Genomic DNA, 107,290 nt, shown 5'->3' on the forward strand with positions numbered 1-107,290 from the left:
CCACTCAGTAAGAGAAGGAGCTTGGTCCCAAGCTGCTTCTTTCATGCAACGTGAGCACAGCCAAGCTGAACCTCACACTCAGCCCCACTGCACGAGGGTTAAACCAGACGACCTTCCAAGGTCCCTTCCAACTAACATTACTCCCTGATCTACCGCACAAGTGACCCAACTCAGAAGATGCATATCACCTTTGTAAGGTATTTTTTAGAAGCATTTATAGGCAGAGGCCGTGGTTTTTAAATAAAAGTTTAATTCCTTCATCAGGTCTTAAGTTTGAACACGAATGCTGCTGGAAATCCTCCCACCGCTGCTCAGGTGTCCTGGCTCTTGGCTCTCAGGGCATTGGCAGGGCGGCAGCGGGGGCTCCGGTACAGGAGGCAGGAATCAGACTCTCGGTAGAGCTCAGTGCAGGATGCAAAGCAAAGAAGCAAGAGACACACACACACGCTTTTCAGACAAACACCAGTTCTTATACAAAAAGGAAAAAAAAAAAACCAACAAAAAACAAACAACAAACCCTACACTGTAATAGAAGTGTTAACGTTGCCACAGGACAGGAGTTTCGGGAAGGGAGAGAAGTCTTCAGTAAAAGGCACAACTAAAAAAGGACTTCCCTAGGTCTTAACCAGGTTTTTCGGTTAGTTCCAGGTATACCCTGGCCCCCAGCCTCTCAAAGCCATGCTGGTTACTCTAGCAAGTAATGTCAAGTTCCTTCTTTTCCCTTTTTCCCCCCTTCCTCCAGCTCAAAAACAAATAAAAGAGGATTGCTTATAAAAACCATAGCATAAAACAGCTTGGTCTATAACCCCATAAGAGTCCAGGAGAGAATGAACAGTTTACCTTACGATTGTCTGGTACAGTTACTAATTATTCAAGTTTCAGATGATACTTATTACATCCGGGAGCCTCAGCCAGCTCTAGTTTTGGTATTTTTCTTTCAGGCACTTTGCTGCCTGACAGGTTGGCATTAGATCTACAGGTTTGTTTTTTTTTTTCCAGTACTATGTATCACCAGCCTCTTCAACCCACTGCCGTAAGCGTTCGTTAGCAACGTCACACTCACTCCGAGGGCTTCCTCAGGTTTTGTAGTTCTGCCACTTCCCATGCTTCTTAGGTTTAAGATCTTTTGCAAGGAGCAACGCTTTCAAGGCAAGGCAGACAGTGACCAGGACATGCAACCAGACTGTGTCAGTAACTTACAGGACGACAAGACTGCGGGCGATGTGAGGCTAAGACACAAAGCTGTTGCGTACTGGGCCACCCCAGCATCTGAGCAGGCACTTGCTAGACGCAACAACCACGCTACTATGGGATAAAGAGGCTCAGTTTACTGGTGTACTGGTAAAAAAAAAAAAAAAGACCAAGGATTTGCACAGCAAGTCAAGGTGCAGCTACAGTACATGACAGCAGCCCTCTAACCACTAGCAAGGCTAACAGCGAGTTGTGAAACTGAGGAACTGGTTTTAGCCTACACTAGAAACTAAAGCACACAACTACCATGAGTCCTCTGCGTAAGAGGGAGGAGAAAGCTTGTCCAGGATGCACCTTCACCACTAAGGTAACACAGCAAGGCAGTACAGCACACACTATGCCCTCACCTTCACTTTGCTGTGTAGCACGCTAAAGGGCATTTAATTTCATCAACAACTAAGACTAATTCAAGTTGTTAAGCTACACTGATCTCCTTTCATGGGAGGAAGCTGTAGCAGAACCACCTCCCTGGTGTCCCCCAGGGCCTCACCTAGGGTCAAGCTTGGCCAAGATACAAGCCTTCCCCATCGCTCTTCAAGGGCTTCCGTCAGGTACAGAGTGGTAAAACAGCCAGCAGTCTCTCAGACTCTTGCTGTAGATCCAGATCAACGTGTCCTAGGGAGCTCTACTTCCCAAACAATTTAGGGTGCGCATACCAGATCATCTAACCCTGCCCACAGACAAACCTTCTCCCTCCCCTCCCTCCCCCCTCCCCCCCTCAAAATAATGGTGGCAATTAGCCATATGTCAGTCCCGCTCTCCACAGATCTGCAGGATTGAGTCAATACTACTGACGAGCCCCAACGCACAGGGGTGCTGGCGGAGTTGGAGTGTTACAGAGATGAGCTTTCCCCCCCCAGCCTCCCAGCGTTGGCATCAGAGCCAGTAAGCCTGACTTAAGCAGGAGAAGCTGTGGAGAACTGCACTGGAACAAGCAGAGTCTTCTACTGAACTTTACAACAAGCTGAACAACTTTTGGTTTAAAAAAAAAAAAAAAAAAGCCATACAAGCAGCAGCTGGCATCTGTTGTTATAAAGGGACATGGCTGAATAGGTAGGAGACAGATTCCCCATTATGAGTCCTCCTGATGGCCTCCGCAAGGATCATTGAGATGTCAATCACCTGGAGGGGAAGAAAGAGGCATCAGCATCACTGAGAAAAGACATCAATCCTGGAAGAACAGCTAGTAAGTTAGGGAGAACTTAAAAAGTAAACACATCACCCAAATTCTTAGCAAAGTCTAAGACAGTAAAGTCTGCTGTCACCTTTCTTTGCCGAGACTCCCTAAGCTCAGCCTTTTTTACCTTAGGACCATCTTATTCACTTTGTGTAGGTTGCAGAGAAGTTAAAGGAGTCTAAATCAAGACCAGATCACTTCCCTTGAGTCATGAGGCTTTACCGTCACCGCCAGCAACCTAAGAAAGATGAAGCTGCTGTGCTGCAGCTCAGCGCCCAGCCGTTGTGCTGGCTCCACCTGGTGGGGTAATGCAGTGAACAGGAGGGAAAAATGACATCCCAAAAAAACCCTAGCTCTGAACCCCACAGCTAAAGCATTTTGATATATGTAGTCTCACTAAGAAGTGCCACATTCATGGCGCATTAAAGAAACTGAAATCCATATTTAACATTTTCTTTCTTCAGGATATTTTGCTTTCAAAGGAAGGAAAGAAAAATAACTTAAGAGCTGCAGAGCAGACAGAGTACGAGACCCATGACGAAACCTTTAGTTCTGTATTTCTCAGCACTGAACATCAGATGTTAGTGTAAAAGAGTGAGGTGTTAACTCAGAGCCTGAGAAACTACTCCGCTGTCATCTTTGGCTGCAGCTATTTACATACTGATTATCAGTTTAACATTTTGCCTACATTAACTGTAGTGCGGAGCTTGGAAAGAAGTGGAAGCATCAGACATCTTTTAGATGTGCTCGGTTGCAGGAATATCATCAATAAGTTAATGTTGAACAAAAATGCAAACCAATAGCAGTTTGCAATCGGCTTATACCTTCCTTCCAAAAGCAACTTAAAATTCACTGCAGCTTCAACCAGTTGACCTTCCTTTTCTCCAGAACCCCAGTACTGGAGAACCTGCTACACTGACACCACAGTACTAGCCAAGTCTTAGCAGAGCCAGTCACTTTCCACAACTTCTCCAAATCCTTGTGTCCTATGTATCTCTGCTGTGAAGCTAAAATTTAGGATGTCCCTGGCTGTGTGTATGCTATAGCAGTACCTGAAGCTTCTGATGGAGCTATTATCCCTGAATACTCAGGTAAAGCTGCAACTTCCAGCTACCCATTAACACAGGAAATCCTCAAAGTTGTATAGACCATTTATTTTCCTTCCAAAAGTCAGCCTCAGCTTGGGAAACAAAATGCCACAGTGCTTTTCCTAAATGGAAAACCCAAGACACAGAGTGAGCATCAAGAAACCAGCTTTTAGCTTTCATATGGATGGCAAAGTGCTTTTGTTTATCTTTGGCAAGTATCTGAACGTTGTACCGTGGAGCTGCGTCAACTGTTCTTAGTCAAACCAGCAAGACATGTCCGTGGGACAAGACTGCATTCCCTCCTGACCTCAGCTGCACTGCCGTTATGACCAGACACGAAGCATTCACCTTCCCCAGACCTACTTTGCTTCACAAAAGGAAGGGACATGCTGCTTAAAGGGCTAAAAAAAAAAACAAAAAACAAACCTATGTATGTGAACTGTTTAAGATGAGCTGGATTAGAAGTTGCATTTTTATCAGTGTAACAGGTGTGTTTTCCCACAGCAACAGGAACAAGAGAACCAGTCAACACTGCCACCGATTCCAGTGGCAGTGAAACTGCTGTAAGCACCAGAAAGTGTTATGGGGTCTTCCCACCAACAGGAGGACAGACAAGTGCTTCTGTCCCCCAAGAGTGACAGAAGAGAAAGTAGATGCTCACCTGGATTTTAGGGCATTGCTTCATCTTGTCCTCCTGGGGTATTGTGTTTGTGACTACAACTGCCTCAAAACAGGCATTGTTGATCCGAGAAATTGCCGGCCCAGAAAAGATCCCGTGAGTTAAGATGGCATAAACTTTGGTGGCTCCAGCTGACACAAGCCTACAAGGAAGGAAAAAGCAGAAGGATGAGAAATTTTTGGCAAGTATTAAACTGAAATTTATGCTTACCATGTGTCCTGCACTTAAGGAGATAATACCATACGCTTAGGGGACAGGTTACCTTTGATTCCCCCCTCCAGCCCACTACTGATTTGGGGGAAGAAAACAATGTAACAGGTACCATGAAATCCACCCCAGGCAAAGTACACATTGAGAAAAAAAAATATTATCCATTGCCCTGGGACATTTGGACTAGATCATACAAACCAATTTCCGTGATTTTTGCCAACACCAGGTATTTAATACTGAGCGTTGCATATGTTGGTGTTTCCAGTACAGAAGGTTTGAAAGATACCAAAGCTTGAAAAGCTTATTTCTAATAGAAATTCAGATGTATGGCATTAAGTTGATGCACCAGACAGCACTTGGTTCTACCCAGCATAGTCAGTAATGGTCTAGTGGAAGACATATTTTCAACATAAGCATTTTACAAATAAAAAAACCACACTATGGTTTCCTAGTTACTCATACTGGGAGAATTTTAGGCTTTTTACTTCTTTTGTATGACATGGGATAGATAATCAAGAAACTGTATGTTACTTTGTGAAACTTGACATGCAAATAATCTGACAAACTCATTACAGAGCACTTGCTAACAATAGGTTTCTGATTTAGGAAAGAATCCGTCAGCCCTACTCACTTGTCCGCAGCATGACAGATGGTACCGCACGTGTCTGCCATGTCATCTACCAGAATGGCCACTCTGTCTTTCACATCACCCACCAGCACCATGCGATCCACTTCGTTGGCCTTCTTGCGCTCCTTGTGAATGAGGGCGAAGTCTACATTCAATCGATCTGCAATGGAGGTCACTCTGAAGAGAGAACAGTTTCCAAACAACACTTAACTCCGCACAACAGCCTCAATCGAATCTCTTTTAAAGCTATTAAGCACAAACTACCACTGCAGCAGGAAAAGCTGTCACCACATCCGTTACTTCATCCAAGCAATTAATAGAAGACACTCTGCCACTTTAGTTTCCCTTCAAGCAATTAAACTGCAGTCTCTGATCCAACCTCTCCCGATGACAACGACTAGATTAAGATAAAACAGTCTTTCATCCTGACCACTGTAAAATAATTTGCATTTAAAGCTCAAAACAAGCCTTGACCAGTGAGTTTGGTATACCTGAAGTGATCAGAATACTTGGGAAGCTGTCATTTTCATAACACTACTCTAGAAAGCCGTAAGTTGTGCTATGACAGGGACCTGCTTGCACTCAGGTAAGCATTCAATTGTCATGTATACAAGTGCCAGCACAAGGAACAGTGGCAGGAATACACATCCAAGAAATACAAGTCCAGCCTTACTAGAGGGACCCAAACTTTGTACATTGATACTGATGAATAGTAAAGAGTTTAAAAGCATTAAGAGCTAGAAGGGACAAAATATCCATGCACCTAAGAAACTCTACAATTGAGAAGGAGACTTTTAGCCTCAGTAGATCAGACTTAGCACCCTGGGAGTCCTACATGAGATTGTTAAACTAAACTATTTACTGAAGTATTCAGTTCTGCAGTATCTCCATAAGATATCGCACCAGCTAATAGCGACATGTTTCAGTTTAAGTGGCTTTTGAAGATGTTTTTTTTTCAGGAGTCAGATTATTGCTGGCTGACTTGGCACTTCATACAGTTCATTATGCAACAAGCTAGAGAAGTAGATAAATATAGAAAAGGTCTTGTCCAATACACAGGCCACAAAGCAGCTACAGGAAGACGTAGAGCAACCTACAGTGGTAGTATCTCTGGGCTGTTTGTAATAGATAGCTTAAAACAGCCTAAAGAATGTGAATGAGGTCAACATTTTGGTATTTCAGTCCTGGATTAAAGGTGACATCTGCGTCCCTTTGCTGTTCACATGTAGCCCTTATACAGAAGCATCAAGGAACAGCCTAGTTCCTCCTAATAGGCACCTGAGAACATTCTGAACTGCCCGCAAAGTGGCATATTTAGCTGCAGAAAGATGGGAGATTGTCAGACTATCTAAGTGGAAATGTGCTATAACATATGCTGCTGCTTTTTGGAAAGGAACCATCTATCTTCCATGCTCTCAGGGAAGAAGAAAAGCAGCAGCAGGCTTAAGTCTCAGCTAGATATTCAAATCAGGAGCAAAATGCCTCAACAGACTAAGCTTAACACTGCAAAGAACACAGCCTGGATAATAATGCAACATTAACCAGCAGCAGTAACCTTGTCTTGGCATAGGGGTACGAACTACACGACTCCCTCCTTCAGCCTGCATAATTACCCTTTTACAAAAAATTTATATAGTCCAAGGGATTGATTTAGTCCAATTGTAGGAATTGAACAATTCCTACCTATGCAGCTGTGATTCTAGAAGCTGTTTAATTCTCCATTGTAGCCCAAGAAGCCTTCTAAACATTCCCTAGGAAGACTAGCTGCCACAGACTGTCTTACAGAAGGCAGGCTGGCAAAGGGAATGCGTGTCTTAAGAATAAGATGGCAAGGACTCAGAAGAAACAGATACAGAAGCAGCACCTCAAGCGAGCTGCCTGACAGCTTACCTCTTGGCTCCACCAGCATCTGGTGAAACAATGGTGCAGTTTTTCCACTCTGCAATATTCTCTTTGATCCATTTCAGTACAGCAGGCTCAGCATATAAGTTATCAACAGGGATATCAAAAAAACCCTGCAAGGAAGACAACAAGGACAGATGTGGCTGAAGGTCACATTCCAAAAACAGCTGGAAGAAGCCTTCTATACAATCAGGCATGCAGCCACCACCCTTCCACAGCTTTCCCTTCTACTTCCCTTAATGCAAGGGCAGTAGTCTTTGGGATACATGGAATAGTAATGTAAGAAGTCTTTAGAGCCAGAAATAGTTTAGCAGCATAAATAACACTTTACATCTGACACCTTCACAACATGGAACTAGATCTATCCTACAGGGGTGCAGAAAACCAGCACCAAACGCGTTCATTTCCAGAGCAGTGAGCTGCCTGTTTACAAAGTCAATCTTTAAAGCTCATTACCCACAGTTTGCACCTACAGAACACATTTGTTTTTAAACTAATTACAGATGGTTCCACAACTTTATACTGACCTGGCAGACTCCTCCAGATAAACCTCAAAGGTCACTAAAAGCCAGAAGTTAATCCTCGACAGGGTCTAATAGGCAGGAGTGGGGGCAGCTACTCAAGAGGAACACTTCAGGGTATAAGGATAACAGATCCTTCCTACCATCATTCCTTCCGCTCTCAGCAACCCAGCAACTGCAAGAACCAGGCTGAAACCAGCCAGATGCTGGAAGCTTATATACACAAACCCCATTATTCAACCAAATCTCACCATTGCTGCTGGTGAAAGGTCAACCCTATGGCAAACACAGCAACTTCAAGCCTCTTAGGGAAGGGATACTCTCTTGTGCTCTGTTCTTTTATTTCACTATCTTTCTGGAAGTCTTCTCAGCTGTGTCCCAATAGACCCATTTTCCACTTGAGACAAAGTATTTCTGGGCAAATTATACTGGAAAAAAGTTATACTGAAGTATGAATGGCTCCAATTTCAACTGTTAAAAGTGACAGCCAGGCTAGCTACTTCACCAGGCACTAGATATCAAGTAGATTCAAAGTGTTCGCAGCAATACAATAGATATCTTTCCCTCTACCACACCCCTCTCAGTTACACTGAGTTGGTTCTTGGTCTCAAAGCACTTGGCTCAAGGTGGAAAGAGATGAGACTGATAATTTAACAGCTTGCTGTCCCTCGTCTCCCTGGTATACACTCTTGACACTTCTCTCACACAGCTCTGGTCAAGGTTTCAACTGCTCTGTGAGAGTGTTCTGTTCACTAAACCAGCAAAACCCATGAATAATTTTTCAATTCACCAGCAGCTTGGGAGAGAACTAAAGCCAGCTTAGAAGGAAGCGTGGCACTGAATGGATACAAGATGGGATTGCCCATCTTGTCAGCAGCAAGCTATTGGATCACTGTTCTGGTTGACTGAACCCTCACAAGCAGCTGTGCCAACACATCTGGAGGCAGAGCCAACATCAGGGCAGCACTATTACCACCCACTGTGTCTAACAGAGCACCTCTCCCTGACAACTCGGTAAATACCAGGAAGCTCTACTCAGTATTTAAGAAAGCTCTAGATAAAGCCATTCTCCATCTCAAACTCCTCAAAGGACCAGTTAAGAATACACAGTGTCACTGCGTGACAATAAAGTTGCACGGATCATTTACTAGCCCAACATTCATTTACACAGGACTCACTGTAGCTGCTCTTGATCAGACAAAGCATAATTTCATTTACAGATGAACCTGTTACCCATCTCCCCACCCTCTTCTGACTGATTCTACAAGTCCCTTCCAGTCCCACATTCCCAAGTCCTGATCACTGCTGTGTCTATAAAAAGAGCAGATGGCTGGAAAGCAAAGCCCGCAAGGCAGTAAAGGGGCTCAGACTGGAGCAGGCAAGTACTTCCCTGATTTTAGCTCCTACCTGAATCTGAGATGCATGCAGGTCCATGGTGATTATATGATCCGCACCTGCCACAGACAGCATGTTTGCAACCAGCTTGGCAGAGATCGGGGCTCGACTCTAGTACAAGAAAAAACAGTATTTAAGACAAGTTCAACTCCTTCATCAAGATGTCAGTCTTTCACTGCTAGGCAATGATTCACAAGCAGTTACTAAAAGTAGTCCTCAATAACTTGGCATCTTTTCATCAACTGGTGATTACAGCTTGGTGTGTTTTCAAGAACTAGATCTTTATGAAAAGGTGGATTTGCAGTCTGATGCCCTGAGGTTTAAAGAAATTAAACTAAGTTTTATCTCCTCCTCTACATATTCAACTTCACCGAATCCCCGTTGAGCAGCCAGGACTTTCAAGGTGTGCATTCATCTTCCCAGCAGAAACCTTTAAACCACATCCCTTACCTTGTCCTTTTTGTCCTGCCGAGCGTAAGGGAAGCAGGGTATGACAGCTGTGACTCTGCTGGCTGAGGCAATCTTACAGGCATTTATCATGATAAGGAGCTCCATCAGATTGTCATTGATTTCACCACAGCCACTCTGCACAATGTAGACGTCCTCCCCGCGTACACTCTCACCTATTTCCACGCTGGGAACAGATTGGGAAAGGAGAGTTGTATCCAAATACAAATTAAAACACAGCCATTACATATGTCTGCAGAGAATCAAGGGATTGCATTCCCAAGGGTCTGCGGGTGACAGTGTCATATAATCAAGAGCGTTGAGCAGGAACACTGCTGCTTATTTGCTCAGTAGCTATTTTACATCGCTCACTGATCAAATTTAATGGTTCAGCCAGTAAGGCTAAAAGCACTCAGCCTGCACTCTCCATCTCAACATAAGATGAGCATGTAAACACCCAGAACAGGCCTTATTCCCCCAGAATCGGAAGCACAACCACCTCAGCTAAAAGCAGCAGCATTCAAAGGAAGCAAGGACGATGGCCAGTCAGCAGAGAAAGCCGAGCCAAACTCCTACCAGAAGCTATCCTGCAGCCGACTATTAGATTTAGAGTCACAACAGCTATTCGCTGGCTTGAACACAGAAGCCCTCCAGCATTTCACTTCAGAAAGGCTTTTGGGGTTAATTTCCTCCTGGATGTAATGCACACTAATCCCTGCTGATGAAGGGACTGAATAGAAGCCAAAGGTCCTGTTTGCCAGCAGCAAACTGCCAGCTTCAGCACATGCATCAAGACACCTGCACCAGGGACAGAGTTGGAAGGAAATCTTCGGTTTGAGGTTTTGTGTGGGGTGATGCTGCATCAGGCCTTTTGTAGGAATGGATTAACTGCTAAGTACTTCCAAGATTTCAGTTTAGAGAAGCCTGCCACGGATTTGGAAGTAACCAAAAGTCAAATCCACTCAGGACAAAGCTCTTCCATGGTTTCTTTCCTCTCGCACTGGAGATGCTCACCCCCTCTGCCGACTCCTGCCACAACAAACTTGTGAAACAAGCAGACAGACAATCACCCATCCCATTCCTGATGGATTCACTTAGAGAACACTTTAGGGTAGATTTCTAATTTTAATACTTCATTCTCTGATCTTCCTCCCCTCTTCTTCAACGTGTTTTTGATGACCACTAGGTATTTATAGTCTTACTGCTCAATATCCACCAGCAAACTGCTGTCATCTTTACTGCACGCTGATTATACAGCATACACCAATCTCTCATGAAGAATTTCAGCCAACATGAGAACTTTCTGCTAGGTAAATGTCTGACTTAACAGTAGTTGACATACAAGTGTCATCTCTAACTGTACTTGCTAACAGCCTAATATTAAGCTGATTCGAGACATTTATTGCGCAAAAGTATCGATGAACTACTCTGTTAAAACAATCTTACTTTTTTCTGGGCAGCATCTCCTCTCAGTTTATTCGGAGACATAATAAATAAGAGGTCTATTAGGTCTTTAAGTCAGATTACCTGCTGGCCAGCCAACTGGATGGATAAGAGCAGTTAGAGAGCAACGAGAACAGTGCAATGGCTGTAAATCAAACAGACTCTTTTTACAACTCTCCTCTACAAATCTTTGTACTACCTCCCAAGTTTTCAGTTACAATCAATACCCATGCAATGGAAACATAATACTCTACATCACGGGTACATCCTGGATTCTCCTGGAAAAAAAAATAATTACCATCTCCAGAAGAAAGGAGTGGGTTGGAGCAATCATTCAAGGTTCTTTGTATTATACTGTGTGGTGCACACACGCTTAGTGTACTTCTCTAAATGAAGTTTTAAGATCCCTGAATAGTTTTTAGCCTCTATTTTAGCTTCTTCAGGTAGGATGGCGGCAAGACTTATAAAGCACAGAGATACAAAACAAGATGAATCTTAGGTTTCAGAGCTTGAGGGGTGGGGGAACACAGACTCCACCAGCATCTCAGGCTGCGAGGGGGTGTCAGCCTCTGACCTTGAATCAATACCTTTAAGGCTCTGATGCTCTTCAGAGTCGTTTCAAGGCACTTAAGCACAAAACCTGCCGGGGGGGGGTCGAGTCACCACAGCCTGGACCGAGCATGGAAGAGGCAAACCATCGCATTCCCACCCGCTCCCAGCTTTTGGGGTGGTGGGGACGAGCCCCCGGCGGCTGACCCTCGCCGCTCCAGCTCCTGTCACAGCGGCCGGGTGACACGGATCCTGTCCCCTCCACCCCCCGGGAAGCAGCCAGGCCGTTACACCCGCCAGCGGCATGGCCGGGGCCGCGCAGCCGCTCCGCACATGGCTCGCCCGCCCGCTCCACACAGCGGAGCCCACCCCCGGGGCTCCGATGGGCCGGTTGTCTCCGCTCCCCCTCACTCGGTAAAGCCTGGCCCGGCGCCCGGCGAGGGGCTGCGGGCGGGGAGCCATCAGCGGCCCCTCGGCTGAAGGACGCTCACGGGAGACCCGGCCCTGCGCGCCGAGGAAGGGCGGGATGCGCCGGAGGTCTCCGGCCCAGCAGCGCTCAGTGAAGATCTCCGAGCGCGGCCCACGTCGAGCCGCCGCCCGCCCCCCGGGACCGAGCACGGCCGCCCCGGCCCCCACGCCAGGCCGCGGCCCCATCGCCCACCCCGCGCCGCGGACTACAAATCCCAGCAGCCCCCGCGCCGCGGCCGTGCGGAGCCGGGGCTCGGCGGCGCCCCGCTGCCCAACGGGAACTGTAGTGCGGCCCCGCCCCCGGCCTCACCACGTCTCCTGGTTGCTGAACTTCTTGGTGACCACCTTGCCCAGCTCCAGGCCCAGGCGGTCGGCGATCTTCTGAGACAGGTCCTGGTGCGAGCTCCCGCTGAAGATCTTGATGTTGGGCATGGCGGCAGCGGCGGCGCCTTCCTCCTCCTTCCCGTTCCACCTCGCACCGCGGCCAGCCGCCCCACGGGGATCCACCCGCCTCCTGCGCGGGGACGCGGCACGGTAAGCGCAGGCCACGCCAACGCGCACCTACTCCGCCATCTTACCCCTTCCCGCCCGCCGCGCGGGCCCTTTATAGGCTCCCCGCCCCCCGGACACGCCCCGGCACGCTTCCTATTGGCTTTCTGGAGTCCGGGGGCGGGACCAAGCCCGCCCCCGCAATGGCACCAAAGGCTGGTGGGCGTGGCCCAGGCTCTCCCTCCTGCCCCGCCCACCGCCTCAACAACGGCCCCTAGTGGGGAGGGAGGGAGGGGGGCGCGCGCGGGTGCTCGCTAGTCCCGCCAGGGGGTGGGGCGCAGGGCAAGAGACGGCCTGCGATTGGTCGCTGCCTTCGCCGGTCGCGTGATTGGCAGTCGATCTCCCCCCCCCCAGGGGAGATCCCCCTCCCCTCCGGCGGCCATGATGGCTCCCCTCCCTCAGAGGCGGCCCGGAGGAGAGGCGGGGGGGGAGGGGGAGAGAAAAACGGCCCCTCTCCCGCCGCCGGGCGCCCGCCCCCGCGTCCCCCCGCCGCCATCCGACCCCGGCGGATGATCAGCCCCGCGGCGGCGGGGCGAGGGTTACCTCAGCATGCCGCTGTGCCTGCACCCGCCGCCTCCGGTGCCGCCGCGTTCTTCCTCCGCCGGGGCCTGCCCTGCGCCGAGCAGGCGTCACCCGCCGGGGCCGCAGCACCGCGGCGTAATGCGGTACCCCGGTGGCATGCTGTACCGGCGTCACCGCCGCCTCACACCGAACAGGCGTCGCCTCGCCGGGCCGCAGCGCTCAGTACTTGGATGCTACTCGTTGAACTGCCGCGAGTGACCCGGGGTGCCGTGGCACGGCCCCCAGTTGTGGGGTGACGGCCTGAGGAGCCCCGGGCCCGGCAACACCCCACAGCAGCACCACAGGCCGAGCACCCACCATTTCCCCTTTGTCTGCGATTTTCACAGCGAATCGGTTCTCATTAAGAGAAGTTATAGCTTTTCCAGCACAAAGGGAAGCCCGGGTGCCTCAGCTGAGGGCAGGGCAGAGTCAAGGACAGCAGGGGAAATAGGAGCTCTGCCGCCTGGCCAGCTGTGACCAGACCGGCCACACGGAGCCCAGTGGTTGGGACCGGTCCCCAGCTATTAGATTCAGAGGTTGGGTGAGAGGATGTGTCGACATCACCGAGTTGGAGCAAGTTTCTTAATTTTTCAAGGACAGTACTTCAATATCTTCTTCGCTTAAACCTTTTGCTTTTTTGTCGCACAAACTTCTAGTCCACAAAAATACTAATAATTGGTTTCCTTTGCCCTTTCTTTCAAGCATGCTGTGCTCAGTCTCTTTTCCTTTGGCTGAATCGTGAATCGATTCCATTTCAAAAGTGAAATGATGGTAGCGGTCTTTATGTGGGAAGAGGCTTTGACTTCTCGCAGGTGTAGCCAGTACGACTGGTCTCGCCGCAAACTCAGACAAATTATCATGATAGCTGTAATCAGCATTTTCTGCACTTGTCCTCAGAATTTGCAGCAGTGCTTTCTTCAGTTTATTTTTTCTGTTGGAAATGGGCTTTGGCCACGTTCTGAGATTAAAAAAATCATAATCGTGGTGAATACTGTGAACTGCAAACACAGAGGTGGCTTTTTCTGTCTTCTAGATCACTGTTAAAACCCAAGTGGGTACTATTTTAACAGGCCGTTTAATTTAATTTCTGAGAGTTTTTACATTTATAATGGGGGTTTTGTACCTAATTCTGTAATTAGTCTCCTGTGAACTTTCAGCATCTATGTGATTACATTATGCATATTAATTTAGCTTTTGCAAAAATAATCATTGTGTTTAGAGGTTTTTAAATACACAAAATGAGCCACAAACAGCTTCTTCAAAATTTTCACGGAGTCGTGTAATTCCTACCGGTTTTACTTGACTGTATCATAGATAACTAACTTCTGCAATGAGTTAGGCATCGATAAGTTATTGCTTTAAGTCCTTGAGAATTCAACCAGAAGAAATAGTCCACAATTCACAGAGCCTGGCCATGTTTTCTTTATTTCATCTTGCAGCTATCCTGGCCCAAAACGCTGCTGTCACTGTCCCCAAAGGCCAGCCAACTAATGATTACAAAATTGTACTTTGAGGAGGTTTTCTATCGCCCTTTGTAGGGTGTCATTAAACTAGGAATTCACCTGGAGTAAAATAGATATTTGTTCCCATACTTAGCACTGATGGGAATTGGAGTATCAATATATGGTGATTTCAGGTTTTTTTGGGTGTAACTGTAGTACCTTGTGAAATGCTGTGACCTCCAGCGAATCCAAGGGATGGGAAAGGAAGAATAGAGCCCTTTGCTTCTAATTTGTTGTTAAATGAAACATCTCTCATCTTAATAACACGGAAGCAAACTTCAGCTGTCAGATGGCTCCCTGGTGGTTCAAGTGACGGGATCTGTGGATACTGCCCAAAATTTCTGGCAGCCGTATTCTTGCACAAAATTCACATCACTGTAACCATTCCCTACTAATGACTCCCGTACTTTTGTCTGGAAGACACCTAAAAAAAAATAATAAAATAAATCTGGCAATTTTGTTGGCGTTCTTAGGTGGCCCTTTCACGGCTCAAGATGCTTTCTTCAAATGAGAGGTCGGGATAATTGCAAGTTTGCAATGGCTGTTCTGTACGTGGGGTTTTTTTTTCGGTGATGAAGCTCTGTGGTCTAAAAATAACTTCAAGGCCCCTCCTCCCTGCAAAACACAGGCTGCAGAAGGTTTGTTGCTGCAGCTTGAAGAGTTTGGAAGATGGATAACTTCTTTCCAGTTCCCCCAAATATATTCGTTTCTGGGTTTGAACCATTTGCTTCAGTCTTGGCTTAAATTCCATTTCCCCCCACCCCCGCCACCCTGGTCTTGAAGAAAAGTCCCCTTTGGTGATTTGGCTGCCACAATGTCTTTGTAGGTTAGACAGCACTTTGTTTATGAGGACAAAAGTCCACCTGCCTTAACGATTTATCACCACCGCTAGCAAAGCTCTTGGGGTAATCTCTGAGATTTGGTTGAGGAGAAGCTCTTAATGCGACAAAGTCTTTGTTAAACAAAGCCAAAGGGCTTTGCTCATGAGGTTCCTCAGCCGTAGCCTGTCTATTAGCAGCTTGTATTGCCATTAACCAAAGAAGGGACAAGGAGAAGCAGCTTTGAAGAGGGAGATGTTTATCTGGTTCTTGGCCTCAATGGGATGAATGTGATTGAAGACCAGGGGCCTGTGGGTCGGGTTGTCTCTCAAAGGGCGCTGGGGAAAACCCTCGCAGCCCGAGTGAAATTCGGATGGGAAAGCGCATTGGAGCATCTCAACTCTCATATGGACACCCTTATTCAGAATCAAAGCACCTCGTTCCCGTCGGCTTGCTTCATTCTGAAAACAAAATATATGAAATTGAATTATCTACTTCCAAGCTAAAGATTTTTATTTAATTTTCCTGTGGTTTACAAGCAGGAGTTGGTTTTGGTAGAAGAAAGAGCAAGCTCATAGCCTGAGCTGCCGTTTTCCTTTCTGTTTTGGAAATTGTGAAGTAAATTACTGTCCAATTAACGAGAACCTGAAAGCACCCGAATGGCAAAAAAACCTCCTTTTTATTTACGTGATTCTACGGAGATGCATTTAATCAGAAATACCTTTGTGTTCCATGGCCCGAGAATCTATTTTTCCAGGAAGTTTTAAGCAGCGCATTCACGCCATCAAATTTCACGCTGATGTCAATCACGACAAGTAGCCCTTGTCCCTCTCTTGGAACATTCCTGCATACAATTGCCACTCAATTACCACCAGCCACTTAATCAAGGACAGGTTTTCATGCAGAAAGGGCTGCGTTAGGTTTTTTTTTTTTTTCCTACCTGTTGCCTTGTGACTGTGCTGCGGGGTCTGTTAATGAATGGCACTTGGTGGGAATAACCCCAAGGCTCTGCCCTTTGCCTCTGTGGCTGCAAGAAGCATAAAATCCGGAAAGAAGAGTGAAGGCCAAAGAAGAGTAGAGATGGAGTATGGTTTTCATATATATACTAAATAAGGTTGGGCGATGTAAGTAAGCGGAGATACCTGTCTTCTCCCGTGCCCAGTTAAAGCCGGGGGTGTCCCAGCCGGCTCCACCGTGTCCGCCTGCGCGAGGAATTTGTTAGGATGTTTTACAGGGGAATCCAGACACCGTGCTTTAAATGAGGATAAAGTTTAGACATTACTCGCTTGTGTTTGACTGTCGGCTCCCCCGGAGCGTGATGAAAGCAGCAGTGGGTCCCAGCTATTCCGCTTGCCCTGCTGTTGTATCTGGGGCTGCTGTGATTCCTGTGTAGTGCTGCCAGGACACTGGAGAGGATGGAAATCCCGGCAGGAGAATGCGGCTGCTACGCCGCTGTGGGGATTAGAGTTCAAAGTGCTTTAAAACCACGGTGCCCGGTTGTTGTCTCCGGCTGACAATGACCAGCAAAGTCCACAGAGACACCAGCAATTTTATCCAAACCTATCCCGGGACGGCTGCTTGAGGTCTGCTGATTTTTCAGCTCCTGCTTTCAACACTTTAACCCCTGAAACCCAGGTCTTCTGGCCTTCTCCTGTGTACTAGAGGGACCAGCGGTGGCCATTGTCACTGATAGAGCCCTGGTGAGGACCCCTTGGGAGCAGACATAATTTAGAGAAGGTGAAGGAAGTGCAATGACATCAGATGGTCATAAATGCGTGTTGTGGCTGAGCAGTGCTCATGGGAGCCGTGAAGGCCCTGGAGGAAACCCGCCCCAGCTGCAACGCTACAGTTCTCTGTGCTCTGTAGCTGAGATACAGTTTTTTGAAAAATCTGTGATTCAGAAAACCTCAACTAAGATCATTTTACCTGGATCATTTCCTTTAAGGAGTATTTACAAGTGCCCAGCAGAGTGGGGCCACAGGGACAGCACCTAAAAGATGGGTACAGCAATAATAAAGGCAGGGCTTCATCATCCTTCTCGGGGTACGTACCGGTGTAGCTCCTCCCTCCGCACGGGGACATTTGACTGGTCCTGGAGCACCTATCGCCGCCGCTGTACAAATAATAACCGTGTGCCGTGAAGAAGTAATTCCTTTCTGACGGGGTGCCGATTGCCCACTAGATGGTACTAAGCATCGACTCTGCGATTGCTGATGAAACTCCCTGCTGTCAATAATATTTACAGGCTCCGGAGGTTTAGAAAACCTCTTGGCTTTTCCTTTTTTTTTTCCCGATCCATACCCAGCTTTATAAATAGGTGGGGTTTGTCCCATTCAGTGTCATCGTTAGTTAGTTCGGCATGGGAAATGGCGTGATGCAGATTAAAATAATGAGCCTGGAGGCACGGAGAAGGTGTGTGAGTCTCAACTGCTGCTGCCTTTGCTTTAGACAACACATTCAACCCCCGTACAGAGAATGACCCAGTTCCTAAATCTTTTTAGTGTTGGATCTTTATCAGACTTGGCTTTTATAGTTCCTGGAGGCTTTGGGGCACGTAGAAGGCACACATCAATGCCTTCCTCCCTGATAAATAGAGTAGTTCACTGTGCTGGGCAAAACGTGTGCCCGGAGGGAAGGGGATATTGGAAATGTCCTCTGTAGCTGGGAAACTCTTTGCCTTGCTCAGATTTCTTCCCTGGCCTGGTGTTACGCTTCTGCTGGCCTTTCCCCTGCAGACACACCAGAGCAGTCCCGCAGGGCAGCAGAACCATCAGGGAGGTCACAAACCATCACCTCTCGTCCCAGGCAGAAGAGCAAATGCCGGGCAGAGGCTGGGACTTGGCTGCAAACACGCACTGGAGCTGGTCGGGGTCTCACCTTGGCTCATCCGACAGGGATCAGGCAGGATTTTGCTAAGAGAGGGGGGGAGTTAAAGCAAGTCCCAGCTCTCCCCTGCTGTAGGGGCACCGGGAGGACCACCCTTTCCCCAGCACAGCCCGGTGCCCAGTGCCAGCGGTGAAGGGGTGAGTGTCACTGGAGGCGTTCCTCTCCCGGAGCGGGGAATTACGCATAAATGCCCATTAGCACCACAAAACCCCTGCCAAGTCAAATGGCTCATTTCAAACCTGCATTTTTACTGCTTCATGGCTTCCTTCCTCGCCTGGTACTTAACTGCTGTAGAGTCCAGCCACGTTGTGGAGTCCTTAAGCCGTGCCCTTCCAGTACGGAGATACGTGCATTTCTATAGCAACAAAAATAGGGGGTTTTGCTTATGAACAGTGTTTTGTACAGCTAAGAATAGCCACATTTCCACAAAGTTCATAAAAAAAGACACAAATGCTAGTTTGGATATTAAGATTAATATATTTAATCTTTCTTGTTTGTAAAACAAGACATAAATTTGTGTATATATATAATTTATATATTTTTTTTTTATTTATATATACTATATACAGACAATAAAAAAATTTTCCTCTGTATTAGGCTGAGAGATTTACGTAGGAATGATATAGGCATAACGGGGAGCTCGAAGAAACTCAGAGTATCGTAATAGATAATTCCCGGGGAAAAGAAAAACACAGCTCCCTGTTGGCCTTCAGCATTATAACGGGCTTTGCCCACCATGGACTGAAATCCGAATTGGCTCTTCCACCGTTACATTTGCTACATGGTTCTTGAAAGCAGGAGGCTGTCCCCAGAGCAGGATCCTCTCTGCCTTGCTGACAGCAACGGCCAAAGTCCAGGACAGCCATGGGCCAGGGGAGGTTATTGCACTCGGTAGAGGATGCGCATGTTAAAAGCACATTGTGCATTTCCATAACTCCTATGGAAGAACGAGAGATTTCGAAGGTGTGTGTTTCTTAAAAAAAAACAATAATAAGAGATGGGAAGCGATTGATCGTACGGAGATCCCTGATCGTTCCCCAAGCGCTGGGGCAAGCTGGCTGGGTCTGGCAACCGGTCTCACTCCTGGCGCTGTGAGGCCGATGCCACCATCTCGCTTTCCAGCCGGAGGGTGGGCACGATGGGGAGAGGGGCAGGGACCTCACGGGATCCGCTCTCCCCCGTGCACGCGTGGAGTGCAGCGGGTGGCAGGGTAAGGGCAATGCAATGTGTAACCTTGCATTTTTCTCCTCTTTTGGAGGGGGTGTGTGTGACTGCAGTGGAGCACCAATTAAGGCAGTCTGATTGATTAGGTCTAGAAGCTAGACTGGGAGGAGGAGGGGAACCTCAGGGTGCGAAGGGAAGCAATTAGGAATCATTTTACCATTCATCTGGAAGTGAAAAAAAAAATAATAATCAATCTGAAAACCCCAACTGCAAATAAATAGCCATCACAAAGTACTAAATAATGCTTCTTATGGCAGTCAGTCCGGTGGAGACAGGGAAAGGACCCCAACACCCTGCAGCTCCTTTGGCCGATGGCAGTAGCACTGCCTGGCTCGGGGGCAAGCTGTGGCTCACAAAGCTGATCTGGGGTTCCTCTCTAATGGGCATGGTGAAAGGGAAGAGGAGAGGGTTTGGGCTGAGCCTTGGAAGCCCAGACCTGACCTCAGGAGAATGGTGTGAAAGAGGTCTCCTCTCAGCTGCTAGCCCAGTTTCTGGCTTGCAATGGCCAAAGATCAATCTGCGTTCCTTGCAGGCTCTCTAGTGTGGACACAGCCATCCAGCAGAGGAAGGGAAACATGGAATCATAGAATCAAAGAATCATTTAGGTTGGAAAAGACCCTTAAGATCATCGAGTTCAACTAGCACTGCCAAGTCCACCATTAAACCATGTCACTCAGCACCACATCTACCCATCTTTTAAATACCTCCAGAGATGGCAACTCAACCACTTCCCTGGGCAGCCTGTTCCAATGCTTGACAACTCTTTTGGTGAATTTTTTTTCCTATATCCAATCTAAACCTCCCCTGGCACAACTTGAGGCTGTTTCCTCATGTCCTGTCACTTGTTACCTGGGAGAAGAGACTGACCTGACTTTGCTATAACCTCCTTTCAGGCAGTTGTAGAGAGCAATAAGATCTCAGCTCAGCCTTCTTTTCTCCAGGCTGAACACCCCCAGCTCCCTCAGCCGCTCCCCACAAGACTTGTGCTCCAGACCTCTCACCAGCTCCGTTGCCCTTCTCTGGACCCGCTCCAGCACCTCAATGTCTTTCCTGTAGTGAGGGGCCCAAAACTGGACACAGCACTCAAGGTGGGACCTCACCAGTGCTGAGTACAAGGGGACGATCACTTCCCTAGTCCTGTTGGCCACACTGTTCCTGATACAGGCCAGGCTGCTGTTGGCCTTCTTGATACATGGGCACACTGCTGGCTTATATTCAGCTGGCAGTTGACCAACATCCCCAGGTCCTTTTATGCCAGGCAGCTCTCCAGGTACTCTTCCCCAAGCCCCAGCTAGTGTTCATGGGGTTGTTGTGACCCAAGTGCAGGACCTGGCATTTGGTCTTGTTGAACCTCAAACCACTGGCCTCAGCCCATTGATCCAGCCTGTCCAGATTCCTCTCTAGAGCCATCCTACCCTCAAGCAGATCAACACTCTCGCCCAACTTGGTTTCATCTGCAAACTTACTGAAGGTGCACTCCACCCCCTTGTCCAGGTCATTGATAAGGATATTAAACAGAACTGGCCCCAATACTGAGCCCTGGGGAACACCACTGGTGACCAGCCGCCAACTGGATTTAACTCCGTTCACCACCACTCTTTGGGCCTGGCCCTCCAGCCAGTTTTTTACACCCAGCAAAGAGTACACCCATCCAAGCTATGAACAGTTTCTTCAGGAGAATGCTGTGGGAAATGATGTCAAAGGCTTTACTAAAGTCTAGGTAGACAAAATCCACAGCCTTCCCCTTGTCCGCTAAGTGGTCACCTTGTCATAGGAGATCAGGTTAGTCAAGCAGGACCTGCCTTCCATGAACCCATGCTGATGGGGCCTGATCACCTGGTCTTCCTGTATGTGCTGTGTGATGGGCACTCAAGATGATCTGCTCCATAACCTTCCCCGGCGCCGAGGCCAGACTGACAGGCCTGTAGTTCCCTGGATCCTCCCTACTCACACGTATTAAGCCATCGCCTGTTGCACAGGGAGGACCTGTGCTCAGGACTAGGACATCGGTGTCTGAGCTGTAAGAGCAGAGCCTGCTAGGGTAACCTAGCTCTGCCCCAGGATTATGGCATCCCACCCATGCTAGGACTACTTCCCAAGCCCCAGCATAGCAGCAGGGACCTGCACCCCCGAGATCCCTTCTGCTGCTAATTACGTTGCGTTTGTGGGCCAGGAAGACCCGGGAGGCAGAAGAGCTGTTTACGTGGCAAAACACTGGTTTGGCTCCAAACTCCCCAAGTGAAGCCAGGAGATCTCAGCTCAGTTCCTGCTAACTCACTGGCCCACCCCACACCATGACAAAGGTCTTCGCACAAGTGAGGCCCAGAACTACGTGAAACCAAACTAGCGTGGAGACGGGGTGACTGTGCCTCCCCAAGTACCGTCACCAATAAGCCACCATGGGAGAGCAAGCAAAGCAGCTGCTTGAGACCCCTGACGAGCTGGTTGCACAGCTTGTGACAGGGCATGAATTTACCCTTCAAAAACACAACCATCCCTTCTGCAGAGATAAAAGGGCATCTCCCCTACCGCAAACCCCAGTAGATGTGGGCCTGTAGACATGTGTCCTCACCAGACCTATGCGATTTGAGAACCACTAGCCCATGGCCCGGCACACACTGGCTTGTTGGTTTTCGTAGCTGGCTTACTTATTGATCAACGTCTTTAGGGAGCGCGTGAGCGTGCCCATGACAGTGGCAACCGTGGCTGACTGGCGGGCAAGCTGCTCCACCGTCTGCTGGTGGCTCAGCGTTCTGGCCGTGGACTCCTCCGCAGCCTTCAGGAGGAAGGTGTAGTTTCTCACCACTTCCTCCACCTTCGTCAGCAGCTCTTGGCGCTGAGACTCCGAGCGCACGACGTACACCAGCCTCACAAACGTCTCGATGAGGCTGCTTAGCACCTGGAAGCTGCTCGTGATGGCGGAGAGCATGTGGGTAGGACTCTTGTCGACGGCTGCCACACGGCGGCAGGAGGCCCGAAACTCCTTGAACTTGAGGGCGAGCTCTTGCTTGTACTCAGCCAGCTGGGAGATGTAGGGTTTGCAGTCCCGGACGTCAGGGCTCACCACACACTGCCTGAGGATAGTCAGGAGCTCATTGGTGTCCAGCTGGACTTGCAGAAACCCATTGGGAAAGCTGTAGGCATGGCCTCGAAGGGTGTTGATCTTTGCCAAGCTCCCCTCAAAACTGGAGGTCCTTAAATCTATTTCCTGGGTCTGGCTGTCATTGGGACTGCTACAGGCTGTTGCATCTAGGACCTGAAGAGTCCTGCTCATGACTGGGACCATCTGATTGTCCAGCTTCATTCCTGGGAGCAGCTGCATGGGGATGGAATAGGACAGCTCATCCTTCTCGCTCCCGTCATCTGCAACATCGCATTTCCTGTAGTAGAAGCAGTACCGGATGGAGCAGCACTTCTCATCCTCCATATCTTCATCCTGCAGCTCAGCAGGACTCGGATACATCTCCTCCTGGACAGAGAACACCGCTGGACCCTTCTGGTTCTTTTTCTCCTGAACTATCTGGACATAGGAGGGGTCAGCCACTCCAGAGGCTTCCAGGATTTTGCTCTTCAGAACAGGACAAAGGATGCTGGGCTCCAGCTCTTTCTGGGGGGCTTTCTGCTTGGTTGTATAGATGTTCTGGTAGATGTCAGAGCACAGGGATGTCCTATCAGTCTTATCTATTTCACTGACACTGTAGCGACGCAAGAGCTTCCTGTAGTGTGGAGCACCCATGCACTCTCCCCGGGAAGCGCACGTTGTCAAGCAGGAGACGCCGTTCTCTGGATCTGACCGGTAGTCTCTGGACTCTAAACTTGTGGATCGTATCCGCTTGCCTTTGGAAGGGCTGCTCACGCTGGTCAACCTAATGGCTTCCGCCTGCTTCTGGTCATCGGTAACTTTATCCTTCCCTCGCCTCTCCAGTTCTGGCATCACCAACTGGTTAGGGGGTGGCCTCACCCCCCGGCAAATCCGCTTGCAGTCGCAGCTGCGCCTCTGCTCCCTGGACATCCCTGGGACTTTTTGCACGGGACTGCTCCTCAGCTGGCAGCTGCAGCGCCCAGGGGCAGGAGGGTGCAGATACTCCTGGGGTGGGAGGTCACCTTTGCTCTTTGGCTTCAGCAGCTCTTCCAGGAATTCCAGCTCATATTGCTTCACCTTCTGCAGCTGGGCCTGCCGCTCGTCTGTCTCCTTCTTCAGACGGGTTGGAAATGTTGCAGAGAACAGGTTCCTCAACCTGAAGGGAGCTTTTGGAGCTTTGGGTTTAGCTGGGACATCAGCATCTTGCTGGGTCACCTCCAGGACTTTTTCTACTTTTTTGGAAGGCACAGTGCTGATCTGCAGGCTCTCGGATCTGGGCATCAGCTGGATTGGCCCTTTGGGTTCCTCACCGGTGCCCCTGAAAGTGCTCCCAGGTGATGCAGAGTGCAGGTTGCTACTCTCAGCTTTTAAGCTTTTGACGGAACTTTCCTGTTGCATTTTCTGACCTTGGTTTGAAGGAGCTGTGTGTTTCTGAAAGACGAGGCTCGTAGCTTCCCCACCTGCCTTCTGACCTGGCTCTCCGCTTGCCGCTTTCCCTGGAGCATCTCTACTCACTTTTTGCTGGTAGCTTTTAGAGGCAAAAGTCTTACCGGGCATCATTTCCTCACCTGCTGAGGTGAGGAGGAAAGCTTCAGCCTTACTGCCATGAGCTTCTTTAGGACTTGGAGAAACTTCACAGTGCTGCTGCGGAGAGAGTTGCTGCTGCTGCTGCTGACAGTTGCATAAAGTCTCTGCAGTTTGGGGACCTCCTTTAGGTTTCAAAGGCTTGCTGCTGGCTGATGCACAGCTGCTGGTACCGTTCAGGTTCTTGTCTTCTTTTGAGACTGCTGCCACTTGGGGAGTGGAGCCTTTTGCGTTTGCCACTTGCTGCAGAGCAGCTGAAATGATGGCTGGAGTTACACCACTTTTTTGATCCAGGAGGAGCTTGGAGCTCAGCGGGACCTCTTTGGGCGACTTCTCTTGTAGGTCCTGTGCCTGCTCTCTGCTCGGGGCTGCTGTGGCATGCAGAGATACCTCAAAGGCAGCTTTTGTGTGGCCTTTGCACTCAGAGCCTGGCGCGGGAGCCCCCCTGTTCTGGTCATTAAGCTGGGGGGTCAGCGCTGGCTGGACAGCCATGGTGTAGCTCCTCTCAGCGTGCTGCTGCTCCTGTTTGCTCTTGCAGTTGGTAAGGTTGGGGCTTTGGTGAGAGAAAGCTGGCTTCAATGAAGGGCTCGGCTCCTGGCGGCCGAGGGGGTAGGGTGAGGTGAGAACAGCCTGGGCAGCACAGCTCTGGATTCGGAAAGGCAAGTCCTTCCTGGCCAGGAGGTTTTCTTTGTTGATGTGTTGAGCGAGGAAGTAGGCTGCGTTTTGATGCTGCTTCATAGCGGAGACCATCTCCGAGACATCAGTCAGCTCCGAAGAGTTGGTTTCATGGCCAGAATCCAAGGATGATTCAGGAGTGATGGCAGCCAGAACAATAAGACCTGAGGAGGGACACAAAGAAAACCCCACGACAACACTCATGCCACACTGCTACGCAGAGGAGAGGGAGACTCCATGTGCCAGAAGGGTCACAGGAATGCAGGAGATGGCATCCCATCAGAGAAACTTTAGTGACTTCCTGGAACTAAGAGTTAATACTTTTAAGAGAGATCACTTGTCAGCATTGAGCTGGCTTGCTAATTCAATTCAGCAAGAGTTCTTGGTCCAGGAAAAGGTCCTGGGAAGCTTTCCAGTGTCAGCGATAGCAGAGCTACAGGGATTTGTCTGGAGCAAGATAGAAAATCAGGCAACAGCTACTCTGCTATAGTGAGTAGGGTAACCAAGGTGGGCAGAGGAACAAAGGACTGTCCTGCCAGCAGGCTGGTCCCAGAGACACCCATTTGGCAACAGGTTTGCCCTGTGAAGGGCTCACACACTGCAAAACCTGGGTGGGAATGTGTGAAGACCGAGGGTCAAAGGTACCAGCTGAGAGGGGTCCCTCACAACAGGGAGGAACTCATGATCACAGAACTGGTTTGTTAGTGCCTCACCCCAGCATCGTGGCACATGGACCATGGCAGATACGGGATAACTGAGAGACTCCTTCAGCCACTGTCAGGGAGAGAAGTCCCACATCAGCTTCTTAGAAACCCTCGGAGCGGCAGCTTGGCTGCTCCTGGTAGAACCTGTTGCCCCATCTTAGTTTTTACTAGAAGCTGCTCCAGAATCACATATAGGATGGGAGAAGGAGACTAAAGGGAAGGATGTACCATAGGAAAGAAAGGCTATAGGGAAAAAAGAAAGTCACAGCCACTGAAATACCTGCTGTCTGCTGTGGTGGGGGATGTGGACAATCCTCAGAAGCAGCCAGGGCTTCCAGTGCCTGCAGGGTGGACACCAGAGCATCATCCAGCTCTTGGGCATGGTCTCGGACCGTCCGTGGTTGCACGTTGTCTATCAGCGTGACAGGGATCTCGTCGTAGAGGATGCCACAGAGGTGCCGGCCCTGCTCCTGGCTCTGGGCAGCCGCCCGGCGCTTGGGGTCGTCCTCGTCCGAGCTGTTGTCTCGGAAGCCGGGAGGGGGGGCGGCGATGGCGGGGAGCAAGGACGTCGTCTCGTCTTCTTCCTCATCGCTCCCGGGAGGAGGAAGCGACATCAAGTCCACCATATTGTCCCGGGTGCTGCCAGACTTGCCCCCCTTGCATGAGGCCAGCCGGCTCTTGATTTTGGCTTGGCAGGACTCGCAGTAGAAGTGGGAGGCGTCGCTCCGCAGGTGGGTGTCTATGGTGTGCGCCCTGGCCCTGCTCGCGTGCCTGTCTTGGTCAAGGCCATCCGGGTCGTACTCGTTGGCTGCCCCGTTGTAGCCTTGGCCAGAGCTTTTGGAAGTGGGGTCAGATTTGGTCCGGGGACGAGTTTCCTCAAAAAAAATCAGGTTTTCATTGATATCTGTCCTGCTCTCTCTTTCCTTCCTCTGCTCTCGCATGTGCAGGTAGCAAAAGCTGATGAGCTCCGAGTCCGAAGCCCTGGTGGTTGGAGCTCCGGCTGCTCCGGCGCCGGTGGCAGAGCCACCCACCAGCCCGCTCTCTTTCTTTCCCGAGTGCCCTGCCGTGGCAGGCCGGTGCAGGTTGTGTGCGTTGATGTAATCTAAACCAAAACCACAACAGGGACATTAGCAGCAGCACCCGGGAGAAAGGAAAACAGCACGGGGAAGCCAGGCCACCCGGCTGGTCTTTTGGAAAATCACCTTCTGCAACCCGCTGGGCCTATCTGCCAGTAATGAGTGTAGGAAGAAATGTCCTGCACTTGCAGATGATAGAATGGTTTGGGTTGGAAAGCACCTTTAAAGGTCCTCTACTCCAGCCCTCCTGCAATGAATAGGGACATCTTCAGCTAGACCAGGTTGCTCAGAGCCCAGTCCAACCTGACCTTGATTGTTTCCAGGGATGGGGCATCTACAATCTCTCCAGGCAACCTGTGTTTCACCACCTTCATCATAAAAAATATTTTCCTTCTATCTAGTCTGAATCTACCCTCTTCTATTTTAAAACTACTACCCCTTGACCTACCGCTATAGGCACTATTAAAAAGTCTGTCCCCATCTTTCTTATAAGGTCCTGTTAAGTATTGAAAGGCTGCAGTAAGGTGTCCCCGGAGCTTTCTCTTCTCCAGGCTAAAAACCCCAACTCTCTCAGCCTGTCCTCATCAGAGAGGTGTTCCCTCCTTTTGATCATTTTTGCGGCCTCCTCTGGACCCATTCCAACAGGTCCGTGTCCTTCCTGTGTTGAGGGCTCCAGAGCTGGACGCAGTACTGCAGGTGGAATACTTTCCCCAGAGTGGAGTAGAGGGGCTTAAAGAGCCCTTAGGGATACCATGCATGGTGCCACCAAGAGCAGGGGGAGGACTGCTGACACTTGAAGGCAAGGGACCTTCTGGCTCTGAGACATCAACCCCTCCGTGTAATAAGGAAAGAAGGGAAGACCTGGAGGAGGCAGAAGGGAGAGGGATGTACAGAGATTTACATGGTGGATGTGGAAGACGGCCAACTCGTAAAAAGCCCACATGGTATCAAAGAAGTTGACATGCCTTTTTTTCCTAAATCAATAAAATTTGGATTCTCTTTAACAAAGAGCTGTTGAAAGTGTTTTAATGATGCCTTTAGGTGTGGCTGGGGTATAGCGATGATGGAGGCCAGAAGAGCCTAGAGGGTGGCTGGACCGGATTGAGAAGCACTTGAGCTCCAGCCAGCAAAAGCCCTATGACACACTGATGGACCAGGCCACCTCGCGTGGTTTGCTCCACTGTCTCCAAAACAATTACATGCTATAGAGTTTGATCATATAAATTTTATAAAAGTTAAATATTATGACATTTATGATAAGAAAGTATTGACCCTAAAGCTGTTTTTTTGCAAGGAATTAGATCAATGACACCATGGACCAGCAGCACAACTGATCAGTGCCCTTTTACAAACAACCTTTAGACGTAAGAAATATCGTCCCGTTCCTCCCTCTCCATCTCCCCATCTGTCTCTTTTCCAGACTAACCACAGCAAATTCCTTTAACCTTTCTTGACAGGTCTGTTTCCTAAATGTCTCAGCTTTCTTATTGCTCTGGGCTGGATTCCATCCATGTCGGCTACCTGGGAAAATGTCTTGTTTCTGAGCTGCGTGACAGCGGCAGGAAGAGGAAGCGAGATCCCAGTAGGTGGCTGGGAGGCAGAGCTGGGCAGAACCAGGGGAGGGTTGGGCAGCACAGCGGGCTCTGAGACACAGGGATGCGGGAGCCACATCACCAAGCCACCGGCCACATTGAGAGGACAACGGGGAGCAGCCTGGCCACACGCACGAACGAGGACCTTCAGCCTCAGCCCGCCAGTTCACCCGTTCTACGGCAAGAAGGAACTGTTGTCACCATTTTTGCATAACGCTGGCCAGACCAAGCAGTTTTCCTCGGGAAACTGCTAAACGCGGTGCAATATTGCCTTCCGGGGAGACATCCAAAGCAGCTTGGCTGACTTGAAGTGACAGACACCCCCCCCCCAAGTCCCTTGTCCCCCACTGCCCCACGATCCACGCGTTGTTTCTGCCTGGCTGACAGCCATTGGATCAGGCTGGCTCCAAAAGAGCTCTCCGCTGCTGCTGTTAAGCATTTCCCAGCACAGCCTCCCCTCGCTCCCTTGTGCGAGGCAAGCGGCCGAAATATTGCTGGAACTTCTGGCCAGTGGTCCAGCCCTCAGGAGGGGCATCTGTCTGCGTTACAGGTTGAGTTGCGCAGCTGCGTTGAGAACGGCTGCCAGGGGGACGCAGGCTCCGTCTCACCAAGTATAAATTAAATCAAATAAATCCCAATTAGATTCATTAGCTCGACAAATTGGACAGTTTGTCTCCCCAAACACATGTTTGTATTATACTGTTCATCACCTGCAATGCTGAAACCCCAATCAAAACAATATCTCTCTCATTTACAGCCACGGCAGTACTCAGCAATGACAGCTGTGTGAGTGAACTCACGGCTGCCGCAGCTGGGGACGTTCAGTGCTGGGCTGTGGTGGGGTGGCATGGACCAAAGCAGAGGCTTTCCCAAAGCCAGGCACCTCTGATGGGTCATGCCAGCAGCCTGCCTCGCTTGGACAGCCTCGCTGGCTGCCCATGTCGAGCCCTGTGGCTGAATGGGGCCAAAACCCTAAAATCCATGATCCAGCTGCTGGATGCTCTGGGGGAGAAGGTCCTGACGAAGAGCTGAGAGAGCAACCAAGGGCATGGAGCTGCTTGGCAGATGGTGGTTGCTGGTGGGAGTGGGGAGAGGAAGGAACCTGGTCTAGTGGGAGGTGTCCCTGCCCATGGCAGGTGGGTTGGAACTAGATAATCTTTAAGGTCCCTTCCAACCCAAACCATTCTCTGATCCTATGAAGGGGCAGGGAGGTGAATTGCCTGGGCAGCTCCTGGCAGGTCCTGGGCATAGCCCTTTCCTGCGGGGGGCAAGGATCCGGCATAATGGCTCTGCAGGGAAATGTGGAGAGATGGATCTAACTGACAGCATCCGGACAGAGCGTGCATTTCTAAAGACGTCTGCGGTTCAGCAGGAGGTTTTAATGGGCCTCAGGGAAGATGGATGTGCTCCTCTTCTAGGCAAAACGCATGGGCCAGGACTTGATTTTACATTTAAGGTTCTGGCACAGCCTGCCTGCAGCCTGGAAAGTCAAAGCCTGGGCTAACTTGATGCATCCCAGTGGGGCTTTCTTATCGTTCCTGCAGAGATGTGCTAATGATCAGCAGTCCCTGCTCCCTGTGATCTGTGTAGCGCCTGAGAGCTCAGCCTGCAGCTGTAGCGAGACCAGAACTGTGAGCAGGCTTTGTTTTCTCAATGTCCACTAAATTCACTCCTCCTAAAGGATGCCTGAGCGGCTGGGCTGAGTCTGCTGGGTCTGCAGGGAAACTCTTCCACTCCACTGGTCAGAGAGGTTTTCATCGCACCCCTGAGGTCAGAGCAGGCTACCCAGAGAGGGGCTAACTCTTTGGTACGAAAACCATGGATCCATTGCTCCATCGCTGTCCTACCCACACTGTGACTCCCCCCCCCACTCACTCCAGTCCCTTGGTTTCTTAAGACTATCAAGAAAAGGGAAAGGTCTATTACCCCTTTTGGCGTAGGTTGGGACCATGCCCAAGAAGCAAAACCTCCCTGAGAAAAAATCCTGGCTGTTATCACTGTTGCTAGCCTGTGGAAAAGCATCACTCGCACAGACTGAGACACCCCCTGAGTGACCAGTAACTGTGGGTGGCCCCAGCCTCTCTCTGAGCCCCTGGGGATGTTCTGGGATGCTCTCTGCTTCCTACCACGTTCCTCTGACTCCCCACAGCCATGTGTCCCCGTAGCCCCTCTCAGGGTGACATGACCACTCTGATGACAACCAGTTGGAAGGACCACTCTGATGACAGCTGGTTAAGTTGGAAACACCCTCCGCTCCTGGCAAAATGTGACTAAAAGCGTTTCTGTAGGGCGCCCAGAGCAGAGAGCACAGTGACAGCTGTCGATAAGAGGCACCAGTGAAGATAAGAAAGGAAACCATGCACGTATACTTACACCAACATCACCTGCCAGATCTCTCCCTGGGTTCACTGAGGTTGCCGCAGATGCTTTCCTGAGGCCTCTTGTGAATGTGTCCTCCCACATGTGCTAAGTCCGTGTCTGGGGGCCTTCCTCGGACCTCAGAGGCACCGAGTCCTTTCCCAAGGACGCTGCTAGCTCTCGGCACTCCTCCCACCTCCCCCAGCTTGCCTCCATCCCGAGGAGGCACTTTTGACGCTATACCAGCTAAACTGAAGACTTGTCACAGCTCTCTGGAGCTGCAGTGTCACTCAGGAGGTCTGGGGGCAACCTTCCAGAGCCAGCTGGGTTGGTATTTTGCCCACCTCCAGCCACTGATCCTATATTTTATATTTCCCTATACAAAACATATTTGATGTGAACGCTGCGTGGAACAACAGCATCTAGCTCATGGTTGGCTCTTGTTTGAAATCACTCTTGAGAATCATTAACTCTGGGAGTGACTCACACCTGCAATCCATCCTCAAGGAACAGAGCATCAGTGCTGGTGGGACACAACCTGTCTTTCAGGTGTTCTGGTCTCCAGCTGTTCCCAGACCATCCCTCTGCTCCCTGCATCAGGCTGGGCACCTGAAAAAGCTGGGACATCCAAGTTTCCTTCCTGATTTTGGAAACCAGCAGAGCAGCCACGCTTGAAGAGCTGCCCGTGCAGCCCAGAGCCTCACTGATGAAGGGCAGCGGTGCCCAAAGGCAGCAGGAACACAGTCCCTGACTGAGTACATTCACGTCGGTCTCCGGAGTCGGGATGCCAGCCAAGGAGCGTGTGCTGCATCCTTGCAGCAACGCACAGGCTGTTCTGCGAGGACCCAGCTTTTAGCTGGCAGCATTTACAGGTCTGTTCAAACGGCACCTCCCGGATCTGCTCTAGGAGCTGCCAGAACAACCCTTGCAGTGAGCGCTCAGGGTCCAAGCTGATGCCACAAGTCAGAGCTCATCCAAAACGAGGACTTGTCTCCTTGCTCCTCGTTTTCTGGTTGAAAGGGGGGGGGTCTGCTGGTTCTGCAGGGGGAATGGGAGCAGAGGGGCGATGCCAGAGAAACCCTTCTCCTCTCTAATGCTGCAGAGCCCTGGGCGGAGGGAAGAGGAGGAGGAGGAAGAGGAGGCTGGGGAAGGGGCTCGCACGGAAAGCAGAGGCTGAAACGTACCTGCCTTGATAATCTGAGGCGGGGGCGGCTGGCTGAGGGCCCTGGAGAAGATCATCTTCTTGGAGTCCACCAGGAGACGGCAGTAGCCTGCGATCAGGCAGGCAAAGTTGGTGGCTTCAGGCCACTCCATCAGCAACACCAGGGGCTGGAAGGCAAAAAGAGGCAAATCACGAGGGCCATGCTGGCATGGGACCAGCAGCGCTCCAAAGGGCTTGTGCCGGGGCACTGCACTGGTGTAACTGGTGAGCTGGCTGGCACTTTTAGCACCCACACAGGAAAAAAACCAGCCAGGTGCATGTCCTTGCTCCAGATCACTCAAGAAATCACTGTGCACAAGAAAGCACCTCGCTGCAGCTGTAAATCCCTGTTTGCTGCCTCCCCTGAGGATGATGAAGGAGGTGGAGCCCCGCAGGGCACAGGCTGTGCATGGCAGGGCCACCATGCGACTGGCTCCTGGTCGTTTGTCTGCACGTCAGTGCTTTACCTGCAAGCACCAGTTTAACCATCAAGCCTTGGGGAGCTCGGGGAATTTGTGGAGTCTCCAGCTGCCAGAACCCCTGTTTCATTGCAGGCACCACGTCGCCCTCCCATAGATTAAGGAGTCTGCTTCCAGCAAGATGCAGAAGGGGCAAAACCCCACTACAGGCTCCCCCAGCCACCACTCCGAGGCTGTGGATCTTATTTACATCTCACCCTTCAGAAAATTAAATTTGTGCTTAGGAGCAGATGGTGTCTTCTCTTTTAGGAGAGCGTTTATTCGCACGCTAAAAAAGGTCTTTGCTTTAAAGAGAAGAAAAAAAATCAGACACGATCTGTGTGCCACGTACAACCTCACTGCACAATCTAGCGGCAGACACCGTGACTCTCCGACTCCTGGCTTGTCCTGAGGAGAAGGTCATCTTGCCAGGGCAAGCTCTTGGGGTGAGATCCACTCTTACCCTCCCAGTGAGGTCCCATACACTGCTGGGACCCAGCTGGGAACAGGAGCCTGTGCCAGCACAGCTCGGTCGAGTGGTCCACATGTGGTCTGAGCCCCCAGAACTGCTCGAGATGGACCCATGAGATGGAAAAAAATTGACAGTGCCTTCAATAAAGTTACTGCGTGGCAGCTCTAGCCCTCACCTACCCCTTGCACAAAGCACCCCTGCCTAAAGGACGTTTGTACCCAGGTACAGGGCTTATCCCAGGTGACTGGAGGATGTTTAGCTTCTGCTATGGCTCGGGCTGCCCGTCCTGCCATGCTTGAACTCTTACACACCGACAGCCCTCCAGGACTCACAAAAACTTGTTTACCACATCCAGGGCAAACGAAACCTGTTTAAAAAAAAAAACACTTCAGCCTATGCAGTGTGAAAAGCATAAAAGCTATTTTGGTTTTCTTGTTTTATAACCACAGGAGGTTCCTGGTACCCACTGGCCAATTCTGTGCTCTGCTCAACACTTGCTTTTTTTCAGCCACTAAGCCAACTCCGGCAAAGGAAGACCTGGCCTTAGAGCACATCACCCTCTGGGCCATACAAGGCAATAAATCTGGGTGTGAAGCCATCAACCCTGGGCAGAGCCGTGTGTCATCCCCAAGCCACGCCAGCCCCTGGCAGGGGGTGATTCCTCCTAGGGCCAGGGTAAAGAAGTTCCCTCCTTGGCTGCTGTGCAGGAAGAGAAAAGAAGAGGAATAACCTGACAAGCAAAGGCGCTCTGCTGAGGGGCTCTGTCTCTGCTCGCTTGACGAGGCTCTTTCTGCATCATGGAAAATAAACCTGAGATGACACAGATCTAAGGGAAAGTATCAAGATAGAGAGAAAGGAAAGAAGAGATCCTCCACATAGCTCGAAGGAGGCAGGCATGCAGAGGTGAGGGGGGGTGACACCTCTTAGCCCAGCTCCAGTCTTGACATAGGTGATGAAAGGAAACCATGTGTTCTGCCGTATGAAGCATCCTTAAAACAAGTGCCTTCTACATAGGGCTAAGCCTTCTTGGGTTTTTCAAGCCATCTGTTGAATAAAGAGTCATTTGCGCATTTCCCCCCCCACCCTCTGTTATGCAGCAGCGAGGGTTTGAGTGCTAGCAACCAGAAAGGAATCAAATGCCAAGGGGAGGGAGGCAATAGCTGATGAGTATCCACTACAGGGAGATTAAATGAAGAGGCTGAGGTGGGTTGAGAGCTCCCTTTCAAAAAGAAAAAACAGGGGGGTAGTTTCCACCATGTGAGAGTCACACGCTAGAGATTCACAGCTGGCTCTCGGGGACACCAAGGCTGAGTGGCAGAGAGTCATGGACCTTCACTGCCTCCCTGTCAGCGCTCCCTGTTCAGCCCGTGCTGCCTGAGACCCAGCCCTATCTCCATCTTTGCTCAGATACCTCTGCTCCGGGATGCTCCCACCCATCCAGAGATGGGACTATTGGTCCTTGCTGGCAAGAAACAGCCCCTGGATTAGTCCTCCTGAAGGGAGACAGGACTGCGACCCAACCACCCCGACTGGTGTTTCTTGCCTACAGATAAAACATATGCAATGCATCAAGATGCCACAAGCTCCCTGCCAGGTCTCCGAGCCAGCCCAGCCAGCTTCCAGCAATTGGTGCATGGCACCACTGGGGTTAATTGTAGCGCTCTGCTCTGAGAAAGAGGAATCTTAATACTGATTAGCATTACAGCTTAGCGAGGGGTCTTAGAAACGATTACTCTCACATCCTGGCAAGCAAGCGGCGTGAGAGTTCTTCTCTAATTGTCAAGCATTCAAATATTGTTATTAAGGATTAAATCACTTCAGGGGCAGCTTGAAGCCGTCCACCCGCGCTGCCGGCAGCGCTCCAGCCAGCTCCCCATGGTCTGGGAGTCCGCGCTGCCAGGGCTGGCTCTGTGATTGGATTATTGGCTGTTTAAAAAGGTACCGAATATGAGCAAAAGCTGCTGCAGCCCCTGAAGCCGCTCCAGGGGCTGTGCATCTCCCCTGGCCTCGGTGGCTTCTCTGCTGCTCACTAACAGAGGTCCGGCTGTAAACCTTTCCCACGTGGAGTTACGAGACTGAATCTCTCTCTTCCACTCACCTGGGAAATTTTGCCAAGATCGCAGCACCTCAGCTGCCTTCGAGACATTCACCCTGCCTCCATGTCTCCCTGAAAGTGGCCAACAGGTCTGAAAGTGATTCGTGGGGTCAAGAGGCAAAGAGGCAGCACGACTGCAGCAGCCTTGGTTCCTTGAGAAATCAGGCTCCAAAGAGGAGGTGTCAGGGATGGCAGCTAATGGGGATGTTATTTTTAGACGTCGGCAATCTTGGTCACCTTGTTCCATGCCGGCAAGGCAAATGAGATCTCATGGAGACAGCCAGGCACGGGCAAGCTGAGCAAACATTGACTTTCTGAACAGTTGCATGAAAAATTTCCAACTCATGTTGCTACGGGTTTTAGTTGGTCAATGCTGGACAGCTTTGCGGGGAGCTCTAAGTGACAACAACGCAGGACTACAGCCTGTGTGCTTCCTTGTGATACCCATCTCTTGTGGCGAATGGGATTGATCTCCTTTCCTGCGGAAACATCCTGCAAGGAGCAGCGAGGGCTCGTGCCTGTGGTCAGCGTTGGCCTGGTCCCCAGGGGGATGGGGCTCATGCAACATCCCTGCCTCCCCCTGCCATTTTTTTAACTCGCTGCTCAATCTCAACCAGACCTGACAAAAAGGCAACAACCTGAAAGAGCATAAATCTTCATCAGTTTTCTAAACCCGGTGGTACAGTAGAGCAGAGAGACTTCTGTGAGCAGTCAGAAGGCAGGGAAGGATGCAGCAGGAGCAAACTCGGTGTCATTCCTCTAAGACCTGCTCCCTGCCCTGTCAGCACTGATTTTTTTGGAAGTTGCCACAAAATGCAGTACCTCTTTCCCAGCTGTTAATCAGGAGATGGTGTTAATTACCAATGGGGGAAAAGTTATTAGCTAGGATAACCCTCCGGTTATCCTCCCGCCATGCACCGATGGCATGTCTCATGCCAACCAGCCCATCCTCTTCCTCCTCCTCCCCGGCACATTGTCGCTGTGACAGTGACAGGGGCTCATACCTCGGTGGCCCTGAGGGCTCTGTTTCCCTGGGATGCCAGAGCAGAAACATAGAATTGTCTAGGCTGGGAGGAGCCTTTAAAATCATCGAGTCCATCCATCAACCGAAAACTGACAAAACCACGTCTCTAAGCACCGTCTTTTAAATACCTCCAGGGATGGTGACTCAGCCACTTCCCTGGGCAGCCTGAAATGCCTGGCTGATTTTTGTCAGGGCAGCAGCACCTTTAGGATGAAAGCTGGTTTTACACAGAAGCAAAGTTACTAGGATAATCCTAACTGCTCTAAAAATGCCAAACATCAGATTCCCAGCAGGAAGCACAGGTAAAAGTTCATCTCTGACCTGTAATATGCCAACATGAAAAGAATCAAATTTTAAAGAGAATGCTCTTTCTCTATTTAAATGCATAACACCAGCCTGAAATTACTGATATTTTGATCTTTCACTCATACTGGTTTTCTAGATTTTCTAGTCCTAATGAGAAAAGGACATTTTTTCACTTAGAGTTTGCCGCTTGGCAACCAATCTCTCTGGAAAGTAAAAATACATTTGTATTGGATATAAGAGATGAGTTTTCCATTAGCTTATTAAGGATATAGCACTTCTTCTATCATGCCCTGCCTTTAAATCAAACGTCGGTGTCCTTCTGGAGGATATTCTCTTGTTCAGACAAAGGTGAAGGTTTCATAGAAGAACTTCAGGAGGAAATTTTATGGCCGGGGTTATGCTAGAGGATCTTAACAGACCCCATATTTAAATTAATTTATGACCTGGTCTATGCATGTTATAACCCTTAAGCTTATGTGCATTTCCTTTTAATCTCCCGCCTTTATCATGTACTTTCGGTCTTACCCTGCTTCCTTTAATGTAGTGCAGGAGAAAGGTGGGAGATGAATTTACATAATTTATATTCCCTGGCTTACTTGCGGTGCGCTGCCAGGTTTATATTTAATAATATAGGCATCTGGGCCTAACGAGACAGCAGTCAATTTTTCACTTGTACATTGACCTTTCCTTCCCTCCCTTTAAGCATTATTAACTCAGTTCTATCAATACCAGGCTGCTTGTGATTAGGACCATTATTTCCTATTTGTTGATCAATAAACCTCCTGCCTTCGTTAGCAGCAGACCTGTGGGTTTCTGCAGCAGCGTCTCCTTCGGGTCTGAGCAGCCTCTACCTCCGCTGGGTGAACGTCCTCCTTGTTCCCTGCATGGTCCCACGACACGTCACAGCAGATGGAGAGGTACCTCTGTAGACTGCAAACTCACGGGTGGCTCCTCCGCTCCTCTTTGATGGTCCCTTGCGGTGCTGCTTTGTCCTGAGGAAGGAGCAGGTCCAGCCTACACCTTCTCATCATGCTGCAGCTGCCACCCTGGCCGGCTTTCATCCCCTCCACGGCTACTCAAAGGGCTCTTTTCTGGGGGATCTCTAATAACCAGAGCCTGCTAGCACCTTTCCTCCGTGTTTCCTGTTTGTTGAAGGAAGTTCTCAGAACTCCCAAGGTTCCAGCACAGCGCTGGATGCCCGAGGTCTGCTTGTTTGTTGATTTTGATTTTTTTTTTTTTTCTCCTCCGAATAAACAAATCAAATTTGGCTTTGCAGGCTTGGAAACTCATCCTCTCCACATGTAGTCTGACTCTTGTGTTTCTGGCTGGCTCCCATCCCGGTGCCCGCGAGCAGCACCATGGGTGGCACTGGGGCTGGCACCACACACTGGGACGTGCTTTGCTTTACATCCCGCTCGAAAGGCTCTGCGAGGGGGAAAACTGCATCCACACCTCCCACCCCAGGTACGGAGCCAAAGGAAATCTCCATCCCTCCTTCTCTCCCACGAGATGACAGTGTTTCAGAATGGCTTAATGCAAATAAAGATGAATTCAGTTTAGGGAACCACAGCCTTTAGGGCCAGCATCGCTGCAAAGCCTCCTTCTTCCTGTAGGAGAAACCCGATGGGTTTCAGTCATTGCTTGCACGAGTGGGTGTAACACTGGCCTCGCCTGCCCTCAACAGTTTGACGGGGCTCCCCACCATTTTCAGACTACAATTTGGCAAACGCACGTACGGCCTCGGCACCCACAGCGTGTCCCTGCCACGCTCAGCTGGGGGAAGCACCACGGGGCTCGGGGCTGGCACCCGCTGCCACCGGCTACGCTGGGGAAAGCTGGGAGGCAGAGGGGTCCCCCATCGCATCGCCCAGAGGTGTCCCCATCCCATCACCAGTGAGAAGGAGGGCTGGCCAGCAAGCAGGACTTGGTTCCTTTCCAGGGGGAGAGGAGAAGCTGCACCCCAGCCGGGCACGGCAGCTTTTTATTTCCCTGGCAGGCTGGAAGCACGCTGGAGCCCCTGGGACACCGACATCAATAGCCAGATTCCAGGCACAGCAGCAGCCGGGGACCTTTCTGAATTAATTTTTTCCTTTGTTTTCCTCTGTCGAGCCTTGATCTTGGCTGAAGCGCCGCTTGGCTGCAGGCCCTGTTGGGAGACATGAAGTCAATTACTCCAATGCCTTTGATTGAATTGCGCTTGGCGAGGGGCCAGCTGCCGTGGGCTCCTGCCCCGCAGCCCGGCACGGGGACAAGGCACAGCCTGGGCCATCTCCTCTGTCACATTGCAGATGCTCGTCCGGGCTCAGGCGATCCGGCTGCCTCCCCAGTGTTCCTCTTTCATCTCCATTCAGAGGGCTTCGGCAGCTTTTTTTTTTTTTTTTTTTTCTTTTTGCCAGCGTGTAGACTGTTAATAATAAAAAGCTCAGCGGCGTGTGGCTGTGTAAATCAGAAAGGGGAAATGCTCCATCTGAAAAGGCATTTCAGTAAGAACAAAACCTTTGCTTCTGCAGGAGCTGCGGAACCGCGCAGCCAAAGGTGCGCCCTGGTGGAGCCACCCGGCTGGACGTCAGGAGCTGGCTCCGAGGTGCCCATGGAGCTGAGCAGATCTCTCCATGCTTCCTGCACTGGGGAGCCTGGGCAAGCGTGGCCAGCAGCCACCCCTCTGCCTCTCTGCATCCCATCAGTGGGCTTGCCCAGATGCCGGGCAGGAGATGCCAGGAGGTAGAAGAGGACTTTGCAGCCCTGGCGCTGGGGAGACGCATGTCTGGATGCCCAAACTTCAGCTGGCTCAGAAGCATTGGCCGCTCTCAGATGCTGGTCCCAGGAGACACCATGTGCCACCAGCCTGTCCCCAGCAAATCTACGAGCTCCAGAATCAATGCTCCAATGCTGGCAAGTCCGGAGGGCAGGAGGAAGAGCAGAGAAGCGGTGGCTCCAGCAGAAGTGGGACTTTGCCAGGTGGGAATGACCCCACGATCCTGCCAAACGCCCGCACGGCTGCAGCGCAGCTGGGGAAACACCGTCCTGTCCCCAGCCACGTGCTGTGAAGTTTCTCAGCACGTCCAAGCAAACCTGCCCCGCTCCCTCCGTGGCTGTCAAGGCAAAACCTGCTCCTCTCCTCCCAGCAGCTCCCTTGGACATTGCAGGGAGTCAAAATCCTTCTTGGACCCAGTAGCAGAGGCCTGGAGGCTTTTGTCGCTCTGTCCCGAGATTGTGCAGCTCCTCTACGAGGGGTCCTGCCAGCATTTACCCCCTCTTGCCACCCTCGCAGTGGCAAACAGCTAAAGAAAGCAAAGCAGAGGCACCAGCCCTGGCTTTGTATCCCAAATGGGCTGTTTTAAACAGAAACTGAAGCCGAGGATGGAAAAGCTCCCAAAACAAACCAATTAACTACCCAGTGAATAATTTATAAGACAAACACCGTTTCTTTTCCTCCTGAACTAAATGCAAATGGTTTACGATCTCCTCAAGTCTGCTTGTTACCTGAAAATCTTCCCCCGCTCCTTCCCGGCAGGTCCGTCTGGGCTGTGGTTGCAGGCACGCAGCGGATAAGGACGTTTGAGCTAGTGGGGTCTGGGTGCGCAGACCTCCCGGCTGGTGGCTGCCCCATGACCTGACCCCCCCTTTTTTTTTGTTGTTGTTTTTGGTTTTTTTTTTTTTTTTTTTTTAACCCTTAGGATCAGCTGCCCATCGTCGATAAACCTGGCGCTCAGAAATTCAAAATGGCTTTTCTGCACAAATCCCTTACCCGTCACCGAACATCTGCCGTTTCCACAGTAACCCGGCGAGCAGCTGCGAGGGGCTGCCGCCACCCCACGGCTTCTGGCTGTCTCCCCTGCATCCCGCATCCCTGCCGTTACCTGGGCAACGCACCGGAGCCGCCCCGGCTCCAGCATCCCACAGAGCATCACCGGGCATCACTATGCCACAGCCCTGGGGGGACACCCCCACCTTCTCTGCCATCCGTGGGGCTCCGAGGGGCTTTCAGGGACAATATGGAATTGAGTGCGGGTCCCCAGGGCAGTCAGGACCCTACTTCAAGCACAACCCTCTAACGTTTTACCACTCAGGGTGGAAACGGTTTTATTTGCCACCCGGGGCTTTACCCAGTGACACGTTCAGCGCAAAAGAATAATTGCAGAAAGCAGATTAGCACTGCGAGGTAATGATCTCTTTTTTTTGCCTGCTTTTCTTAGCTTGCCTCATCCATCGCTGTCCTGCGTAGGATTAGCATATGCCTCATTCTGGAGCAGACACTCTGGCTTGGAAACCCAGCCCTTCGGATAACAGTTAAAAGAAGACAGATAACAGCAGCCTCTGCGCTGGCGGGGTGCTGTTGAGCCTGCCAAGATTCACAAATGGGACGCTCGCCCCGCTCCAGGCGGGCCGGGGGGGCTTTTGGTGGGTGTAGGCAGCCGCCTGGAACTTCTCAGGGAGATAAAGCTGCTGTGCGTGTGTACGTGCTTGCGGGAAGCTGTACGTGAGCTGCCTTTTCTCCAGCAGTCGGGAGGCTGGATAGAGGGGATGCGGGAGAAAGTCTGCTCCTACGGTAGGAAAGGGCTAGTGGCGTTAGGGAGTTAATTACTGCTGCAGAGCACGGCCGAGGGGAGCGGTGCTGCAGGATCCGTGGAGAAGCCGCATGGGAACTGCCACCTAATTTATAGCAGATGGACGTCAGCATCACCTCAGCCTCCAGCACGTCTGCTGCTCCTGCGGCCAGTCTCAGCTGGGGAGGGGACAACTGCCCTCTCCCATACCAGGGAGGGGATGGTGGCACCAGAGGGGCCAGTGCACCCCACCGTGAGCTGGCTGCATGCTGGGGGCTGAGCTGACGCCGGCAAGATGGCCACAGAGCTACGTGACAGCAGGAACATGCCGTTCTCCCAGCGAGCCACCAGCAATCACGGGATCGTGATCAGCCTATCATTAATGTATTAATACCGTGATTTATACACACATGTCCAAGGGGCGTGGGCACCAGGAGGAACCAGAAGGGTTACTCGTGGTGTAGACGATATCGCTTGATTATACCTGCCCCGTAAGCAGTAAGGAGAGCCCCTGGACACAGCCCAGGCAGCTGGAAGGGCTGGGCAGGGAGGGCTTCCACCTGCCCAGGCTGCAGGGGGGCAGGTTTGAGGGTTTTGAAGGGCAGGGACAGGCACAGCAGGACACCAGGACTTCACACCTGGGCGATCACTGACCTCAGTGGGATGCAGAAGAGGGGCTATCACAGGTATTCCAGTTGTCCAAACACCCACTGAATTACAAATGCAAATAAAGGGCTTCATGGATGTTGTGGTTTAGGCCAGATTGGGCAAAAATGAGATGACGGATGAGGCTGTTGGAGGGGACAGCCAAAGCAGAGGGGACGAGGATGAGCGCGGCTCTGGCAGAGGCTACTGGGGTGTTACTGCAGCTCAACAGAGCTCCTGGACTAGGCACAGCAGCAGCAGGAAAACAGACTTGGAGGAATTAATGAGCCTGGTGGGAGAAAGTGCTAAAATCCCCCAGGAGAGGAGGCAGCAGGAGAATCCTAAACAAATCCACCATGAGTACATCTGCGAGGCCACAGCTGAAATTTGGAGCACAAGGAAGGGGCTGCAGAGCCCCTTTAGGGGAAGAGCTGGGTGTGGGGAGGCAGCAAAACCCAGGGTGTCCTGGAGCAGGGACACAGCTACCTGCCTGAGAGTCTCTGTCCTGAACCTTCTCAAAGGTGAGCACCGAACCCCCCACCACAGCCTCCGCACCGGCCCCTCTCCCCAGTGCTTGCCTCCGTGGCACCCGTGCCTACCTTGGCATCCAGGATGCTCGTCTCCACTCGGGCCACCCCTTGGTTCTCCCTGAACAGCTGGATCTTGCTGACCTTGCTGAACTCCGACAGCACCGTAGTGAGGTTGGTCTTCAGGTCGATGACGTGGCTGATGCCGTGCCGGGGTCCCACCAGAAGCGTGGTGGCTGGTTGCTTCTCGTCCTGGTAGCACCAGCACATGGGGAGAGACAGATGGACAGGGATGAGTAAACGCACCCTGGGGCTGGACCTCACACTCTCCACGGAGCCAAGTCTCAATGTCAGCAGCTCGGCCAGGTCCTGGGTGGCTTCTGCAGAGCAGCAGCTGAAGCTGGTGCCATGAACCCCCCTGCCCCAAGCTTCTCTGCAGAGCTGGGAACGGTGTGCAGGATGCCAAGGCTATTTAAAAATAAAGCACTGAACTGACTGTCCACATGAAATATTCAGGCCTGCTGGTGTCACTACAGAGAAGTAACAGCATGTTACAAATCTGCCTGATCTGACATTGCCTCTGAGAGGAGGAAGCAGAGGAGGGAATGAATGCATTTTAGAAAAGAAGACTAAAGCCAGAAAATAGAGATCTTTTTCGCTCTGATCTGCCCAGGAAGGATGCTTCAAGCCAGACCTGGAGGTGAAGAGGAGCTGGGAAGACCAGTGCAGAAGAGAATAAGGGAATACTTTTTACCACTTGCACGTGGTTCAACTCCTGGGCTGGCTCAGAGTCGTTGCTTTGGTGTCAGAGATGACCAAAAAAGGCAGGGCACCCGCACCAGAGGTGAGTTGCCCAACGCTGCCCACCAAGGCAGTGTTGGAGGCAGGCTCCAAGCACTCAGCCACGGCTCTGACCAGACACCATGTGGTTCTGCCTTCACTGATTTCCTACAGCCCTTTGAGCTGCGAGGTGAGGAGCCCCGAGGAGCGCTGGAAGCAGAGCAGATCAAAGGCTGCAAGAGACGGAACCCAGGAGGCAAAGCAAGGGAAGCTAGGGAAGTACCAAGACCTTGGGTGGGGGTAAAGGGAAGGATGGCAGAGGCAACACTTACATGGAGACCCCTGGATGGAAGGTGGAGCAAGAGGGATGGAGAGGTGAGCCCGGCAGTGGGGAACCTTACTGGGTCCACCCTTTTCCTGTTTGGCTTGGTGGCTTTCCTCCTGCCGTGGAGAAAGTGAGGTGGCTTGGATGAGGGGCGGAGATGCCTCTGATGGAGATGAGGGAGGAGTGGGCCATGGCGGTGGCAGCTTCCAAACAGTGGTCAGGCTGGACTACTGCTGACGGAGAGGGTAAGGCCAGCCAGGCTATTCCCTGCATGGACAAGCTGGGAACGCAGTGGCCTTTGCCATGGGTGGCCCTCCTCCGAGACAGTTGGCAGGATGCTGCCAGGCCAGGACCAGGCTGTAAGTTTGAAAATACTCTGACTTCATCAGGAGATAATCTTGTTGCCCAAAAGGCTGGCATGCACAGAGCTGACCCTGACCCTGCAGAGCTGAAGATCTGACCTACTACTGTCAGCAGAGGCTCTGAAGGCTTTTCTGGATGGGCTTAGACCCCCAGCAGGGCAAAGCAAGAGACCGAGAGAAGTAATTTCTGTGGGAGCCACATCTCCCCTGGCTCTCCCCTCTAGCACACACTCAGGACCAGTGCCAAGGACCTCCCAGCCCATCCGGAATTACCGTACCAGTCCCACTGTGTTGAAGAGGACGCCAGCAAAGGTAGGCAGCTCGTTCAGGATCCTCAGGTACTGCAGCTTCGCCTGGGCCGTGGAGACCTGACAAAACACATCACACGGGTGATCACCACCAGCACAAGGGGGAAGAAATGCAAGAGGCTGCTGCAAGCTCAGGAGCTCCCAAGCAGGAGTGGGCAGCTCGGGGGGCATGGGCTGCGCTGGCAGCGAGCCTGGGGGCTTGACATGGGGCGGAGGGGGTCTCTGCTCCCCTGCCCTCCTGGGCAGATGCTGGGAGGTCACTCAGAGCAGAGGCACAGCCAGGAAGGAGCCCAGACGCTTGACGTATAACCCCTCCGTGGGATCTCTAATCCCCCCCCGAGATGTATAACCCTCCTGGGGAGCTCTGACGGCTGCAGGGACCGAGGCAGTGGCTCAGCAGCCTCCTCCAGAGCTTTCCAAGCCCAGAAGCAGAGATAACAATAAACACAGGCTTAACTGATGCGTCCCGCTTCAGCCCAGCTGAGACCCAGCTCTCGGCTGATCTCACCCCACTGATCCTCGCTGCAGTCCCCGAAATCCAGATCAGCTCTTGGAAGTGGATTCAGGAGAGAGAGCGGCTGCATGGCTGGGATTTATCTCCCGCCCCAGGGGACTTAAGCAGCAATAACAGGAGCTGACGAGCAGCCAGGGACAACAGGATGGCTGGAGCCACCCCACTAGCCCTGAGCCATGGCTACGTGGGTGGGGCTCACCTTGGTGCCACCAGTCTGGTTCTGGTGGGCTTTGAGCTGCTGCGAGAGGGATTTCCGGAGGCTCTTCTCTTTGATGAGCTGCAGGAGCGAGGGGGGCAGGAAGGGCTCCAGGCCCCACTCCTTCCTGTGGGGAGGGAAACCTGCCTGAGCCGCCAGGCCAGAGACCCCACTGATGGGCAGAGAGGGCCAGCAACCAGGGATGGTGCCTGAGAGCATCCTCTTGCCATCAGAGGGAGCTGGAACCGCACCAGCACTTCCTTGGTGTCACAGCTGGAGCAGCAGCAGCCTCCAGCCTGGGTCCCCAGGGGGATGGGACCCCCAGCTGGTGTCACAGCCACCAGCATGGGGCTGGGGAACACAACAGTGCCAGGCTTTGCAGCCGAGCCCAGCTCCCACTCAGCTTCATGTCAGGTTAAGGGATGCAGGGAAAATCCCAAAACCTCTTTTGGGGTCCTCCCTTTTGGCCATCTTCCCCCTTCCTCCCTGTGCACACAAGGCCAGCCTGCACAGATGGACTCCATATGGATTTAAGACCACCGGGAGCCGCAGGGGAGCTGAGCCAGGGCTGCATGGCTTGGTGATGGGCTGAGATTATGCAGCCCCAGTGCCTTCTCCTTGCCTTGGATGCCAGATGGAAAATCAGCCTGAGTTCCCAATGAAATGATCCTGGATTTGCACCAAATATCCCCACCAGCTCTGGCAAGGATGCTGGGTATCAACATGTGGGGTCTTACATGGTCCCATGGTGGAACCAGGGGCTGCATGTCACTGCTGCCAAGCCTGTGAGCCGCCAGCCATGGCATCTCACGCTCAGCACTCCAAAATCTTGCTGGGAGCATCCCAGTTATGCAGAGGCTGTGAGCACAGGAGGGGACACAGAGGAAGGATGCACAGTGGAGTGGGGAGAGGGAGGAGGACTCACTCCACGTTCTTGAGGGAGACCTTCTGGCTGGGGCGGGTGGCTGAGACGGTGATGTAGATGTGGAGGGCAGCCAGCCCCAGCAGCATCTCTGGCTTGGGGTCTGTGCCGAAGCGCTCTCTGATCACATCGTTGCGGCTCTGCAGGAGGGAGGAGAAGGTGTCCTCAGACAGCCGTGAGGACAGGGCACCCGCTACCTGAGGGATACCTCTACAGGGCCCATCCTGGGGAGACATATGGGCCACAAGCACCATCAGCTCCCAGTTCCTAGGAGAGAGTCCCCTACCTGGATGTACAGGTACTCGAACGCTGCAGGATCCCGGCGCAGCAGCTCCACCGGGTCCTTGGGGAAGAAGCTCACACGGAAGAGGCATCTCATGCCATGGTAGTGTGTCCTCTGCACAACCTGTGGCAGGAGCAGAGGGGACTGGTGAGCCCAGGAGCCACGTATATTTGCCTGCAGGGCAGTAGAGCCCCTTCTCCTCTCCCATGGGTGGGGGGGGATTTGATTTTTGTCCATGCACCACTCAGTCCTTTAATCCTGGGAACAGCCCAGCCCTCCTCGGTGTGACGGCTTTGCCTGGTGTTGCAGGGGTTTATGCCACCAAGGCTAATGCTTCCTCCGCGATCCCCATTTTATCCCTGGTCCCATGCAGTGCTGGCTTCCTAGCTCTCCTGGGCAAGCCAAGGAAGTTCATAAATGCTGTCTGCAGCTGCCCAGGCTGGAGCACAGAGCATCTCCATGGTGCTCTCAGGGTGGGATAGGTAAAACCCCGATCACCTCCCTCTTTCACCACCCTTTACACCCCTGAACCCACAGGACCATGCCAGCGGCAAGGAGAGGCTACACCACCCCATGGCACCCCAGATAAGCCCCACGCTGATGGGAGAAGAGCCTCCCTGTGCCCCAGCCACTGGCCATGGCCATCCCAATGCCCTCCCGCACCCAGCAGCTTACGTGGGCCAGCGGCTGCTTGTCCTGGAGCAGCAGGAACCGGTGGCTCTGCTCCGTGCTGGAATACTCCAGGACCAGGGCAAAGTGCTCAATGTGCCTCAGGGACAGGCGGTCCTGCAACGTCACCATCACATCCTGCAAATGCCACGGACAGGCTTGGGTGCGGGGCAGTGACCCCCCCTCCCAGGGTGGGAGCTGGCAGCCCACCAAGAGCCCCCTCCTCCCTGGCACCCGCAGTCCTGAGAGGGTCCACGGGATGGTCCCCAGCCACTGCCAGGCAAAGTGGCAGCAGGAGGTGACCAGAACCCCAGCACCTCGGGTAACACTGGGATGTTTTGGATGGGGGCTGCAGGGAGCTGGTCCCTGGCAGGGGGCCTGGCAGGAGCATCCATCCCAGCTGGATGGCAGGCTCGCAGCAAGGAGAAAAGTTAGGAATGGGAGAAAGACAGCAATAAACCCCATCCCCGCCAGCTGCAAAGCGTGTCGCCCGGGGAGGCGGAGGGGCCATCTATCACGCGGTGGCAGTTCGCAGCCAGCCAAGCGCCGCTGCGGTGTTTGTACAAGGAAACAGGAGACAAGGAAAAATGGATCGGGCGGGCGGGAGGAGAGAAGCGTCAACGGTGCCGTGGGGGGAGCGGAGGGGCCCACCTTCACGGTGGTTCGGCCATCGAACGTGAAGGATTTGATCTGCCCGTTCTCCAGGAAAACCTTCAGCACGTTGGGAATGAGGAGGAGAGCTTCTTTCTTCAACATGTCCTGGCACGCCGGGGCCGGCAACGGGAGAGGCGAGGAGGGTGGGGGACACGGAGAGACGGAGGGAGGGTGGGGAGAGAGAGCGAGTGTCAGTGATGGAGCGGTTACGGCATCCTCTGCTTCTCTGGGCTTACGCACCAAGAGGCACATTTCCCTTGAAAATCCAGCGTCTCTGCTGAGATGAGCAGAGCTGGAGCAATCCAGAGCTGCCCGACACATTCACCTCCCCAGCTCCCGGCAGCTGCAGCAGGAACGGAGCATCCCACCCCATCCTGCACATCCCAGAGCGGTGCCAGTGCCTGGCAGCCCGTCCCTGCTCCCCAGCTGGTATCCCAGAGGGGAGGCGATGGCCGGGGTGGCTCAGAGCCCTGACCCATAACCCCAGCCAGCCCACCTCAACCTTGCACATGCAGGAAGCTGGGTGAAGACTCATTTTATTTAGCAAGAGGTGTTTTGATCAGATAATTACTTAATTGATTTTGCTTAAAAATAGAATTTGCTAGAAAAGCTTTACAGGATTTTTTTTTTCTGGTTTTGCTGGTTTTGGTGGTTTTTTTTTTGTTTTTTTTGTTTTTTTTGTTTTTTTTTTTTTTTGGTATTCTGCTTAATAAAAGCTTTCTGTAATTAAGAGATAATGGCACTGAGCTGGAACGCTACGGCAGCGTAACAGCATCTATTGCCATGCAGCAGTGCCCTGGTCACCCTACCCCACGCACAGGTGCTCCAGCAAAGAAGCCTTTGGCACCAGGTTGGAAGCCACAGACCTTCCTTAGGGCAGGCGCTGGCACTGCCTGGATGTCACCTTTGGGTGCCCAGGGGGACTCAGGGGGGACCAGGTTTCCAAGGACAGTTTCTGGGGCTCCATCCAGACTGAGGGACTGGGAAGGACCACGGCATGTCCCCCCTGGCACTGACACCAACCTTGAGTGTGCCCAAGGGCATCTGCCCTGAGGTTCTCCCCGGGCCAGAGGGCTGCTCTTACCCATGGAGCCCAAATCAGGGGAGAGGAGCCCTGCAGCCCCAACCCACCTCCTGCCTCATGGCCCTGGGGATGCCTCAAGGGGGTGAATCACAGAGGAAGGCAGGGCAGGACTTACTGGGTCCGTCTCGCCGACTGTCACCTGCTCTGAAAATCGGACCTTCACCGGGTTGGACCTCAGCTTCGCCTTCTTGGCTGCGCTGATGAAAGCAGATTTGGGAGACTGGAAAGAGAGCACCGGGTAAATCACCTGCCTGCCCTCGGAGCCGTGGCACGGGGAAAGCCAGACTGGGGGCCCAGAGAAAGTCCCTCTGAAGCCAGCACGATGATGGGGAGTGGGCAGTGAACCATGAAATGACAGGGTGGAAGGCAAATCCCCTGCTCTGTGGTTATACAGTGCTGCAGGCAGGGCCAAAAGGACGAGTAGCAGCCCCTGATGTCACACCAACACCCTCAGTGTGACAGGGGAGGCTGCACCCCCAGCGGGCACATGTGCCCGGCACCCCCTGTGCAGCCTGAGCTCCAGCAGACACGAGCCAGGGCTTGCTTGGAGGCACTGGTTCAGATCAGGGAGATGAGCCCCTTGGATGAGGGTCTGCAGCCGCGGGGACAAGCCGGATGGCTGGGAGATGGGAGATGGCAGGACCCCGGGTGGCCCTGCGGGACATTCTGGTGGCAGTGCCAGGCACCAGGGAGCCCCTGCCTGCACATGGTCCGGCAGGGAGGCGGTCATGCTGCAGAGCTGTGTGTGTCTGAGGGTGCCAGCGTCAGCTGAACAGCCTGTCCTGGCTGGCAGCCATCCAGGGACAGGAGGAAAAAAAGCTCTTTTGGAGGCTGGCGCACACCCCGCTCCTGACGGAGCAGTGCTGGGGGGCGGCAGCTCCTTCCTGGAAAGGAGGGGAGCACAGGGGAGCTCCCACACTTATCTCCTTCACCGACATCAAAGGGCTCAGTAAAGCAGAAATGATGCCCTGCCACCACCGCCCCTGGCTTGATGGTTCAATCTGCTCCAGCATCACGGGTGCTGAGCCCAGTGCACCATCACCACCCGGTGCCAGCACCACCATCAGCCGCGCAGCTCGGGGCACGCAGCCTGGCACTCCCATCTTCCCAGGGACGGCAATCCCTCCCTGCCACCTCTGGCATGACGGGTCACTTCATCAGACACACCTGATGCCCTCAGCAAACCGTATGGGTTTGGGGATATTTTTCCTCCCTCCCTCCTGCAAGGGGCTAGTGACAAGGACAGCGAGGTGGCCGTTTGCCCACACTGACTCTGCGGAGCTGCAGCAGCTCTCAGGCCTGACAGCTTGGAAGAGGCTTGGGGTGGTGGGACACCAGCCCATCACCTCAGTTGAGCTGCCTGAGTGGTCCCCTGGGGCCTCCAGGGACCCCACCTCGGAATCCCAAAGAGCTTTTAACCCCCATCCTGGCTCCCCTGGGGCTGGCAATGGCCCCACCGGTCTCACCTGGTGGGTGTGCAGGACCGTGAGGATGATGAAGTCCTTGGCCTTCCTGTGACAGAAAGGAGAAATGAAGGTGGACAGGACCTGATGATGGTGGACCTCAACATGTGCATTTGGCTACTGAGAGAGCACATCCCACCCTTCCCAGCCCGATGTGGCTGGGACCTTCATGGGCTCCTTGGGGTGCTTGGTAATACAGCTGTGGGTGCTCTCCCAGTGCTGCCCACCCCTTGGCCAGCCAGGAACGGGTACAGAACTTGCTCAAGGCACTCCCCCTGCTCAGGTTAAGGCTTCCCCACACCAGCAGTGACCGTGGAACTCCCAAGGCTCCAGCTAGGGCACAACAGCCCAGCATGGAGCCCCCTCCCTGAAGGTAATGAAGGATGAGCGTTGTCCTCACCTGACGAGCTCGATGAACCTCTCTCTGGGGGCTTCACTCACATCCTCATCGTTGATGGCCAAGATCTGATCTCCTGGCAGGAGTTTATCCTCAGAGGGGCCACCTGCCGGGAGAGAGGGTCAGGGCCATCCCAGGCATCCCAGGCTGCGGGGTCAGGGGGGAGCAGGAAGGTCCCAAGCCCCCCTATAGTGTTTGCCCATGTATGTGGCTGTGCAGGGCACCCCCAGGCCTACCAGAGGGGACAGGAGAGGACAGGAGCCCAGGAAGGGGTCCCACCAGGGGTAGGTGCCGCTGTGCTTGCTGGCACCCTGTGGCTGTGTCTAGGGACCCCCCCCACCGCACACCCTACCTGCTGCCACCGAGCGCACCACCACTGGCCTCTCGCTGCCGGCCACGAAGCCGAATCCGTAGTGGGGGTGGCGCTGGACCGTCACCTGTCGGAGCGTGTCCGAAGGCAGCTGCCCACATTCCATATCATCGCCACCGCGCTCCTCCGGCATCACATGGCTGCACTGCAGAGCAGGGGGTGAAGCCCATCACGCACCCCATCATGGTAGCCCTCTCCGCTTGCCCCAAGCCCACGCCACCTGCATCACTGATGGCACCGCGGGTCCCAGCAGCTTGCTGGGACATCCCCAGTCCCCCATCCCACCCCATCCTCCCTTGCAGAGCGGTGATGCTCAGTGCCCATCCTTGCCACAGCATCAGCAGCTCAGGCAAGGTGGACATTCATGGAGATACCTCCCAAACCATGCCATCCTCTCCCAGCATCTCACTGTCCCATCCCTGTCCCAGCATCTCACTTCATTAGATGTGATAAAATCATTAGATGTGATAAATTAGATGCGGGATAAACTCCTGGTGGTGCGACTCTGGCCATTACATGGGGGATGCCACCGCTGCAAGGTTCAGAGGAGATGGCAGCCCCGGCATGGCCAGAGTGCCACCTCTCTGCTCTTTCTGCAGAGATTTAAGAGCAAACTCAAGGGTTGGCTTTTTCACGCTGTGTAACACCGCTGAACAATATCAGATATAAGTGGAAATAAGTCCGGCCAGTCTGAAAACTGGGATTAAGGCAGGTTCAGCCATGGCCTCTGGCGCTTCGACTGAGTCTCCACCGCCAGCCCTGGGATTCCTCAAAGCACCGACAGTCGGAGGCCGGGAAGACCCAGCCCAAGGCAAGGTCATGCCAAAGCTGCCCTTGGCATCCCAGAGAACTGCCAGCCATGGCTCCGGGCTCCGAGCCTGCTATGGGGGAGCAATCCCAGTGCCATCGGGATGGCGGCGGAGCGCAGCACAGGCAGATGGCGACGTGCGTGGCCGCAACCAGAAAAACAAAGTGATGAACGCACTGTTGTTTCTGTGCTACTCGTTGCTTGTTCCTGTCCAGACTATTTAGCCTCCTTAAAAAGAGATCCTTCCCGGCCTTTTAGCAACACATCAATTGTTCCGTCTCTTATCAGTTTAGGATTTGACGCATCATCCACCCAACGCAATCTGTCTGCATTTCTGACACCCCCCCCCCCACCCGCTCCCAGCGCCGCACGTTTGCACCCGCTGCAGAGGGAAGAGGGATGGCACGTGGGGAGGGGACGGGAAGAAAGAAAACGGGAGCTTCTTGCCACTCAGCACACACATGGCTTCGGGCTTGAGCCACATCGCTGCCAGGAAAGACAGCCCTGATCCCCAGGTGGCCTGTCCCAACATCCTTTAAGGGAGCAGGGTCTGGCCTTGTCCCTGCTGCCTTGTCTCCCATGGGAGTCAGGAGGGGCTCTGGGCACTGGGCATCACCACCCAGTGTCAGGGATACAGCATTGGCTGTGGATGAGCTGCGCTCTGTGGTGATGGGATGCCACCGCTGCTGGGTCCACCCTGACCCATCCCCGGTGCCCAGCCAGATGGGTACCCGTGGCTTTCCCCCACCTCATGCAGCGGCACATGGTTGGAGAAGCAACATGGTGAGACCCGGGGAAGGGAACTGCTGAGGAGCAGAAGGGTGTGGACATCTCCTGGGTCAGGAGTGGTGGTCCATCTGCACCCATCGGTGGTCCCAGCAGGGATGCAGCCATGGGGTGTAGGGCCGGCTCCATCACCAGGAGAGCGCAGCTGCGGGGGAAGCGCAGGCGAGACCGTCTCCCCTGCGACTGGCTGCGTGCCACCTCATTAGCTGCTCTGCTACTCCCATGAGCGTTTAAAAGAACAACAGCAACAACAAAAAGTGATCACACGATTCAAACCAATTTTCTCCAACGAACGTTATCCAAAGCCATTGTCTGCAGCTGAAAAGGGGACTGAGCGTAGCGCTGTGTCTACGCACGCCTGGCACGGCCAGGGAGAACGCCTGCTGTTTGCAGAGATGGAGCTGCCTGCCAAGAGACAGCAGGGCCACTGAGCTGCTGGCTTCCCAGGGGACACCCCCCCCTTTTCAACCCCCCAGATCTGCCCACAGCAACTCAATCCCCCATCCAACAAGCCCCCGCAGCGCATCAACACGAGGATGAACAGCGGGGATCTCTCCAAAGAGATCTCCACTGGGATGCTTTGGAGATGGGGCTGAGCTCAGTGTGATTGTTCCGGGGAAACTGAGGCAGGGGTTTGCTCACCAACTCACAGCCAAGTGGATAACAAGTCCCAGATTACAGCTGCCCAGTTAAAGCTGTTGTGTCCCCTGATCTGTCCTTTTGTGTGCAATTTGGGAGCGGGTCTCACCCCTGCTCCTCCCCACAGAGGTCCTTGGCTGAGCCACGACCCTCTGATGACTGTCCAGGAACAGCAGCCTCTCACGCAGCTAAATTACCATCAGAAAAGGTTAGCGGGGAAATCTTTGAAGCTTAAACAGAAAAAAGGAAAAGAAAGCACACCTCATTTCAGCCACAACCAGTCTGCTGTCCAGCCTTAAAGGGAATAGGGGAATAAAGAGCTAGATACTGACAATAAAACTCTTTTACCAGGCTCTTAAGCTGTTCCTCTCCTGATAAGACTTTGACGCCGCAGAAGCATTACCAGGAAATTAAATAAAAGAGGACCAGGGTCCTCATAAGCAGGACTTATCCACTCCCAGAGAAGCAGTAATGTGCTCAGCAGCAGGTATGACATGCCTTCCCCGGGCTGCGGCTCTGAGTGCCTTTCCCTCGGCAGCTCTCCCACGCCGGGCTTGGGGCACAACATGTGCTCGCCCTGGACCAGAGCAAGAGGTTGGAGAAAACCAGCAGCGGGTAACGCTCTCCCTAACACTGGTAATTACAGCTTGGCTGCATCTCAGGACCGCAGGAGCCATCGCTTCCCTGAAGCCTGTGTTTTGTGTTTCTTTTTCTAATTCCTGGGAAGAGAAGCGCACCGGGCTGCAAATTTCAGCCTTGTTCTTACAGCAGGGAACTGGGGTATAAAACAACCCCTGGAGCTCGGCATCTCTGACCCGTCAGCAGCATCCAAACCTAAACTCAGCCCCATCCCGGGCTCAGCTGCTTGGAAAACACCTGCCCCCCCACCTCCCTCGGTGGGCGCAGACCAGTGCTGACCCCATCCCACCACAGGGAGCAGATGGTTGTTCATGTCCCCACCCTGCCTATGTCCCTGCCTGCCTCCTGTCTGCCACCAGCCCGAGAGGCTGCATTGCATCCCTGGGGACCACTGTGGCACAAGGTCATTGGAAAATGGCTTAGCACAAGGACTCAGCAGGAGAACCCCCCCATGCCTATCAGCAGCAGGAGCCCACCATGGACGTGTCCCTGTGGGAGGATGTCTTTCTTCTCACCTGGCTCTTCACGGTGTCTCAACACGGCATGAAGATATCCCCTCTCCCGGGGCCTGGGCACTTATCTTCCATGCTCACAGCTCAGACACCAATCCAGTCACACTCTGCCACTCAAGATAAAAGAGACATCAGCTCCATCCGGTCACTGCTCACCACGATGTGCTGCCAAGGGATGTGCCTTCAGCTTCCTGAGCACCTTCAGAGCCCCCAGGCTGAATCCAGAGCCCCTTATTCTCCCCGAGATGTATAAAAGCAGAGCAAGAGTTACTCCAAAAGCTGACACGTACATTTTTAATTTCCTACTGCAACAAACCCCTGCTCCCTCTGAGGACTGTTTTTCTCCCTGCTTTTAGGGCTGACTGACCATCTCTGCTAACGGGAAAAGCCATCGGAACAAACCACTACCACCTGCCTGGGAGGAGCAACGGTCTCTATCTACCCAGGACACTCCCACCATTTCCAACCGTCTTTAAACAGGAGGGCACCAAGTGGAAACACTTCCTGCAGCTGAAGAAGGGCTTAGGGCTGAGCCCCAGGACAGGGAGTGGGTATGGAAAGGTCTCGAGCCTTTTGCGGAGGGGCACTTTGCACAGACGGCGCTGCAGAGGTGGGTGCCAGCTCTCCTCCCCCTTCCTCTGCTGCCGTGAACACCTCAAGAACAAACAGAGCCTGTGGATTCCTGTCTCTCCTGCTGCAAAACCATGCCCGGCTCCTCCATCTGCCGGGCTGCAGTTGGTGAACGGCTTGTGAGGCATGTGGGATCCTGAGCACGTGTGGCAGCGGCAGGAAACGCCGGGGAACGGGCCAAGAAGTGTTTTTATAAGGAGCATATGGCAGTTCCAGCCTCGCACGCTGGTCTCCATCTCAGATGGAGCCCCCCAAGGGCTGCCAGGGCAAGTGAGGACCAACGGCAGGGAGAAGAGCAGAGGAGGCAGAGCTGGCCGGCTTGGGATCCACCGTGACGTGCATCTCTGCTCCACCAGCCCTGCACATCTGCACCCAGCAAGCATCCGATCACCTTGGAAGATGCCATTTGGACCACGTTAACATGTCAGACGTCTCCAGCAAGGGCAAACAGATGCTGTACTTCCAGCCCACCGCAAAGCTGCTCAGACACGCAATGCACAGGGAGGTGGTGTTTGATGGCCCGGTAACGGCTGTCCTTGCTTTGGCAGCAGTTAACGGCTGGCTGAAGCCAGGAGGGCTGGACCGAGGGGTGCCAGCCTGGCTGAGACCAACATTAAAGGCAGTAGAATTACCCAGGCCTTCATGGCTGAAGTCCTTCATGGACCCAGCCTAGAGAACCGCAGCCTGTGTACGGCTCTGCCATATGGCCCGGGACTTTACCCCCTGTGCTCCAGCTCGGATTTGCTGTCGACATTAGGAAGCAATTTAAAAATCAGTCGAGGTCTTCAAAAAGGGTTAGCAAGGGTTAGCTCTAGCGTTGGCGCTGGGTCTGTCCTGAGCTGGCAGGTACGCCAGGTACGCTGCTGGTACAGAGGTCGGGTGCCAGATGGCAACCGTCCGAGGGCAAAAATGCCGTGGGCTTTCGGCACAGGAACAAGCAGACGGTGAGCAGCATCCCCCCCAGCACAGCCGGAGCTGAGCTGCTCCAGAAGCCAGCGAGTGGCCAAAGGCAGCTGTAAATAATGAAGCGGCAGCCGCAGCCTGGCTCCGGGCAGCAGCCGCAGCTCTCTGCTGCTCAGCCTGCAGCCTTTTAAACGGTCCCAGCATCTCAGCTAGAGATAAACACGGCCAGAGGGGCAGGGAGGGATGGGGGTCAGGTGAAAATCCAGGATCTGTGATAATCCGGGGGGAGGCAGAGAGGGATGGAGAAGGGATCAGCCCCCCTGCCCTGGGAGGTAGCGGGACCAGCCTGACCTAGCACTCAGAGCTGCATCTTGGAGGGCAAGAGGGGCCATTCCCAAATTAATGCTGCTCACTAACAGAAAATACAGAAAATCATAACAGAAAATCTTGTTAGCGTGGCTAACAAAGAGCCTGCACCCCAACCTCCAGACACGCTCACATCAACAGAATCATAGAATGGTTTGGGTTGGAAGGCACCTTGAAGATCACCTGGTTCCAACCCCCTTGCCATGGGCAGAAGAAACAGCTTCTGCACAGGGAGAGACTGTCCCGAAGCAAGCCCCGCAAGACATGGCCAGAAACACAACCAAGAATCTAAAGGCCAGCCTGCACCACACCGTCCACAGGCAAACACTCACAAACACCATCTGCCCCATCTAAGGCTTGGGCTCTCCAGCCTGGAGAGAAGAAGAAGGTGAGGAACCGTGATGGGGCCCCTAAAACCAGCCTGACATGGGGCAGGGAGCCAGCACCACATGAGAACCGGAGGGCACCAGTGGAAGGAGGTTTAACATGTGGAAAAGGCAGGACTTTGCCACCCAACAGCCAATTAACCCCTGGAGCTCGTTGCCACAGGCTGCTGGGGAGGCTGTACATTCAACTGGGTTTGAAAAGCAATTTCCAGCCACTAAAGCCAGAGGCCTCCAAAATTCCCACGCTATAGCTTGCCAAAACCTGGGAGAATTTACACCAAGAGGAGTCTGATGGGGATGAGCAGCGGGAGAGAGGACCTGAGCCCAGGTCTCCAGCACACCAACAGGACGCGTACCCACCTGCACGTGTCAGGCCACTGGCGAGGGCTCCTCGAGGCGCGTGTGAGCGTGGCAGAGATGGGACCCCGCTTGCAGGTGCCCTGGGGTGACACCGGGAGCCTTCAGGAGGCAGTGGGGCTCCAGGGCAGGCGCTCAGCAGCGGCGCCGCGGGGCATCGGGTACCTGTGGGAGCGAAGATGAGAAGATGAAGATCTCCAGGGTGTCCGCACACACAGCCTGGCCGTGCCCGCACAAACTGGGGTGCTGTGCAACCTGTCTGAATGCCCCCCAAAGACAGCGGGTTGCTGCATTTGTGCGGGTTTCCATGCTGTTACAGACACCGTTCTTCTATAAATGCAAATTGTTTTTACCCGGGGGGAGCTCCCACCATTTTCTCCTCCAATTTTCCCTATGATTTTTGGCTGTTTAAGGGATTTTTTGTTCTCCCCAGCTGGAGAAGCATCTTGCCGAGGAGAGGATGAAAGCAAAATCCTTTAGCAACAATGTCAGGCACAGAAGACTTGTGCTCCTGCCTCACCGGCAGCAGGCAGGGGAGATGCTGCCCCGGGGCTGCTGGCAAAACCGAGCTGAGCTGGAGAACCTGGGCCAGAGGAGAGGGACTTGGGATAGGCAGCGTTTCCCTAGCAGGGAATCCCAAAATCTGCCTGCAATGAGGGAGGGATGGCGAGAGGAAAGCCCATCTCCTCTCTAGTGCGTTCAGCACGTGCCCTGAGCGTGGGCTGCAAAGCCACACTGTGGGACAATTTTTTTAGGGTATTTTTCTTTCCCTTCGGGGATGCCCAAGCGGCTGGGCACTAATCTAGGGACTGGGAGGAACTGGTTTCCAGTCCATCCTCTGCTACCATCATCCACGGTGACCACTGGCACGTTACCTTGGTCCTCTCCTCGGCGGTGCTCCACTGGTGCCAGCGGGCAGGAGTCCCCCTCACCCAGCCAGGGCAGGGCTGGGGACGACGTTACAGCCTCGGAGGGGTTTTTATCTCTGCGAGGACTATAGGAATACAGTAAACAGACCAGTCAACGCTGGGCTAAAATGAGACGAACACATAAGAGGATTAATCAGAGATAAGGAGCGATGGAATAAATTTCGCAGCACTTTTCTCCCTTATTTGTGTGACACTTCAGCCGCGTGATGGGGGCTCAGAGTGACACCAGTTCCCCACCACAGCCTGGTTGCTCCCTGTTACTGCTGCTGATTGAACCACTCAGCTCCTGCATTCCCTGATTTTAACCAGGGAGACCTTCATGTTGCGTTAACTTTCCTTTTTGGTGGTACTGGAGACAAACACTCTTGGCCCCATGGGGAGGAGGGGGCTTTCACCGGGTGATGGGCGCCAGCCCCAGCTGCTCCTGCCCCTTTCATGCTGCCACGGTCAGCTTGAACCCAAACCGAGCCTTTTCTGCAAGAGGCCCCACAAGCACACAGCGTGTCCCCAGCTGTGGGGACAGGCTCTGGCTGCTGCCCAGCGTGGCAGCTACTCCCCAGCGGCGAGGCAGCAGGAGCACAGCTCCCTCCACGCCTGCCCGGGCACCAGGCTAGGACCCATAGCTGCCTGCCTTGCTCCAAAGGATTTGCAGGAGGAGAAATGTATTGCTGCATACAAAGTCCAGAGGGGAGTTAAATAAAGGGAGGTGAGTTATAGATCCTTTACATCCCATTAGTGAGAGGGCACAGCCTGCATCCCCTCCCAGGCGGCAGTGAGGAAGATTCAGGGAGGCTGTCAGCGCCTCCCTCCCAGCGCCACAGAAAGAGGCTTGAAAATCCAATCAAGCACTTTCCTCTGGGCCCTCGTGAATCCCAGGACTTTCACTCTGGATTTACAGAGAGCAATTTTCTCAGCTGATGACTTGCTGGCGGTTTTCGGGACTGCTATCTCCACCCAGCGCAGAGCAAGGAAGGGGCCTGAGGGAAGGGATGCCAATGGAGGATGCAGGACCACAGAAGTGACAGCAACATCCCCAGCCCAGACGGCTGCGTGACAGCCCCCGGCTGCTGAAGGACTGTGGGTCAGACCCACTGAACTCAGCCAGCACCTCCCAGTGTGGTCAAGTGACCCACAGCTGAGCCCTGCCAGCCTGTCCATGGCGAGAGCTCACCTTCACATAGAGGTAGCCAACCCCAGAGCATTTCTGGCAGCACAGCATTGGCGAGAAGGTCCCCAAGCCATGGCAGAGCTGGGCCATGAGTTTGCCTACATGGCAGTGGGGACTATCCCACCAAGCCCCTGATACTGTCATCAGCCTTGACCCTACACAGGAGCACACTTACGGGAGGCGACAAACAGCATCACTGGGTCCCCCTCCACCCCTGCCTTCTCCAGCAGCCCTTTCCATGCTCCAAGGCTCAGTAAAGCTCTTGAGCTGATGCCAGATAAAGGCAAAACTATTAAAAAAAAAGAAAAAAAAGCAAAGGAGCAGGGGGAGCCTTTGAGCGCGATGCGTTCAGCCTGGGGCTGCCGGCATTTCTAGCGGAGAGGCTTAATTTTTACTTCTTTATAATCTCTTTATAACCTGCTCTGAGCCGTGCTGCCTGTGCCGGCGTGCTCCCGGGGCGCAGGGTGAGGAGGGGGACTCTGCGAGGGGGCTTGCGAGTCCAGCTCGCTTCCCAGGTGGCCAGGCCTATATTTAGAGGCACAGCCACCCACGCGAACTCTGTTTTCTACACGTGTGTGTGTGTGTGTACAGACGTTGCACCGAACCGGCAGCCTCGGGAGACAGCGTCTCTCTTGTTTGTCGACAGGAGACAGGCGCGTCTCAGCAGCCGCACGCCTCCTCGCCCACGAGTCACCTGAAGGCACTCGCCTGGGGAAGCGGCGCGGGCACGGGGACACGGAGCTGCTCCTGCGGTGGCACAACATGACACACGTGCTCTAGGGTCCCCATGGAATGTGGGCAAGCATGCTTCCCCGTGGGATGCAGGCATGCATGGTCTCCCGTGGGATGCGCACACATGTGGTCCCCCATGGCACACAGGCTCCTGGGGTCCCCATGGGATGCACACACACACGGTCCCCTGTGGGATGCAGGCAGGGGTGCTGGGAATGCCCCAAGGACCTCCCTCCCACCAGACCAAATGCCACCCAAGAGCCTGCCCATGGCACAAATCCCCACCGGTCACCCACCAGGTTGCCCACTAGCACACGGACCCCGTGCTCTGCCAGGGCTCCCGGGCAGCACTCGCCTGGCTGTGGCAGAAGAAGGAGCGCAGATGCCAGCGCAGCCTTTCGGTCCCCGGCATACCAGATGGGACCAAATTACCAGCAAGAGCGAGATGCTCGTTACCCACGTGCTGTGTGGGTGCCCCCCCCCCCGCCAGCTTGGCTCTCCCCCGGCTCTGCACGCACCATGGCGTTTGGAAAGCATCAGTGACGCAGAGAAACACCCCGACAGGTTTCTAACCCGGACTAAACGATCTATAAATTATCTATGTCATGAGTTTGCCTCATCTGGAGCCGGCACGCTGGCCACGTCCCCTCGCATGGCTCCCGACGGAGATGCCGGTGTGGCTGCTGCTGAAGGCACCGTAACGCTGGCAGGCATCTACGCACCGAGCTTGATAGCAGCAAACCTCAGCACTCCTGCTGCACGTAGGAATCTGGTGGCTTTCCGAGTGCCTGCTGTAGTAATTAGCTTGATCAGCCCGTGCAAATCAGTTTCTGTTTGAAACCAGCCTTATTTAATGGGATCTGCTCAGTATTTGCCACCTGAAGTCTTCACACATCAGTCTTCCCCATTTTCAGGTGTGAAAGGCAACTGGGGCAGGGAATGGTTTCACCTGCCCCGGCATGGGACCCAGCTCAGCTCCCGCCGGCAATTTCTCAGCTTCATCTCTCACGCGCCAGTTGACGTCGTTTCCAGAAACAAAGGGGCTTAGGCTCTGAAAACCCATCTCCTCCGGCAACTGATTATGTCGTTAGATCATTCCAGTAACTCAGAGGAGTGTTTGGATAACCAAATTTACACAATTTAGCCCTCGGTGTCAGCGGGTTCAGGAGGAGAGCCCCTCCGCTAAGGCCTATTTTGAATATGCAAATCAACCACGCACAAGGAGATTCATTCTGTAAAATGGGAGTTGAAAAAGCAATGCCAGCTCTCATCCGTTTCTGGCTGACAATTTATTTAATAGGCTATTCATTTGCCCCGGCGTCCCCAGCAGCAGCAACAACCGCCTCTTCAACCTCCCATAACTCACGGTGAGCACCCTTCCCGGGAGCCAAACCAGGGGTCCTGGCGCCTTGCTGGGATTTAACCCTCCCGATCCCCCTGGGAGTACGGTCCTTATCTGCCTGGCAGTTAATGAGCCCTCGGGGCAGGGGTTCCCCCGATAGCTGTGTCCTGGAGGACACTGATGGCATTAGCAATGGTGAAGGCATTGGGACAACATCATGTCCTGAGTTGTTCAATGCCACATCCCCGGTGCTGGCTCCAGGAGCCATGTCTTCCAGCACCGACTGATAACCCCAAATGGGCACAAACCCCCCAGACCTCATCCTCAGGTCTGATCCTTCCACGGATGCAGAACCCTGAACCCTCTTTGAACCACTGGGACAGGGGCACCCTGAACTCCTTGGAGAGCCTGGGCTGGAGCCTGAGCCAACCCATGCAGACTCCCCAGCTCCATGGACTCCAGACAAGGCATTTTGGCATGCTGTACCCCGAGACGTGTACAACCCCACCAGCGAGTGAAACCCCTGGGGACACAGACAGGTCTGCTCTGAGCCCAGGTCTCAGGACCCTTCTCACTGTCCTGCTTGGGTTTGTCTTGCTCCCTCCTACCTGTTCATCTCCAGAGCCCTGCTATGCTGCTCCCGGCTGATCTGCAGGAGCTTTAGCTCACCATCCACCGGGCTGGACCCAGCGTCTCAGCCCCAGCCAGGGCAGGCACAGAGAGCAGGTCTCGGAGGCTGTGCTCCCAGCACGGCCAGACCAGGCTCGCAGGGCAGACACTAAGAGCCTAAATGAGCTTTCCCGAGGGGAAAAACCTCTCCTGCAGAAAAGGGATGTCCTGCTGGGGACAGGGCTGCAGGGATGGAGCTGGGCAGCAGGGCAAGGAGCTGCCTCTGGGAAGGGAACGTGTGCTTGACGCAGGCAGCTGCCCTGGGAGACCACAACCGGCACAGCTCTCCCCACCAACCGCATTGCTCTCCTCTTATTTTATTTTTTTTTCCCCTCTCCTTTTCTCCAATTTATCTTTTTGACACGTTCAATGATGCTCCTGCAGACTGAAAACAATAGAGACAGAGTTTCAGCCAAGGCAATTTCGGAGCGGAATCAAAGCTAAAACAACCTGGGCACAGAGCAGCTGAGAGAAGGCAACTCAGGGAGGGGGGACAGAGCAGGGTGGGTGCCCTGTCCCCCTCCGCAGCTCCGACCGCCTGGCTGGCTGGCATGGGGGACAACGAGTCCCACCCAGGAGCTCAGCGTGTCTGCATCTCCCCAGCTCACCCACCATCCCCTTCTGGCCCTGGTGGCATCATTTCCCCCCTCCCATGGATACAAGCCCCCTCCCACTGCAAAGCCAGCCTGCGCAGCTGCAGCTAAATACCTGCTTGCCCGGCTCACCGGCTCCGTGCTCTGCATAGCAAGCACCGGCTTTTGCTTTCCTGACCTTACAGCCCTGCAGAGCAACCCAAATCTTCCAGACAGATATTTCTTTCTCCCTACGGATGCTACTCTGCCGCTACGTGAAGGAGCTGGGAGGGATGGACAGACAGACAGGGGAGAGGTGGATGATGAGCTGATTTCTGCCGAGCGAATATCGTATCTGAACTCTTAACAAGGAACAAGGCACAACCCTCAGCACGATTCAGCCTGGAAACAAATGCAGCTTCCCAGCCCCACCGCTGGCACCGGCGCGTCCCCATCACTCAGCCACCGTCCCGGGGGGGAGCAGCCCATGGCTGTCCCCCCCAACCCCACCCCAAATGCATTTCATGGCCAGGACAGGTAGAGCCAGGCAGCTCCTGAGAGGCGGACAGGCTGTGCGTGCCAAAAGGCAGCCGGGCAAAACGGGGGTTGATGCTCTGCAGGACGAGCTGTGCGTGGCTGACACGTTGCTCGGTTTCTTGCAGACCTCCTGAAAGCAGAGCTGTCAGAGCCTGTCTTGTTCCAGCTCCCTGCCTCTCCAGACACGCCGGTAATCCTGCTTCGTCGTGCGTGTTCCCAGTTTGTTTCTCTCCGAGAGTGAAAGGGTTTGAGCACCGGGAGCCTCACTGCTCTTGGAAAGCATCAAGAGCACCCGGCAGAGCAGAGGAATGGAAGGCATGGGACTGCAAGCATCCCCCCACCCCGGGGCTTGTCCATGGTGGCATCTCATGCCCCAGAGCTCGTACCAGGGGGACAGTGGTCTGCACAGGACACTGCTCACATCCTGGGTCAAGTTCAGGGGGCTGGTGGAGGCAGCGATATGTCCTTCTGCTCCTGTGTTTTACGTGGGCAACTCCACATCCAGCTCCAGGGTTAACTGCGGGGCTGGGCTGGAGTTGCCTCAAGGGCCTTCTCTGGGTAAGCCCCACATGAACATCTCTAGCCCCTTCCTTCCTAAAGCGGCTCCCTGAGCCTGGCAGGGGTCAGTGGCTACCCCAGCCCCAAGGAGGGGATGCCATCCCCACCCGCTCCCCAGCCACGGCTCACCTAAATGGGTACAAAACCCCTCACTGGGGCTGGCCAGGGGCAATGCTCAGCTCCTGCCAGAGCCCTGAATCTTCTACGGGAGATGCTCGGCATCACCTCCTCAGACCAGGGAGATGTTAAACCCCTCTCCTCTCTGCCCTCCCCCCAGCCGGCTCTATCCCTGGAGGATACAGCCCAGCGCCGATTAACGCAGGGCTGAGCATCTTCCTGAGGACATGCCAATAAAACCACGGCCCTTCTCGCTCCTTAAACACTGAGGGGAAGAGTTACCCACGCCAACTGTTTACGATAAACGCCGTAGTGCGGAAGCCAGAGAGCGACAGCTCTGAAGATGGCATGTCAGCTCCGGCTGTCCCGCGAGGACCTGTCAAACTGTCACACAGCATTAACTGCAACACGCTACCGCACGGCGCCCTGCAACCCACACCACCGTGGGGCTGCACCACCCCCGCTATGCCACAGCACCCAGAGCCCCCGGAGTGTGGGAGCACTGCCTCCCCTCCACTACCTCTCTGGGCACCCCATAGCAAAGAGGCACCGGCCACCGCTTTTGTCACCTGGCCCCTTGCATCTCTTCTGCAGCAGGATGCTGCCCATGGGCTTTACAGACCATGATGGACCGACGGGATCAGGCTGAAACAACTAACCGGCTGCCTGTCGAGCACCTGGAGCTGGGGCTGCCACAGGGGGCAGGGGGCTGTGGGCACGTCAGGGTGAGTGATGGAGATCCTGTGTGACAGCCCTGGGCTACCTCACACCCCCACTGCAACAGCCCTCCAGAAACACATTCCCAGTGAGGTGAGCTTGGAATGGGGCAAGACACCTCCCCACTCCAGTCCCGTTGCGGCTGGCCAAGTGCCCTGAGATGCAGCCCTGCTCCCCATCCCCTCCGTTGGCACACACTGCCCCTGTCTGTGCCCCTGAAGTAAACAGATCCGCCACTTTGTTTTCACCAAGGGGGACTGAAACAAACCCATTTTATGGCAGGTCAAACCGACTGCTGGGCAGGGGCTGAGCCTCAGAGGAGAGGTGGCACAGCCCGGCACGGCAGTGGTGGCTCCCTGAACTGCCACGGCCGTTCGTGTCGGCCACATCAGCATCCGAAGAGCATCACAGAGCCAGGATCTATGCATCTCCTCATCTGCAAGCGAAACCACTGCCCGTGGTCTCCACAGCTGTCACCTTGGCACTTTTGGTGAATGACAATTCGTAGCCGCTGGCGGGAACACATTGGATGACTTTGTCCGTCCTGTGTCACAAGAAGCAGGAGGGAGAGCTGAAGCCTGGCCCTGGGAGCTCGCTGCCCCTTCCTCTGCCTGCTCAGGTCGGTGCTTTGAGGCAGTGACCGGCTCCGGGCAGCTGTGAGGCCGGGGTCAAGCATCGCTGTCTGTTTGGGCACCAGCTGGGCCACGGATAACACAAGGGGCAGCTGCAGTTCCGCGAGGCTGGGCCAGCAACGCCTCTCCCTGACACTCCTAGTTTGGGCAAAAGCATCAAAATCACCTCCCAGGGATGTGGACAAGGAGCCACCAGCCCCCGCCACCTCCTCAGCGAGCTCCGGGCACAGCTTCTCCCATTTCCTACTTCACTGTCCAGATTAAAATCCTTCTGCTAGCCTATAAAAAAGGTAATCAAAATGACAACAACAACAATCAAACATTCTCAGCAGCTGAGCCAGTTGGTCCTTAATACAGCCTGGCTGCCAGCAGGTCATTGTCATGGGAAGAACGGGGGCTATAAGCCCTGTCCTGGGGCTAGGATGGACATACATCTGGGAAAGCTGGGGGGGGAAGAAGAGCTCATGGGCTTCCCGTGCTTGTACTCAACCACAAAACCACTTATCCTCGCTGCAATTAAAAAGGAGGAGAGACAAAACCTTCTGACCCAGAGCATCTGCAAACCCTGGAGCCAGCGCCCATGGCAGAGGAAGGAGGAGGAGATCTCCCGGAGGTATGGCTCCCCGCCAGCCCGGTCTCACTCTGGGGATGGATCGCACAGCGGCGCTTTCAGTAACGACGGGTGGTACCACAAACATGCAGGACAGAGACGAGATGCTCCCAAGTTCTTGGTCACCTTCTCACACAGCCCTGCCAGTCCTGCTGCTGCAGATGCAGTGCTCGAGGTGTATCGGAGGCTATAAGAGAGCAATAAGAGTCTCAGGGTCCAGCGGCAGTTTCCAAATAACGCCTGGGGCCACCAAGGCAGAGACGCAGCGTTATTAACTGAGAGATGCTTCCCAGTCTCCTTGGAACTGTGGGCATCGCTTACGCCCTGTGCAGGACTGGGAGATCAGAGATTGTCTGGCCCAACTCCTTCCCGGACAGGGAGGAGCAGGGCTCTGCAGCCACATCACAGGGGGGGACCGGGAGACCCACAGGTGTCGTACCTGGTCTTTGCTCCTCATGCCAAGCAGAGCGATTCCCAGAGAATTGTGCTGAAGCCTGCATAAAAAACTGCTGCCTTCCCTGCGGAGGAATCATTGAATGGTTTGGGTTGGAAGGGACCTTAAAGATCACCGAGTTCCAAGCCCCCTGCCACGGGCAGGGACACCTCCCACTAGACCATGTTGCTCAAAGCCCCATCCAGCCTGGCCTTGAAGGAGCCTGCCAGAGCTGTGGTTTGCAGACAAGAAGTTCAAGGACCCTCTGATGAACAAATGCCGGGTGAAGGAGCAAATGATGAGACACTGTCATCTCAAACCGGCCGAGGAGACGGACCTTCCCTACACGCCACCGTCTCTCTGGCTGGATGCCAGCGTGATTCCTCCTGACCAGACGCCCCAGCCTCGCTTTATTGGTCCTGTAAAACCCACAGGCAGTGGCTCGCACGCGCCAGCATCCCTGCTGACACCTTGTTTGCAAGGATATCGCCAGGGGCAGGTAAACACAGGCAAGTTATTAGTACCAGCGTTAGCGGAGACTATCTAACTTGGATCTCATCCTGCGTGAGCAGGTAACAAGGGAAGGCATCGCCATAAACAAAGCTCCCCTGAAGAGCCGAGCCAAAGCAAACCCCAGCATCCTCCTCTTACAAGAGCCAAGGGATGTGAGCTGAGACCAGAGCATCCAGCTTCTCTCCCACAGCCACAAGGTCTTTCTCCCTTCCTGGAGAGGGAAGCACCGGATGGCCCCAACTCTTTGGGGAACACTCCCTTCCCTCGCCCAGCTCAGGCCTGGGTCCCCTCTGGGAACTAGAGGATTTTGACTAAAGCAAGCACCTTTTTTTTTAATAAAAAACCTCAGCATTTTATTGCCGTTAAGCATCAGTGAGACACACGCTGTGCTGTGTTGGCTGCGATCTTACAGATCCCCAGGTCGAAGATGGCTTCTAACAGGATGGGGATGCTGCTCGCAAGGTCTGTTCTCTGTGTCCTCACCCCAGGCAGGTATCTAACACCTTCTCAGAAATGTCTCTCTAATCAGTAGGGTTACAGCAGGAGCAGACCCAAGGCTCTTCTGCTCGAGTTCTCTGTACAGCCAGTGAAAAGAGGAGTCTCACGAGACCTACTCAGAGGTGACGCGGCAGCAGCCAGGAGGAGAATTACCAGCTGCTCCACGCATGGAATACAATTCCCATTAAAGGCAGGAGTCAAAAAAAAAAAAAAAGCAGAGCACAGAAAACAACTGAGCACTGAACAGTTCAAAGCGTCCTCTGTCTAACCTGAAGAAAGGATCTTCTGCCAGCGAGAGCCCACAGCCTGGGAGATGCTCCCAGCGCAGCCTCCCCATGTCCCACCACCCACCCTGCTCATAAGATGGTCTGTGGGGTCCATGGGGTCCCCAAGGCAAGGCATTGGGTGCAAAGTGCTTTGAAGCCCTACCTGGTGTGGGAGGTATCACCTGCCTCCCCCTGGAAGGAACCAAGTGGGGGGGTCTGCAGGGTGTGGGGTGAACACTGCCCCAGCGTCCCAGGCCCACCCATCTCCAGGTCTGGCTGATTGGGGATGAGGGGGACACTCCGACAGAGCCAGGTGCTGGGGCCAGAGGAGGGCTGCCAGGAGGAGAGGGCATGGACCCCACCGCAGCCAAGCCCCCGTGCCCCACACAGCCAGCCCCTGCAGCCGGAGCACTTCTGCGGGGAGAAGAACCAGGAGAGGAGCCACAAGGGGTTGTTAACTGGGCATCCCGCTAACGGGAAAGGGAATTAAGGACTTCCCAGAGAGACCGGCACCGGGATCCGGATTTAACAGCCTCATTCCTTGGGGATTGCAAAGACAACGTAAACTCCTGGGGGATTAAACCTGGAGAGGATATCAAACCAGCAGGGAGAGAGGAGAGGCCAGCACCATAGGAGGGACGGTGATTACAGAATTACCTGCCAGCCTTTAGGAAGATAAATGATACGAGATTTTATACAGATAGACCGAGACTTAATTCAGCTGGGGAGACGATCGGTGCCGGGGCAGGAGCAGCCTCCGCTATCTGGCTGATGGCAGCGCAGAAGCAAGGGCTGGAGGGTAAAGCGGGCAAAAAAAAAGGAGCCAAGTTTGCAGGGCAGAGCGATGCCGGCGCAGGGGAGCAGGGACAGGCACAGCATCCTTCTCCCGCCCGGAGACGGATGGGAGGACGGCGCGGCTCGGCACGCACCGAGATCGGTGCTGCGAGAAACCTCAGCCCCTGCTTAGCAGTCAGGTCAGGCAGCACCAACGCCGCCCGGGAGCCGGGAAGAGGACGCGCTGTTTTCTCCTTTTGCTGTTAGAGACCACAGGGATGGTTCAACCTCTGCACCACGGGCCGGGCTGGTGTCTGCATTCCCGCCTGTCCCAGAACCGCAGGCATCCCAGGACCTGCGGACAGCACACATGGGCTTCAGGAAAGCAAGACGCAGAGATAATTCAAGACCGGAACAGGCTCTGCTTCCCCACGTTTTACGGGCAGCAGCAAACCCAAGAGCCAGCTTACAAGGCTGCGGAGAGCTGGCTGCCTCCCTCTCCTTCTCCTGGGCTGTGGATGGCCGAGCCCTCGGAACTGGGCATTTCCCTTCCTCGCCGCCACATCCCAGCCGGCAAGCAGCCACCTCCTCGCAGCCTTTCCAACCTTTCCCAACGCTGGGAAAGACCAGGCTTTGCTGCTTTCCGCTCCAATGCAGGCTGCCCCGTTTGCCACCCCAGTCACGGGGGGTCCTGTCCCACAGCGGGACATTTCTCGGCTTTCCTTGGCAGGGGGGGCAACACCGCACACCCAGACCCCGGGGACAAGGACCCCAGCTTCTCATTCAGCTGTTGCCGTTCGGAGACATCTCCTCGGTCTCTTGGAAACGCTGCCGCGTGGGAGCTGCCGCTCGGGGAGTGAGTCACACTGCTGGGTGGGCAGGGGCGGCACGCGGGCACGCCAGGCACTGGCCACCGCTCGCCCCCCGAGACCTCCCCGCTCCCCCAGGTGCCGTGCCACGGTGGCACGTGGCAGAAAGCCATGTGTCCCCATGGAAGGGCATCTCCCGCGTGGCTGGGTGACAGCCCCACACCTCCCATCCCACTCTGCTGCTCTGGCAGCTGCCAAAGCGCCACAAAGCGTTTCCCAGCGGCTGCTTTTCCCATGGCATCAGGGAGAGAGGGAGCAGCCCTGGGAAGGCAGGTCCTGTGGAGATGGAGACCCCATCTCTGCACATGGCATGAGAAAATCCTCTCACCCAGGCTCTGGGGCTAAGGGGAAACTGAGGCACGGGGTAAGGAAGGGTCTTGCAGCAGGAGATCACTGATGGTGCAGAAGCCTGTGGGCAAAAGGCTCCCCTGAGCATCCTTGCCCCAGGGGAGACATCCCCCAAGGCACAGGGCAGCAGCCCAGCCATCCTCCTTTGGGGAGGACCAGCTCCTCACCTGGCCTCAAAGATAGCACAAGCTCCCCAAAACCTGATGGGATGATAAGCACTTCTTCTGAAAGGGAGCAATTACCACAAAATACAGATTATGCAAATACCTTGGTTACAAAAACGACGCTCCCTGAATGCTGAGTAGGAAAGAAAAGAGCCGCGGAGAACAAAAATTCATTTAGCCAAGAGCTGCATCACGTCTCTTCAAAGCGCCGAGATGCAGAGAGGGGCCTCCTTGGGCAGAGAGGCTTTAAGAGGCCACCACAGCCCACTGACCATCACACCAGGGACAGAAATGGTGCTCAGCGTTTCCCTTTCCTCCCAAAGCGCTCCAGAGCTGTTACTATCACTCCCCTTGGAAGAATGAGGAAACCGAGGCACAGGAGAAGGCACTTGGCCACCAAGACCCAGTGTGCAGAGAGAGAGAAGAGGTTGAGGTGCTGCTGCCAGGATGTCCCAAGCCGGGCAGGGAGCGGGGCACCCTGGTGCTTCCCACTCTCCCTGTGAGCGCTCCTGGGGAGCGGAGTGGGACTCACCAGAGCTGACTTCTCGTGGAGCGGAGGTGTTAAGAGAGGCAACAAGAACATGGGGTTGGGGGTCAAAAAACCATGTGGGCTATTTGGGATGGGCTGGGAGGGCAGCAGCCACCACGGCAGGCAGGAGGCTGGATAGGAGAGCGCCAAGGGGGGACCCGTGAGTCTTGGTTCACCAGGGGACTGTCCTGCCTTGGCCCACGCTCCCTGGCACGGAGGCAATGGCACCAGCTGAGTGTGGTGCCATGCCTGGTGGCCGTGGAAGACCCCAACAAGCCATTTCAGCCTTGCAAGCAAGGCAGATTTGGAAGGATCAACTGCTGTTTTTGGAAGGATGGAGGGTGATGCACCTGAGACAAGGGCCATCAGGCAGCACAGCAGCGGTGGCACCGTTAACACACGTGGCCACCATATTTTCCCCAGCGCAAGGTGGGTCCAACAGGGCCAGCTGATGCGATACTGACGTGCCATAACCACATCGCATCCCTCAGCAGGAACAACTGCTTCTCACAACATCACTGGAGGCACCAGACCCTCACACGGCTCTGAGCTCCCAGCACACCAGTCCCTGCCCTGCCCAACGCTCGCCTGCCTGGCAGTAGTCACTCGCTGAGTCCCACTGATGTTGCACGGGGAGGAAGGACAACTCATGACGCAGTAAATGCCAGCAGAGCCAGCCACGCGATGCTGTTTCCTCTCCCCATGGAGCAGAGAAGCCGTAAGGCAGCAGGAACGCTCTTTGCATCATCCCCACGCACCGATGCCAGGCAGATTTACGGTGGCACTGCCGCACTGGGCTGGCAGCCCAGCATCCCCTCCTGCAGGCAGCGGCAGGAGCAAGTCCCCATTGTGAGTGTCTCCATGGGGAGCACCAGTGACCCCCTCCCACTGCCAGCACTGTCCGGCCAGAGATGGTGGAGCATCTTCTCCGGTGCTCCAGGGCGGGGTGGGGACCCAGATTTTGCAAAGTCCACTTGTGGACTTTGCAAAATCTGGGTCCCCACCCCGCCCTGGAGCACCGGAGAAGATGCTGGACCACAGCAGATGTCCAACCCCTGGCTGCCCCTGGGGCTCAGGCAGCAGGATAGAGCCCAAACCAAACCAGCATCGGGAAGAGCTTTACAGTCAGCTGAGCCTTTTCCATTTCCAGGGTGAAACACCTGCCTGAGGACCGGGACTTTGCCCGCTTGGACCACGACAGCAGCTGCCTCTTCAGATCCAGCTCTGGATTTGAGTGTCTCAATGATATTTCCAGAATCCAGGAGTTTATTCCCATGCCTTGGAAGAGATGGATCTCACCCCAAACTGCTCCACAAGCCCTTTCTGGGCTGCCCAGCCCCTTCCCCACCCTGTCTTGCCCTCAGACAGGTCTTCTCCACCACAGAAAGCCGTGTTTGGCCTCCCTGCACTCCCGCAATGCCAGTGTTTGCTCACAACAACATATGTGTTGGATTTGCTTTTGATCAGCAAAAACTTACCTCCTCCTTATGTCCCCCCACCCCCCCGTCCTGAGCTCACACCACCTCAGGAGAGACAGCAAGTTAAATTTGTGGACAAGGTGAGAAAAGCCAGATGCCTCCCGCTACGTATAACCACAGCACTTTGCAGATCCCCTGTGACACCAGTAATTCCATCTGCTACTGATACACCTCCCGACTTCTCTCTATTAGCCCTAACTCTCTTAACTCTTTCCCAAAATCAAGCACCCTGAGCTCTGCTGGGGGAGCAAGGGGGCTTGCTGGAGGTGCCAGTCCACCCAGCAGGACTAACCTCAGTTTCTACCCTTTTCAGGTGGAACAAGCCTGGCCTCGATAGCTGCACGATGCTGGGGACCGAGTGACAGCACCTGGTCTATCCTCCCTCCCACCCAGCACCCCACTCCTGCCTGCTTCAGCATCCTGTGGGCTGCTCCACCACCTTCCTTCCCCCCAGCAACCCCTCCAGGCCACCCCCAGGGACCCCAGCCCCGCTGCTGTGGCATCCCCGCACCCAAACCAAAGGTTTGAGGAGTTGCTGAGCCTTTATCTTAACACGGAGCCTTAACACACCAGCTGTGGGTGGCTGGAGGCAGGGAGGGTGGCAGATCCGCACGCTGGCACTGCGTGGCTTCACACCAGCGATGGCTTGTGGAGGAGTGTGCAAGTCTGTCTGGTGGGATCAGAGCTCCTGCCTCCAGGATGGACACGGTGGACTTGTTCCCAGCTGCCTGTCACCTCCCAGCCACGCTCGCTCACTCTGCCAAAGAAAAGGCTTAGCTTTGGGGATCAGAGCTCACATCCCAGTGAGCCCCCACCATGGGGTCTCTCTTTCCTTGGGCTCAGGCTCCTGGGAGCTCAAAAGACCTGGAAAAGGCTCTGCTGATGGCGCTGTCTTCTCCCACTGATGCCAGCTGGCCGCAGGGAAGCATCCCGTCACTCCTCCCCATGCTTTTGCTGATGGGGATGAAGGCAGAGATCCTGCTGTGCCTCCTCCTATGAACACACAGCAATGCTACAGGGGTTTTCTGCTGACAGCCAACCCCCCCAGCTGCCCACACACCACCCATCTCCCCAGGCCAACAAGCTGCAGCCTGTATTTTTGCTGCCCTCAGGAAAAACATCTCAGGCATCCAGGCAGTAAAGTCCCCCCGGGCTATATCTGAACTTTTCCAGGCATCGACACGGTCCTCTGGAGATGTTTGGGGATTTTTGCTACCAGCATCCTTAGAGACACCCATCACTCATAGGACAAAGAGCCGCTAGATCGCTCCCAGTCCCTGGCCAGAGTGCAGCGCTGGGATGGATCTCCGTTTGCCCCTGGGATGGGAGAGGCTTGCATGGGGCTGGAGAGCATCCAGCTCTGGAAGATACCACCCAGACACCACCTCAGGTCTTCCCCAGAGAGACCTGGGTCCAACCCCAGCAGCTGGGAGGCGGGATGTGACAGCCGAGGCAGGCTGGTTGTACATGCTGATGGCAGCACACTCCTGGCCCACCTCCCACCAGCACCTCATCAGCCTCCCGGCACCGTGGGCAGCAGCAGGAGGAGCATTTCCAGCTCGTGCTTGTAAAGGAATGAAGGAAGCAACCTCCAAACTGCTGCCCGTGGAGGGAGAGATTGCTTCAACTGCCTGCAGACAGTGCCTTCCCATTGCTCTCTCCACCCGAACCCAGCACCGCGTGGTAATTCTTAGTACTGACCGGTCCACGGTCTTCACACGAACAAGCCCCTCCATTGCAGCCCAAAGCCAACGGGAGCAAGCAACAATGAAGATGGAGAGGGATGGATGCTCAAAGGTGGCTAGAGACCATGATGGAAGCGGGCGCAGGATGCACGGGAGCATTGAAACAGTGGGAATCAAGAGAAAAGTGGAAATATAGGCAGAGCAAGGAAATATGACCTGAAAGAAGCAGTTAAGCCTCCAGAGAGGAGATGTACGGCAGGGCATGGACTGAAGCTGGATTTCCACAGAGGGAGACGGACCTGCCTGATCCACCCAGTGGCCTTCTCCCACCTCTTCCCAGATGAGCAGAGCACTCGCTGTAGGCTGTGTCACAGCCAGGGAATAAATCTGCTCAACAAAGGTCCCAAAGCTGGATGGAGGCCTGAGACACAAGTTCTTTGGGGCAGGAACAAGATCTTTTGCATCTTCTGTATCTGTCCCAGTGCCCAGCTGAAGAGCTGGGAGGACGGCGGTACCCTGTTCCCAGCACTTGTAGGAGCAGGCTGGGAAGCAGAGGTGTCGGCATTCACAGAATCACAGAATCTTCATGGTTGGAAGGGACCTTTGAGATCATCGAGTCATGCCGGGCTCCCACAGGCATTTCAGCTGAGACACCCCTCCAGATTTGTTAAAGCACTTAAGATATGAGTGATGGCAGAAGGATATTGGCTCCACCACATTGGCTGCCCTTCCTGCATCCTTTCTAGGGCTGCTCCTTTTAATAACTCCAGTTAATATTACATGCCTCTACCGAGAGTCCTTTTAGACCAGCAGCCTCCGAGTTGCTTGGAAACTGTGTGCTGCAGCCACCGAAAGCCGCTGCCGGGAGGGCTCGATGCCAGCCGCTTCCCGGGGCTGCCAGCGCTGGGAACCCGGCGGAACAACCGTCCCCCCCTTTCCTGGCATGAGCCGGGAGCCGGAGGAAGCAGAGGTGGGATGGGAGCAGCTCGGACACGCACCGGGGAGGAGAGAGCCAGGAAAGGCTTGAGGACCACGGGGCTCGTTGGAGGACTCGGAGATCCCACGGCTGCGGTTCAAAACGTTCCCAGCCAGAGGGTAAAGGCGAGTTTCCAGAATCAACATTCACGGAAAATGTGCTTGGCCTCGCAAGATTTATTTGGCCAAATCTGGACATGGAATTGAATCATTAAGAAGTGAGAGAAAGGGTTTTGCTTTATGGGCAAGTCTCGGTGCGGCCTTGATGGTGAAGTCATTTACCGACACCTCCGTAATACTCTATGAATAATTACGTATCTCTTCCAATTTATGGCTTGCCATAAAATGCTGCTACAGTTTTGGAGACACTACTTTTCTCTTTTTTTTTTTTTTTTTTTTTACACTGTAGCAATGACAAAAAGCATATTTTATTGCAGGAATGGCAGCATAAGTATATTTATCCATTGGCCAGGATTCTGTGGTATACTTTCCTATCTAATGGCTCTACAAACATATATACATCCCAGATTTACACCCAAATTTTCCATACTTTGCTTTTCAATTTACATAATATGTGAAATTTTCTATATAAAATGGAGAAGAGCACCGAGCCGTTCCCGCCAACCCATCCGCCTGAATTCAGCGCTCCCCCGTCTCGCACCGCTCCCGTTTCCCTGCCGTGACAGTGCTCCGGGGATCCCGCAACTGCCTTGGGGATCCCGCAACTGCCTTTGGGATCCCACCTTTTAGCTTGGCACTGCCGGGAAGAGGGAAGGCCGAGGGGATGGTGGGCGAGGACCCCAGGGCCAGCTCAGCACGGGAACCCCTGAGAGAAGAAACGTGAGGGGAGCAGGTTCTGCCAACGCTGGTGAAATGCATCTCCAACATCATCCCAACTGACACCGTCTTCCATCGCCCCGGTGAAGCGCTGCCGCCTTTTTTTTTTTTTTTTTAAATATTGTGGAATTAGAAGTCTGATTGATATGAATATGTAACAACGCTGCTTTATTAATAGCAGCTGCATTATCAGTTCGCTCCCTGCTATTGGCAGGAGATCTGGGACAATATGTGGTTTGAAAACTAAAGAGAAATGCAACCCGCAAAGGCAGCGAGATAATTTCTTGCCTTTTCCCTGTAAGCAGGTGAGGCCAACACAACCGCGATGGTCACCGATGCATCGCCATCCATCTTTCTGCCCAGTCCTGGGAGCAGGCATTGGGATGGCTCCGTGGCATGGATAGTCCCGAGCACACCACGCTGCCATCTGCAGAAGGATGTGCTGCCAGGGCCCCCAGCAAAGGCAGGACATACCCCTTCAAGCTGGGGGAGCACCACAGCCAGCTTTAACCTCTGCAAATTGAGGTCATTCGGCACAGAGCATCACACAAATCTCCCTGGCACGGGTAATAAACTCCCTTCGCAGCGCGCTTTCCTTACTCCCCCCCCCATCACCACCCTGGAGGCTTAAATGAAAACAAGATTACAAAGGAGATTGGATTGGACATATTTCTGGTGTGCTATTTTAGCTGTAAATTATGCCAGCTTCATAAAACCCCAACTGTTCTTTCCCGAGATCCCTGCATAGATTGGCTCGCTAAGATCAGGCAACCGGGCACTCGCTGCGGGCAGGCATCGTCTGGAAAAACGCTTACGGGGTCCAAACAGTAGCAAGATGCTATAGTGCTACGCGTATATTTACATATACATACACACATATATTTGCACGCACACATAGGCTTGACAGCACCCAAGAAATTCCCACGCCCATTGATTAGGGCACACAGACAGACACACACGGGTCTTCCATGCCTCTATCCGCTGGGGCATCGGCGATCTGACCCTACGGATCACCTGTGCCGTTTTGGCTGCCCATGCCAACACAGCCGATGCTTTCCTCAGCCTCAGCTAATCCCAGGAGAGAGCAGAGCATCGGGCAGCGAGGGCCACACGGGGCCACGCTCCGTCACACTGCACGGAGCCAGTTTGCAGATGTGGCGAGGCCAGCAAGGCTCGCTGCTGTGGTAGCCGCAGGGCTTCCAGCCCCGGGCAAGGCTGGGGGAGCGGGGTTCTGCAGCACCAACGCAAAACAGCCCGAACTTTGCTACGGCAAACCTGGCAAGATGTTTTGCCATTCCTCTCACGAGCACCACTGCACCTTGGCTGTGCTCCACGACCCTGGAGGACGGAGCAGCCAGGCTGCCGGCACAGGCTGCTGCTTCAGGGGGAGCTGAGCGGCGCTGCCCCCTAAAATAAAAGGACAACAGCTCGGTTGACAACCCTCGGTTGGCTCCCCTCTCCCCAGCCCCTCGTGGGGGCTGCCACCAGCACCCGCTCCCCCCAAAGGAGGGGCTGCCTCCACGCCGCGCTGCCTGCGCTCCAGAGGCGTACACAGTGCAGGCAGCTAGGCAACGGGGACCTTGAGCAGAGTGCCACCACTCCGGGCTGCTGCAAGCACTCTGCCACCTCCCAGAGCCACCCTGCGCCCCGAGGAGACAAAGCCCCCCCGCATCCCGTGGGAGCCCTCCTCCTCCACCCCTGCTCCCCGTTACCTGGAGGGAGGCGGCTGGAGAGCGGCAGCCGGCTTTGCCTTTCCCCGAGCGATCGGACCCGGCGGGGAGCCGTCTCCCCTGTCACACTCCCACGGCTCCACCTGCTCGGAGACGAGCCAGGTGCCACCGCGCTTCTTCCCGCACGTGTCGGCTCGCAGCCCGGCGAGTGGCACAAAGGGAAAACATCCCTGGCAGGACGGGTCCAGCCCCTCTCCTCCATCCTCTGCTCCAAACCAGCCCTGCTGGGCAAGGCTACAGCAGACTTTGTTTTGCACATCCATCCCAAGACTCCCACGTGAAGAATCCCCGCAGGGTCAGTGACCTTTGAGGAGACCATGCAATTTGTGGGCAGCCATCCGCGCATCTTCTCCTAAGGGAGGATAAGAGTCCTACCTGCAAGCGAAGAGGCAAGGCAAGCTGGCAGAGGTGTTTGCATCGCAACCTCACGTCTTCAGAAGAAAGGGGCAGAAGCTCAAGAGTGGTCAAGGCAGCACAATAACGCTGGACAGACCCTGGGGTGCCTCATCTTGCTCTCCGACGGGGAGCTGCATCTCCCTCACGTGGACACACACGCACGTCCCCACCTGCGATAAGCCATCTCCACACGTTACACTGTGACTTTCACCACCAGGACCTGGCACGGGGCTTGTCTGCATGTGTACGTATCTATCAATACAAAACCAGGCTTCCGAGGCAATCAATAACGCTATTTAAGAGATAAATCTCACTATTGACTGGCTGCTGAGGCCAACTCCTGATTAATTTAAAAGAGAGAGAGAGAGAGACAGAACGGCGAGGGAGCTCAGAAGCGTTCTCAACGTCAGTAAGCATCAGTCCTGCGTGCTCAGGCTGCACAGACGGGGATGGATTGGGCCAGGAATGGATTGGACCATCCGTCTCTGGGTTACAACAGGCCAGGGTTGTGCAGGGATCCTTCTTCTAAGAGGGATGCCACCCCACCTCCATGACCTGAGACCGGAGCCTCACTAAACCCAGCAGGGACCACAGGGTACGGCTAGGCAGAGACATGCTGATTATTACCCAGCTGAGGATCCGTGCACCCTTGGGGAAGAAAGGGCCCATCTGTGAATGCGTGTGTGTACTCGCTGTGCCGGGCACAAACGAAAACTGGACATCGTGTTCCCTGAGTCCAGCTGCGGCTGTGCTGGATTTGAGGCTCCTCTACCATCCCACACCCAGCCTTGGTGTTTTCATCATCACTTCGAGTGGATCCAAGGGGCCTGTTGCTTGCCAAGCTCCCAAAGGTGGCTCCTGGCAACCATGTCTCTGTCCTGGCTGCAGGAGGAGTCTCTGCTGTGGTGCATCCCACCTCCGGACCTCCGTTTTCGGGAAAGGTCAACTCCCACCAGAACAGGTCAGAGCAGTGGATGAGCAGAGCTCACCCAGCCTCGCAGGGGAAGGCTTTGAAGGAGCCATCCCTCTCCTCCCTGTGGAGGAGAGACAAACTTTACAGCACTGCTAAACCCAAAGGAGAGTACTGCCACACCAACAGACGGCCACTGCGCTGCCCAGGGATAACAATCAGCCGGATCAGAGATCTCCAGCCTTCCAAGCAGCAAGGACCTGAACACAGTCCCAGCAGGAGCCACAGAAGAAGAAAGACTCTGTTTTAGGTAGGCTGGATCAATCGGAAAAAAGATGTGTCCTTCAAAAAACCAGGGGCATCTTCCAGCCCAAGACCACCACTTCCCTGAGCTGCATGACTCAAGGATGGATGGTGACATATTTCCTTCCACATTCCCAAGCCTTTTGCCTTGGCTGATGTGGATCCGTGTCTCTGTCCCCTAATTTCAAAGCCGGAGCAACCCAACAGCACCGGTGCTGCGGATGGGTGCTGGGTGGGAAGGAGCACATCCAAACAAGCCCTGCTCTGCCAAGGAGGAAAAGGCCCCATTACATCAGCTCATCTCCCTCTGCCCATCACAGGCTCCGAGACGTCACTCAGCGACGCCACGCGCTGAGCTCTGGGAGGGGAAGGTGGCATCGAAAAGCATCTCAACCCTGGGAGATTCGGGCTGCTTTCCGTCCCACGGGAGGTGAAACGGGAGTAGTCCTGCTGCCCAAGGACCCGACGATGGTGGGGGCCTTTTTCGGTGGAAGACCTTCCAATGATCTGAGCCTTGTTCCAGCCAGGCTGGAGGCTCCTCAAGGCAGCAGCCGACTCGATCATTATATAAATACTTTTTTCACTACAGAAACGTGGTGCCTGAGTGACGAAGCTGCCCTGGCAGATGGCACTGGACTCACGGATACGAATCAGCAGCGGGGCTTGCTGCTGATTTCAGCGGGAGGGGGGGAAGGAGCGATGCTAAGGCCGAGCTGAGGACTTGAGGCTTTGTCCTTCAGTGCCAGGGAGCAGCCGCCAAGCAAACCGTGAAAGCACCTTCCTGGTATCACGGGGCTGCGACTGGAGGCAAAATCCCGGCTCTGCAGACCCGCGAGCATGTCCCAGAGCCCTGCCTCCCGCTCGCCCTCGGCACACAGGTCAGCTCCCACGAGCTCCAGTGGGGAAGCAAGACATGAAGGTGGCTGGTGCAAACAGCACCTTATCTCCCAACTGCTTCCTTCTCCTCTGCTAGACCGGGCTTTATGCTTTTAGGCATCAGTTCAAAGCTGGAACTAGCTTACTTCAAGACAGAAATGGGCTCCGGAGCTCACTATGAACTACTACAAGCATCAGGCCACCCTCCTGCCTCAGGAAGCTTGGGGCCAATGGGTCCCTGTCCCCTCTAACTCGTCAGGTGGCACCTCTTCCCTTCCCCAGCCTTATCTCCAGCACACTGCTCCTTGGCTTACAGAGAGAGAGGGACCAAGCTTGAGCCCATTTCAGCTGCACCCCCAGTGTGTTCCCCCCATCCACCACTGCGCAAAGAGGAGGCAGTTTTGCATCTGCTCCACAGGCTCTTCCTTAACAAGCAATCCCAATCCCCCTGCGCTGGGAAAGCCTCCCGGGAAGCCGAGACTCAGCTGCTGGCAGCCAGTGGCATTGGCCACCAGGACGGGATAGGGGACTTCACAATGGGACAAGCCACAACAGCTTCGTCTGTTGCAGGGACAGTCCTTGGTGCCAGCAGCGCCGAAACCCTGGGAAGAGGCAGACATGCTCCGACTGTGGGGTGCCAGCGGCTCAGTGCCATCCACGCTGGAGCACTCAGCCAGCAGCACCCCGTGCTCCCTTCACGGCTGGGTCCTGCAGCGATTGCCCTCCATAATGCTGAAATTGGGGCTTCGAAGCGGTGCTGCAGCGCAACGGTGGCCGTTGCCATGCCAATCAAGTGGGCAGTCGGCACACTGAACTGCCAAACCAGGAGAGCAGCCACGCTAAACGGAGATGGACCCACGCCAGGGTGCTCTGGGGAGAGGGGGGCTGCTTTCCTCCCATGGGCTCCTGCAGCATCGCGCAGCCCAAGGACCTCAGCTCGGCCGATGCTCTCACCAAGCACCAGGATCTCCTTGGTGCAGGTGGCCCCCAGAGCCTGCTCCCCATCCCACCCTGCACCCTTGCACCCCAGCTCCAGCTGGTAGCCGTGTACAGACACCAGCGCTGGCTCGTCCCCGCTGCTGGAAGGAGGCAGACGGCGTGTCAGCAAACACAAGGGAAAGTTCAGCATCGCGGGGGGGTGAGCACAGCAGCAGGTCCTCAGTGAGCAGCCAGAGAGCAGGAGGCTGCAGGCTCAAAGGCACCGGGAGATGACGCTTCCTGGGCAGGCGATGACCAGAGGGGACATCGCAGCAGTCCCTTCTTAAAAAAAGAAAAAAAAAAAAAAAAAAGAAAAAAGAAAAAAGAAAAAAACCCAACATGTTTTTTTGTTTGCTGCTCAGGTGCAGTATGAACTCCTTGCTGCAGGACGACATGGATGCCAGGAGCTCATGCAGGGGCAAGGATGAGCACGAAGGGCTGCTAAGCAGAGGTAAGCAGCCTGCCCGGTTCTCTGCCCAGAACGGAGGCAGTCCCAGCCCTCCCCTGCCCCTCAGCACCGGCCTCCACGGGCTCAGCCTCCCTTGGGCCTGACCCAGAACCACTCTTTCCCTCGAGGCGGTCTCATATCCAGGAGGCTCTCACACACAAGAACACACATCCCAGCCCGCCTTGGTGCAAACCAGCTTTTCTCTCTTCCACCTTTCCCTTGTAGACATGGGGAAACTGAGGCACGGGGAGGTGGAAGGCAGCACAGAGCTCACTGGTTGTCATGAGAGAAGAGAAAGATGCGAATGTTTTCAAATTGCTTTTCCCCAAAAGCAAGCCACATCTCTCTACCAGTCCTGCTGCTGACAAGGAGGAAAACTGATCCCATCCAAATTGCTGTAGAACAGGGAAATGACAAAAAAACCCAAAACAAACAAGCCTCAAGCCAGGAGCCGAGTGCGTTTGTCTCTGTTCTTTCAGCTCAACCATCCACTATCCGTAACACCAAGTGCCACGACACCAGACTAACACCGAGAATGTCGCCACCCGGGAGAGCGCCAAGGTGACCTGGGGGGCAGCGGCGGAGCTCCCTGCCCTGCACCCCACTTTCTCTGCGCAGCCTTGCCCTGCTTGCAGGACCCCGGGATGGGGAAAGCCATCTCAGGGGAGAGCGGTGCTCAGCAGCACTAATCCAATTCAGACCATGTGAACCCCTTAAACCAGATTCCTCCTCCCGTGCATCACGGCTCGTAACCGTCCAGTGGCCACCGAGGCTGCGACAGGGAGTTGGGGCAGCGGGACAGCCGGGAAGGGGACACCCCATCACCACCCTGGCACCTGCAGAAGGCCACACGCACGTCTCCAGCTGACCCTGCCACCCGGGCTCTCGCAGGAGGACGAGGCAGAGCCTTGCTCCAACACCTCCATGCTACCGGCGGCTTCTGGGCACCCAGAGCCCCGGGGAGCTGGGCATCCCTCCCGGCACACCGTAGGAAACTGGGAGCCCCCTGGCATTTAGGGTGTTCGAAAGTGCCGGGGAGGAGACGGGCAGGCCTCCCGCCTCCTCGCAATCACCTTGCTCCAGCCGGCGCATCCCCGGGGTGGGGGGGGGAGGGAGGGAGGAAGGAAGGATGCCAGCCAACTCCCGCGAACCCGCAGCACCCCAGACGGAGCGCAAGACCCGACGGCTCTCCCCGCCGCCGTGCCCCGCAGCCTCCCATCAGGCTCCCCCCACCTCCCCCCGGGACAAGGGCTCACCTGGGTTCCGCCGCCGCTCTCTCCGTGTCCCCCCCCCTCCCCGCAGCCTCAGGCGGGAGGCGCGGCGGGCGGTGCGGTGCGGCGGGCGGGCAGGGCAGGGCACCCGCAGCCCCCCGCCGCCGCCGCCCCCATGGCCCCCCGCCGCCCTCAGCGCTCAGCCGGGGCCCGCCGCCTCCGCCACGCACCGCCCGCCCCCGCCATGCCGGCCCGGTGCTCCCCGTTATCCCCCCCACCCCCCCGGCCGGCCGGCGGCGGCGGGCGATGTGCGCGGCTCTGCGGGGCGAGGGCGGGCGGCGGCGGCGGCGCGGGGCGGGGCACGGGGCGGGCGGAGGCGGGCGGACCCCGCATCCCCCCCACAATGGGGGGATCCCCCCCCATTGTGGGGGGGATGCGGGGTCCGCCCGCCTCCAACCATCCCGCATGGGGAACCGGCGGGCATTGCCCCACTCTGCCTCCCGGACGCGGCTGGACGGTCACCTGCGGTGGGTACCGAAGGACCGGGACTCCATCAGGGGTCACCGGAGGAGCTCCATCCCCCGCCGAAGCATCTCTTCGGTCCCTCCTGCTGGGTGTCCTTCCCCAGGCACCAGCTCCTTTCAGGGCCACCGCTCTGCCCTGCTCCCCCTCTGCCTGTGGCACCTTTCCTGGAGTGCCACTTGCCATTTGGTCATCCGCTCACTCAACATCCTGGGACCCTTCTGCAGTGCTCCATTAGCTTTTCTTTTCTTCTTTTAATTACCTTTAGGCGTTATGTATGACGTGTAAACATTGACACCTTACTCCTCATCCTCTTTTCCAAATGCACGGGATTGCCTGCTCGCCCATCCATAGGTAACTCCATGGTAACCTCCCTCCCGATCTGGAAAAAAAAAAAAAAAAAATCAACAAAAGCTCTTAAGGAAAATACATTGTGAACACATAAAAGGAGGTTTGTGTGCATTTCTTATTAAAAGATTGGGAAACAAGGGCTGGGAGGGAGGTTACCATGGATTTGGGGAATTCAAGTGCACAATTAAGCTGGCTAACATCCTCAAGAAAGAACGTTAATTGATTAGCAAGCCACAAAAACCTGACTGACTTCCATTATATCGTCTTCCAAATCTCCCCGTTCTACTCTTTATCAGAGCTTCAAGTGTCTCGTCTGCTGTGTACAGACGTTGGTCTTGTCTATAGTTTCCCGGCTCCAAGCTTTTACACAAATTGCAGCCACACTTGCTGCTTCCCAGTGCTCCTCCTGTATCATCCCAGTGCTCCTCTCAGCAGCGGGTACCGGCCCGTCGGTAGCTGAGCAGCTCCAGACTGCTCTTCCTCCAGAGCCCTCGGGGAAATTCTGCCCAATCCAGGCGATCCCTTGCTCTCCGTTTCATCACTGTTTTCCAAAAACCTCTTTTGACATTTCAGTTTGAGAGAGTTCTTCAGATTTGTCTGCCGTAGGAAAGGACGCAGTGTGTGAATTTTCCAACACCCTCCATGGCAGATACTGATGTTAAGAAATTAATTTTGGTTTTACGTCATGCCCTTATCTCAGAGCTTTTTGCAGCCACAGAAACCCAACAAACCAGCGCAGCACCGACTGCCTTTCTTCTAGTGACGGTGGCGTAGCCTTCATTACACATTTTTGTGTTTTCAGCATGTCCCACCTTAAAACTTATTTTGTCCTAGGGTTTTACATTTACCTCGCCCAAATTTATGGCCCCTCTCATTCTCCTTGTTTAAGCACAACATGCACCTTCTGAAGGCTGTCTGTTGACATCTAATTGCCTCCTTTACCTGGCTATTTTAAACCTGTTGGTATTTTTTTGGCCCTTTACGGACAAAAAAAATATTTCCAGAATGAAGACTGAGGAGAGGATATAACAAAGCTCAAACGGTTTTCTAGATTTTAATATCAGAATTCATTCTATAAAAAAACCATACCCTCTCTCTGCTTGCCTGTACGTGAAGACAACCGTCACAAAACACAAGCTGTTCCATCGCAGAGAATTAGAATGGGTTTGTTTGCACCCACCTGCTTATATGCACCTGTCATTTTTTCTTTCTTTCTTTTTTTCTTTCTGTTTGGATGCTGGTACGGAGCCTGCTTAAAAGCAGGAGCGAAGTGTCTCAGAGCAGCAGTATCATCTGTGAGAATTTTACTCTTTCGGCTGCTTCTTTGGCCAAGTTTCCTTATTCGCACACAGCTTACACTCCAGAAGGCTCTTCTGCACTTGGTGTCGGGTGAGAGTTGGGAAGCGGTGGGAAACTGTCACACGTGCAACATCTTCCCTGTCCTGCGCACTGCCTGGCCGTGAAGCACAAAGTTATTTCTCTTTCTTGGGAGCCTGAAGAGCTGCTCCGGGGGCTATTCTCTGCCCTCTTCAAATGCTTTGAGGGTCATCACCAGGAACAGTTCACAGAATGATATGGGGTCGGAAGGGACCTCTGGAGATCATCCAATCCAACCCCCCTGCCAAAGCAGGTCCACCCAGAGCAGGTTGCACAGGAACGTGTCCAGGCGGGTTTTGAATGTCTCCAGAGACGGAGACTCCACCGCCCCCCTGGGCAGCCTATTCCAGGGCTCTGCCACCCTCAAAGTAAAGCAGCTCCTCCTCGTGTTTAGATGGAACTTCTTACGTTCACGTTAATTCAGAGACTCTCCTCTGACATCTCCTAATGTCTCAATGTGACTACCACACACATTATCCATCTCTTAGCCCGTGCTTCCCATGGATGCTGTGAGATCACTGGCAGTGCTGGTACAGCATCCCATGTCCCCAGCTCCTTGCTGCAGGATGAGACAAGGACTGCTGGGTTCGCACTGCAAGACTTGCCACTCTTCTGGATTAGCCTCTCATTAATTAACTGCTATACTGTCCTCCCCCCAGGGACTCTTGGTGTCTGTGATGACAAGATGAGGGGTTTCACTGCGGAATGCAATGCTGAAGGAACCTCAGACCTTTGCTGGGGCTTCAGAAAGAACATTAGAATGGAGGTGAGACCAAGATAACAAACATACACCACAGAGCTCATGGAAAGCAAGAAGCAAACTTCAAGGTGGTCTCTTGTTTGTTCTCCAAGAAACTGGATGCCAGCAGGCACGGCTGCCCCAGCAGTGGAGGCTCGGGGAAAGGAAGGTGACACCAGGATGTGGCAGAGGTATCATGGAGCCAATGTGCACAGCCACTGACCAAACCAGTGATGCTGGTGGTACCGATAGCTGTTGTAAGACCACCTGCCCTGGTACAAGCCTCACTGCCCCGGGAGCAGCACACAAGGGGAATCAGATGGGGATGGAAGGCGGGGAGAACAGCAAATGTCACACTCAGGAAAGGGGGACAGATGAGAAAGGGATCTGTGCATACCTGGGTTTTCTCTCTTCTACAAGAACAGCAGAGCAGCCCCCTCCTACTCTGTCCCTCGCTCCAAGCCAGAGCGAGTAGGAGAAATCACGACTACCTGATGGCGGTTTGGCAGTTGTCGTGAAACAAGCCTGACAGTTGTCAAGCCGGATCCTTGCCGCCTGGTTATAGCTGCGCTGTCACGACATGGCAGGACTCTGGCGCACGTCCCAGCCCCAGCCCTACCTGCTCAAGGTTGAAGAGCCCTCAGACTCCAAACTTGCCCGGGAAGAAATGAGCTCTGCCGGGCACGAGCCCTCTCGGTGGGATTTGGGGACCAGCATTCGACCCCAGCAGCACCGGGAGGTGCAGCGAGGAGGGAACTCACGGCTGCTCCCAACTCAGTGGGAAAGTCAGAGTGTTGTTGGGGTGATGGTTCAGAGTCCCTCCTGCCGGGTGTTGAGGGAAGGCTGTTGTGGAGTAAACATCCCATTAAGCCAAGAAAAAAATAAAATGAGCTTGCAGAGCCCAGTGGGGTGGGAAGCAAACAGCTCTATCAGCGCTTGAGAGAGAGCGATTTATATAAGCAACAGGCTCACCAGCTGAGAGGAGAGCAGCAGCGCAAGGGAGCAGAACTAAGAGCAGGGGGAGACCATCGCCTTCTCCAAAGCGTTCATCACCAGTGGGCAGGGCACACCTGCCATTATTTCAGGGCACTATGGAGATGCTCCTTTGCACAGGACGCCGAGGAGAGCGGCAAGTCCCAGGCAGCCCAGGACTGGCAATTTCAAAGCTGCAGCTGGGAGGAGGCTTCTCCCTTCTCCTTCCCTGTGCTCGGGGCCACTGACGGGCAGGGAGGGCATGAAGCTTTCAAGCCACCCGCTCCACAGCTCTCCCAGCCAGGGAACCTGGGGAACGCACAGAGGCAGGCTGAAGGGAGCCACAAGGCGGGCACGGGCACCCTGCACGAGCTGGGGACTGGGAATCCCCAGGGTGACATAGTGGCTCCTGAAGAGTCATGGGGATGTTTGATAGCAGCATCTGCCCCACTCACGAGTGAGGTGCCCAGTCCAGGCCTGGGGAGGAAAGTCCAACAGTGGTCATGGCACAGGGACCACCAGCCTTCAGGTCATCCTTTTCCTGCCTCTCCCAGATTTGTCTCTCCACGTGTCCAAAGCCCATCTTCCACAACACGTTCCTCAGCCCAGCCTCTTCCTCTTCAGTCCTCAAAGGCCTCAATTAAACATGCAATTAGAAATGCATTCCAATTACAGCAAAACAGCCCTTCAAACTGGAAAAAAAGAGCGTTTTAGCTATTTAGCTAGATGAGTGCAAGTTTGCATTCCCACAGGAACTCACTGGAGGCAAAGCCCAACGTTTTCAGCAAAAGATGGGTGATTTTGTCTGTAAAGAGCTATTTTGCGGTTCAGCAGGACCGCGGTCCAGCCTGGGGGCTGACTCCTGCCCCAGGAGCTGTACCTGGCCTCACATTGTTCCTTATGGGGAAGCATCTACAGCAGCCCAGGCATCACCACACGGGTTCCACAAGGCTGCCTTTACTTGTGGCTGCAGCACAGCCTTGGGTGCAAGGCAATGGACACTCACTTCTGGCCGTCACAGCAAGGTGGGGGTTTTTGGCTGGATCTGTGCAGCAGTTGTCAGCTGGGTGCTATTGCTGTAGGTGTGCTATGGAGCCTTTCAGCTCCTCGCAGGCTGGGACAGCCCTGGATTCACATCCCACGCTCCTCCCAGGACAGGGATGCTTTGTACCTGGGGTGCTGCAGTCACTCATGTCTGGACCAAATGAACAGAGTAGAAAGACAGGGGTTTGACAGGTACGGAAGAAGGCCATTCCCATGTGGATTTGTCTCTCAGACCTGAAAGCAGCCTCCCTTGAAGACGTCAGCCTGAAAAGTGAAGCTTATTTGGGAGGGGACACTCCAAGTCTCCCATCTGGTGTTATTAATCTTACACAGTAGATATTTTTCTCCACCATGGAGGGCAGGACAAGGGGTTTCTGTCTTCCACTCACTGATTTTCAAGAAACTTGTCAGATACCATTTGGGGATCTCAGATTTAACCTGGTGTCTGGTTTCACCCCAAAGGTGAGGGCAGGCCAGGGGACCAAGCACTCACAGGCAGCACAGCCACCCAGGGAAGCCAGGCTGAGAGAGCATGACCCACCAAAGCCAGGAGCACCCACAGCCCCAGACCCTGGGGCAGAGCAAGCTGCTCATCTGAGGCTCAAATCCCAGCCCCTGCAGGAGTGCAGCACCCCGGGAAGGGCACCTCCGTGGTGCTTCTGTGGGTGCTGACCCACCGGGAAGCCCCAGGATCAGGCTGGGTGCAGGAGAAATGATGGATACTGGCCGTCTGCTCCCACCTGTGGCAGCAATTAAAGAGCTGAGAAACGCCAAAGCCGGCCAGGGAGAGGGCAGCTCTCCAGCTCCTCACCTGACTAAATTGGTCCATCTGCACAAAGCTGCTGGGGCTGCCAGTCATCTCGTTCAGCCCCTTCCAAAAGCCAGCGGCGATGGGGAATGGTGCTGGGAAGCAGAACACCTTTGCTAATTGGACCTGTTACCATGGCTTTTTTTGCTGTTGCTTTCCCCGGGCTGTGGTGGGAGCCTGCTGGGGCTATCAGGGACCTGCCACGTGCTCTCACCCATGCTGAGATGCAAGACCTGGGGGGCAAAGTGTTAAATTATCCTGAAGAGCAAATTCCTTTGTCCATCCCTTTCCCCATGCCACTGACTGGGAATGCAGATCATTCCCCCCCCCGGCGAGGCTAGGTGGTCCCTTGGCAGGGACAGTCAGTGGGGACACAGTGTCCCCTCTGTGTCACGTGGGGCTTGGACCTCATGGCGCTAGTGATCCTGCTCCAAGGAGCTACAGGGGCTTCTCCCCGCCTCGCTCCTCCTGCTCTTTCTCCCTGCTGTTCAACTAGTGGTAAAACAGAAGCGGCTGGATCGCGAGGAGAGAATAAATAGCTTTGATTTGGCCACGGAAAGGAGATGGAGGCATTTGCTAGAGAGCATCTGACAGCTTGGGGAGAGCAGGCAGAGCTGGCTCTGGAGGAGCTGTGGTAATTAGAGCCCGTGTTTGCACTCTCTCTTTCATTTAGCACCAGAGGTTGCCATACTCTGAAGCAGCCCCGTCCCCACCAGGCTACAGGGCCCCGCAGCTCACACCCCGTCTCCCCGACACGCTGCTGCCCCAGCATCTCCTCATCTGCCTGCTGGGAAGCATCCTGGCGGCACCCAGCCACTGCTCCCTCCCCGCTGCCCCCCCAGCACAGCCCCAGGGCACCCCTTGGGACCTGACCGTGCTCTGCCCGTGTGTCCCCCCCCCCAGCACCCTGCACCCGATGCAGCACGGAGCTGAGTTACCAGGGCACGCACGCTGCTCATTCAGCAGCGATTCACCTCCGCGATGGCAGGCTTGATTCATCACCCTTCTCCCCGCGCCCTGCTGCTGGAGGAGCCGGCAGCGAAATTACACCTTCTGCTCCACGCCCCCGCATTCCCTTACCGTCTCCTGGCCAAACTCCGCTGCCTGGTGCTATTTTTAGCTCCCGGGAACTCTGATCTTTTTTTTCTTAATGGGACACGTGTGCTGGGAAAGGCGCGCAGGCAGATCGCTCAGCCGCAGCCTCGCCTGGGGAGCTGGAGGGTGGTCGCCCGTCTCTCCAGGAACGGGGAGGGAGCAGTGGGTCTCCCACCGCAGCGAGCAGCCCTGGGCAGGGACCAGGATGGCATCGTTTTGCCCCCCCCCCCCCCCATGGCACCCTTTATGCAGGGCTATGGCCCCAGGTAGGTCCCCACGCTGCTGGCCGTGTCCAACGTGTTCCTCCTGCATCATTTACCTGTCATGGGATAGAGGGGGGTCAAACGGCTCTGGTCCCCCCCGGAGGCTGCGGGGGCCACATGCATAAGGAAGATGCTACAAGGGCACCACATTGGGGTATCAGAACCCCCCCCCCCGCCCCGTGCATCTCCCTGCCTGCCCTGGGGATGCTGAGCTTGGGTACCAGGCTATTTATTTACAATGCTAATTAATAGCTGCTGGAGCAGCCACTTGCCAGCCAGCAGGCTCCTGCAGCGCCACGAGGGCTCCCCCCACTCCAGGGATGGGGGAGCTGCTGCAGCTCCTCCTTTTCCAGGCCCTGACTCCTACCCAGGGTAAATCAAGGATACGGGAGGATTTGGTGCTGCTGGATTGCTCCAACGTGCCCAAAACCAGCGCAGCTCCCTGGAAGCCTCTGGGTGCTGAGCAGCACCAGGGAGGAGAAAGGAAGAGGCAAATCAGTCTATTTATTGAAATGCCTAAATTAGGAGGTGGGAGTCTAATTTTAGGCACCTGGCGTTGTCCTTCAGGGTGATGAATTGAGCACCTCAAGGGCTTGGGTGTGCATTGCTGTGTTTCTAACGCTGTGGGAGATGGTCTGTGTCTCTGGAGCTGGGGTGGCACCCCACTGAGATCAGCCCTTTCTGCCAGCCTGGCCCATTGCGGGGGCACTGGAACTGCTCAGACATGCTTTAAGGGACCAGGGACCCCATAAACCCCAAACAGCGACTTTACAGCCTGTTTTGCAGCTGAGCCTGGCTGTGACTCAGCAGGAGGGGAAGCCGAGGACTGTAACCACCCGGCGCTGACAGCATGTCCCCTCCGTCGAGCAGCTCCCTGGGGCTGGAAACACCTTCAGCTGAGCCCTACCACCGTGCTCCTGCAGCAGAGCCAGCCACGCTTCATTAATGCTAATGAATTGAGTCTCCCAACACCCAGCGAGGAGAGGAAAGCTGAGCTGCTATTGCGCCAGGGATGAAGCCGGCACACAGAGGTACGGAGGTCAGGAAGGGAGATGGTGGGAGCGGAGACCTCCACCACCCGCTGCATCCCAGCTGGGGACAACTGCTGCTCCGAGTCCACGTAACCCGTGGGCAGGACAGACCCTTCCCATGTTTTATAATCCTTCATGATCCCAAGGAAGCAGATTTGCTGCCCATAACCCAGCCCAATGCCAGACTTCTGCTGCTGAAGGAGACCTCCACCCTGCCCTGTCCCACAGGAGGACCCCAAGGCCCCCTGAAACCACCTCAGACACCCTGGGCAGCACTAGGAGCTTGAAACCATCTCGTGGCCCAGCATAAAGATAAATGGAGAGCAAAGCCCTGCACTGGCAGATTGCTGCTCGGCAATTGCCCCTTGGAGGACACCTTCTCTGCAGCTCTGCCGGCCCGCTGCTCTCATTCAAGAATTTCCAATCATCGTAATAGAGTGAAACCTTATTTACTGCCCTCATCCCGTTTTTCTAAAGTGGCCATGGGCATACAGCAGACCTCTTTCCTTCTGCACTAACAAGGTGGCACTTAATGGCTTTTCTGCCACAGCACAAATCAACCCCAAATAAATGTGGACACCAGGGGAAGGCTGTAAGTGGTCGCTGGGGCAGAGCCAGGGAAGGGGAGGGCAGGGGTGCCCAGGGGTCTGGCAGGCACCTATGGGCAAGGATCTGGCCCTGAGCAAGGGATAGTGAGGTCAGCAGGGTGAACACAGGCTTCAGCTGCTGCTGGGGAGCGATGGCGTGTTCATCCATGTTTTAAATGGTCCTGTGGTTCAGCTGGGACTGAAGGACAACTGCAGACACCAGAAGGGATGGAGGTGCTGCCCCATGCTGAACACACACAGACTCATCACACATGGGCTCACCGCTGGCCATTGTTTTGGGGAAGTCTCAGGCACAGCACTGTGTCCGTGCCAGGCAGCCGGGAAGCCCTGGGATGCGCATTGTGTCCCGGGGACATGTCAGGGCAGAGTGGCTCCCCGGTGCCAGGCGCAGCTGACCAGGCAGGACCTCAGCCCCAGGCAGGTGCCAGGAGGGTGGGAAGCCCAACAGGTAGCACTGCCTGTACCCACCCCCCAGGGCTTTCTCCCAAAATGGGGCTCATCAAAGCCTCCTTTTCTAGGAGGTGAGAATGGATCTGCAGCTTCAGAAAAGGCAGGGGTAAAGCCGGGCAGCCCCACTCTCCCACCCACGTCCTGGTCCCAGGCTGGGCCATGATGATGAGATGGGAGAGTGGAGGTGAGAAGAGACACTGAATCACCGGCAGGCACTGCGAGGCAGGCACACGCATGTCATACCATGGCATGAGGATGGGAGCACATCCCGCCGGAGCCGCCTGCCGGGGCAGAAACACTGTGTTTTGCAAGAGCATCCTGAGGCTGCTGATTTCCTCCGCGGAGCTTCTTGGCCCAAACCTCTGCAGTGTTAGAAATGCAAGAGCATTTTCCTAATCAGCCAGCTCCCCTTCATTTCAGTATGACGCAGTCTCTCAATTACCGTGCACTAACCAAGGCTCCACCAAGAGCCTCATCAGGAGAGAAACTTCCCAACAGAGTTGGGGAAGAAATATGGGTACAGAGAAACACCGGTGACCCGCTGGGGCCGGGCTGCTGTAGCCACAGAAACAGCACCTCTGGCTCAGGTGTTTGGGTAGGGGGCAATACTGCTCCCCAGAGGACTAGCAAATTGGTGCTCAGAGGGCAGAGACATCCCTGTCCCCAACCCCGCGGGAGGGGACCCCCAGCTCAACCCTGTCTCAGCCTGTCACCGTCCCTGCTGGGGTTATTGATTTGCCAAGGCTCATCCCCGAGATGCAAGATGCCTGCGGTGGAGCGGTCCTCCGCGGGTTGCCATGGCGATGTGAAGCACTGCCACCTCCCCATCCCTGTCCCTGTGGGACAGCCCAGTGCCCAGGCAGCAGGTTTCCCTTGGGGCAGGCTTGGGGCTCAGCGTGCCTCCCCTCCCACAGCTCTGGGGCGCGTCCCACGTCTTCTATCCCACCAGCGAGGGCTCAGTGCTGGCTGGCCTTGCTCCCGGTTCAGGGAGCTGCTGGTGCTGGCGTGAGCCAAGAGGTTTTTCTCCATTTCCCTTCCTTTCCTTTAAGTGCATTTCTCTTCCCCTTTCTCACCCTCCCCAGCCCCGTAGCTGGACCAGCTCCGCTCCTGTCAGATGTGCATCAGTGTTGTCAGGAGGAGAACAGGATTTGTAGAGCTGTGGATGGGGCCCGGGAAGACAAAACGCTGTCATGGACCAGAGAGCAATTTCTATTTGAGATGGGAGGAAGCAAGAGGCGAACCATCGGCTGGAAGAGAGAGCAGCTGGGCTGCTGCCGGCTCGCCCCTGCTTTCTCCCTCCAGCCAGTTAACAAGGAGGGGTTCCTCCAGGAATCCCCCCTTCCTTGTGCACCCCAAAATAGAGACATGTCCTGGCAGGATGCGATCAGAGGGATGGATCCCATCCTCTCTATTTCACGGGTGGTTTAGAGGGTGTCCGACCTATGGGACTGCACGCAGCTGCCTCAGGAGGGGTGTCCTGATGCCATGGGGCTGGAGATGCCCTGGCAAAGCTGGGAGTGCAGATCCTCCTTCCTCCCCAGCCAGAAGCAGCCCGAGGTGACATCCCCCTCCTCGGCCTGGGGCTGTAGTGACATGGTGTGCCACCCGCTCATGGGAGGGGGACACTGGGCTCCCAGAGGTGATGAATTATTCAGCGTAGCCTTTGCCTCACTCCACATGAGCCACACTCCACGTAAGCCTGAGCTGCAACCAGGGATATACTGGGCACCTTCACATCAGGGAAAACGGGAAAAGCGCTTTGATTGATAGATGGATGGAGCCGGTGTGGATTGCTCCTGTAACACCAGAGGAGCAGATGCTGCCAGCGTATGTCCGGTTTGCCACCGGAGCCCTGCTTGGCGTGGTCACGGAAGGTGTGTGTGCAAGAAGCCAAGCTGCCTGGCCCGGGTCAGTACTGTGCGGGACAACACCGGTGCAACCAGGGAACCCTCCTGCCCGGGGCTTTCTTGCCTCGGTTTTGCCTTCCCCTGTCTTCAGCCTTTTCCCCATCTGGCCTGTGCTACCCAGTAAGCGCAGTGGACACAACTGTTCCATGTCTTCTGATCCCTAGACGCTCTCTGCTCTCTCCCCTGCCCCACACATCCCTTTCCCCGCGGCTGAGGGCTGCAGTGGTCCTGGGAGATGCTCTACCAGGATACACGTGCTGCGTGTGTACTCCTGTTCTTTGGCTGTGTCTTTGCCCTCACAGTGGATACTGATGGTCCTGCGTGCCTCCGACATTGCCGTGGGCAGTGGGGGCCATTCCCTTGGCTCCTGCGCCCCCTGAGCACCCTCCTTGCACCGGAGCAGCTGCCAAAGCCCTGAGTAAACAGCCACGGTGCCATCGCCCTGCAGAAGCCATACTGTTGTCTTTAAAAGCAAAATGGGCAAAAAAAAGGTTTTGGCTCTGCAGCGTGCTCCCAAGCTGCGTGAAAAATGCTTTCACGACAGCTGAAGATTCAATACAAACTGGGCACTGAAGGCAAAAGGCTTTTGTAGCATAAAAAAGACATTTTCTGAAAGCAAAAGCTGATTCATACCGACAGAGATGGCCGTTTATTTAGGAAAGCTTAAAACCTCAGAAACCTCTCACTCCTGTTGCATCTAAGGGGGTTATAAGCTCTGCTGTAAGCTGCCTGTCCAGGGAAAATAACACATTTACAACACCGTCTCTCCAGTGTTGGTGTCTAAACAACTACAAATCCACAGCCAGAGCAAGTGTGGTGGTGGAATCAGACACAATTCAGCCAGACCTGGATTCACAGCCGGCTACAAAGGGCACAGGAGCCAGCACGGTCCAGCACCCGACGCAGGCAGCACCGCCAGAGCCCCGGCAACCAAATTCTCCCCATGCGAAACCAGAGGTTGCCTGTGGCCTTTCTTATTTTAATCTATGTTGCAATGAATTAAACATGTTTTAATATCAAAAACGAAAGATCAAGGACCGGCAGTAATAAATCCTCCACAGTCATTTTCCGTATTAAGCCGGTGTGTACCCAGGGCAAGCGCAGTAATTAGAGTCATGGGGTGATTTATTTGGAGGAAGGGACTGAAGGCATTCAGATATTGGCTTTCTCAGTCTTGGCGCGCGTTCTTGCCCCAGTTCCCTGCCTACATTATAAATCCCTCCAGGGTGAGGACCCTGCAGGGGTGGGAGTGCTGATGGCAGCAGGACACCTGGGTCTGGAACAAGCAAAGACCCTCTCATCCTGTGTGGTCTCTGCCAACGTGACTCAAAGGGCACCTGAAGGGCCGAGGGCTGAAAGAAAGGATGTATCTGGGGTGGGAAGTGGCCTTTGTCTGTCCCAGGAGGGCTATAGCTGTGTTCCCAGAGGGCTGGCGGGAGTAACATCACCCAACAAGGCCCCTTCACTGAGGATGGGGAAAGGGGGTTGGCTCTGGCAGACCCCAGGAGAGGCTTGAGCTCATGCAAGCAGCTCTGGGACGGGGGGGTCATTAGTGCTCCCATGCTTTTGCCTCTCTGCCCCTTGCTCAAGAACTCCCCACTTTCGGCACAGGGACTACTCACCCTGGGCTGAGGATGCCACCATCCCCAGCATTGTCCCCAACCCCAGAAGCAGAGCATTTTCCTGAGCCGTTTCCCAGGCTCCAGCTCCAGCACAGGGGGGCCAGCAGTAGGCATCTGCATTACAGGCGTGCACTGCAGAGAGGAAGCCATGGTTACACACCTATTTCTATGCTCAGCAGTCATTTTCAGAGTTGTTTATAACTTTTTCCTGTCTTTTCACCTTTTTGGATAGGAGGTGGTATTTTTTTCTCAGCACCCGTGTGAATTCTTGTGGGCAGTTCGTGCCTTTTTGAAGGCTAGAGAGGACTTCTCTCACCGGGGAAACGTGACTGCAGGCTTTCGTCCCCAACTGCACCAGCCCAACAGCTGTGAAGTGTGATGCTTGGGCTTTTGGGGGGTTTGCTGAAAACCCACAGATTCCCCAGCAGCTGGATGAGGCCATGGGCTTGAAAACATACAAAGGGGGAAGGGACCTTCAGCAGGACTTGCAAATATCTGGAAGCTTCGGACCAATGATTCCATGGCTCAGGGGCTACCCCATCCCTTGGTGGCCAGAAACCACACGTGAGAGGCTGTGCAGCTACGTTTGAATTTTCCCCAGGAGGCACAATTCCCTCCAGAAATTCACTCCACACCTATAGTGACTTCAGTTACCTTATCTTTTTCCTTAGCCCAAGCAGTAATCCATGGACGCCCTTCTTCACAAGCAGAAGTTCTTCCCTTGAAGAACGTTGAGGCTTTTGCGCCTGCTTAATATGGGAAAAAGGGCAACGTCAGCAGTGACTCAAAGGCTGTGAAAGCACAGGGTCCATCAGCTCATGCAGTGGAAAGTGTGGGGTTTGTGGGAAGCACGGGGCTGGCTCTACTGCAGGTCCCAAGCAGAGATGTACACGTGCACTAATGTCACCGACAATGGGTCTTAAAAGTCGAGGGGATCCCACTCCTCGTGCTTCAGGGCTTGTGGCAGTCTGTAACACACAGAGGTCAGGATCAGAGCACAGAGGCTGCTGAGGCTGGCTTTGCCCTGCCAGGGTGGGCAGGGGGATGCCAACCGTGCCACCCCAGCCCCTCTCTCACACAGCAGTGACCCTGTGCCCATCCCAGCACTGCAGCCCTGGCTCATCCTGCAGCAAAACTGCTCAGCATCACACTCTCTGAATCAACATTATAAATGCCCTGGGCTGGCACAGGCCGTCGCTGCCCCAGAGGGATCAGCACAGGGCTCCTGCTGTCCCGATCCCACCAGCACGGAACACTGCTGGTTCTCACTGTCTCGCCACGTGTCTCGTGATGTTTGTTTTTTCCTTCAGAACTCAGCCTCCAAAAACCACAGACCTGCAAGAGGAACTGAATTTTTAATGTATTCTTTTAGGATTAAATTTCAAGATCTCATAAACACCCAGGGAGGCTTGGGGATGAACACCTAGAAGTAGAGGATAAGAATCCAAGAGCCAGCATTTAAAAAATGAATGATTTGAGGTTTTCAAGTCAGTCCTGCTCTATTTAAAAGCCTGATTATTGAAGGACCGCTGCTCCTCGCAAAAGCACTCTGTGCTTGGTGTCGGCGCTGGCACAGGGTGGGAAACCCCCAGCAGGGGTGCAGCACAGATGCCTCACTGCCAGCAGCGAGGACAGGAGCTGCTGTAAGCACTGGGGGGGGTCCAAATCTTTCCAGGGGAGGGCTGGGGTGGAGGCTACAGTTTTCCCTGACGCAGCACTGAAGGATAATAAATTGGAAAAGGTGAATCACTGTAAAACGTTCATAGGGAAAAGCAAAATTTAGACCAAGTGTTCTCAAGTCTCCTTGAGACCCCACATGGGAAAGCCAGAGCAATCCATCCTTTTGGGAAGGGTGAAGTCCACTCCTCAACCATGCTGCTGAAGCACCTGGAGCTGGATGGTGCCAGGTCCTGAATTAACTCAAAGCAAGGAGGTTATTCCCTTCCTTAAAGCAGTGACAGCCATAAAGAAGGTCCAGAGGACCTCGCTTTTTGGCAGTTCCTGCACAGCTCCCTGCGGTGATGTCCTGGATGCTACTCAGAGGAGGGAGATGCTTTCCCTGCCCTCAGAGGATGGAGCAGGGAGAAACCACCCATGGCTGCCCAGTGGAAGAGACTGTGTTTCTTCCGGATTTAAAGATTCTCTCTCAATCTCCATGACTCCAGGAGCTGGGGCTTACTTCAGCCACTTGATATCACAAGACTGTTGCTTCCAGGGCTGGCAAAGGTGTGCCTAGCTCTTGAATGTCCTGCCATTAAATCACAGTCTCCTTCAATTTGTCTTGGTAGATCGAGGGCACTTGGCACCACTGGGAGCCCAAAGCAGAGCACTGCAGCAGCACGGAGAAAGAAGAGGAATACATTATTTTTAGCTGCAAAGCATTCCCCCCCCCGCCCCTTTTACAGAGATGGGCTGCAAACAGTGAGAACAGCCTATTGCATTGAACTGCCCATCTAACACTTCAAATGCTTGCCGTCAAAACAGAATCTTATCCGAGATCATACAGAAACGCATGGGGTGGGGTGTATCTTTCCAGCATGGAGGAGGCGAAGCCCTGGGCTGAGCAGAGAAGATTTGAGGGTGGCAGGGAGGGCACCAGGCTGCTGGGCTTGGAGCAGCCACCGTGTTTGGCTGAGAGCATCTCTCCGTGCCTGTAACTTGGCACACTAAAATAGATGGAGGTGCCTTTTGATGTTCCCTTTGAATTGCTCCTCTCTCTTCCTTCTCTTCCCCAGGGTATTTTATTGGACTTCCTAATAAAGCTGGAGGGAGGGGTGGAGAGGGAAAAGTTCTTTGAGCTTATTGCAAATGAGCAGAATCTTATCATCTGCCTGCTTCCTTTTTAGATTTACCCTGTAATCTTATTTACAAGCTGAATATCAAGTGCTGGAGTAATCAGTAGGTGATCGATAACTGAGAGAAGCTCCTTCTTGATCTGCAACTATTTAAAGTCAACCTGTCCATGTGCAAGCAGGTATGGGAGCTGCTTTTTGGGTGGAAAGGTGCTCTCGTGAGAACCACACATGGTCCCCTCCATGCAGATCAAACCAGGGGTCTGACAAGCCCTAGTCCTCCTCACTTCCCCGAGCCACCAGCCTTGCCATGAACCGAATCCTCAGCACGAGCCATGGTTTGGGAGTGGGTCGCAGTCAAGCCTTCCCCAGTGGGCATCCCCTTCCCTTGCCTTGAAGCAGGGCTGGAGGACCCTAATCACCACCTCTCCTCCCCCTCAGCCCAGTGTAAGTCAGGAGCAACACCCCCAAAACACAGTGATGTGCTTCTGCTTGGGGAGATGGGATCAGTCACTGGATCCACAAGAAGGTTGGGCTGGCACACTGGGGAACACTGCAGCCCCCGCCTGATGCTAATTAGCACAACTGCTCTCCCCTGAGATCACTAATCTTACTGTTTCTTGCTGCTCCCTCTTTTGCATTCAGCTTTGCCTTTCATTTACCTGAGGATGCTGGCAACTTCAGGGCACTTTTAATTAAAAATAAACAAATACGTCTAGTGTTTAAGAAGGGCTGCAGGAAGGATGAGAGAAGACTTGTCCTCTCTTTGTTAATCTGTAGTCCAGACCTGGTGAAAATCAGGTGGCTAAATTCTGATGTTACCTCTTGTGTGACCACTCTGAGCGGAGGGAACCGGGACATAGATACTTGCCCAATCTACCTGCCCACTGCCTGCCCCTCAAGCTCCCGCGCTGGCTTGGGGACAGTTGGGACAGTGCCTGCTGGGTCCCAGCCTGTTGCTGCCTCCCTCTCACTGCCTTCTCCTTACTCAGCAGTAGCATCATCCCCCCAGCTCATCCATCATCCCAGATTAGCCATTAGTAAAGCCACCCATTTGCGGGGCTGCAGCTCAAATGAATTGTGTTAGTATTCCAGCTACCGCAATGAATGGCCTGACATCGAAACCATTTTGGATCGCAGGGAGAAAGCAATCAATTATTTCATTCCCTTGCCTGCTGCCAGCACCCAGGCACACAGGGCTGGAGCACACTCTGATCCCTTAATGGCATTTTGAAACCCCGGTCAAGAGAACAGTGCATTTTGTTTTGCTCCATGCATGGTAAGAGCCAAAAGGGTGTTGTTATCAACCCCCATGGTGGGACAGGCTGGCCCTGCTGCTGTCTGGCCCTGCCTGCCGGTCCCTGCACCACTCCAGGTCCCTCCTGCTCCCCTACAGCCGCCTCCTGTCATGGGGAGCACTGCAGGTAGTCCTGCCTACCAGGCAGGCAAGAGAAAAGGTAGTCATTACATACAAAAGGAAAAAAAAAAAAAAAAAATAATCTTAACTGGTGTGCCCTGTCTCTCAACTCATCCACCTAAGGCCATCCAGTTCCCAGCACCAGCGTGTCTCTTCCTCGCTTCCCCTACCTCACGTATAAATACAGCAACAATAATTAGAGGAGGGCTCTTCACCCTCTCACCGGCATCTCACCCTGCATGGAGCACTGTCAGGCAGACAGCACGGCATGTGGTCCTGTGGACCCAGCTGGCGGTGCAGGGCAGTCAGCTGTAGAGCATCTTCTGGACACATGCTCTCCCACTGCAGCCCAAAACACTCATCCCACGTGGGAAATAGTGTGAAAGGACTTCAGTCACCCACCAGCTCCAACATGATGCAGCACGACTGGGCTTGCCAGGGAGAAAGCATCCTCTCTGCCAGATGCAGGTCACTCAGGGTCAAAAGAGCAACTGAGGGTGATGGTGGCATGTCTCATTTTAAGGCACTGTGTCCTCCAAACACTGTGCCTCCAGACAGCCGTCCCAGAGCCATAGTCATCGGGAGAGGATGAGCAGGAAGGACAATTTCCCTGCCCACTGACTCAGAGTTCAAAAGGCTCATCATGGCTCTTGGTGGCAGAGTCAGTGTTCACTGAAGACAACTTGTTGCAGCAGTTCCTGTTCCTGAGGCTGCATGTGAAGAGGAACAACAGACTGGGACACACCAGGGCTGCTCCCAGTTCCTTCGGCTGGTGTTAAATCCAAAGAATAATTATTTCAGGGCAAACAATCCCCTTTCGTGGCTTACAGCACTTGTTTCCAGAAGTCTCCAGCTCTTTGGGATCCTGAGCAGACACTTTCTCCCCTTGCTGAGCTCTGCCTTTAACCCCCGTGGAAGAGAAATGCAGAGGTTCATCTCGCTCTCACATAGTAAGAGGGACCCTCAGCTGCTCCCTGGCTATCTGCACCTTAATGAGTTTGTGCCTGGAAGACTTTTTCACTCTACAACGATGCACAAGGTGATGGAAATGTCATTAAAAAAAAAGCTCAACAGCAAGGCAAGTGCTATGGGACATGACATTCTCCTTGACACTCCGTCCTAACTCAGCTGCAGCAGCAGGGCTGGAGGACAGATTTCAAATCCTTCTGTGAAAGGCATGATTGCAGGGCTTTTCTTTACGCAGGTGTTGGGAAGCAGACTGAATGGAAGGTACCGGCTAAATATAAGCTCTGATTTAAATGATAAGTGATAGTAAGTGGTTTCATTGTTTGGGAGCAAGGACCTCCAAACCGTTCACTGGAAGAGGCACAACCAGCCCCAGCAGAGCCAGTAATTAAAGGTAACTGTAGCCCAAAGCAGTTACAGCACTAATAAAGCAATGAATGGAGATTATGCTTCCCCTGCTGCGACTGTAAAACCAGCACTCGGCAGCGGCTGGGCATCCGAGGGAGTACCCGGCTGCAACTGCACTGAAAGAGCTAATTGGAGAGGAAGATTTCTCTCCATCGTTGCTCACAGGACAGTGAGCCAGCCCGAGGAGCAGCCACACAGGAGGAGGGGAGAAATGCAGATGCCGCAGCTGGAAGGAGACCATAAATCCAGTGCTGGCAGCCTCACCTGCAGGCTTTTTACCCCCTCAAGTGCCACCCAGAGAAATCTGGTTTTGCCCAAAAGGGTGAGAAAGGCTCACATCAGCACCAGCTGAACAACAGAGTGGCCTCCCAAGGATATGTGTGCCCAAGGAGGTCATTCACTAGCCACCCCCAAGCAGCCGGACGCAGTGTCCAGCTGCCACCCACCTGCCCTTTACAAGTCCCAGCACCCCCACATGGAGAGCGATCCCCAGCCTCCCAGCCAAGAGGAGAAACATTTCTTGGGGATGTAATCTTCACCGCGCTCACTCAGCCTTATCAGATTTTGGAGTGGGCTGCAGTATTTAAATGAGGTGAACTGAAAAGATTTAAGAGGCAGCAGGAAGCCTCTTGAAGGGAATGAAAGGACTCATCTACAGCAATGGAGAGCGGAGATAGTGCCCAATCAGGTAAGGAAAGGCAGGCTCTGAGAAGCAGTGAGCCACAGCACTAGTTAGACGCTCGCAGCGCAGGGGATGCTGTGCACGTTTCACGTGCCACAGCAGTGCTGGCAGCAATGGGAGTCCCACAGCTTGACGCAAGCAGAGCACAATGTCAGCCTCCTTCAAAGATGGTCTTCCACCCCATCCGCAGGTCAGGAGTCCACACGGGTCCTAAGGTACTTGAGTGAGGAGGATTGTCCCTTGCAACTCCTCTTGAGGGCATCTGGTGCCCTTTACTTGAAAGCCAAGTCAGCTTTGACATAAGGATGGCTTCTTCATGTGGGGTGAGAAACACCTCACCGGTTGCAGTGGGCACATGTCTCCAAGCAAAACAGGACCTCGGTACTCACAATACTGATGCCACTAGACCTCTGCTAGCCCTCCTCTGCAGAAGGTAGTAGTGCTGCCCCTGCTTCACAGCTGGGGAAACTGAGGCATGGACCACCTCCAAAAAAAAAAAAAGAAAAAACAACCCTGAAAAGTGAGATTAGGGGAGTCTAGAGCAGCAAAGGGACAAAACACACAGCAGCAGGGACCACAGCTCCAGAGTGGCTGTAGCATGCAAGGGGTCCAAGAACATTGCTGGGGGTCTGTGTAACACATCTAGCAGTGGCTGTGACCTGCTGGTGAGCAGGGCCTGGAGGAAAGGAGCCAGTGGTAACACCATTGGGGCTGCTGCAGCATGCCTAGCTCCAATCCTGCCCTCCATGGGGAAGCAGCAGCCTCCAACCACCAACATTTTCCCACCTCAGACCTGCTCCCCTCCCTGGGCTCCCCAGGAGAGAAGGCATTGCTTCCGTGCTCTGGCCACACAAGGCATTTGGTTGCCCCTTGGAGAAGAGGAATGACCACTCATCTCTGGCCCATGGGGATTTTCAAACACAAGCATCACCTCAGTACCTCCCATCCTGGGAGAAGAAAGAAATTGCTGAAGCAATTAGAAAGTCAGGGCAGACACCACGAAGCCTGGATAGCAGGCAAATATCTCTGTAGGCATCTAGACCCCTTTGAAAATTTGAAACTGAACTGTGAGTGGGATTGGGGTCTTAGAGCACATAAACAGCTTGCACAGGGGAAGCTTGAAGCCAAGGCAGGAACTGGAGGGAGATACAGCGAGTCCCAAACGCATGCACTAACCTCGAGCTTCCATCCCAGCCTTGTTGGGGCTTTGCAACCCCCCCTTCCCCACATTCCCAGCCATGGTTTGCCTCCTCTCCCCTCCCCACGTGAAAGCTGTACCCTGACATCAGCAAAACTAAGTACCTGTCCAGGAGAAGAAAGTAAGATTGATTTGACTCCAAATGCTGCCACATGCATAAAGCCAACACACTGGGAAAATAAGGCAGGCAATTTTATCCTACCTGCTTTCAGCAACAGTGACATTAGATGTTATTTGATACAAGAGAAGAGCCAATATTTCCAAACTGAAGGGCAATTATTTAAAGAGGTGTCTTTAGAGGATCTGGAAGTGGTTCAGAGCAGGAGTGCTGAGGAACAGCTTTTGACTCAGAATTGTGTTTACTGAGGGCCCAACACATTTCCTGATGGTTTCACCCCAGTCCAGACTTCCCATTTAAAGAAAACCTCAGGCAAGGTTTCCAAAAGCAGCGTTGTCCTGACTCCTCTCTGCCATCTGTAACCATCAGCTGGATCAGTGCTAAAAGCAGGTGCCGAAAGCTTTTGCAAACCCCGTATTTCAGCTAGGAGCAAAGGAAGAGCCCCTGTTCACCTCACCGAGCACTGGAGCCTAAGCCTAATAATGTAAACGTCAGTCACTGAACCTCCAGCCGGCCTTTGTGGGCGTCTCTGGCACAGTAATGCATTGCCAAGACTGTGAAATATTAAATGAGGCGTTAGAGTCAAAAGAACAAAATTACGCATCTGAAGGCTGCTTTCCAATACCCTCAGGGTTTGGCTCTGACTGCCTGTGACGTAAATGGGTATGGATTTATAGCAAACCTGCCCCAGCACGGGCGCCAGCACTGGCAGGGAATGGGAGGTGGCTCCAGCTCTGTCCCTGAGAGCCCACGTCTCACGGCCACAAACTCCAGCCCCGTGCTAGGTGTGCTGCTTCACTGCCCCTTGCTATCACCAGGTCCCCAGTGACACTCAGAGCCCCCCCAGCTCCCTCCAGGAGGTGAGGTTTTCAGGGTCCAGAGCTCCCCATGGAGCCCAAGGTAGAGGATGATGGATGAAGGCTCCCCAGTGCCGGTATATTGCTTTGCCCATAAGTCCATTTTGCCACAGGAATGGCCAGCAAGCCAGGAGGCTGCTGTAGGTGCCTGTGAAAAGCCCCAGTCAGTGCCTTGGTACATCCACTGGCACCAAAGCAGCTTTAGAAGATTGAGCTTTACAGACCTGATCTGCCAGAAATGAAATGAGGAGCCTCTGCCAGAATGGCAGAGACATCCTGGAGAGCAGGCAGGAAAACAGAGCAGGTACAGAGGGGAGAGATGCTGAGATACTGCAAGCATGGAAATCCAATTCTTTGTTAAATTGGAAAAAGGTAGGGCTTTGAAGATAATGCTGACAGGGTAAAATGTCTCAAACAGAGATGGGGCTGCAGGCTGGAGATGCAGAAAGGCACTCGTGTACACATGAGCATGTGGAGGAAAATGATTGAGAGCCCATAAATGTAATACTGGAGAAACGGAAATTAACACAGAAAACAGCCTGTGAAATTCAAATAACCAGTGCCATGCAATGGGCTGAATGCGTCTTGAGCAGCAACACAAGGGAGATGTGATGGCCCAGGCATTGGGAGTAGCCATTAGGATCACTCAGCTTCTGAGGCTTTTTAGGAGCTATTTTTGCAATTCTATGCAGTTATTCTGCAGGATGTTCAGTCTCACCCTCCCCCAGAGAGGCTCATCCTTTTCTCTTGGCATAACCCCTCCCTCCATGTGTTTGAGGTGGAGGCCTGGGTCACACGGCCATCAGGAGGGCAGGTTTCCTGGCCTCAGCTCTTCAGCCAGCTCCTTACAGCAGCACAGCCCAAGCCACATGAAGCTGCCTCCCCAGCGCCTCCTGGGCCACCACAGCTGCTCATCCCCAGCTCCATCTGCAGTCTCATGGGGCCAGAGAAGTCCTGTGCTGAGGCACATGAAGGCACATCCATGCCTGCAGCCAAGCACCCCTGACTCAAAGGGCTTGAGTGTCACCAGGAGGGTCTGGTGGAGTCAGGACTCACCAAAGCTGGGTAAGATCTGGTATGTTATAAAAGAAACCTCCTCTCCTTCAGAAGGTGAGGGAGGGATGTTTGCAAAATGGGACTGAGAAGTGACAGCCACAGGAGGGTCCTGCCACCTTCAAACTGCAACCGCTCACAACACACCAGCCAGGATGAAAGTGCCAACATCTCTATTCTGTTAATAAGGAACACAGCAGATAAAGACCGTGTTTGCAAACACTATTTAAAGCATAACTATTTAATTACTTAATTCCCCTACATCTGTGTGAAACCAAGATCTCTTGATACTGCTGCTCTCTAGGTCAGAGCATTTTACCTGAAGCCACCACAAAATTGTCATTTCACACCCAAACCCTGTTCTCCACTTCCTCTCCTATGATCTGGTGGGTCCATAAACTGTGCAGCACTCACTGTGGCAGAGAGGTGAGTGTGAGAGGGCAGACACAGAGAGGGGTTCAGGGGGCCAAGCAGACAAAAGGGATCACCAGTCACCAAGGACTGAGCAATTACTGTCTCAGCAACTTGGACCCCACAGGGTTCCACAGTCCTGGTGTTGCTATCCCAGCAGGAAAGGTCCATCTGATGCACAAAACCAACAAACCCACCTCCCTGCCCCAGAGATCCCTGCCTAGCATTGCTGCTGCTCTCTCTTGGAAGGGCAACACCTCAACCTGCAAGTGTCAGGAGCTGCTGCTCTCAGAGCTGCAAGGACAGGGGCTTTAACACAGTGTAGGTATCAAGTGAAGACATTTACAGAGTGCAGCACAGACAAATACAAATCCCCAAAGCCCAGAGTCCTGGGCTGCTGCAGAACAGGTGTGTTACAGCTTCACCTATGCTAACAGGAGAAGAGGCTATGGGTGAAGACCTCCTGCTGGCACAGGCAGGGATATTTCCAGTTTGCCTGTCACAGCTCTAAACTGGTGCTGCAGGTCTTACATCAACAAAGGGAGGGAAAGATTCAAGTACCCTTCTTAATCACACTGTGTCCTATGAGTCAAGAGCTCATGATGATGTTGAGAGTGAGGAAAAATCAACAACAGCGGCAGGATATTGGGACAGGAGATCCAGGCTTCCCTGGACAGAGGCACCAGCTGTCCTTCCCACAGGGAGGCAGGAAAGCATCTTCCAGTATTGCACGCATATGGCTTGGGAATTTCAAAGGGTGTTAAGGGCACATGGGTCCATGCCTTCCTAATCCTAACCCTTTTCAGCCTACTTCTCCTAGGAATGAATCAGGAACAAACCCTAAATAGATCTTCTCTTTGCCCAGGTGAGTTTATCACAAAAGCTGGTGAGCCCTACGTGGCCTGTAAGAGCCCTTAGCAGCTGCCTCGCTGACTATATGTAGTCTTAACTACAGGCTCACATCATGCAACTGGTCCTTTTGGTTTCTGACAAGTATCTCTCAGGATGGATTCCTTCACTCACAAAAGTATTTTTGACACTAGCTCTCCCACAAAGTTATTTCTGCTTAAGTAGTCACTGTTCTCTGCTTGCAAGCATTTTTGTGCCTGGAAACTCATGGACTGAAGGAAAGAAGGTCCCTGCAGCCTCGACACCTCTCCCTGAACTTGAGAGCACCATTTCTGAGCAGTGCCAGACTTTCCCCAGCCTAATTAGGGCAGTCTGAGTAAAACCAGTCCTTCCCTGTGTGGCCAGATGCTGCATTGTGCTGCTAGCCCAGCGAGAAAGCAAGCAACTTCGGCGGTACTGACAGAATTCCTAATGGAATAATTAAACTCAAATAATTCAATTAACACTGCAATTGAGTAATTGCATTTAGAGCATTGCTGTAATTGAGCAATATTTGTATTGTCCCAGCAATGAGGATAGGCACAGTCGCCTTTCAACAGGCAGAGGGAGACAGATGGTGCTAATGAAGGGCAGAAGATAAATGCGAGGTCACAAGATTAAGTGCTCTTCCTTTTCTGGCTAGAGAAGAAAGTCAAGCCACTGTGATCCTGGTGCCTTTAAAAGCCTAAGTAACAGAAATAGAAGAGGCTCTGCAGGATTGCAGGAGTCTGCTTTACCATTAATTACTTGTTATTGAAAGCTCACAGCCCGCTTGGCGTTGCATCAACAAGAGGGCAGCCATGTTCCCTGCCCAGCCAGTCTGTTATCTTAATCGAAGGCTGCTTCAGAGTTCGGACAGCAGCAGCAAATGGGAAGCTAAGACTTCGGTAGGAATTTCTGCCTCCCTTAGCAACCTGAATGAACCTGCAGCAAGTGTCAGGCCAGAAGTCAGAAGACCAGATCTTGGTAAGATAAAACAGAGACAAAAAATAAAAACATTTGGATTTAGGATGCCTCACTTGTGCTAAGTGTAGCTGCATCTCAGGAGCCTGCAGGACTGAGACCAGTGAGGATGTTGTGGGTCAGTGAAGATGGTAGTTAAATTACCACCCATTCCACCCCAGCTTGTATGGCAGCCCAGTCCTGGGGAGGGTGTCCAAGGTGGTCACCCCCACATCTGTCAAGTTTGACCCAAGCAAATCCACTAACTCTTCTTTCCATAAAAAAAAAGTGGTATTGTAGTGAATGTAAAAACCAGTATCTCCTGTTTACCTATTAGTATAAAGGTTTCAGGTGCTGGGTTTTTGTCTTTCCCTTGAGGCTCAACCTGATCATCAGCCTTGGGAGATCAGGCACTTGGGCTTTCAAGGAATACCCTCTAACCAACCAAAAGCTGCAGCTTCCAGCTTCCTTGCCTGTATTTGGAGATATGAGTGTTTCCTGAGAACCCAACTTTATCACATAGCCTGAGGTGCTGGCAGTGGAAAGGTTAATGGCATGGTTTAAGTCCTTCAGGTCTGTGAAGTCACTGCAAGCATGATGTACATCACTTCTAGCTACTCTGATCTGGGTTCTTCGCAGCTCCATCACAGTACCACAAATCTGCCTCTCTCTTCCTCTTCTCAAGTGATTTCAGTTTTGTTTCCCCACTCCCAGAGCTCTCCAAGCCATTTAAATTTGTTCAGTAGATTATTTTTTAAGAAAGAAGCAGCTGATACTATTGTACTGTTTGCAGCTCCTCCCCCCTCCCATTCTCAGCAACTTCTGAACTTGGTGGTTAATTACTGGGACCTCTACACCTCTATCAGTGTTAGCTGGAATTGTGGTTTGGTTTCTTTTTGGTTTTGTTTTGGGTTTTTTTGTTTGTTTGTTTTTGTTTTTTTTTTTTCTTCACACACCTTGCATATCAACAAGCAACTAGGTGGAAAATAATCCTGCTGATGCTCCCTCTGTTGGGGGCATGCTGATTCAGGCTCTCAGGCATCTGAATCCACATGGATGATGGGCACAACCTGTTCTGCAAGAGAGCTCCGATCACCAAGGTCCATGTTAGGTTCTCCTATGTCCTCTGCAAGACAAAATCCATAGAAACTAGGCTTCAACTCAGCTCATTGCTCTCATTTGGGGAAATTGTCCACACATGCAAAGTTGACTCGGTTTAACTGTACTCAAAATACACTTTGAAGGTCTTTTCCCAGGCACCCATAGCCAGGAAGGAGCACAGGACCCTCTCTGGATGGGAGAACAGTGCTAACAACCCCAGGGTCTTTTCCAGCCTGTGACCTGGGAGGGCAGCTGGCCATGGGCTACCTTCATCTCAGTCCCCACACTGCCACTTGGGTTTGAGAACAGAGGAAATAGAAGCAGGTCTGTTCCTTTGGGCACCGAATGTCTTGCTGCAGAACCCAGGGCAGAGCAAGCCACAGAACTGAGTGCTGGCTCTTCTTCCTTCAAGGCACACAGCGACGTAAGTATGAGAGGGGACAAACCTGTCCTTGTGACTCGAAAGCCACATGATGGTGACGAGTATGGATCTGACTCATAGCCCAAGCAATGCTGTAATACACCACCACTGGCCTGCTCTGTCCACCCAAGCACTGAGAGCTTCAGCATTCACATCCATATTTACTGTAGGACCCAATTTTCCCATCACAAGAGCGATCCCAAATCCAGGGGGAGAGTTATCCTTGCTTACTGTAGCAGCTTGTCTCCTGATTAAGATCTTGCACACAAACTCATTCCCAGCTCTCTCAGGGAAACATTACCAGTGTTTCTTCAGTTGTGCTTGGGCTTTCTGTGTGCTTTGGTTTTATCAGGTGTTTGAGTAAGAACAACTAGCATTAGTGTACTCCAGAAAATCCCAATGTGCAGCTCCAGTAAGCCCAGACACACACAGTGGCATCATTATAG

At 53.9% G+C, this 107,290-nt stretch overlaps 2 protein-coding genes across 4 annotated transcripts; both read right to left on the reverse strand.

Annotated features, from left to right (window-relative positions):
• Window positions 1-238: 238 nt before the first annotated feature.
• Window positions 239-12,340, reverse strand: PRPS1 (phosphoribosyl pyrophosphate synthetase 1). Of its 3 annotated transcripts, none has more exons than XM_074147045.1 (7): window positions 12,069-12,340; window positions 9,302-9,485; window positions 8,864-8,962; window positions 6,924-7,048; window positions 5,037-5,210; window positions 4,178-4,337; window positions 239-2,373 (listed from the first exon to the last, which is right to left on the reverse strand). In XM_074147045.1, exons 1-7 carry the CDS (start codon window positions 12,188-12,190, stop codon window positions 2,281-2,283), a joined length of 957 nt encoding a protein of 318 aa, XP_074003146.1. In that variant the 5' UTR covers window positions 12,191-12,340; the 3' UTR covers window positions 239-2,280. The 3 variants fall into 3 exon arrangements, with proteins under 3 accessions (XP_074003146.1, XP_074003145.1, XP_074003144.1); XM_074147044.1 differs by having other exon boundaries at window positions 9,293-9,485; window positions 12,069-12,190; XM_074147043.1 differs by having other exon boundaries at window positions 9,290-9,485; window positions 12,069-12,190.
• Window positions 12,341-21,942: 9,602 nt separating this feature from the next.
• On the reverse strand, window positions 21,943-50,104 carry FRMPD3 (FERM and PDZ domain containing 3). The gene is made up of 14 exons (XM_074147975.1): window positions 49,954-50,104; window positions 49,605-49,707; window positions 49,208-49,253; window positions 47,857-47,961; window positions 46,655-46,762; window positions 46,010-46,141; window positions 45,338-45,457; window positions 45,055-45,191; window positions 44,133-44,256; window positions 43,390-43,479; window positions 41,717-41,896; window positions 31,554-31,698; window positions 25,624-26,445; window positions 21,943-24,803 (listed from the first exon to the last, which is right to left on the reverse strand). Exons 1-14 carry the CDS (start codon window positions 50,102-50,104, stop codon window positions 21,943-21,945), a joined length of 5,124 nt encoding a protein of 1,707 aa, XP_074004076.1.
• Window positions 50,105-107,290: the final 57,186 nt, after the last annotated feature.

Source organism: Numenius arquata, chromosome 5 (genome assembly GCF_964106895.1).
Source record: "Numenius arquata chromosome 5, bNumArq3.hap1.1, whole genome shotgun sequence".
NCBI lineage: Eukaryota > Metazoa > Chordata > Aves > Charadriiformes > Scolopacidae > Numenius > Numenius arquata.

Bases quoted from the DNA above. Each gene is read 5' to 3' on its own strand.
- PRPS1 (XM_074147043.1), bottom strand. From the start codon at position 12,190: ATGCCCAACATCAAGATCTTCAGCGGGAGCTCGCACCAGGACCTGTCT. The intron at 8,963-9,289 runs GTTTAAAGGTTT...TTCTTGTACTAG, and splicing joins AGGACAAGGTAAGGGATGTG to AGTCGAGCCCCGATCTCTGC. The intron at 2,374-4,177 runs GTGAGCATCTAC...CTTCCCCTCCAG, and splicing joins AGCAATGCCCTAAAATCCAG to GTGATTGACATCTCAATGAT.
- FRMPD3 (XM_074147975.1), bottom strand. From the start codon at position 50,104: ATGCCGGAGGAGCGCGGTGGCGATGATATGGAATGTGGGCAGCTGCCT. The intron at 41,897-43,389 runs GTACGGTAATTC...TGGTGCTACCAG, and splicing joins TCTTCAACACAGTGGGACTG to GACGAGAAGCAACCAGCCAC. The intron at 26,446-31,553 runs GTACGTTTCAGC...GTTTTGGTTTAG, and splicing joins GCCTCAGATTATCAAGGCAG to ATTACATCAACGCACACAAC.